This window comes from Megalobrama amblycephala, linkage group LG1, assembly GCF_018812025.1.
Source record: "Megalobrama amblycephala isolate DHTTF-2021 linkage group LG1, ASM1881202v1, whole genome shotgun sequence".
Lineage (NCBI taxonomy): Eukaryota > Metazoa > Chordata > Actinopteri > Cypriniformes > Xenocyprididae > Megalobrama > Megalobrama amblycephala.
This window is the reverse complement of record NC_063044.1, coordinates 26,446,623-26,590,801: the sequence shown is the minus strand read 5'-3', so window position 1 is coordinate 26,590,801 and position 144,179 is coordinate 26,446,623. Positions and strand designations below refer to the sequence as shown.

The 144,179-nt window shown below is 37.1% G+C and overlaps 7 protein-coding genes across 16 annotated transcripts; 3 read left to right on the top strand and 4 right to left on the bottom strand.

Annotated features, from left to right (window-relative positions):
• Positions 1-18,592: 18,592 nt before the first annotated feature.
• foxj1a (forkhead box J1a) lies at positions 18,593-25,329 on the bottom strand. 2 transcript variants are annotated; one of them, XM_048186668.1, is made up of 3 exons: positions 25,179-25,329; positions 23,582-24,171; positions 18,593-20,493 (listed from the first exon to the last, which is right to left on the bottom strand). In XM_048186668.1, exons 2-3 carry the CDS (start codon positions 24,149-24,151, stop codon positions 19,645-19,647), a joined length of 1,419 nt encoding a protein of 472 aa, XP_048042625.1. In that variant the 5' UTR covers positions 24,152-24,171; positions 25,179-25,329; the 3' UTR covers positions 18,593-19,644. The 2 variants fall into 2 exon arrangements, with proteins under 2 accessions (XP_048042625.1, XP_048042616.1); XM_048186659.1 differs by having other exon boundaries at positions 25,082-25,324.
• A 10,283-nt stretch (positions 25,330-35,612) lies between these two features.
• Positions 35,613-54,428, top strand: ubald2 (UBA-like domain containing 2). Its single transcript, XM_048186791.1, has 3 exons — positions 35,613-35,972; positions 45,004-45,057; positions 52,658-54,428. Exons 1-3 carry the CDS (start codon positions 35,628-35,630, stop codon positions 53,015-53,017), a joined length of 759 nt encoding a protein of 252 aa, XP_048042748.1. The 5' UTR covers positions 35,613-35,627; the 3' UTR covers positions 53,018-54,428.
• A 4,783-nt stretch (positions 54,429-59,211) lies between these two features.
• On the bottom strand, positions 59,212-106,213 carry LOC125266124 (uncharacterized protein C16orf96). Of its 5 annotated transcripts, none has more exons than XM_048186595.1 (20): positions 105,531-106,213; positions 89,710-89,814; positions 89,544-89,624; positions 83,490-83,615; positions 82,842-83,190; positions 82,506-82,591; positions 81,019-81,149; positions 77,748-77,850; positions 77,144-77,440; positions 75,899-76,021; positions 74,099-74,173; positions 73,816-73,980; positions 72,717-72,835; positions 71,170-71,235; positions 70,154-70,255; positions 68,017-68,160; positions 66,468-66,633; positions 66,260-66,396; positions 62,102-62,203; positions 59,212-59,848 (listed from the first exon to the last, which is right to left on the bottom strand). In XM_048186595.1, the coding sequence occupies exons 1-20, from the start codon at positions 105,909-105,911 to the stop codon at positions 59,764-59,766; spliced, it is 2,943 nt and encodes a 980-aa protein (XP_048042552.1). In that variant the 5' UTR covers positions 105,912-106,213; the 3' UTR covers positions 59,212-59,763. The 5 variants fall into 5 exon arrangements, with proteins under 5 accessions (XP_048042552.1, XP_048042542.1, XP_048042547.1 ...); XM_048186585.1 differs by having other exon boundaries at positions 66,285-66,396; positions 105,531-106,212; XM_048186590.1 differs by having other exon boundaries at positions 66,285-66,396; positions 83,502-83,615; positions 105,531-106,212.
• Positions 106,214-107,140: 927 nt separating this feature from the next.
• mfsd11 (major facilitator superfamily domain containing 11) lies at positions 107,141-117,333 on the bottom strand. The gene is made up of 14 exons (XM_048186677.1): positions 117,141-117,333; positions 116,740-116,872; positions 116,585-116,640; positions 114,292-114,399; positions 114,127-114,206; positions 113,943-114,039; positions 113,796-113,854; positions 112,654-112,810; positions 112,495-112,535; positions 112,348-112,413; positions 110,940-111,065; positions 110,681-110,855; positions 110,416-110,551; positions 107,141-110,015 (listed from the first exon to the last, which is right to left on the bottom strand). The coding sequence occupies exons 2-14, from the start codon at positions 116,833-116,835 to the stop codon at positions 109,854-109,856; spliced, it is 1,359 nt and encodes a 452-aa protein (XP_048042634.1). The 5' UTR covers positions 116,836-116,872; positions 117,141-117,333; the 3' UTR covers positions 107,141-109,853.
• Positions 117,334-118,685: 1,352 nt separating this feature from the next.
• Positions 118,686-125,979, top strand: srsf2b (serine and arginine rich splicing factor 2b). 4 transcript variants are annotated; one of them, XR_007184471.1, is made up of 5 exons: positions 118,686-119,229; positions 121,517-121,820; positions 121,994-122,113; positions 125,108-125,213; positions 125,705-125,979. XR_007184471.1 is itself a non-coding variant. In XM_048186824.1 (3 exons), exons 1-2 carry the CDS (start codon positions 118,868-118,870, stop codon positions 121,806-121,808), a joined length of 654 nt encoding a protein of 217 aa, XP_048042781.1. In that variant the 5' UTR covers positions 118,687-118,867; the 3' UTR covers positions 121,809-121,820; positions 125,108-125,979. The 4 variants fall into 4 exon arrangements, 1 of the variants encoding a protein (XP_048042781.1); XR_007184469.1 differs by having other exon boundaries at positions 125,108-125,979; XR_007184470.1 differs by lacking the exon at positions 121,994-122,113 and having other exon boundaries at positions 118,687-119,229.
• A 1,581-nt stretch (positions 125,980-127,560) lies between these two features.
• mettl23 (methyltransferase like 23) lies at positions 127,561-132,898 on the bottom strand. 2 transcript variants are annotated; one of them, XM_048186802.1, is made up of 5 exons: positions 132,601-132,898; positions 132,416-132,520; positions 129,081-129,318; positions 128,916-129,000; positions 127,561-127,756 (listed from the first exon to the last, which is right to left on the bottom strand). In XM_048186802.1, the coding sequence occupies exons 1-5, from the start codon at positions 132,682-132,684 to the stop codon at positions 127,597-127,599; spliced, it is 672 nt and encodes a 223-aa protein (XP_048042759.1). In that variant the 5' UTR covers positions 132,685-132,898; the 3' UTR covers positions 127,561-127,596. The 2 variants fall into 2 exon arrangements, with proteins under 2 accessions (XP_048042759.1, XP_048042767.1); XM_048186810.1 differs by having other exon boundaries at positions 128,916-128,960; positions 132,601-132,822.
• Positions 132,899-133,209: 311 nt separating this feature from the next.
• Positions 133,210-143,665, top strand: jmjd6 (jumonji domain containing 6, arginine demethylase and lysine hydroxylase). Its single transcript, XM_048186703.1, has 6 exons — positions 133,210-133,348; positions 135,628-136,016; positions 139,628-139,914; positions 141,157-141,292; positions 141,513-141,651; positions 142,199-143,665. Exons 1-6 carry the CDS (start codon positions 133,220-133,222, stop codon positions 142,328-142,330), a joined length of 1,212 nt encoding a protein of 403 aa, XP_048042660.1. The 5' UTR covers positions 133,210-133,219; the 3' UTR covers positions 142,331-143,665.
• Positions 143,666-144,179: the final 514 nt, after the last annotated feature.

Below are 144,179 nucleotides of genomic sequence, written 5' to 3'. Positions count from 1 at the left end.
AGATGTACTTCAGTCCTAATATAAATCTTAACTATAATACATTTTCATTTAATTGCAGTTACCATGCAATTAAGTGTCTGTAAACATTACATTCAGTTCACACAAGTATATTCGGTTAAACTTTATTTTAAGGTGTCCTTGTTTCAGTGTAATTTTACAATAAAGTAATGAGTACTTTAATAATTTACTACATGTACTTACTATAGTGTTAGTGTTAGGATTAGGGTTTATGGTTAGTTGCATGTAATTATGCATGTAATTCATAGTTATTACTACAGTAACTACATGTAACGTGTAACAAGGACACTAAAATAAATAAAGGGTTACTGGATATTCTTTTAAAGAGTGTTTTTCCATATTAAGTACTTGGTTACACTTTATTTTGATGGCCCACTTTAGACATTCTACTAACTACAAGTAATTTTGCAACTACATGTCAACTAACTCTCATTTGAGAATTAGTAGACTGCAGTAGACTGTTAAATAAAGTGTTAACAGATATTAAGCAGACGGTATACTAATACTCTAATGACTGATAGTTGACATGTAGTTGCAAAGTTACTTGTAGTTAGCAGAATGTCTGTTGAGGAGCATCAAAATAATGTGTTAGCAGATATTAAGCAGACGGTCTACTAATACTCTAATGACTGATAGTTGACTTGTAGTTGCAAAGTTACTTGTAGTTAGAATATCTGTTGGGAGCATTAAAATAAAGTGTTAACAGATATTAAGCAGTATACTAATACTCTAATGACTGATAGCCGACATGTAGTTGCAAAGTTACTTGTAGTTAGCAAAATGTCTATTGGGGAGCATCAAACTAAAGTGTTAGCAGATATTAAGCAGTATACTAATACTCTAATGACTGATAGCTGACATGTAGTTGCAAAGTTACTTGTAGTTAGAATATCTGTTGGGAGCATTAAAATAAAGTGTTAACAGATATTAAGCAGTATACTAATACTCTAATGACTGATAGCCAACATGTAGTTGCAAAGTTACTTGTAGTTAGCAAAATGTCTATTGGGGAGCATCAAACTAAAGTGTTAGCAGATATTAAGCAGTATACTAATACTCTAATGACTGATAGCTGACATGTAGTTGCAAAGTTACTTGTAGTTAGAATATCTGTTGAGAGCATTAAAATAAAGTGTTAACAGATATTAAGCAGTATACTAATACTCTAATGACTGATAGCCGACATGTAGTTGCAAAGTTACTTGTAGTTAGCAAAATGTCTATTGGGGAGCATCAAACTAAAGTGTTAGCAGATATTAAGCAGTATACTAATACTCTAATGACTGATAGCTGACATGTAGTTGCAAAGTTACTTGTAGTTAGAATATCTGTTGGGAGCATTAAAATAAAGTGTTAACAGATATTAAGCAGTATACTAATACTCTAATGACTGATAGCCAACATGTAGTTGCAAAGTTACTTGTAGTTAGCAAAATGTCTATTGGGGAGCATCAAACTAAAGTGTTAGCAGATATTAAGCAGTATACTAATACTCTAATGACTGATAGCTGACATGTAGTTGCAAAGTTACTTGTAGTTAGAATATCTGTTGAGAGCATTAAAATAAAGTGTTAACAGATATTAAGCAGTATACTAATACTCTAATGACTGATAGCCGACATGTAGTTGCAAAGTTACTTGTAGTTAGCGTAATGTCTGTTGAGGAGCATCAAAATAATGTGTTAGCAGATATTAAGCAGACGGTCTACTAATACTCTAATGACTGATAGTTGACTTGTAGTTGCAAAGTTACTTGTAGTTAGAATATCTGTTGGGAGCATTAAAATAAAGTGTTAACAGATATTAAGCAGTATACTAATACTCTAATGACTGATAGCCGACATGTAGTTGCAAAGTTACTTGTAGTTAGCAAAATGTCTATTGGGGAGCATCAAACTAAAGTGTTAGCAGATATTAAGCAGTATACTAATACTCTAATGACTGATAGCCGACATGTAGTTGCAAAGTTACTTGTAGTTAGCAAAATGTCTATTGGGGAGCATCAAACTAAAGTGTTAGCAGATATTAAGCAGTATACTAATACTCTAATGACTGATAGCCGACATGTAGTTGCAAAGTTACTTGTAGTTAGCAGAATGTCTGTTGGGGAGCATCAAAATAATGTGTTAGTAGATATTAAGCAGACGGTCTACTAATACTCTAATGACTGATAGTTGACATGTAGTTGCAAAGTTACTTGTAGTTAGCAAAATGTCTATTGGGGAGCATCAAAATAATGTGTTAGCAGATATTAAGCAGACAGTCTACTAATACTCTAATGACTGATAGTTGACTTGTAGTTGCAAAGTTACTTGTAGTTAGAATATCTGTTGGGGAGCATCAAACTAAAGTGTTAGTAGATATTAAGCAGTATACTAATACTCTAATGACTGATAGCTGACATGTAGTTGCAAAGTTACTTGTAGTTAGTAGAATGTCTGTTGGGGAGCATCAAAATAATGTGTTAGCAGATATTAAGCAGACGGTCTACTAATACTCTCATGACTGATAGTTGACTTGTAGTTGCAAAGTTACTTGTAGTTAGAATATCTGTTGGGGAGCATCAAATTAAAGTGTTAGCAGATATTAAGCAGTATACTAATACTCTAATGACTGATAGCCGACATGTAGTTGCAAAGTTACTTGTAGTTAGCAGAATGTCTGTTGGGGAGCATCAAAATAATGTGTTAGCAGATATTAAGCAGACGGTCTACTAATACTCTAATGACTGATAGTTGACATGTAGTTGCAAAGTTACTTGTAGTTAGTAGAATGTCTGTTGGGGAGCATCAAAATAATGTGTTAGCAAATATTAAGCAGACGGTCTACTAATACTCTCATGACTGATAGTTGACTTGTAGTTGCAAAGTTACTTGTAGTTAGAATATCTGTTGGGGAGTATCAAATTAAAGTGTTAGCAGATATTAAGCAGTATACTAATACTCTAATGTCTGATAGCTGGCATGTAGTTGCAAAGTTATTTGTAGTTAGCAGAATGTCTGTTGGGGAGCATCAAAATAATGTGTTAGCAGATATTAAGCAGACGGTCTACTAATACTCTAATGACTGATAGTTGACTTGTTACAAAGTTACTTGTAGTTAGTAGAATGTCTGTTGGAGAGCATCAAAATAAAGTTTTGGCAAATATTAAGCAGACAGTCTACTAATACTCTAAATGAGTGTTAGTTGACATGTAGTTGCAAAGTTATAGTTAGTAGTCTAAAGTGGACCATCAAAATAAAGTGTTACCAAGTACTATTTTAAAAACTATACTAAAGTGTACTTCTTTTTCACATGGGAAGTCTGTCATTTTTGAGATTTTGGATTGTCTGTTATGGGAGAGTCCAGTCAGAAATAATAAACCCCAAGTCAAACCATCTGAATAACTGAACTAAGTTTGTTGGATGTAGCTTGAAAGCACCAAGCGTCTGTCAAATTACAGTCAAAAATTTGTGATGGAAGTAAATGTAAATATGTGATCATCCATTACAGGAAAACCTTATAACTTAAAAACTCTAGCAGGAGTTAGAGTCAGAAACTCAAGTTTGTGTAACAACGTTATGATGGCTTTGTCAAGGCAGAACAATTATTGTTGTATTCAGTGTTCATAAACTTCCAGTGACTTCAGATATGAGCTGATTAATGTGTGTATGGCATACGGGCAGCACACTCCTTACTTTCCTCCTCAAGGTCACAGTGTTCTACTCTATTCACCCTCGGGGAGATTCCACGCTTCCAGAATGTTCTAGCTGGTTCCCTGCATGGCTAATTTTGTTGTTATGTATGAGGTGTGTGTGTGGATGGGGGGTAGATTCTTCCTCTCTCTCTCTGGTGTGTTCAGCCTTAAAGTCTTGGCTTGTTTGCATTCCTCTCAGTTAATAAGTGTTTGTCTGATCCCAGAGCAGGGGCTAAAGATCACCCCACGCAAACACACGGCCCCTCCCACGCCTCGCTGTAAAAGAGCCAGCGAGAGGGACGCTAAGCTAATGAGTGTCATAAATTTCATGGACCTTCAGCTCATCCATTAACCATGATAATATCCGGGGGACCAGCACAGTTCAGATCTACCGCAGTGGGTCACGTGACCTGTCTGCATGCCAGCACGCACAGACATTTACTTTGACAATACGTTTAGCTTTCAACCCGGTTTAAAAGGCCAGCTTACTGTATGTTGTGTTTTGGTCTTCACAAGTTTCTTAACTCGCAAAACTAGAAATATGATCTCATATGACCTCATCATTTGCATGTTTAATTAATTTATTTGACATCCATGTAGTTGTACAGGTTTGTCATGAGAGAGAAAACATGGTGGTAAACTTTTCATGTTGAACAATGACTTTAACTTTTGACAGCCTGTTCTTCTGGTTCATTCATTTCACTGGAAATGGACGACCAAGTCGAGTGCATTGCATTGTGGGATATATCCTCACAATGTGTTCTGTTATAAACTGCATATTTTGGTAAAAGTACCAGGGTATTTATAGAACAATTACATACTATACCCATGCTGGAGGTAACGCATTACAAGTAACGTGAATTACGTAATCAGATTACTTTTTCAAGTAACGAGTAAAGTAACACATTACTTTTAGGACTAGTCCATACATACAAACGAGTTTTTCCTCCTTAGTTTAAAAAAAAAATTCTTGTCCACATGAAACGCAAAAACATGGACTGAAGCGCTGTCAAGAGCATGCCAAACCAACAGGTGGCGATATAGCACTAACTGTAAAGCCATGTTGGGCAATCAGAAGCCTGAAAAAAAAAGATATTACCGGATCTGGTTCCGACGTCACAAGTCAAAATCACCAAATTTCACCAACTACACTACAACACTGCAACCAGAATTTCTGAAAAACTTCACCCTCGCAGGAGTTTTCAAAAAGGTTTGGTTTCAGTGACCTGATACTGCGTTTGCATGTGGATGAACGGCCAAACCGCATAGAAAAATCTGCAGTTCTTGTATATCTGAGTTACTTTTTCAAGTAAGTAATGCAAGTTACTTTTTTGCCCTTTTTATTGATTGTGTCCTATTGTTCTGCAATCCAGAATGGCAGCACAGATGAAAGGTTTGTTTGAGCTGCACCCTCTACTGTACAAACGTGAATTTGCATTTCCTTCAGCCTGAGGCTTATTCATTTCACTTTTAGTGTGAAAGGGCCTTTACATTTGCCAAAAATAGAACATTTTTGTTACTAAAAAACAAACAAGAAAGCCCAGCCCACACTCTATAAAACACTGGGCTAAAAACAACCCAATTTGGTAAATATAGGACAGAACACATGTTGGGTTAATTTTACCCAGCAAATTGGATTGTCTATTTAGCCCAGCATAATGGGTTTTAATTCATACATGAAGTAATTTTTACAGATTAACTTAAATCCTCTAAACTTTTTTAAATACTCCACACAACCACTGATTTGCATAGCAAGTATAGCATATACTATAAAATATATATATACTATTTTTTTAAGTAAATATTAAACATTTAGAAGTAATTCAAGTGTAATCGACCAGTTACTGTGACTGACTCCATAACCTGTCTATGAATAATCAGTGTATAAATCTAAGAATATATTTTAACATTCTAAGTATTTATATTCCATCACGCGAAAAGACCGATGCGACACTCCTTTAGGTGACTCAAATCGCGCCCCTGTATGTTGCTTTGCATAAAATTAAATGTTATACAGAACAATAACGAATTTTTAAAGATAAAATAAAATGTACACAAACCAGTATTCTACTGAAGACATGCACCAATTTGATGAAGCTGCACTGCTCTCTCCTGTTGAGGTTGCAAAAAGCCTGTGATAAATAACTCAACTCCTGGGTTGTTATGTCTGACCCAGAATCTGGGTAAAACAAAAACTACCCAAACACTGGAAAAATAACCCCAAAAAAATGACCCAAAAGGCTCAACTCAGGACTTGGGTAGATTTTTTTGAGTGCATGTGAGAAAAACAAAAAAGTAACAAACCCATTACTTTTCATTAAAAGTAACTAAGTAACGTGATTAGTTACTTTTTGGGGGAGTAATGGAATATTGTACAACACATTACTTTTAAAAGTAACACAGTATACATTAGTATATATTGCAGAAATAGTGTGCCATTCTAAGCACGTCCCAGCGTTGTTATGTCTGACCCAGTCTGGCCACTCAAACAAACAGACGCACTCCCGCTTAGTGCCACTAGTGGCAAAGGAATTACACACTTCGCCTTTCAAAAACAGTATCAGTGTTGATTGGAAAGGGAAGGGCTGTGGGAAATAGCTTTAGAAGTCTGTGTTTCGCTTCATCCTCCATCTGTTCCAATCAAGTCATTTAATGGGAGAGGCAGCCACTAACGGCGGGTCCCATTGCTGGGGGTGGAAAACTGAGAGTGGCATTGGAGAATGCCTTGGCTGGGCCAGTCTACGAGGGGGTCCCAATTTGGATCCAGCATTGGGGCTTTTGTCAGGTTTTTGTCACCAAGGCAGCTCACCTATTGAAGGCATCGCCTCAGATATGTAAAGCAGCATCATTTTAAAGTCTTTGCTCCACTGGGAAACATACAAAGAAATAAAGAAATCAAATCAAGGTTTATTCTGGGAAGGGAAAAAAAGTGTATCTTCCACGAGTAGCGTAAAAGGCCCTGGCAGAGGCTTGTGCGGGACGCCAATGAAGAGGCGGCAGGGAAATAAATAAATAAATGCGAAAATGGAGTAGGGTGAAAGAGTTTACTATGCTCTTGTTTGCTTAAAGTAGGCTTTTTTCTTTTCATTGAGTGTAGCCAAGTCCTGCAGTCGGCTTGGTGCATCTCCCACCCAGCATTCAAAGGCAGGTCCGGACTTGCCAGTTCAAGGTCGAGCCGCGTCCGCCAGCAACGCGCACGGCAGAGTCTTTCCCTGGCTACCGCGGCCCTTGTTTATGTTTGTTTTTTTCTCGCTGTCACTGTAATTCCCTCTCTCAGGGACAGTGTTCAGGTCTCTCTTGAGATCAGGTGTCAGGTGAGCTCTTCTCTTCCTGCTTTTGTATGTGATAAACGTGTCCCGTTTAGCAGCTATATTGTTTCATGGTCGCCACAACAGAAGCTTCATCCTTGACACCTTTGAGATTGGATAACCTTGAGCCACCAAACCTGTACCTGAAGGTGTCATTCAGAGCACGAACTGCCATGAAAATATAGCATACCCTTGCTTACGTGCGACAGGTCTGATTGTTGCTATTGTCATGATCTTGCTATGTAAGGTTAGGCTAGTATAATGCAAAATGAATGAGATGTATAGTTCTCTTGAAGAAAATGAAAGCACGGTACCTTTGTGACTACGGTAGACACTAAGGCTAGAAATGTTCTTAGAAAACAATACCCTACAGGCTCATTTAGCTTTACAACACATTTGATTACTTCTTAATCCCTATGATTTTTTCATGGGAGGTACCTCTAGTCTAAAATATTGAGGAACAATAATTCCAGTAGGTGGTGTTTATTTCATCAAACTGGAGAAACTTCCTTACAGTGAACTGTATAAATGTATACCATATAATGTATGCCATCTCATTACCAACCTACTTGACCAATTGAAAGGTTTACATAATTCAAGTTTACTGTCCAAGTAACATACATGACATTAAAATGATGCAATAAATGCTAATTTAACAACACAAAATATAGCATAAACACTCTGATATCTTAAATAGCTTAGGTTCCAAAATGGGGTTTTTTACAGCAATGCCATTTTTGGTTCCCCAAAGAGTCTTTCGGTGAACAGTTCTCTTTTTTTCTTAGTGTGAAGAACATTTTAAGATTCTAAAGAATCTTTTTTCACTATAAAGAACATTTGTGGAATGGAAAGATTCCATGGGTGTTAAAAATTCATCATGGAACCATCAATGGCAATAAGGAACCATTTTTAAAAATTACTTATTTTTAGTATACACAACTTTTAATGAAAAACAAGAAAATCCAAACAACAGTGGTTTGATCAAAAATGCCCATTTCCCCATATTGTGCTATTCATAGGTTTTCTTATAACATCATGTTTATTTGCCTGTTAAATAGTCTGTTATCCAATGTACTAGCTAAGTGTTTAGTTATTCTACATGTACATACTATAATTATAATAACTGTGTAATAACTAGGTACTAAGCCTAAACCTAACCTTAACGCATATTAAAGGGTTTGTTCACCCAAAAATGAAAGTTATGTCATAACACCCTCATGTCTTTCTACACCTGTAAGACCTTCGTTCATCTTCAGAACACAAATTAAGATATTTTTGATGAAATTCGATGGCTCAGTGAGGCCTGCATAGCCAGCAAGATAATTAACACTTTCAGATGCCCAGAAAGCTACTAAAGACATATTTAAAACAGGTCATGTGACTACAGTCGTTCAACCTTAATGTTATGAAGAGACGAGAATACTTTTAGTGCGCCCAAAAAAAAAAAGACTTTAAGACTTTATTCAACAATATCTAGAGATGGGCGATTTCAAAACACTGCTTCATGAAGCTTCGAAGCTTTACGAATCTTTTGTTTCGAATCAGTGGTTCAGAGCTGCCAAAGTCACGCCCCCCCAGTGGTGAACCATTGAAATTTCGAAACACTCATGACATAACGTAGCCTCATTTACTGAAATCACGTGACTTTGGCAGTTTGATACGCGCACCGAACCACTGATTCGAAACAAAAGATTTGTAAAGCTTCAAGGCTTCATGAAGCAGTGTTTTGAAATCGCCCATCTCTAGATATTGTTGAATAAAGTCTTAAAGTCTTTTTTTTTTTGGCACACAAAAAGTATTCTTGTCGCTTCATAACATTAAGGTTGAACCACTGTAGTCACATGAACTGTTTTAAATATGTCTTTAGTAGCTTTCTGTGCATCTGAAAGTGTTAATTATCTTGCTGGCTATGCAGGCCTCACTGAGCCATCAGATTTCATCAAAAATATCTTAATTTGTGTTCTGAAGATGAATGAAGGTCTTACGGGTGTGAAACGACATGAGAGTGAGTAATTAATGACTGAATTATCATTTTTGGGTGAACTAACCCTTTAAGTCTATGATGTTACTTTACATTATGCAGAACTTTCTTTGATAAGTTTACTGTAACTACACATACTGTAAAATAAAAAGATAATAATAGCTTTTTGGAACAGTTCAAAATTCTGAGATTGTTTTATTGTTGGATACAGTGAAATGGTTCAAGACCTGACTTGACAGGACAGGCCAAATTTACAATTTTAATGCCTTGTAATTTGTGTATATTTGGTGTATATTTGAGTGTAATCCAGAAAAGCAGTTTCATAAGTTTCATGTGTGAAGAGATCAAGAAACTTGTTGTTGAAAACTTTTTTTCTGGCTATTTTTATCTATAGCAGTTTATTTAATAGCTATAACCTATTGTGTTTAAAAATGGAAAATGGAAATTTCCATTGTCAATCATTTTAAAAACCTTTAATTGTTTAAGTTTATTGTCTTTTATTGTTGGATTTAAAGTGTAGTTTAGTTCATAATGTGATCAAAGATCAAATGAATCCAAGCCACTGTCAATAAACAATGTGTCTACAAATTCCTTTCTGTTCTTTATAGTTTGTTATGAATTAAATCAGAAATAAAAACTTCCGGATTAAAACTCGGCCTACATTACTCAACACATTAACATTACTTTGGAAATCCTTCATTTGAAACACATCTCTACTCATTAGCAACACGATAAACAGCATTATTAGACATGATTACAATGAGCAGTCCAAACAGCAGGAAATGGCTTTGTCATGGGGCTCTTTTGCAGGCTCACCACCACCCCCAAACACCTACAAAAGAGCATCAGGGATGTGTAATGAACAAAGGGCTTCCCACCGTTTCACTACGTATTGTTTTCCCTATGCTCGCTCACTGTGTGTATTGCTCTCTAAGCTGGTGATGGATGTCGGATTACTCAGCCACTAGTGTCTCTCTAACAAAGAGACGCTGGCTCTGAGAACACACACCAAACACACACACACAAACCACCTACAGCCCAGCATGTCATGGCCCACTGCTTCCCTGACCTCCACGTCTCTGATATCAGCGCTCATGTGCTAATCGTGTTGGTGCACTTTCATTGTGTGGACTTGTTGGTTTTTGTTGAATAACTGCAATAACTCCTGTCCTGCTGTGCAACAGTGCATAATTTAGATTAAAAAAAAAACAAAAAACAAACATACAACGTCACATGCCTCTATTTCCATGTACTGTGAATCAAATTAAAGTTGACATAAAAACGCAACCCATTTTATTTCCATAATCTAGTATATATTTATATATATATATATATATATATATATATATATATATATATACATATAAAATTATAATATTATAATTTTAACTATAGTGTGTTTAGCTATTACATTTAAAGTTAATATATATTTTAATCTACTAAACTGAAACTTCATGAGTACAATGTGTAATTACAAACATATTTAAATACATGACACATAAGATTCAATAGAAATGACATTAAAGTATATTTTAGTTTCCTATAGGCCTAAATATTCGTCAGTACATTCAGCAGTAACTGTAACCATATTTCAAAGACAATATAAGTTATTATGAAATGACATAAAGATACTTCAATCCTAAGTGTGTCACTCTTAAGTTCAGTTAACTGAATTTATTATAGATTTAAATCAGTTTTCATTTAATTGCAATTACCTTGTGAAAAGCATTAGCCTGGTCGATTAAAACTGTAATAGCCCACACCTCCTCAGTATGCCACTTTCAAAATGTTCATTAGTTAGAGTTAGAGCTTTATTTAAATGATAAAATGGTCTTGATTGTATAAATACAATGATAATAGTGATAATTAGCAAGAACCTCTAAAGGGCTTTTCACACTGCGCTTAACCCCGGGTTATCGTCGTTCTAAACACCGCTTTTATCCCTGAGTAAAGGAGCGTTTCACATTTGTAATTTTGAAGCGGGGTTAGCACTCTTTTCCCGGGGTTATGAAAATGCCGTTAAACCCCTTATTGTGGTGCCAAACTGTACTTGTACAGTGTGAAACAATGCGGTATTAGAATGTTACAGCTACTTAGCAATAGACAACCAATCGCGTTCTCATATTTGCCTGCTTTAGACAGTCACGGAAACACTGTCTGTGCATGGTATGTAAATACAGCATTGAGAGGGAAAATGTCAAATGCCGACAGAAAATGCTACAATTTGAGTTAAAGGATTAGTTCACTTTCAAATAAATTTTCCTGATAATTTACTCACCCCCATGTCATCCAAGATGTTCATGTCTTTCTTTCTTCAGTCGAAAAGAAATGAAGGTTTTTGATGAAAACATTCCAGGATTTTTCTCCTTATAGTGGACTTCAATGGCCTTCAGACAGTTGAAGGTCAAAATTACAGCTTCAAAGGGCTTTAAATGATACCAGATGAGAATAAGGGTCTTATCTAGTGAAACCATCGGTCATTTTCTAAAAAAAATTTTAAAATTATATACGTTTTAACCATAAATGCTCATCTTGAACTAGCTCTCTTCTTCTTCTCTATTTGAATTCCAGCAGTGTAGACACTACTAAGAGTATTACTGCCCTCCACAGGTCAAAGTTTGAACTAATTGTTATATACTTTGACTAGCATATTGAATATGACAATTTAGTTCAAACTTTGACCTGTGGAGGGCAGTAATACACTTAGCAGCATATACACTGCTGGAATTCAAATAGAGAAGAAGAAGAGAGATAGTTCTAGATGAGCATTTATGGTTAAAACATATAAAATTTTTATTTATTTATTTTTTTTAGAAAATGAGCGATGGTTTCTCTAGATAAGACCCTTATTTCTCTTCTGGGATCACGTAGAATGCTTTGAAGCTGCAATGAAACTGTAATTTTGACCTTCAACTGTCTGAAGGCCATTGAAGTCCACTATAAGGAGAATAATCCTGGAATGTTTTAATCAAAAACCTTCATTTCTTTTCGACTGATGAAAGAAAGACATGGACATCTTAGATGACATGGGGGTGAGTAAATTATCAGGAAATTTTAATTTCAAAGTTAACTAATCCTTTAAGAAGAGACTGTTTCATTCTTACCTTTACAGTCTGGAACGTCCATTTATTATAAACACATTAGTACAGTCGGCAATACGAGGATTCGAAATGCGCGTGTTGCGTTTATCCAATCAATTACACTGACACCACAAATAGGCTATATGCAAATAAGAATGCTAACCCAGGGTTTAGGAATGTACAGTGTGAAACATCTGCTTATTGTAGGTGGGCCATGCCACCATTTCTGTGTATGCTAGTGGCACAAGTCCTGATTTGTCAAAGTTAAACGTGCTCCTGTGTCAACATATTTTGTTGACCCTGGAATAACATTCCTTGCTGAAAATTGAATGCTAACCCTATCCCTCCCCTAAACCTAACACTACCCATAGCGTATACCTAAAATCAGAAGGAAATGATAGGTGAGTAACACTGATGTAGAAGCACCTAACCCTGGATGTAAGCCTAAACTTGACATAAACTTGTCCCTGTAATCTGATTGGTTCAATGGAATGTTGTTCCAGGATCAACAAAGATGTTGATCCAGGAACATGTTGCACTTGGTGAAATCAGGTTCTGCTTTAGAGGCCTGTTGGGAACACCAGAACAAGTGCGTCCCATTCTAGAGACCAACATTCAAAATATAACATGTGCTTGTGACCATGCTGGTCATTTCAAGTTTATTAGATGATGAACAAGGGCCACTTGGATGTAAGAAGTCAAATGATTTTGATGAAGAATAAGCATTTATTTCCATTCTGAATTAATTAGGGGTTTATTTCCATAGCAGTATCCCTGACTCAAGCTCACGTTAAGCCCCCGAAATACTTCGAAGAACGAACTGGTGGGACATAATTTGGAACAAAATCAGGCCAAAACGAAGTTCGTTTGGTGTTCATTTCGGGAGTTTGAAACAGCTTGCCAAAGCAAACTTTCCAGAGAAGTTCACTCCGGCTGTTACACCCGTATGAACTACCATTGGTCCGTGACAATGACATGATAGGTAGGCGTGGCTCAGAGGCTCCGCCTTCTTTAACGTAGATATCTTCTCCAGTTCATTTCTTCTGTTCAGTCCATCGAGGTCAGATGCAAGTAAAATCATGAACACGCTAGAGAGCTGCTTTATAGTAGAAATTGAAGTTGTAATTCTAATCGAAAACGACATATTGACACTTTTTTCATGTTTATTATTGTAAAGCTGCTTGCTTTAAAGCAATTAATTGTATAAAGCACTATATTGGACGGTCTGAATTGCAGAGCTGGTGCAAACATATCCACATCACTATGAAAAGATGCTTTCCGCTGTCATTGTTATTGTGTTATTTTTATTATTGAGAGGAGAACGAGCAGCACATATTCATATAAACATCATTCTCAGCAGTGTGGACGGTGTCTGGATGTTCACTAACAGTATATCGCCGCAAAGGTATTTCCAACTTTGTTTTAAAGAACAAAAAATAACATGTTTCCCCTTTCGGGCTTTACTCTGGAAGGTAAGTGCACTTTCACAAAGACATACGCCATCACCTTAATAAATGTCAGTGGCCGCCAGACCCCCTCTACTGCGTCCTGCCAGCCTTCCCTAATCAAACCCCCACCTCTGGCTGCAGACACTGTTATGGACCCTTGCCCATTTTGTGCTCGGCCCTCATGACAATAGCACCAGTAGTTACCCAGGAGACTGGCCTTTCACGGCCCGTGTGATAAAAAAGATGTATTCCCGGCTCCTCTCCCCCTTTCCTTCACGCTCCACCCCCGTCTCTTGTGTCTGGATCATGGGGATCGGTTAAGCACATGAGGGCTGTCTGAGACATCAGTGGCTCTCGGCTCTTCTTGTGGCAGAATACCAATGGAGTTGTGCGGGAAACGGTGCAAACCCCGTCCTGAAGCCACAGCTTGCCCAATGGCTCATATTCACATCAATGTAGTAGGACCGCCCGCCTCATCCCAGAGTCTGACGTCTGACTCGACTGCCTGATAAATGGCCTCCCGTTACAGTAAATGCCTGACCTCTTTGATATTTACTCTTCTTGCTCAGTGTTTTCTTTAATTGAATAACACTTTGCTGATGTGACGTCAAACAGTCTTATGTTCAGAATTTGAAAATAGGCTCCATGTCAATCGGTGTGAATTTGAATTGAATTGGACAAAGAGCTACTGCTACCATTTAACCCATTTGTTGGTATACAATGGTGTATTTAGGTTGATTAAGTGATGTTAAATGAAATTTTTGGCTTGAATAAGCCATTGAATTTAGATGCTATTTTTAGGTTACCATTTTTTTTTTTTTTTTTTTTTTTTTTTAGTGCATGACATGATGTTAAACTGGAGTGAAAATTTTAAAATAGTTAAAAAAAAAAAAAGACAAATCATGATAAATTACATTATTAATTCTGACTATTTATTCGCTGAAAGGTACTACAACGTCACAAATACTACTATTTTTTTAAATAATAATAATAATAATAATAATAATAATAATAGCATCAAAATTTTAGGTAAATTAGATAATTTTGAAAAATGAAGTTAAATTTATTACATTTAATGAAAACTAAAATGTATATAAAGTATATATCATTTAAAAGTTTGGGGTTGAAATGTTTTTTTAATATTTTTTAAAAGTCTCTTAAGGCCAACAAGACTGCATCATTTATTTGATGAAAAATTAAGAAATATTGTGAAATATTATTGTGATTCAAAATTACTGTTTTCTATTTGAATATATTTAAAAATATAATTTATTCCTGTGATGGTAAAGCTGAATTTTCAGCATCATTACCCCAGTCTTCAGTGTCACATGATCAGTGCTGCTTCATATTTTTGTGGCAGCTGTCAAAGTTCAAAATAACAGCATTTATTTAGAATAATTTTTTTGTGTAAAAGTCTTTGCTGTTTTGTTAAATTTAATGTATCTTTTTTAAATAAAAGTATTCATTTCCTTGCAAATTAAAAAAAAAAACTTTTGAAAGGTAATGTATAAGTTAATACTGTATGTTTAATTTTAAACATTGGTCATTAGGTCATCTGATGTTTCTGGAAATACTCCATATGTTTTATGATGTTTGTGAGTAAATTATACTGAAAAGAATGTTTTTTTCATATATATTTCATCATTTTACTTTCTTAAATCCAAATTTGACTTGTGCCGATACTACCTTATTTTATAAATTCAATTTAACTGTAACAGACACTCATTCTGAGCTCAGTTTGAAACACACAACCCTGATACAAAACAACAAAGGCCCTATTTTTCCCCTGATCTTTGCTGCTTGGTTGTATTTTGGTTACATTTGCTCTTGCTTATAAGGCTTTTTACACTTTTAGTTTTGAACATTGTTAGAGTGAAAGAAAAAAGCGAGAGGTTTAGCATTTCATCAGTGTGCTCTCCTTACCTGTAGCTATCAGCAGTACTGCAGGATAATACCTGTATCTGGTTACAGAGCCTCTCATCTGACCAAAGCCACCACATTATAATTACGAGTACACTTCACCTGAGAGACCATTCCAGCACGGACTGGTGATCCCAGACCTCTTCTGAGAGGAGTGATGACTTAAAAGATATCTGTCAAACCCATAAATTAATAGTATTCATTCATTCATCATTTTCTATCTATCTATCTATCTATCTATCTATCTATCTATCTATCTATCTATCTATCTATCTATCTATCTATCTATCTATCTATCTATCTATCTATCTATCTATCTATCTATCTTCTGAGATAAACTAAAAGATATTGTTCATATATACACACCCATTTTAAAGGAAATGTATTTATTTATTTACCTACCTCTTCTGGTTTGTCTCCTTATATTCTACTTTTATATTTTATTTTTAATGATATACTTATTTATTTATTTAATCATTCTGTCAACATTTTTTATTTATATTATTTATAATAAATTTATATTATTTATATGTTTACATTTATTATTTATATTAAATTACATATTTATTTATTTATTTACTAATTTATTTATTTATTTAAATTTATTTTACAACATTTGATCTGGAATATTCTTTTAACACAGAGTAGTGAAAATTATGGCCGGCAAATAACTATCAGAATTTGTATTATTATTATTATTATTACAGAAACAGAGAAATATTTCTCTCATAATATGGTTATTGCATTGTACAGAAAAACTGTCAAAGTGTGAATATCATGAAATAATATTCAGGTCACATTAACCCTACACTGTAAAAAATGAATGTGATTTTAATGGTGAAATATTGTAAAAACACTATGGGAAAAAAAATTGTAAATAGATTAACAGTAAATTCCCGTACTATATACAGGGAAAAACTGTAAAACCAGACATTTAATTTAATTTTCACAGTAAAATGCTGTAAATTTTACAATTTTTTTTAGATGTAAAAAAGAACAAATCAATATATAATTTACAGTCAAAAACTGTAAACTGATATTCCCACAATTCCCTGTGTGACACTCCACATTTGAAAGTATTTAGTTTAAAAAAATCATGTTTCTTAATAGTTTTTGTTATCAGTTATGTACATTAGGGTTTTATGTTACATCTTCTATTGTTTAATGAATGAATGTTTATTGCATTGTGCAAGTGTTGTGGGTTACCATGATGGTGTTTCGCATTTGCGTGAATGACTTTTTGCACCTTCTTTATATTAGTATATACTTCAGCTCATGGAAAAGCTACTTGTGATGAACTCTGATTCTTCATGTGGCTTTCTCTTTTACCACCTGCATTATTATGGTGGTTGTCAGTATATGTTAAAGGTACAAAACAGATTTTAGTGGTAGTGTGCATTGAATTTACTGGTTTACATTCATATTTTCTTGTTTGTACATAACAGTTTTATACTGCAAAATTTACAGTTTGTTCTGTAAATGAGTTTACAGTTTTTCTGTATTTTTTACAAAATTATTCTGGCAACCACAGCTGCCAAAATATTTTTTACAGTGTAATCAAATGCAAAAATTTTAAAGAGCAAAATATCAAAACCGTATTGTTGACAGGTTTTGTGAGATTCTCCTAACAAACCATTTTATGAGGTACAAACCAAGTGATATATGAGGGCGTGGGACGTCGTCCCCGTCGGACCCCACATGGGCCGAACGAGGGCAGGCCTGACTGGAACTCTGGGGGGTACGAGAATCTCAGTGAGCACAAACAAAGCCCTAACGCCCCCCACACACAGAGAGAGAGTCACCCCCAAAATAAGACAAGCCGAGAGATGCTTGTGTAAATCACACACACACTGTCCTGCTCTATTTGACGTCCCTCCCACCGCATAATAAAAGCAAGGGTGCAAATGGAGCGGAATCAAGCATGAACTGAGCTGGAGATGTTGCTTTGGGAGGGGGATTCAGTTTTAGATCTTTGAAGCCCTTTTACACACACATGTGCACATACATACAACATGAAATATCTGTATTTTAATTTGAAGTATAGTATGCCCATGATAGAGTGAGGCTGTCTCTGAAATAAGGCAAACATGTGCCCTGTGAAGACTAATTTTGTATCCTTGTTAATGAATAATAATAATAAAAACAGTATAGTGATAGTTCACCCAGAAATGAAAATTCTGTCATCATTTACTCACCCTCAACACTCACCCCATAGTATTTTTTCCATACAATGGAAGTCAGTGGTGCCCAGCAACTGTTTGGTTGCTAACATTCTCCAAAATATCTCATGTTCAGCAGAACAAATACACTCATACAGGTTTGGAACAACTTGAGGGTGAGTAAATGATGACAGAATTTTAATTTCTGGTTAAACTATCCCTTTAAACAACAATCAGAGACCAAATTCAATTTGTGAAACCTACAGAACAATAACTAACCCACTAGTATCTTTGGAAGAAGTTTTGTTGTTAAACAGTCATTTGATTTATATATGTATAGGTGCATTACCAAATTTGAACAATGTGGAGTACATGACAAATTCAACACAGCCATATGAATATGTTTTTTTTTTTACATGTTTATATATTTTTTAGACAAAAATATACTGTTTTGCCAATTATTTTCAGATACACTTTGTTTTATGGTGATGTTGTTACAGTGTAATTACACATATTAAGCAGCTACATGTACTTATGGTTATGGTTTGGATGGTAACACTGGATTTTAGTGTCCTTGTTACATTTGTTACATGTAGTTACTACAGTAATAACAGTAAATTATGCATAATTACATGCAACTAACCCTAAACAACTTTGATCCTATCTCTAACCCTATAGTAAGTACATATATTACACTGTACTTAAATGTATAATTACACTGTAACAAGGACACCTTAAAATAAAGTGTATCCGTTTGGATTTGGTTTTGTTACTTGTAATTATGCATAATTTACTGTTATCACTATAGTATATGTAACGTCTAACTCTCAAATTAAAATAAAGTGCTACCTTATTTCCCTTGGCACATTCAACATCAAGGTTAGATATCCATTACTAAACCCCAATGACATGAGATTTAACAAAATGTGTCTCAAAATAATTTTACTGCATTTTTAAGTTTATGCTTTTCCATTTCCGAAAACAAACAAACCCCAAAAAAAGTTTGGTATATTAGTGCCTTTTTATTATTTGCTTTAATGACATGTCTTCCCAAGTGATTAACGCATCCCATTTAAATTTACTTAGTACTAACAATCTAAACAAGAAGATAAAGTAGTCTTGGTGTAAAATATCATTTGTAGGATGTCAGCGTAACACTCTTTAACACTAAATGTGCATGAAAGTGGTTAGATGTGCATGTACTGTAGAAATCAATCAGAGCTAGCTGCAAAAGACAACTTTTGGCACGTACATTTTACCTACCAAATTATCCAACACAGGCAGGAACCCCTAAATCCCATTCATTAAATTAGTGCAGTTTCACTATCAGAATTTACACTCCATCATATCAGCCATTAAAACAGCTCATTTGTTGACTATAAACCTAAACAATTCTGTTTCAACCAATGGCCTTCAGTCGTGGTCCGGCACTGCACATGATGGATGTCTCCGGTTCATCGCGGTTCAGGTCTTGGAGCTTCTGCCATTGAGCTGATGATATAAATCAAGTGGGACATCCAAAATGCGTAGCCCTGCATGGGGACTTCCTGAGAACAACTGCTCTAAACAGCATTAAATTCACCGAAAGCACATTGTTTGCAGTCGCAAGGCATGCAATGTCATTTGCACATTTGATTTTGCACTTATTACAGAATTTGTTTGAATATGATGCAGTATGCATAAGATATTTTACTTCAGCTGTTCATTTCTTAAACTCTTTCTTTTGTAAACATCAACCTTGCATCTCTCTTTTTTGTCTATACTTCCAGTGCTGTCCATTCACGGTTGGCGATCAGTCACAGAATCCAGTGGTACAAGATGATTTTAAGGACTCGCTAAGGAACTTGATTAGATTAACTTTAATGCAGGTAGATAACATGTCAAATACAAAAAAAACATAATCATAAAAATCAGTATTAGAAATAGATACGCTTTCAAAAAAATACATCTTCACGTGGAGTTCATGGAATCCAGTATGAAATCTTTGGGGCTAAACAGTCCAAACCCTCTTTGTTCTTTGACTTGTTTGTGTCCAAAGGACCGAAGGTGTCTCTTCAAAGGAGAGACTCGATCTTACTGCTTAAGTCCCCTCCGAGAGAGTCTCCCAGGTCAAAGAGTTGATCAATGTTGACCGTTGAGCTACAGAGGAAGTCAGGACGGTTGGCCTCGTCCACCTCCGACCAGGGACTCTGCAGAAACGCAGTGGCCAGGAAGGTTTCCTCATCAAAGTCTACTTCGCTGCTCCTCTGGGTTTCCATCAGCACGTGGCTCTCAACGACACCTCCAGGAGCTTCCAGTGGGCTGATATGGGTGCCCCTAATCATCAAGTCCTCGTCTTGTGGTATGGGGCTCAACGGACTCCCTTCGTTCAAGCTCAATTCTCCATTCAGGGCCGAGTCCAGCAGGGCGTCCCAGTCAAAGTTGCCTTTCAGGGAGCTTAAGTCCTCCTGCTCGTCCATGGCCAGCAGCGGGGAGCTCGAGCGTCGTGGAGCTTTGCTCCCACCAGTCCTGTGGCCGTACGGCTGTTTCCTCTTGCTGCCCTTCCCTGAAACCCAACAACCCAACATGGTGGCTTCAGCCAAACGAGGGTCCCAGTTCTGATCTGCTCCCGTGGCTTCCTCGAACTCCTTCAGGAGCTGCTGGGACTCAGGACTCACGCAAAGGCTTCTGGCCATTCCTGCGGTGGTTGCAGCTTGTCCAGTGTGAGAATTCATCCTGAGGCGGTTCTGGAGAGCTGGGTTGATTTGCACAGGAGGCATCCTGCGCTTCTTGTAGGCACCGTTGAGGAGACGCTCTGCGTACTGGGGGTCGATCTTCCAGAAGCCACCTTTTCCTGGCTCATCCTTTTGTCTCGGGACTTTTATAAAGCATTTGTTCAATGACAGATTGTGGCGGATGGAATTCTGCAATGATGAATAAGAAAATCAATGATAAATGTATTAATCTCTAGTTCAATTACGAATCTACAGTTCACTTGTGTGTTGGTATTTGGCATGATGCACTTAAACACATGGAAATACCATGTGAAATACATTAAGTGGAGTTTTTTTTTGTGTGTGGGCGTATATCTTAATGAAACAAGAACTTTGGGCAGGACATATATCGTAGGGCTTGGTTGTTTATTATAAGCTTGTGCTGGAGTCTTGCCATCTGCCGCTTTAAATGCTCAAGCTCTTTGAAGCAGGATGGATTCTGATTGGCTTTCATTGTTTTTACCGTTCGTCAGCTGGAAAAAAAACAATATGGTTCCTCTGTGTTGTTATCGTTATAGCTGTGATGTGGACTCTGCTATTCTTTTCAGCCCAGACTCATTAGAAAAACACACCTGTGGGAACATTTTTTTGCAAAATGAAAATACGTAGCGCCATGGACATTATGTGAAAATTTCAATCTGAAATGTCCACTGAGTGGCGCTAAATTCCGTAACAGATGAACGTAAATATGGTAGGTTTTATATTACATTGGTTTTGTACGTATCACCGCAGTTCTGATTTGAAATGACCGGTGAGTGGCGCTAAAAGTGTAATGCTACATTACATTTTAAAATAACGTACCATCTACACTACACATAAACATACCCGATAGTGTTACCTAAAGCAAAAAGCTTCTTTTTGATCTCTCATCTTTGAGCTCTTTTATCGTGAGTCATGTTTCACGGGATTCATACCCAAGGTTTACGCATCCTAAGTACAATTTCGTACCAGCTGAGCTACTGAGCAAGTTTGTTACATCAGAAAAACAAAACATATGGAGTTGGTTAAGCAATGCAAAGTCTAAAATGTAGTGATAATGTAGTGATCTGAAATGCAGTGATATATAAGTCTATGTATTGGCGTACATATTTTGTGTTTTGCAAAAATGTTTCCACAGGTATGTTTTTCTATGAGATCAGGTTGATTCTTTTATATTTAGAATGATTTTTAAAGCTTTTTTTTCGGAGCCGATAGCCTCGTGGGCAGCACTCCAATATGTAGTAATAGCAATTGCACTTCAATGACCCGAGTTCCACTTTGCTTCCTGTCTACTCTACCACAATCAGTGTTGGGTAAGTTACTCTAAAAAGTAATTAATTTCTAGCTACTAATTACATCTTCAACAGTGTAATTAGATTACTGTACTAATTACTATCTCTAAAAAGTATTGGATTACTTATAATTAATTTCTAAATCCCATATCAACCTCGACTAGTTGAACAATACAAGGATAGACATGAAAGAGCTCTTTTAATTCTTTCAAATTAATAATATAAAATTGCATAAATTATTCTTGAACTTTACATTACATTACTTTTAGATTACATTAAAAACATACATTTAACATTAAATTCTGATGTTAAATCCACTATAGTTTTATAAAGATTTGTTCTAGTTTATACAGTATTTAATGCAATTACATCAGAAGTAACTGTAATTAAATTACAGAGAAATTAAGAGTACTTTACTTTTTCAAGGGAAAAGTAATTAAATTACAGTAATTAGATTACTTCTTAATCAATTACACCCAACACTGATCGCAATAAATGCAAAAAAGGCAAAAAATAAAATATAAAACAATATAAACTATATTGTTATATTTATTGTCCTTGGTGTGAACGGGCATTAATTATGAAATTTTGAAGTAGAAATACTGAAATACTATTTTTTTTTCTTTTCTTTTTTTTACAGTGTACCATAAACAACAAAAAATACTTTGACTTCATTTATCAGTCTAGGTCAATATTAATTTCTACAAATATTAATACAGTTTTATCATGTATACAACAAGTAGAATTAGTATAAATGTATTAAAGCTGAATTTACTGTTACTCAACAAAATTTTGCAGGCAAAATCTAGTAATTTCAATAGAAATTTGTGCAACTGCAATTTGTGTATTTTGCATCTGGTTTAAGTTTTTTAATGCAAATTCGCTGTGCTCCCCAACAGAATTGAAAGTGACTCGTGTGTGCAAGATGCAGTGAACAATATATTCATAAATGCACAAAATAATAATTCTGCAACAAGAAATGTGCTATTTCACAATACCTAATGCATTAAATATAACAAATTGAACATTACTGTAAAGTTTTTTAAACCTCGTTTGCTACTTGCTAAGTATGTGTTATTATGGCGCGGGACATTCTCATTCTAAAGAGCATTTGATTGGACAAATATTTAGTTATGCAAATGAGTTCAAACTGCATCATTGATTTTTGTGGGCCATTTCCTAGAAGAGGAAAACTATATATTTTTTAAAAGTCTATCTACATACATGCATGTGCTAAATGATACATTTGCCAACTTTCAGTAGTATGCAAGACCGCAAAGCTGATAAAGATGGACTAATAGTCACAAATGTCCAATTTTAAAGACCTCCACTGTGTATCAATATACGCCAACAACCACAAGCTAATTACGTTTAAATGAAGCACTGACCTCCTGACCCCGGTTAACCATTACTTTAAGTTAAATTATCAAAAAACTAAGCAAATGTCTGAGTTTTCTTCAGAGAAAAGGAGGTTATGGCTAAGGGGTTATTTAATAATTCACCAACAACTAAATCTTTGTAGAAATCCCCCTTTTTCTTTTTTTTTGTAAATATCCAACTTATGAGCTCATTCTTCCTCCTCGCCTCATGAACGTGTTTCAAAAGGGGACAAATGTATCTTTTTTTGCACTACACCTACAGTAGGATTGCACTTTTTCTGCTGTTCTTACATCTGAGCACTTCATTAACCGTATACAACTCCTCTACTCTGTCATCACAAACTCAAGCCTCTAAACAACAGCCTTCTGAAAGGTTTCTGTTGGTCTCTCTCCAATACACAATCTACTTCAGCAGGTGCTATAAGAAGGCTTTCTCTCACTGCAGTCTGCTCAAACAACAGCAAAACACCCTCTTTGGCATTTGCCAGATATGCAAATGACGCATGAGCCATCTATTAGGTGCATCTTTTAAGTGTAAATGAATGCATTTTGTGACACTGAAACAGCTGTAAGGTTATTGCGACTCACCTGCCAAGTTGGGTCTGCGTGGCGGAAGTAGCAGAAGTTGTCCGTGATCCATTTGTAGATGCATGAGAGGGTGATTTTGGTTTTCTTACTGGCCTGCATGGCCATGCAGATGAGAGTTGCGTACGAGTACGGTGGCTTGATATGAGGGTTGGTCTTATAGTCGACTTCATCTGGACAGTGTCCGTGGGCGACCAGGCTGGGTAGAGCTGACAAGGACGGCACCCTGTAGAAAGATGCCGCCGTGGGTTTGCCCGGGGTCAGCGGCATCCCTATAGACGCCGGGTCTCCTGCTAAAGGAGACGCGGGCGCGTCTGAGCCCACTTGGCTCCCGAAGAAGTGGCTCTGGTGGTGGCTGGATTGGGACGCGCTGGCGTTGAGGATGGAGAACTCCTGCAGCCACTGGAGGCTGGTCAAGCTGTCGTCCAAATTGTCGGAGCTGCAGCTGCTGCTGTTGCACTCGACTGAACCGCGGTCCAACTGCTCAGCCTGAGCGGCGGCCGTGACCACCTCCTCCTCCAGCCCCACTGAACCCTCCGGCCAGGGCTCATCCGTGTAACTCATGGACAGCATGGTCTTTTCCCAGCCCAATCCTGAGGAGACAATAAGGTTTGTTTTCATTATAGGGAACTGTGGCAACACAGGCATGTTGCTTTATTTGGATTCTCCGGCTTATAGAGGTCATGGAAATTTCCGGAAACTCCACAGGTCACTCTTTACGGCATCTCATAACTGGACACACAATAGAGCAGATCCCAAAACACTAACATTCCTCAGCATGGCAGGTGCATCAGGACGCTCACAAAATATTATGTTTTGCCTTCAGTATTTAAAGATGTTGGTATAGCGTGTTACATGTTACATGTGCTTACCATATAGTAATAACTGCAAATTATGCTTAAAAGCGTCTGCTAAATGACTGAATGTAAAGTAAATGTAATAACATGCAACTTAACCAGACCTTAACCCTATAGTAAGTACATGTTACTCAGTACTTAAATGTTTAATTACAATGTAACAAGGTAAAGTGTGACCTAAATGGGTTACATTTTATTTTAAGGTGTCCTTCTTATACATTTAAGTACTGAGTAATATTAATTAACTACATATACTTAATATAGGGTTAGAGATATGATTAAGTTTGATTTAGGGTTAGTTGCATGTAATTATGCATATTTTTAAGTTATTACTATAGTAAATACTTGTAACGTGTAACAAGGACACTGTAAAATAAAGTGTTACCCCAAAATGTTTAGTTTAACAAAACTCAATAAACTATTATTACTATTATAAAGTAAGTTTACTTAGTTTTCCTTTTTAGCTCTACATTTTTTATTATTATTAGCTATTATCATTTATTATTTATCAGATAGGCCTAACGCATTTTATAATTTTATCACACACATCTGACTAATACTTAATGTTATATAAACACATTTTTGGGATGATAATTCGTTATGTTGTCGTGTCTAACGTTACTCGAACAAATTTACATCAACTCACCTGTCTCTGCCGATAGGAACCTTGAGTGACAGGGAAATAACATCCAATAACACAGGAAAAAAAACTTTATCCGATTAAGCCGAAATAAGTTCCAGACGTGCCGCTCCTGGAGAATGTGCCTCTGCGCGTCTCAGTTCAAGGTCTCCAGGGCAGCAGAAGCTCCGGGGCCAGTTTAATACCTGCTGCAGGACGTTTGTCCGGTCACCCCAGCAACGGCGCACCCCCTTGTAAACAGCTTCCCGTTCTTCTATTGGTCGCGTGGTTGTTATGGTGATTGGGCTAATAATCGCGAGCGCACAGGTTTGTGAACGTTACACACGTTCGCCTCTCCTTAAAGAGACGACAGAAACTATACTTTACAAGCGAGAGACGAGAAAAACACATTATGTTGGTTATAATGAAATTGTATGATTCATTGTATATAATAATAATTAAAATGACAAACGAAAACAAAGTGAAATGCACATTCCAGTCACCTGTATACTTTTGAAATCAACAGGCAGAATGATTTATTTTGTTTCATGATTTTTGATGTACTTTTTAATAAACAATTTTAAAAATGCCTAATAATAATAGGCCTATTGATAATTTAAAGAGTTATTTCTACTTTATCTGACTCTTAAATGACTTTGGGCATCCTAACCCTTATGAAAATGGTTTTACTATAGTAAAACTGTGGTTATTTTTGTCGTTACTATGATTTTACTGCAAGAATCATAGTTAAACCGTGATTACTGTGGTAAAACCGTGGTTATTTTTGTCGTTACTATGATTTTACTGCAAGAATCATAGTTAAACCGTGGTTACTGTGGTAAAACCGTGGTTATTTTTGTCGTTACTATGATTTTACTGCAAGAATCATAGTTAAACCGTGGTTACTGTGGTAAAACCGTGGTTATTTTTGTCGTTACTATGATTTTACTGCAAGAATCATAGTTAAACCGTGATTACTGTGGTAAAACCGTGGTTATTTTTGTCGTTACTATGTTTTTACTGCAAGAATCATAGTTAAACCGTGGTTACTGTGGTAAAACCGTGGTTATTTTTTTAGTTACTATGATTTTACTGCAAGAATCATAGTTAAACCGTGGTTACTGTGGTAAAACCGTGGTTATTTTTGTCGTTACTATGATTTTACTGCAAGAATCATAGTTAAACCGTGGTTACTGTGGTAAAACCGTGGTTATTTTTGTCGTTACTATGATTTTACTGCAAGAATCATAGTTAAACCGTGGTTACTGTGGTAAAACCGTGGTTATTTTTGTCGTTACTATGTTTTTACTGCAAGAATCATAGTTAAACCGTGGTTACTGTGGTAAAACCGTGGTTATTTTTGTAGTTATTATGTTTTTACTGCAAGAATCATAGTTAAACCGTGGTTACTGTGGTAAAACCGTGGTTATTTTTGTCGTTACTATGATTTTACTGCAAGAATCATAGTTAAACCATGGTTACTGTGGTAAAACCGTGGTTATTTTTGTCGTTACTATGATTTTACTGCAAAAATCATAGTTAAATCGTGGTTACTGTGGTAAAACCATGGTTATTTTTGTAGTTAGCCTACTATGATTTTACTGCAAGAATCATAGTTAAACCGTGATTACTGTGGTAAAACTGTGGTTATTTTTGTAGTTAGCCTACTATGTTTTTACTGCAAGAATCATGGTTAAACCGTGGTTACTGTGATAAAACCGTGGTTATTTTTTGTCGTTACTATGATTTTACTGCAAGAATCATAGTTAAACCGTGGTTACTGTGGTAAAACCGTGGTTATTTTTGTCGTTACTATGATTTTACTGCAAGAATCATAGTTAAACCGTGGTAACTGTGGTAAAACCGTGGTTATTTTTGTCGTTACTATGTTTTTACTGCAAGAATCATAGTTAAACCGTGATTACTGTGGTAAAACCGTAGTTATTTTTTTAGTTACTATGTTTTTACTGCAAGAATCATAGTTAAACCGTGATTACTGTGGTAAAACCGTGGTTATTTTTGTAGTTACTATGATTTTACTGCAAAAATCATAGTTAAACCGTGGTTACTGTGGTAAAACCGTGGTTATTTTTGTAGTTACTATGATTTTACTGCAAGAATCATAGTTAAACCGTGGTTACTGTGGTAAAACCGTGGTTATTTTTGTCATTACTATGATTTTACTGCAAGAATCATAGTTAAACCGTGGTTACTGTGGTAAAACCGTGGTTATTTTTGTAGTTACTATGATTTTACTGCAAGAATCATAGTTAAACCGTGGTTACTGTGGTAAAACCGTGGTTATTTTTGTAGTTACTATGATTTTACTGCAAGAATCATAGTTAAACCGTGGTTACTGTGGTAAAACCGTAGTTATTTTTTGTCGTTACTATGATTTTACTGCAAGAATCATAGTTAAACCATGATTACTGTGGTAAAACCGTGGTTATTTTTGTTGTTACTATGATTTTACTGCAAATGCTGTAGTAAACCATATATATATATATATATATATATATATATATATATATATATATATATTAATTAATTTTTTAATTTTTCAATAATTAATTTTTCAGTATTAAAGATGGTAATTCTTGATATCAGGAATGAAATCATCTCTCTTAGAAATCCAGTTCTTGATATAAAAAATTTAATTTGGTAAAAACTGTCATTCTTAATATCTGTAATTGTGTTTTCACTTGTAGAAATTGGCACTGATATGTCACAAGCCACCTGTTGTTTACTTGAAGAGGAAGAACAGGTCTAAAATTGTCTTGAACAATCAGATCAGAGCAAAAACATACACGTCGGGGTCAAACAATAAGGAATGCGTTTAAAGTGATTTCACGCACGACTGGCACTAAGGCAAGAGAGGAAAGGGCTTCAGGAACTGTCTCTCTACTCTCAATACAATGCCTGTTAATGGGAGTGGGGCAGTCTGCAGCCTCTCGACAAGCGTTCAGGCGTCAGACTGCATTCAACAGCACCATGTATCACATATTAGCATTGTTTCCACACAAATGCCACATTATACAGTCACTGATGTGTTTAAATGAATGAAACTAACAGTTAAAAGGATAAACCTCAATCTCTGCTTGCTCTCAGGACAGATTTAAGGCGATAAGTGTTAAGAGTTTGAGGGTTGTTCATCTAAAGAGGTTGTTTTTTGAAGGAATGCACTTTTTGTTGGGAATAGATTGAGGCATAAAAAGAGGGATTGTCCTCTTGAGCGCTCTGTTAGTGTGGCTGAGTGGTTTCTTGTTAAAGAAACACTACAAAAGCAGCCATCGCAATGAAAGCTTCAGCGTCTCTTGAGCTCTGTCCTTCTTCAAGCTCCTTCCTGCTTCACATGTGACAACCGCCAACCAGCAGGTCAGCAGACGGGCTCTGGATGAGAGGAAAAGAAGCAAATCATCATTATGAAACAAATAGATCTTCTGACTCACTAAGGTTATTCAGAAGCAGTGCAGAAACCACCATAGACCACTGTCATAATAATAATAATAAAAAGTCAGGTAACTTTTCATGTGGTAACATCAAATTAAGCAGTTTTATTCAAGTCAAAAAAATATTTATCACCTGACAATGCATGATTTTTTTTTATTTTTATTTAACCTTTATTTAACCAGGAAAGACTCACTGAGATAACAAAAACTCTTTCACAGGAGTGACCTGGCCAAAACAAACAGCAATACAATTAGTGTCGACACAGACTTACACAGTACAAACAAAATGAAAAACAATTACATTTCACTGAATCATCTTCCATTTGCCGAATGACTACTTTAAATTGATCCAAAGACAGCAAATTTTGTAACTTCAATTTCGAAATGAAGGTGATTCCAGTCAAACAAGGCCGCATACACAAAAGCCTTCTTACCTAATTCAGATCAAGCAAAAAGAAACAAAGAATATTATCCATGGTTCATGGTGTAACTGGTTCTTAGTAAAACCATAGTAACTACAGAAATAACCACAGTTTTACTACAGCATTTGCAGCGAAACCAGTTTTATTTTCAGTTCTAGTTTTAGGCAACTATTATAATCCTGCTTGAATCAATCCTTTGATTTGAGTCTAAAGAGAAAAGCTTTGTCAAATTGCTATTCTTCATTGATATATGAGTCCAAATTTAACTTCATGTTATCAATGTCAAATGCTAATATACCAATCTGTACTCTACTCTTCAATTAGCATTTTAAATGAAAAGTGTTGTTTTGCATAAGTATCCTGTTTTCATATTGATTTTAACCACTAGAGGTCGCCAGCGTAAAGCTGCTCACAACTGAGTCACGTTTCATCATTTGTAGGCCTGTGGACTGATTGAAATTTTTATTATCGATTCATTATTTTATTATATATTTATTTACTTATATCCATCATACAAGCCTTTTCTGTTTTATAGATGCTAACAATATTAATATTAATAGCATATTACGTATTATTATCATTATACTCTAATGTCTGAACACTGGGTTGTATCAACCCAGAGTATATTTTAAAAAATAAAAAACAAAAATGAACTTTTTAAAGCAGAAAAAAAGAAGAAAAAAAAGAAAAACGTTTCAAAATAAACCTCATATTTTGGGTAGAGTGGGGGAAAACGCCCCCCTACTGTTTTTCCTAAACTAACCACTAGATAAAGTCAAGATACATTTTTGTTGCAAATATGGACTACATTGACAAGAGTCTAATCTTCAGCAGTAAGAAAAAGGGTGTTTTAAAGCTTGTTGTTTTGTAGAACATCACAGTTAGAGAATAGTAAGGCCTGTAGATAGGGAGTACGTGATATTTAAGGAAAATATAATTATATTTCCAGAACGACAAAAACATTTTTTCAAAAAGTCTGTAAAACGCCCCCAGCCACGTGGCTTCCCACTATCATAATTACTGTAGTTACTCATGTCTGAACATCAAATCCTTTGTTTTTCAATCAAATGTGGCTGAATAAAAATATTTGGACTTTACATTGAAAAATTACCTCAAGTTAGCATCAGGTAGCTAGTCAGTTAGCATCAGCTAACAATATTTTTCAAATAAGATCTTATAATTTTGTAAATCATAATTATTGATTATATTCTGTTTAATTTTAAGCTAAAACTGCCTGTAGCCTACTCTGATTTTGCTGTAAATGTATAAAGCAACTTACTTTGTCAGACTAGGGGGTATTTTACACCATAATAGGGCAAAACGCCCCTATTGGTAAAAATTTTTTTTTTGTTGTTAAAAATCTAATAACATGAAAACTCAGAAGACATCTGTCATACTCGATTTTTTAATAGACCCTTTTCACATTTCCGGGTTTCTCAGAAGCGGAAGTCGTCACAGTTGGGTAAACTTTTATAGGGGTGAATGAGAGACTTCATTAAATATATATTTTTTGTGTGTTTACATTTGTGCAAATATCGAAAGAAAAACTCCATAATAGTGTTTTCACAACTTTCAAAAAGAAGGAAAAAAATAGAGTGTGATTGATAACAGCAGTCAGAAGAGAGAAAGATGTCATTTTTACCATCACTCCCATAGTTGCTGTATTAGAAACACCCTCGCAGCATCGTTAACTAGTTTTTTTTGTAATTTGATGCAAATATAATATTAAGTATAGTGTTATAAAAGTACATACATTTTTTTAAAAATGAAAATATACAAAACTTTGCAGGATTTACGATAATGATGACCGTTAAAACACGTCATCACAGACTGTGAAAAGAGTCATTGTCACTAAAAGCTATTCTGGACACATTTAACTTTTGTTTCACAGGAAAAGAATGACACAGTCCTTAAGGGGCCCCCCTTTTCCCCCACCCCTACTACCCTAAAAATAGCCTATGTGTGAACTGACATCCATCTAGGCTACTAAAAATAACTTATGATTTAAGACACAGCTTGATTTGATACTTTGTATCTGCAATGGCACCCACCTGTTTTTAATTGTGACTTAAGTGTTGCGATACTTTTGGGGCTACTGTAATGCGTCTGCTCTAAATGAACATACAGTAAGTATATGAAGCAGAAAAACAAGAAGAAAAAGAGCATCAGCTCTGAAGACCATCCAAAGTCCCCTTAGTTTCACTTTGATCAATCATTCACAGACAGAGATGAGCTGCTGCAAAAACAAATTAGTCATGAGGGAAAGTGCAGCCGAAGTCCCCCAAAACAGATCAAGATCATGGAGATAAACAGATGTAGGCCTTCAGACATCATGGTCCTCTAGCAAAGTGAAGACACAACAGAGGCAGACGGTGATGATGATCCTTCAGAAATCATTCTGATAGTGCAGCTTTCCGTATTGTTACAGCGAGAGAAAAAGAAAAGATAATCATGAAGAACAGAATAGATTGAAGAGAGCTCGTCACAGATATTCTTGTTACACCAATGTCACATTTAGATACATCACTTTTTCCTGACGGATAAAAATGTACGGCTTGGCTTATCAGTCAAATTGACGGAAAAGGATTATTTGTAGTGCAACCTTACTATTTGTATTTTGAAATGATTTTTTTCCCCAGTTCTCTTGAGTGTAAGTTCCACATACCAAAAGTGCCACCCATAATTTAAGTAGATAAAGTACGAAAAAAGTAGAAAAGACTCTGGTGAAAAGAAAGTGTCTCTTAAAGTCACCATGAAATCCAAATTGACAAATTGTATTTTTTTATGGAATATTGCTGTATTAATTATAGGTACGGAAGAGGATTAGGGCCAAGCAATAATAAAAAAATAAAACCATCTCGAGATTAAAGTTGTTAAATTTCGAGAAAAAAGTCGAGATAAAATGTTGAGAATAAACTCATTAAATTATGACTTTATTCTCAACATTTTATCTTGACTTTTTTCTCGAAATTTAACGACATTTTTCTCGTAATTTAATGAGTTTATTCTCAACATTTTATTTCGACTTTTTTCTCGAAATTTAACAACTTTAATCTCGAGATGGTTTTAATTTTGTATTATTGCTTGGCCCTAATCCTCTTCCGTATATAGGTGATTTATCCGTGCACATCGTTTTTTTTTTAAATTTATGTGTCCTCGTAATCTTTAATCAAAATTACTTCTCCCTCTTGCAGCTCATTTCTTCTCTGATGATGTGTTTACTGGCGTGAGGGCGGGGCAACCTGTCACTCACATGAGATCCACCAATAGCAAACCACAACCATCCAATCAATCCCCATGGACAAAATCAAGCCCCGCCCTACATTTGTTCTTGTTCCAGAAGCCGTTTCACTCTGATATATGTCATAATAGGGAAGAAAAGATTATCGCAACTTCCATTTCATGCCGACTACAGAAAAGTAGAAAAGTAGACTTGTGTAGATGGTGGAATTCTCAAGTGTGTCTTAAATCCAATACAGGTAAAAAGTTATGAGACTGAAACTTCACTCAGCATAGTTTGTATTTCTTGGGGAGGACTTGACGTGTCTGCGGTCCGTTGTGCCGTGGAGCAGCAAAATATATGAAATATAGTTGTTTGAATATGAAACAAGTGATTGACAAAAATGGGCTGTTTTTTTATTCTAGCCTTTGTTCCAGAGTTATGTACGGAAGAGGATTAGGGCCAAGCAATAATAAAAAAATAAAACCATCTCAAGATTAAAGTTGTTAAATTTCGAGAAAAAACTCATTACGAATTTGTTCTCATAATTTAACGACTTTTTTCTTGTAATTTAATGACATTATTCTCAACATTTTATCTCGACTTTTTTCTTAAAATTTAACGAGTTTTTTCCTCGTAATTTAATGACTTTATTCTCAACATTTTATCTCGACTTTTTTCTTAAAATTTAACGAGTTTTTTCCTCGTAATTTAATGACTTTATTCTCAACATTTTATCTCGACTTTTTTCTTAAAATTTAACGAGTTTTTTCTCGTAATTTGATGACTTTATTCTCAACATTTTATCTCGACTTTTTTCTTGAATTTTTTTCTTGTAATTTAATGAGTTTATTCTCAACATTTTATGTCGACTATTTTCTCGAAATTTAACGAGTTTTTTCTCGAAATTTAACAACTTTAATCTCGAGATGGTTTTATTTTTTTATTTTTGCTTGGCCTTAATCCTCATCCGTAGTTATGAACCAAAACGCAAATGTGATTATAGCACCACCTAGTGTCCGACGTGTGTGTGTGTGTGTGTGTGTGTGTGTGTGTGTGTGTGTGTGTGTGTGTGTGTGTGTGTGTGTGTGTGTGTGTGTGTGTGTGTGTGTGTGTGCGTGCGTGCGTGCGTGCGTGCGTGCGTGTGTGTGTGTGTGTGTGAGTTTGACATCTCTATGACTTGCGGTCCGTGATCAGAACAAAACAGTTTGGTTCCAGCACCTTCAGTGCTTGGTGCAAGATGTTTGATAAAAGTTGTGAAAACCTTTTACATAATTTCTCAAAGCAGCAACTGAAGGTGTGGTTTCTATTGCCTTGCCACATGGAGCATGCAGTCTCTCACTGCTGATATTAATGTCAGTGTATCCATTCTCACAGCAGATCACTGTGTTACAACTCAATACACAGATCACAGAAGAATCGCCCAGCTGCATTACATTATAGATAGCCTTCTCCATAACAGGCTTTCTCTGACACCCAGTCTGAATTATTCAGACTCTCAGCTGGGTGGGTTGAAACTCCTGAATTCATTTCAAAGCAGTGGCTAACAACCCATTTACACCTGACTGAAGCCTTTGTGAGCTTGGGACATGTGCTACATGTGGCATTTGTTTCTTTATTTATTACATTTTTATTCAGCAATTACATGTTATTATTATTATTATTATTATTATTAGGCCTGTAGTTTTAATATATAAAACTGGTCTTGTCTTAAAGTCGGCATGAAACGGAAGTTGCGATAGTCTTTTCTTCCCTAAATTGTGATGTATATCTGCATGAATGAACAAGGAAAGGGACTTAATTTTGTTCATTGGGAATAGAGCGCAACATTTGGGTTCTGGAAGTAAAAACTCCTTTCATTTGATTTTGAACAATAACTTATAAACCTTTAAAAACAGCCATACCATGAGCTACAAGCTTGTTAATCGATGGTATTTGCTTCAGTTGAAGATGTCAGCCTGCACTAATTCAGCTTATTTTTTTTAAATAATCGTGTTCAACAATGGAATCCTTGTGAAAAACTACATTACCCATGATGCTGTACAGAAAATTACACCAATCAGACGCTGCGTCCGAAATCGAATACTACTCTACTATATAGTATGTGAAAAACAGTATGTGAACAGAGCAGTATGTCCGAATTCATAGTTGAAGGGACGTAACTGACGCTGGTAGGTCATGTGACAGTAAAAACATAGCGGATGTAGTACATCCGAATTCATTCATACTCTATAGAACGTTCTTTTTCAACAGTCGTGATGTAAATTTAAATTAAAATATAGTACCTACTCAACAGTACGCGATTTCGGACGCAGCAAGAGAGTCGAAAAAAGCAACACGCTCCAAAATAGCTCTTTAGCCCCGCCCATTCCCATGAAGCACTGCCAATGACGTAATCGAGTTGGTCTCGCTACGCTCACAAAATACTGAAATGTTTGTATGCATAATCTGCAAAAAACATTGTTTTTACTCATATAATGTGTAATCCATTATACTGTTTGTAATGCTTCATGGGATTGTAGTTCTTATCCTCACTAAAAACCATCTTTTGAAAAAAACAGAACTGGCGCCGCGTTCGTTCCGTAAGTAGAATAGGGAAGGCGTGGGACATACAGCGTAAGCGTTTTGAAGTATACGGAAAGCGGAAGCACGTACACGCCGATCATTTGTATTTATAAAGAATATACAGTTGTATTTTTTTTAGAAAATGGCCGATCGTTTCTCTAGATAAGACCCTTATTCTTGTCTGGTATCGTTTAAAGCCCTTTGAAGCTGCACTGAAACTGTAATTTTGATTAATTCTTCAACCGTTTGGAGGCCATTGAAGTCCACTATAAGGAGAAAAATCCTGGAATGTTTTCATCAAAAACCTTAATTTGTTTTCGACTGAAAGAAGGACATGAACATCTTGGATGACATGGGGGTGAATAAATTCTCAGGAAAATTTAATTTGAAAGTGAACTAAACTTTTAATGGCTTTAAGGAAGACTATTTTAAAATCCCTCTGGGAAAAATGAATGAACAAATACTTCCAGAACCATCGCCGCTGAAAAAAGGGGGCGGGCACTGTTGCGCTCTATTGATTGGATGGTTGTGGTTTGCTATTGGTGGATCTCATGTGAGTGACAGGTTGCCCCGCCCTCACGCCAGTAAACACGTCATCAGAGACGAGAAGAGAGGGGGGAAGTTATTTTGATTAAAGATTACGAGAGCACATGAATTAAGAAAAAAATATCGGATAAATCATATCTAATAATAAACCCTGCAATATTCCATTAGACATAGTGATTTCATGGTGACTTTACTCACTCTAATGGACTCCAGCGCACACTATATGTGTGTCCAGTAAAACAATGTAAACAGAAAGTATTCATCTTCCTGCTGTGCTGACCAATGAGAGAGCTCATGCCGATCGCTAGCGTCCAACCACGCGCGACGCGTTGCTTTAAATTACGTCACTTGAGCCCATTGGCAATCTGTGGATGGACCAATGGGACACCCGTGTGTACTCGCTGTTTTGCCTGTGTAGCCAATCAGAGGCCGTGTTCGGGTTTGTTGTTGGTGATGATGACATGAAAATATTTGTTGTTACTGGAAGGAGAGCGAGGAGAGAGTGTGAAGGAAGGGCCTGGCAGGGACGCTCGCTTTCAACGAACATACAAACATCGCACGGTGTTTTCCGTTCACGGGAGGAGCGAACAGCGGCGATGTCGGTGAATATGGACGAGCTGAGGCATCAAGTGATGATTAACCAGTTTGTTTTGACCGCGGGCTGCGCGGCGGACCAGGCGAAGCAGCTTCTGCAGGCGGCGCACTGGCAGTTCGAGGTAACCGTTAATTCATAATCCATATATTATCAGCACAATTCACCGCGGCGGCGCTTTATTCTAACCTTTTAGACCTCATAGCACTCCTTTTGGTGTGTGTATGATCGCGTTCAAAGCGCTTTTCAGCGCGCCGGATGCGTTATGTAAAGCCACGTCGCATTTGTTTGCATGTAAACAGTGAGTAAAGCGTTTCATGTTGACTATATATCGGTCGAGACGGTGATGTTTTCATGGGCTAGCCTGCTGTTAGCCTGTTAGCCAGTCCGAGGCAGAGCAGCTTTGTGTTTGAACCCTCACTAAAGCCACTGAGATTATCTCTGTTTAATACAGACCTGATGGAAACCAACACGACCTGCTTTATAGTTGTGTTAAAGCTGCTCAGGGAGGAAGGAAGCAGTGTTGAAATGTGCTTGTTTGAAGACCTATTCAAGACATTTAGGCTTTGCATATTGTAAATGGATGACACATTACATGGATAGAATAGAAAATAGATGGATTGGGTAGATAGGTACATCACATTTGAAGACTTCAGATGCAAAAGCCTCTAAGTGTCATCTGAAATTTTCTTCTAAAATGAGCATTTTTATCAAGCTTGTACATTTAGGGTCAGTAATTTCACTCTAATGGCAATGAAAAGGACCTATAAATTGCCATTAGATTGAAATTACTGACCCTAAATGTACAAGCTTGATAAAAATGCTCATTTTAGAAGAAAATTTCAGATGGCACTTAGAGGCTTTTGCATCTGAAGTCTTCATTTATTCATTTGGCAGATGCTAGTATCCAAAGCGGCTTGCACTGAATTCAGCGTCTACATTTGAGTTGTTCATGCCTTCATTGGGATTTGAACCCATGACCTTGGCGTTTCTGATTGAACACATGGATGGAGAGACAAGGATATGATTATACATGACCATCATATTCATTTACTGAAAATAAGTGAACACAAAGACATGTTTATATCAAATATACGATGAGTACAACAGTCAAAATATTGCCAAACAACCATGACAGAAGAACAGTACAAAAATGGTAAATAAACAGATAATAAGTATTGCGTTTCTTGCCAGTCTGTATTTGTTATGATGATTTATTAATAAGTGTTATCCAGCTCACATTTGAAGTGTCGTGTGGTTGTTTTGAGTGTTTCCTGTAAGGAAGAAGTGTTTGCCACAAACGGACATGCCTCGGAGACGATCAGCAGTGTTGCAACACACTCACAGATAGAGAGAGAGAGAGAGAGAGAGAGAGAGAGAGTTTTTATTTATTTACATTCCCTGGTGAAAATTCAGCCAAATGAACCCAAGCACACTTTAATCATTCACAACCTCCCTCTCTCGTGTGTGTGTGTTTTTTGTTCCTGTTTTGTTTTTGCTTGTAGGTTCATTGTGTTGATTGTTTGAAATGGTCCAGTGGTTGTGTACAGGACGGACACACACACACACACACACATACTGGTTTGGCTAGATAATGTGTGTATTGTTTATAAAGCAGATATGAGTGTAGTAAGCCAGTGAGTAAGTCAATTCCCTTTAGCTCAACCCTAGTAAGTAGGGTAAAGTTTACTCTACTCTCAACAGACCGTGTTTTGACTGGAATGCTGCCTATTTTTAAAGAGAATAGTGTGTGAAACCGCTTTTATTGATAATGGTAAACATTTCAAACAGCTATGTTGTTGTCACATGACCTTATTGCATGGAAATGTAACTTAGGGAGTGGCGTCCAGTTATTTTGCAAATCTAAACTTGGTGTAAAAATAATAGTTTCTTTTGGCAGACAAATCAAGTAAGGAGTCTGGAAGAAAAAATATGGCTGATGTTACGGCAGATTCATTCATGCTGCTTGAGTGCACTGCATTGTGGGATCAGTGTGCTTTGTTGTATACTGCATGTTTAAGGGTGCACTTGAAATTGCGTACACTACAATAATTAAAAAGTATGTTCTGTATAAAATGAATGTGTGTAGTATCAAAGTCCCTTTTTTTTTCACTCGGCGGCCATCTTTGAAACGCCTCTCAGGCATTCAAGTGCAGCTCGTATCTCTTAGAATGGGGAAACATCAAATTCTCCAAAGTTGTTTGCCAAGCTTTCAATTAAATTTCATATTTGAAATCACCAATGAAATCTGACAACAACTATCTTATAAATTTTGTTTCTAAACGCTCGAATCATGACAAAAAAAACGGTATTTTTCAGGCTAGATCAAGCTAATGCTCATGCACAGTCCTAAATGCACGTCTGACTGTTTCTATAGGAACCGGAGCTTCTAACAGCGGCTGCAGTGACACGTTGACTTTACCAATCAGCGATTGGCTCTTATTTTGAAGGCGGGACTTATTCCGCCTTATTGGGTGTTGCACTATCTCCCATTCAAAACAATACGAGAGACGCATCTTGTGTTATTCTATAGTCTTTGGTAGTATGGATGTAATCCAGATGCCATGTTGTCATTGTCATGTGATCTACGGCATCAGATGCGTCACTTCACTGCCATTCACAACTCCTCTTCCGTGTCCTTATGGGATAGTAACAAATCCATTCAATATGCATTTCAAAATAGGTCATGTGGGTACTTTTCGCCTAGTGTTTTATGAATACTGTGAATTTGCACTTTTTCATTGCTCAGATGCAGCCTAAAGGCCTGTCACACTAAGGACATTAACAATAAAGATAGAGTTCAAAATATTAGGGATGCACCGATAAGAAAATTTTAGCCGATAATTCTTTATATTTGAAAGCTGATAACCGATATATTGGCCGATCAATCTAAATCCAAATTTTTATATAATTTTTGAGAGCCTGTTTACAAAAACAAATGTCTCACCAAATGTTCTCATTATAATTTTATGTAGCCTATATGACGGACATTGCACTTAATTGTATTTTCCTCTTTGAAGTGATTCCAATCATATTTCAGTCAATTCAAAGCCATCATGGTGAACGGTGCGCATCTGAAGTGTCTCAGCTGAAGGAAATAAGCAATTATTTATCGGCTTTAATAGATCAGCCAAGATTTCTTATTGGGCCGATGACAATAACATTAAAAATGAACATATATCGGCTGATACTGATACGCAATAGTTAATGTTCTTGGTGTGAACAGCCTTAAAACTTTGCTTACTGTGCATAGTATACTTTGTCAGGGCATGCTGGTGTTGTCATAACTGTTTCCTCATATACTGTGGTTTTGTGTTTGTTAACTTTTACTGGTCTGTTTTTGATTGTGAAAGAAGGGAAGTCAACCACACCTTCACTAACAGACAAGCTTGTGTTTACATTCCCAGCATTGACATTCTCAATTAATCCTGAAGTATCGGCGGCGTCCAGATGGTTTCTCCTTCTGAGCGATCTGTTGTAGCTGCTGTAGTTTGAACAGGTGGTCTAAGAGGGTCTCTCTCTCTCTCTGGTGTTGGGTAGTAGCGGTTTGATTGATTGTAGCAAGTGCATGTCTAGGACAAGTGTCCCCTTTGGATCTCTATTATACGATGTATAGGTTCGGTGACAGATGAAGGGGTCAGAGAGCTCTGCTCTTAACCTTCTGATCTCATTCTGTGATAACATCAGGAGCCAAGAGCAGCCAGGGACAGCTAAAGCTTACACGCTGTAGAAGCACGTTGACCAGCCGCCGGCTGTATTTTAGTCTCGGGAAGCTAGATGTTTGAATATCAGCATAAAGTATTGCCTAGTATTTCCTCAAACACTCCTTCCATAAATCTGGTGATACCTTCATTTCCTTGGCCTTTGGTGAGCATTTGTTGCATCTCTTGCATCTGTGGCTGTGTCCTGCTGTGGTTGTAAAACCAAAGGAACAAAAATATGAATAAACCGGAGAAGCTGTTGCCGTCTCCTCATGAGCCGTTACCTGGTAAACATCTGTCACTAGTACTCGCACTGTTACTCATCTCGTATCGCAGTTCAGAACCAAACACTACAATGTGGAAAGAGACCTTCTGTAAAGGGTAAAGTCAAAGGTATGGTTCGGGCCAAGGCAAGCCATAAAACCAAGTGTAAAAACAGAATCACTGACATTTTCGAGTGTTTGTTGCTATTCCCAGAGCAGTGTCCACATGACAGCGTATTGACTTTGATTCGCTCTAACAGCTTGTGTGTAGCTTCTCCATTTTTTTTTTTTCTCTGTCCCTTTCTGCACATAACTGACCTGGTTTAGTGCGGGCATGTTGTGTGTTGGTGAGATGGCTCTCTGTGGGCATGTTCTGTATTTCCACCGTAACGGCAGAAATCGGCAGCGTTTGCAGAGAGGCTGGATGTGACACTCAACCTAGAAACTGACATTAAGCACAATTGTCAATTGTTTCCGTTGATATTGTAATGGTGATTGTAGTTTACATTATAATACTTTTCTTGGCTACCTGAATGCTTCCTTTTATGTAGGCTACACATCAAAAACAAGCTGAGGAGAACCATATTTAAATGAGTTTATTGCAGTTTTATGCATCAGTAAGTTGAGGACTAAACTTTACACTAGTACTGCTGACTTGAATAACAAAACTGTTACTCAGTTTAAGAAATTGTACATAGAAAGTGACAATCCATCAAAATCGTGATCACTGACTGCAGGCTTGAGGTACGCTCACATTTACAGTTACTTTTTGCAGAGATATTTATCGAAATTAGGGCTGGGCGATAAACGGTATCATCATAATCGAGATTTACGTCAATAACGATGATAATTTCTGGATGTTTTTACTCAATACGGATTATTCTAACAGCCTATCACACATTCAGTGAGTGCATGATGCTTATAAATGATTTCTGTGTGTCTCTGTGTGAATGAGAGGCGTGGTTTCGTCTGATACACAAACTCATACACATGTGTTTTCAGCGTCTTTCGACTCCGTATATGAGGACACGAACACATGAACTTCATATCCAGCCACTCTCAGTCACTTTACAAGCTTTTCATCATTTCATTTGAGAAAAAACTACCGTCAAATACACACTGAAATTAAAACTGAAAGATCTTCACGACAAACCAGCAAAATAAAAGTTTGGTTTAACTTCAAGAAATGATGACGGAAATATATCACTAACTGTATACTCAAATGTACTTCTCAGAGTAATAATAATGGTAATATTTCTACAGAATATCATACAACCAAGATATTTTTTTTTTCATCCGTTTTAAATTTATACAGTTCAGTTGTGCAGCATCTTGACAAAAAAATGCAATTTTTTGCTGTAAATTAATTATATTTTCATTTGATTACATTTTAAAAGCTTTTTAATGTTTATATAAATTTGTATTAAATAATGAAAAAATAAAAATAAATAAAATAGAAAACAGAATTTAAAATGAATTTCATGGGGCCCTAAATTAAGCTACTCGGTGTAGTTTAATTATGAACAAACAAGTTTACATGTTTATTTTCATTCTCAAGGTCTAACAAATATGTGGAAATCATTTCCTTCCCAATTAATGGTAAATTAATATTGTGATAATTATCATATGGCCATATCGGCCAGCCCTAATTGAAGTCCAAAAATGGTTGTGGCCAGTAATTTCACATATGGGGGTGAAAAATTACCCCATGCAGATTTTGCAATCAGGTTCAAGATGGTCACGTGAATTCGCACATTGACCAACAGAAAACTGCTTTGTTTGAAAGTGACCTCTTTGTGAGCGCCACACAATAGCTGCAAATCTATGTGACCTATTCAAACTGTTGCAATGAAATCGTTCACCCACACATGAAATTTCCTATTGAAATGACTGGATTTTGAGTTGCAGAAATTCACCAAACAGTAAATGTGGCTGCACCTTTAAACTGTAATCAACACAGTTCTCGAATAGTTTGTGTTGTAGCAGCTGTAAACTTGATTTTTGGTAGCTAGCCTAACAGCATTTTTGGCTATCTTAAGACCATTTCATACTGTACGACAGATGTCGATTAACGCGGACAATTACCAGATTACAGTACGTCACTTCTTCTCAGACATTCAACAACCCAACAAATGCCAATTTAACGTTCAATTGTGGAAATCAAGCACTGATTTGAACACAGGTTTCATGAATCCAGACCTTTCAAGCTGTCCACATTGCATTATTCTCGTCAAGAATTGCTCATGTTGATGGGAAGAGACCCTTTGACTGGCACATTGTGATTATTTATTGACATTATATCTGAAATCAGGTGTAATAGAGATAATGTGCAAAGAATTTGATTGATATCGGAAGAATGTCTTTCAAAGATTCATTCTTACGAACCTTCAAATACGGTGTCTAGGGTTTACATTGGGAAGCTCATTGTAACAGCCTGGAATAAAAAACTTTCCACTCACTTCTTCACAGAAATCCAAGCCAATCAGCTTTCAGATTTTCAGTAAGGTTTTAGCGTTTTTGTGTGTTATCAGGTAGTGCATGAATGATCCAATATATTCTTAACAAACAATATTCAAACATGCTATCTTGGATGGTTAGCTCACCAGGATCACTATCTCAGCTGTGTATCTTATTTAGCCGTTCACCTAAGGGTTCGACTCATTGCTAGTTCGGATGCCAGGTTTGTACATTGAGGAATCCTTCTTTAGCAGTTAGTGCCAGTGTTAATACAATACAGATGCTCAGTGGTACAAACGAGCGTTGTTTAGAGCCATAACCGTGTGTGTGCAGTCGGAAATGAGCAATAGTTCAGCACTTGAATGAGAACAATCTCTGTACACATGATGGCGTTTGGGGGAGGGACAGAGAAGATTCGATGACAAAGAACTCTGTGGTTATGTAGCAGCGGAAACAATGGCGGATTGGCGAGTTCATCTTGATATGTGTGTCACGTCAAGCCGCAGACATTCCTGCACTAGCCGTGGCTGTTGTTAAACAAAACGAGAGAACAGGAGAAAGACAGGAGAGGGGGAAGGGGCCGGGCGGGGGATGAGAAGAGGGCGCTCACTGAGGGAAGTGTTACCAGACGAGGGCTTGAGGGAGAGAAGGCCAGACACTCATGTGTTGGGCAATACTGAAACCATGACTGTTGAAAGGCCATACGTGGAGTTCAGAGATGCTCTGAACACATGAATCATCAGCAAATCATATTATGAAACATTCATACTCTTGACACGATGCTCAATTTTTCACCCTAAATTAATCATTCAAAACAGATTATATATATATCTAATGACTTGAATACACATCTTCTCTTTTATTCATCTTTTTGAATAACAAAGTCAACTTTCTTGGTATAATGAAGGTTCATAAAAAGATCTAGAAAAAAATCTAGAAAAGAACCTTTGTTATTGTTTTGTCACAATACTGGAATTTCCAACTTTGATATTGATCGGTATTCAATACATTTTTCGATACCATAGGGAAAACTGCCATATATACCGCCATACAGATCGTTGTTGTTTTTTTTTTTTTTTTTTTTTTTTTCCTTCCTAAATCAGCACAGAGAGGCTTTATCTGAATCTTTGAACTACATTCACAAGAAAAAGACAAACAGTCAGTAATAAAATTAGAACAAATAAACGAATTGCGAATGATATCACAAATAAATACAATAGAATAAAGAGACAAATGGAATAAACATGGCTTTAAGTTTTTCAAATAGGTCTAATGGTATATTCAGGTAAGAAATTCTACAGAAATGAAAGTAATCAAATGTAAAATAACACTGTAGTCTTAAATTCAGATTAATGCTTGCATTAAAAGTTGCAAAAGTTATTCAGTCAAGAGCAGCAAGTGATTTTCTCTTTGTCTTTTCTTCTTTTATTAACATGACAGACAGCAGCAGGTTTATTAGGCTGCTGTCACTTTAAGAGCTTATGCACTGATCCAATATACTGTTACACAACATGCGTTTTCTCTCAACTATTTACATTCCAAAACTGACAGTATTTACCTGAATACTTGGCAAGAAGGGCATTTTGACAATTTTGTATGTATTTGACCTTTTAAGTGCAATAAGCCACGAAAAAGAAGTTAACTTGGTATTTGCAAACTGTTTGAGAGGCGGCTTTATGAGAGCGCCACTTATATAGATTAGTGGTGCGCACGCTTTTGGTGTGAGCGCGAAACCTGCGGGAATGAGTACAATTATGCACAACACAAGCACTATTCAACCGGAGCGAATGAGAAGAGTGAGTGAGAGGAGGCGGGTATGTGTCAATTCGCCACCGTAGAGAAGAGAGACTGAGAATACGCAGCAATTTCGGAGTATTGGAACCGTTTCAGATATTTCAGTATCGATACATAAAAAAGATCAACATTTTTGACAACACTACTTTGTTAGTACTTTATCATAATGAAATGTGGGGCAACCAACACACAGAAACTTGCAGAAGAAGAAAAAAACATTAAATAGGAAATTATTGCAGAGTATGATAATAAAAAAAAAATATAAAATATCAGATGATTAAGATTAAGATTAGTTCAGGTAAAATGTCATGTGGTGCAACTCCCCCAAAAATGTAATTATATTTATGAATTAATAATTATATTTGTTAAATACTTTATCTTGAGAAATTTAAAAAAAATTAAAAATATGTATTTTTTTGTGTAAATATTGGTGAAGATGTCTACACTTGCATGTATTAAAGGTGCAAGGGAAATAGCTTGATTTAAATGACATTTTTAGAGTCATAAGGGCTTCAAATATTCTGGGTCCCCTCTTCACTGTAAGTCTTCCACTAGACAAAAAGCTGCACTATTTTGAGGCATCATTGATGTTCTTAGTACAAACAGTGCTACAAAACCCAAGTTTAAGCAGTAAGTAATAGTTATGCTTATCTTGGTAAGCAAAACTGGTTGCCTATGTGTATTTTCCAATCTCACATTTTTCATGAGCTCAGAGCCCGCATAGTGTATCAGTTCTTAGAATCCTGCACAGATTGCATGTGACGGTTTAAAAACCCTCTTTTAGATCACAGAGTGCTTGAACCGACTGACCCGTGGCCGTCACAGGCCAGGAGGAGGGAGGATAAAGATCAGTGTTTCCAAACCAGAGTTCCTCTGCCCATTCATGTTGTAACACAGCTTCCTCCGTCTCATCCCCATCTCTTTCTCTCTTTTTCCACAGACGGCTCTGAGCTCGTTTTTCCAGGAGTCTAACATCCCCAGTCATCACCAGATGGTAAGTGTGTTTAGCATGAAGAGAGAAGGAAAATGAGCAGTTCCGTGTTCAACATCCTGTCATTGTCATCAGACGGCCCGTTCTCAACATAGCATCTGAGAGAATAATGAGGGGCTGGACTTCCTGAAGGCCACAGATAATATTAAAGAGCCTGAAAAACCCTTATCATGCTAGTCAGGGCTTCTTGGAAACAGTTATAATTGTTTTTCATGACCATTCCAAATCAACGTCATAATCATAACATCATGTCTGTTGCAGCATAATTTCAATAAATGATCTACGTTGGAATAGGCAGAGAGTTTTGTGTTGTGAATGTTAGTGTGTTTGCACAGGATTGGTCCTTATTTTTTTTTTAATAATAAATACCATTTTCTATGATGGATCGGTTTTAAAACTTACTTTGTTTTTCCATTCCACTGCACCACTTTTCCATTGTTTTTCAGTCTAGATGTGCTAGACGGACGTGTTTGACCCTTGCGCTCATGTCTCACATCTTTTGCTGCGTCGCGCACATGATGCAGCATTTTAAAAACGTGGCGTTCAAGAAGTTTAAAAGACACGTCTCGAGACCTTGCGTTTTTTGCCCATTAGCACCATTTTGTGTGGCTTATGGAGTTGCTGCCTATTATGTAGAGTGTTTTAAATCTGTCACTTATGAGGTTCCACTTCTTTCTTGTGTTCACAAACAGCTAGACGGAGCACAAAGGGATGCTTTTAACTATTTTTAACCTGCTATGCTGTCTCTATGAATACTTATGATGCCAGACACTTAATAAAATGGCTAGATGTGATGCAATGGCCGAAGAGTTTTGATGGCTGTGGTGGGGGTGCTTTAAAGTGGGTTAATTTATAAACTCAGCTCATCAAGGTTTTAGCAGTTACTGTGAGGAAGATATGTCTGTAGACTACAAAACAGTCAACTGCATTTAAAAGTGCAGTATGTAATATTGACAGCTAGTGGTTGAAATGGGTACTGCAGTCTAAATTCAAAATATTGGAGAGTTGTTTCCCCCTCTTCCTCCTCCTCCTCAGACTTGACGCTCACCTGGGTTGCCAGATTAAGGAGACGCAACAGGAACAAGAACAATTGACAATGGAAAGCAACAAGCCTTAAAGGAACACTCCACTTTTAAAAAAAAAAATAGGCTCATTTCCAAGTCCCCTAGAGTTAAACAGTTGAGTTTTACCGTTTTCGAATCCATTCAGCCGATCTCCAGGTCTGGCGGTACCACTTTTAGCATAGCTTAGCATAGTTCATTGAATCTGATTAGACCGTTAGCATCTCGCTCAAAAATGACCAAAGAGTTTCAATATTTTTCCTATTTAAAACTTTAACCTTCTGTAATTACATCGTGTACTAAGACATTTGTGATAGGCGCTGCGTAATATCATTGCGCCTGCTGCACCCATGGTACGGCAGCAAAGTTCCTTGATTATTATGCCGGAATGAGAGTATAGCTCCTAGACATATCAGTCTAGAAAATCGCAACTTTTAATTTTCTGTCGGTCTTAGTACACGACGTAACTACAGGAGAGTAGTTAAAAATATTGAAACTCTTTGGTCATTTTTGAGCGAGATGCTAACGGTCTAATCAGATTCAATGAACTATGCTAAGCTATGCTAAAAGTGGTACCGCCAGACCCGGAGATCGGCTGAATGGATTCAAAAACGGTAAAACTCAACTGTTTAACTCGAGGGGAGTTGGAAAATGAGCCTATTTTTTTAAAAAAAAGTGGAATGTTCCTTTAAACTGTACATTGATCAGCTAAAATACGTTTGCAATGTTTTTATTGATGAGGACTTTTAGGTCTGGTAAAATTTGTGATCGCTGACCCAGTTTGTTTGCTGGCTTCCAAGGCGGCAGTACGCTGTGTTTTCAAACAGCTGGCAACCAGGGGTGTCGAAATACTATTGGGTAAACTGGCAGTGGGCGGGATCACACAGACCAAAACAAAAACAGACAATTTTCTTCCTAGTTGTGATGTATATCAGTGTGAAACTGCCTCTGGAACAAGAATAAATGATTTTGTCCATGGGGGATTGATTGGATGGTTGTGGTTTGCTATTAGTGGATCTCGTGTGATTGACAAGTTGCCACACCCTCGTGCCAGTAAACACATCATCAGAGAAGAGAAGAGATGAGCTGCAAGAGGGAGGGGAAGATATTTTGATTAAAGATTATGAGGCACATGAATTTAAAAAAAAAAATGTGCAAATAAAAATATTTTTTAATAAATACTGCAATATTCTATTTAAAAAAAAAACAAAAACAAGAATTGTCAATTTTGATTTCATGGTGACTTTAAGTGATTATCTAATACAGCCTGAAAATTTTCCAGCCGTGACTCCCACACATGTCCATATCCTGTGTCCCTGGATATAGTCTTATCAGTCTCTGGTTTAAAGATGTGTTGGACAAAACCCTCAGCGATAGGAGCAGATCTCAGACAGCTGTTGAGCGTTTGATCAGTAATGTGGTCTGTGGCTTGATGAAGTGATTTTTGTGTCTGTACACGCACATGCAGCTGTTTTTGACCCTCATCAGACGGCTGAAACATGAGCCGAGCCGTTTCCTCTCGAACAAAAGCAGACGTGCAACCGCTGTTCTTCAGTCTGCCGAGGGTTACGCAATCAGTTTTTCTTCTCACAAAACCAGTCCCCGTGGACATGCCGTGATATGATTCTTACAGTCATGCTGCGTTTTAAAAGATCAACGTCAGCCTCCACCCACGACATGTGCATGCCTGAATATGTGTGTGTGTTTCTCTCTCTTTTAATCTGGCTGTATGTGAAGGGAGTGTGTTTGAGAAAAGCAGAGGCAGGAAGTGTGTCTGTGTTTGTTTTTATTTTGAGAGCAGCCATTACATCATGCAGCTGGCGACCGTATATGGACAAAGGGGCGGAGCAAAGACAAGAGCAGGATCTGATTGGATCAGAAGCATCTGTGTGTGTTTGTGTCATTACTGCTCACAGTGTATGAATGTGTGTGTGTGTGTGTGTATGATACACATGCGGTCAACACAAAGGAGACATTTATACACACACAGGACCCATTTCCTGACAGCTGCAGATGTACATGCTTATGAGTCACTTCCTTTGTGTTCTCATCACTAAATAAATAATAATAATATAGACTTATTTTTATCTGAAGTACACAGTTTTCTTTTTTTAAACAGTTTGCTGTAATTATAAAGTGGAATGTGTTTTATCAAAAATATAGTACAAAATACAGTTTCCTGAGAATCACAAAATATTTGTTGCTGGTATATAGTAAGTTGTCAGCAGCGCCGGGGCTTTTATTGGTTCACGCCTGCTTTGACTCTCTTGAGGCAGTGCAGAGCCCCATAGAAAGTCCCTCAGGTCTCAAACAGGTCCTTTGACATCCTGTCTGTAGGTCATGTTTACTCTGGGCCCGGCACACACTGTTATGACTGTCCTTGAAAAGGGAGTCTCAAAGCAAAACACTCCACCCTCTGCGGGCCTGTGCAGTTGAAACCACTCACTGGAGCCGTAAACTTGTACACTATTCGTCAGCTCAAATGGTGTTATTTACTGCACTGTAAAAATAAAAATAAATAAATAAAAACTGTGAAACTTTTTGCTGCTTTTAAACTATTCAGAACGTTAGCCCTGTTAACTTCCATTGATAGCTTTTGTGATTGTCACTTTAGCCAAATTTCTTTTCCACCGATATTACCCGGAACAATTTGTCCCGGGAACTTTTTTTTCTCCCCAGACCTGTTGCTAGCTGCATTTCCATAGCGGTCTTAAATACCATGAAGGTAATCTGGTGACGTAGGACTGTGCGTGACTTTCCAGTTCCGGCTGGATTTCGTCCTCCGCATATAAGCTTAATAAAGCCTGAACCTCATCGTCGGTCCATCAGAGGTATTTTTTAAAACTCCAATGTTGATTCGAATAGCAAACAACTCTTACTGTATGCACCGCAACAGATTAAAAAAAAAAAACGATGGTTGAAATAAAATGCTGCCAATCAGCATGTTCAGCACCCATGTCCCACCCCCGAAAGTTCCTGAACTTTGAAAAAGTACTACCTCGTGAGCAGGGACTTTCTGAGGGGGAAATTTTTACCCAGAACTTCACTTAGACCCTGGTTCCTGAGGTCAAAACACACAGAGTACCACCCCAAAGCTCCTAGTGGAAACGCGGCTTCAAAGGGGCTCTATGTAGAGTTCAGAAACCCTTGTTATTAGCGACACCTGTGGCCATTAAATGAACTGCAGCCAACAACTTACTGTTCGTGCTCGCTCTCATGTACACGTAATGGACACTGAACGTGATTCAAGGCCCTGATATCTCACTTTATAGCGCATTTCCGTTCTTCGCTTAGAAGTAAAAAGAAGTTGGAAATACCTTTGCAGTGATATACTGTTAACAAACATTCAGACGCCGTCCACACTGCTGAGAGTGACGTTTAGATGATTAATAATTCCAATAAATGACTCTCTTTAATGTCTTATTTCAAGATTAATACAGTTTAATGAAGCTAGCACAGAATAAGCTAAATAAACTTTAAAAATGTATTAAAAAGTCATTTTCGTAACGACTGTTACTTGTTGAATTGCATTTTTTTTTTTCTATTGACTACTCAAATTACACATTCATTTTGGCGATTTAGGTCTGAATTTTTAATTATGTAAATGTTTACATTTATTTATTTATGAAAATGCAATCCATTGTTTCTATCTTGTATGCATTCATGGGGAAAATAGTGTTATCTAAAAATATTTAAATAGTTGCTGAAAAATGTAGCTTAACCAGTAGTGTCACTAATTTTAGCTGGTTATTTCCCAGTTGTAAGGAACTGCTTTTGTTATTTGTAAATGTGATAAATTGTAGTAGTATCGTCATGCATCCCCACTATATGGGGAAAAATAGTGTAGCTTTTCGAAGTAACAAGCTATTTTGGAAAAGGCTAACATGCTAATTTAGTACCTTCAGTGATTTTGAAAGTGGCCACTGGATACAAAATATAGAGCAAAATACAGACTGTAAGATCTATAAGAGGAGTGTAATTGAACCGTACAGTGTTTTTCCAGTCACAGTGTTGATGTAAACATTGAGAACAGAGTGAAGATGTTTTGACCTTTCAGTGTTTATATCCACACTGATGACCTACTTAACAGACTGATGTGTGTTTGTCCTTTTGACCCTCATCATCGCTGCTCAACCTAAATTAAACTCCATAAACTCCTCTGTTGACAAACCCTTCAGTCACCTGATCTCAGTGTGTGTGTGTATTGTGGTTATTAAAGGAGCAGTTATCAGGATCTGAAACTGCTGTCCATTATATGTGGCCTACTTTTCTTCATACAACACGGACAGCAGAGAGGCTTACCAGTGCAAACAAAACTAACGCTTTATGGGAATCATGGGACTGATGCTCAGCACAATAGTGTTCAGTTTGAACATCTGACTCTGTTTACTGAGCATATACTTTTGTTTAAGAGTCCAATAAAGCCTCATCTGGTATCTGACATATGCATCTGTGCGTGATATGATTACTGACTTCACATCGGACATGTGCGGCTCAAAGCATGTTATTCACATATTATAATGTAACACAAACCCCCTCCTCCAGACCATTGGGGAAATTCATTTGTATTGTGGTTGGCCAATCGTAAGAGTTATTTATGTGTAGAAGGTACAGTAGAAAGTTTAATATTAAAGGTCACAGGGTTGGAGGTCATATGAAAAACTAAACAAAGACTGTTTTTTGTTTGAGTAACCTTGACTAATATCTTTTTATCTTTTTGTCCTATTTGTTAATCTTATTCAAAATAAATGTAACACATACACACACACACACATATATATGGCTCATTAAAAATGAATTTTTTCTTGATTATTATTTCTTAGAAATTATACAAATATGATTATTTAAAGAAAATACGTTATAATATGATTATTTTCCAAACAAATAATCCTAGTCATATTTTAACAAAACTGCTTATTTATATTTGAAAAGATGTTTATCCACCAAATCAAAGTCATGTGGTGCGACAAGCATGACTAAAGAAACATAAAACAGGAAATGAAATTAAAATATTAGATAATTTGTCCTTTTTATATCAAGACAATGTTATTTCAGGCTGTAAAATATAAACTGGTGCAAATCCCCAAATAATTAGTGTTATTTATGAATTTATAATTCATAATATTGGTTAAAAGAACGTGCAAAGTTTATATCTTGACAGTATGGTGTAAGGAAAATGTTATTGCTTTTATTTGATGGTTACGCCATATATTTTTATAGGCATTGCATTTTTTTTCTTTACAAGGTTTTCAAAACCATATGAAACCAATAAACATATTATGCACATTTCTAAGAACTTAACACCAGTGTTATTGTAGTATCATTGAAATACTATTCTAGTGTGTGTGTGTGTGTATATATATATATATATATATATATATATATATATATATATATATATATATATATATATATATATATATATATATATATATATATATATATATATATATATATATTAGTTACCTTTTTTTTTTTAAACAGTACTGGTCAAAAGTTTGGAAATATTACTAATTTTAATCTTTTTGAAAGTCTCTTATGCTCATCAAAGCTGCATTTATTTGATCAAAAATACAGAAAAAAAAACAGTATTACAATTTTTAAAATATCTTTCCTATTTGAATATATATTAAAATATAATTTATTCCTGTGATCAAAGGTACATAAAGGAACCATGTGATACTTCATTGATGAATAAAAAGTTAAAAAGAACAGCATTATTAGAAATATTTTCTAACAATATATCTTTACTATTCACTTTTTATCAATTTATCGAATCCTTGCTAAATAAAAGTATTAATTTCTTTCAAAAAAGAAAGGAAAAAAATAGCTGACCCCAAACTTTTAAATGGTAGTGTATATTGTTACAAAAGATAACAATATACAATATATTGTTCTATTTAGGGAAAAAAAATGCTGTTCAGTTATTTTGTTTGTTTGTTTGTTTGTTTGTTTGTTTGTTTTTTTTTTTTATTATTCATCAAAGAATCCTGAAAAAAATATCAAAGGTTCCAAAATAATATTAAGCCACACAACTGTTTCCAACATTGATAATAAATCATCATATTATAATGATTTCTGAAGGATCATGTGACTCTGAAGACTGGAGTAATGATGCTGAAAATTCAGCTTTGATCACAGGAATAAATAATATTTTAAAGTATATTAAAGTGGAAAACCATTATTTTAAATTAAAACTAATATTTCACAATTTTACTGTTTTTCTTTCCTTTTTTTTCTGTATTTTTGATCAAATAAATGCAGCCTTGATGAGCAAAATCATTAAAAATAGTAATGTTTCAGTTAATTTAGTACATCAAGTTAAACTAAATGAAATTGAGAAATGTTGCATTGGAAACTAGCTGAAATAAAATAAGTTTGTTTCTTTATTTCAGTTAACAATTTCTTTTATTTTAAGTTACTAAAAGGTTTTTTATATGCTTTTAGTTAACTATAATAACCCTACATGTTTTCAACTGGATTCCTCCTTTTACCATGTTCACACTTTTATGTCATTGATGATTGTTTGTTTTTGTGTTTAGATGTGCACTCCACGCAACACTCCAGCCACGCCACCCAACTTCCCCGATGCCATCACCATGTTCTCCAAGCTGCGGACGTCCGAATGCGGCAGTGGCAGCAGCGGAGCCGGCGCTTCTGGCCAGGCGTCTATGGCGTGCTCTCCTCCTCCCCACTCTTCCGCACAGGGCTTCGGCTCTTTCTGGGCATCCTCGCCCCCCAACCACCAGCCCGCCTGGCTGCCCCCGTCCTCTCCCACCGGCCACCACGCGCTCCATCACCACCACCATCACATGCACCAGCCGCTTACGTGGCCGCCCGTCTCCCAGCCCGCCAACGGCCAGCAGACGCCTGTTATTTCAGCCCTGCACGGCCAGAGATGAGGGGGGGGGGGGGGGTTTAACGGGGTTCAACGGGGTGGGAATACTCACTGAGACTTTGAATGGCCAAGGGGGGAAAGACATGGTACTCTTTCTTTCTGTTTTCTAAAGATGAACAGTCTTCTTTTGGAGATCTCGTTTTGTTCTTTTATCTATTGTCGATTTAATTTCTGTCCAAACCCGGGGAAGAACCACTATGGAGTAAAAAAAAAAAAATTATGGAAGTTATAAAAGAGGTGGCGGAGTCCCAAAGAAGTTCAGCGGAAGGAAGCCACGGAGTCAGACCGGACGAATGTGTGCGTGTGAATCTTCGGTCGTCGCTCTTTTTCCCGCTGTTCTCGGACTCTCTCCTCCTCCGTAGCGCCGTGTCGGCAACACGCACTCGCAATAAAATGGCCGACGAACAATAATGGCACATCATGGTGGTGGTGCTGTTCTGCATCCCGGGAAGCATCAGGAGGACATTTCTGTAGAGATAGTTATCTGCTGTTAAATGACTATCGTGTATTTGTTCAAAATGCACATTTTCAAGTGCGTACAGCTTCAGACGTAACGGAGATGCTGAGTTGCATTTATTATTGTGGTTCATACAAAACAAACAACCTTTGTTTCAGATATAAATGGAAAAACCAGGAAATGACCAGGAACAGTTTGCAATAATCCTGGTCAGAATTGTTTGAGATGATGCCCTGATTCATTCGTTTTATTTTTCAGTAATGATGACTTTAAATGCAAAGTTTATTTTTGTTTCCCAACTTTTATCATGTACACAGTTAAATCAGGAAAGCTTCTTGTGTTTAAACTAAAACTGTGGTGGAGAATTACAGACTCAAGCTTTAAAAAAAAAAAAAGTGTTTTGTTTGGGGTTTGTTTACCTGCAGAAAACTAAAAATACTAGCGTGCTCCTATTTGATTTGTAAAGCTCGTTGGATCCACACAGCCGGCGGAGTGAAGCTCAGCTCCTGCTACCTCCTGATCATGTCTCTGGATGGCTGAATGGCCTCTCTGTGTGATGACGGAGGCCTCAAATACCTCACGCTCTTTGCTGAACGCGCTGTGTGAAACCAATCGGGCTCGGCTCAGACCCCTCAGCGGACGAGGACTGGTCTGGTATCACTTATTGGCATTTGTGTCGTACTGGTTGTGATGCTATAGAGCGGGAAGGCTGACCCTAGTTCAGAACGTTGATTGGCTGTGATATTCTGAGATGACACGGTTCTTTAGTTTTTATTAGCATGATGTCAGCTTCCCTTCATTCGTTCATCTTAGACAATCACTTTTGCCGTTTGAGTTTGTGGTTTAGTTCGACCTCAGTCAGGCTATAGATGCCGTATTTCTTTTAAAGCGATTGAAAACAAGGCTGTGAGGCAATACATGTACGCTTTGTTCAGTGTCTGTCGTTTAGATGAGAAAATGTGCCCAAGAAACTTAAAAGTTTATTTTTTTCCCCCTGAAAATTACTATGTAAATGATTCACAAATGCAGTCTTGTGTAAATTGACATTTTTAATTCGGTACGGAATGGATTTATTGATGTACACAGGAAATTGTTTAGCTTGTTCCATAAATAAGGCAAATTGATCATAGTCATTCATAGCTCAATTATTTTGTCATTTGTCATGTTGAATTCGTATGAATTAGTCGCAAAAACCAAATCATAGTCACAAATTTTACCAAGAATTGACCTGCAAACTGTTTACATATTCTAGCTTAAATTGTCTTGTATATATTGTATTGTATATATTGACATATGTAAATCCATTTGCGGTTAAATTGTCATATATGTATATATATATATATATATATATAAAATACAATTTTATATATGACCATTTAACCGCAAATTGATTTTTGCATATATATATATATATATATATATATATATATATATATATATATATATATATATATATATATATATATATATATATATATATATATATATATATATTTTATTATACGTAAAATCCATTCCCATTTAAACGAAAGTAGAGAAATCGATTTTGGTTTTACGAACTATTTACCTATATTTGCTCTGCTTTTTAAGTTCATTGGTAAAATTTAACCGCAAATGGATTTACAAACTCTACCTTCCCAGATAAATCATCTAATAGAGTTTAAGCACAAGCAGAATGAATTTGTAAATGTTCATAAAACCATTCTTGGGTAAACCTTCATGACCGTTTAGGCAAGAATGCTTTTACGAACAATGTACATGCGTTTGTTCTGCTTGTTGTTTGAGAAATGAGCTCCACTGAACCGTCTCACAGCTTTGTCTTCATTTGCACCAGGTTAAATATGGTGTCTGACTTGGGTCCATTGAGGAATGATTTTGAGCATTAGCCATTTTCATTTAATCATAGAGGGCTACGTGATAGACAAGCCTCTGCATTTTGGCCCAGAAAATGCTTGCGAAATCCGAAAAGTACCCTTGGTTCTGGAAAACATCTGTAGATTGATATGACAGATAAATGTTTGGTCTTCCAATTGGTTTCGCTGTTGTTTGCTATGTAGAAAGAAACCTAAAACGTTGGTCTCCAAAGGGTGAAGATGAATGTTGTGGCCATCTGGAGAGTAGGTCATTTCCTAGAGGAATGCGAGTCTGAAGTCAAACGGCAGTGGCTCTGATGTCAGTGTCCCGAGTGCCTTGAGGTTTGAACGTTCTCCGTTTTATTCAGCTGTTGCTCTGTTGAAATCCCGTAGCAACAGGGCCAATACTCTCAAATGTCATTCTCTCCTGTCAAGCATTGACTGTTTGAACAGTTGGGCTGCCGTAGATCTCAGAGCATCGGGATGTTATTGACACCACTGGCCGGTGATTCAGTTCTTCGGGGACGTGTTTGTTTGGACTGTGATGAACAACATACACAGTGAGTCATGAGCAGTTCCTTCATCGAGAAAACCAATTCATTGGCGAACAACCTTTTGTATCCATTTCCCTCCTGTACTATCTGTTCTTTTCCCTTGTTGAGATTTGTATTTATATGTCTGACAAAAAAAGCTATGATCTGAAACCATTTTGGAGGTCATTGTGTTTATATTAAGGTCATAATAAAAGATTTAATGACTAGTGTGATTTGTGTTATTTGTCTTTAAAGTGTAACAACTAACCAAGTGTGGATTGCTTGCGCTGTGACAGCAACCCAATTTCCGATAATAACAATCATTTTGTAACCGTCTTGGTATGTTAACACACTCAAGCTGTGACTGAAACTAGGACATGCTTGCATAACTTCACATGCAAGCAAATTAAATGTGATGATGAAAGCCTGATGTATCATGTTATAGTTCACCCAAACATGACACCGTCGATGCGAACGCAAGAGGAGATGTTCTGATGAACGTTCACGTTGCTCTTTTCCAGATGGTGAAAGTCATTGGGGATTGGGGCTCTGAAGAGGGAAATTAAATTTGTAAAAGTAATTTTGGTAAATTAATAATTCATAATGAGAGTTTACATTAGAATAGATTTAAGAATGATGTACAAAGTAATTTGTTCAGCTTGATTCATGAGGCAAATTGTTCATAACAAACATTTATAGATGCATTATTTTTTAATTTTCCGCATTAACTTTGTGAATTTGAGTTTACAATGAATTGTATTGTAAACTTTTTCCAGATTCTTGGTTTAACTGTAACTTAGTCCACTCTCTGTGTTTAAGTTCCGTGGTACAATACAAAAAGAACAAATTTTTTTTTAACAGTTTATCCAAATTCATATATATATATATGTGTGTGTGTGTGTGTGTGTGTGTGTGTGTATGTGTATATATATATATATATACATACATACATACACAAGTGCTGGTCATATAAGCAGAATATCATCAAAAAGTTGATTTATTTCACTAATTCCATTCAAAAAGTGAAACTTGTATATTATATTCATTCATTACACACAGACTGATATATTTCAAATGTTTATTTCTTTTAATTTTGATGATTATAACTGACAACTAAGGAAAATCCCAAATTCAGTATCTCAGAAAATTAGATTACTTAAGACCAATACAAAGAAAGGATTTTTAGAAATCTTGGCCAACTGAAAAGTATGAACATGAAAAGTATGAGCATGTACAGCACTCAATACTTATTTGGGGCTCCTTTTGCCTCAATTACTGCAGCAATGCGGCATGGCATGGAGTCGATCAGTCTGTGGCACTGCTCAGGTGTTATGAGAGCCAGGTTGCTCTGATAGTGGCCTTCAGCTCTTCTGCATTGTTGGGTCTGGCATATCGCATCTTCCTCTTCACAATACCCCATCAATTTTCTATGGGGTTAAAGTCAGGTGAGTTTGCTGGTCAATTAAGAACAGGGATAGCATGGTCCTTAAACCAGGCACTGGTAGCTTTGACACTGTGTGCAGGTGCCAAGTCCTGTTGGAAAATGAAATCTGCATCTCCATAAAGTTGGTCAGCAGCAGGAAGCATGAAGTGCTCTAAAACTTCCTGGTATACGGCTGCGTTGATCTTGGACCTCAGAAAACACAGTGGACCAACACCAGCAGATGACATGGCACCCCAAACCATCACTGACTGTGGAAACTTTACACTGGACCTCAAGCAACGTGGATTGTGTGCCTCTCCTCTCTTTCTCCAGACTCTGGGACCCTGATTTCCAAAGGAAAGGCAAAATTTACTTTCATCAGAGAACATAACTTTGGACCACTCAGCAGCAGTCCAGGACTTTTTGTTGAGACGCTTCTGACGCTGTCTGTTGTTCAAGAGTGGCTTGACACAAGGAATGCAACAGCTGAAACCCATGTCTTGTATACGTCTGTGCGTGGTGGTTCTTGAAGCACTGACTCCAGCTGCAGTCCACTCTTTGTGAATCTCCCCCACATTTTTGAATGGGTTTTGTTTCACAATCCTCTCCAGGGTGTGGTTATCCCTATTGCTTGTACACTTTTTTCTACCACATCTCTTCCTTCCCTTCGCCTCTCTATTAATGTGCTTGGACACAGAGCTCTGTGAACAGCCAGCCTCTTTTGCAATGAACTTTTGTGTCTTGCCCTCCTTGTGCAAGGTGTCAATGGTCGTCTTTTGGACAACTGTCAAGTCAGCTGTCTTCCCCATGATTGTGTAGCCTACAGAACTAGACTGAGAGTCCATTTTTATTTACATCTCATAAGTAAACCGTTGCGTTACCAAGGCAACAACTGACGCTTTTATATTACATTCAAAAGAGCGGCCGTTATCAGCCCCACAGTGGAAAATTAAACCATAACCGTACCAAAGACTATAGAATTACACGACGCGTCACTCTTATTGTTTTGAATGGGAGAAAGTGCAACGCACAATATGGCGGAATAAGTCAGAATGACGGAATAAGTCCAGTCGCTGATTGGTAAAGTTATCGCGTCACTGCGGCGGCCGTTAGAAGCTCTGGTTACTATAGAAACAGTCAGACGCGCACCTCCGAAATGAGATGCGCATTTAGGACTGCACATGCACATTAGCTTGATCTAGCTTGAAAAATACAGTTTTTTTTGTCATGATTCGAGCGTTTAGAAACAAACTTTATAAGACAGTTGTTGTCAGATTTCATTGGTGAAATTTAATCGAAAGCTTGACTAACAGCTTTGGAGAATTTGATGTTTCCCCATTGAAATAGGAGCTTCACTTGAATGCCCAAGAGGCGTTTCAAAGATGGCTGCCAAATGAAATGACTTCTCTTAAAGGGACTTTGACCGTACCAACTGGTCTGAATCAGCCCGGAATAGAACAGTTACGCAGTAGTAAGAACCGTTCGGCTTGACGGTGGAAAAGCGGCTATGGTTATACAATTGTTCATTAATTACAATATTTCTAATCTTAGCTTGTCAACATATCCATCAAATGTGAAAATAAAATGTGTTTTTTTTTTGCTGAACATCAAATCAAATAATCTGCTCAAAATCCTATTTGAAAGTCGTGTCATGTGCTTCACAAAAACATGGCTCACAGTAATTTGGAAATGAGGTCTCTATGATCTGCTACAGGAAGTGTGTGTGGTCTGCACATGTGAATAATGTACTGTGACATTGTGTACCTCATATTGTTCCAAAAACAAAGTTCAAATTGGAAATGGTGTGAAAATTAAGGTAAATGTACTAAATGTAAGGTAAATGTCATCAAATTAATAACATGAGTAGCTCCAAACAAAACGTACAACAACTGCATTAATTCATAGTGCATATAATTCAACACAAGACCTGGATTATGTTTATGAGTGTTTACTGACTTGTCATTTTTATACATGTGCAATAACTCATACAGAAACATACTTTCAACACTGGTGCAGCAGTGGGACAGATTGTCACCACAACTAAAGAGTAAAACTGACTGATAGGAGCGCTGTTTAGTTGTACGTTTCAAGAGGTAGATTAGTGGTGAAACACATGAATATATTCCAGATACTTTGTACTGGTTTTAAATGACTGAAAACAAAAAAATAAAAAAAATCACCAGCAAGCACTGGGTCGGATTCAGAGCAACACAGAGTTAAGAATGTGAAAGCAAATTATTAATCAGATGGGATGACCAACGATATTTTATGTATTTAATATGACTCCATAAAAACATTTATTAAAGCTTACTTAGATATTCTTGACGTAACAGATGAACACTGTACACAAACAGAGCTTGTGTCTCGCCCTGCTGTCAACATTTAATTCAAACAATGGAGCAGCTCCTATTGGAGGAGCTCTACAGTGATGTCACGGGCTCATCTTCTGATTGGTTGAGGTCTTTGTTGCGCTCTGTGGTGGTGTCATGGAATGAGGACTGGAGCGGGACGTCCTGGGACAGGCAATCCAGGGAGGACAGGGGCCGATCTCTCACCGAAATACTGGAAGCTGTGGGAGTGAAGGGAGGGCAGAGGTGAAAGGTTAAAGACCACTCAACTGAATCAGGTACAGCTGGAGGCCATAAACTGGCATCTGTCAGACACTAAATAACTTCACTTTAGTAGAAATAAAATGAAAGGTGCACTAAGTAATGTTTAAAAATGCTATTACAATTAATTATATATTGCTCAAAAAAATTAAAGGGACACTGAAAACATCAGATCTCAATGGGGAAAAATATCATGCTGGATATCTATACTGACAGGACTAGGTAATGTGTTAGGAACGAAAGGATGCCACATCGTTTGGTGGACATGAAAATTATCAACCTACAGAGGACTGAATTCAAAGACACGCTGAAAATCAAAGTGAAAAAATGATGCAGCAGGCGAGACCATTTTGCTGAAATTTCATTGCAGCGACTCAAAATGGTCCTCAGTAGACTGTATGGCCCCCACGTGCTAGTATGCATGTCTGACAATGTCGGAGCATGCTCCTAATGATACGACGGATGGTGTCCTGAGGTACTTCCTCCCAGATCTGGACCAGGGCATCACTGAGCTCCTGGACAGTCTGAGGTGCAACCTGGCAGCATCGAATGGACCAAAACATAATGTCCCAGAGGTGTTCTATTGGATTTAGGTCAGGTGAGTGTGGGGGCCATTCAATGGTATCAATTCCTTCATCCTCCAGGAACTGCCTGCATACTCTCGCCACATGAGGCCGGGCATTGTCATGCACCAGGAGGAACCCAGGACCCACTGTACCAGTGTAGAGTCTGACAATGGGTCCAAGGATTTCATCCCGATACCTAATGGCAGTCAGGGTGCCATTGTCTAGCCTGTAGAGGTCTGTGCATCCCTCCATGGATGTGCCTCCCCAGACCATCACTGACCCACCACCAAGCCAAACATGCTGAACAACGTTACAGGCAGCAAAACGTTCTCCACGGCTTCTCCAGACCCTTTCACGTCTGTCATGTGCTCAGGGTGAACCTGCTCTCATCTGTGAAAAGCACAGGGTGCCAGTGGCGGACCTGCCAATTCTGGTGTTGCCAATCAATGGCAAATGCCAATCGAGCTCCACGGTGCCGGGCAGTGAGTACAGGGTCCACTAGAGGACGTCAGGCAATCTGTTTCTGATTGTTTGGTCAGAGACATTCACACCAGTGGCCTGCTGGAGGTCATTTTGTAGGGCTCTGGCAGTGCTCATCCTGTTCCTCCTTGCACAAAGGTGCAGATACTGGTCCTGCTGATGGGTTAAGGACCTTCTACAGCCCTGTCCAGCTCTCCTAGAGTAACTGCCTGTCTCCTGGAATCTCCTCCATGCTCTTGAGACTGTGCTGGGAGACACAGCAAACCTTCTGGCAATGGCACATATTGATGTGCCATCCTGGAGGAGTTGGACTGCCTGTGCAACCTCTGTAGGGTCCAGGTATCGCCTCATGCTACCAGTAGTGACACTGACCCTAGCCAAATGCAAAACTAGTGAAAAACAGTCAGAAAAGATGAGTAGGGAAAAGTCAGTGACCTCCACCTGTAAAACCATTCCTAGTTTGAGGTTCGTCTCATTGTTGCCCATCTAGTGCACCTGTTGTTAATTTCATTAACACCAAAGCAGCTGAAACTGATTAACAACCCCCTCTGCTACTTAACTGACTGGATCAATATCCAAGGAGTTTAACTGACTTGATGCTATTCTCTGATTAAAAAGTGAGCAGTGTGTATATATATATATATATATATATATATATATATATATATATATATATAGTACTTTTGTGTAGTAAAGTCACCAGCATGATACTAGGATGTTTTGTGGTTGCTTAGTGGTTTCCCTGATGTGGGTCGAGTCACACAATGAAGTTTAATTCTCAGTGTTAGGGGTTTGTTTAAAGCTCTAACGTTAAAAACGAGAAACAGTGACAGTTATACTTGCCTTAACAAACACCACTGATCATTTCACACATGCTGCTGGGACTCGGGAGCCGCCCAGAAAAACACTCTGTCTTTGTTTACCACTGACTATTTTGACTTCTCTGTTAGTTCAGGCATGGATAAGGCGATAACCTTGTGAGGCTCAACTTGGGCACAGACAGGCTATTTAAAGTTCACAGGTCAAGAACAGCACCTCAGTGTTACCAGCACTTTAACACCGTTTAGACTTGTAACTAAAATAGCAGTGTTCATTTACAGCCAACTTTAACGGCTTCTTTCTTCACTGCTGTCCATGTGTTTACGTGTGTCGCTCCTCGTAACCCACCTGAGCGGCTGCGCTGAGTCTTGGCACTTCCATGGCCAGCATCCACTCCACTGGACCTCTGCGACTGCGAGCGGCTCACCTTGTCTTTGCTCTTCCAGTTGCCTGCAATAGCAGCGACAATCCAAATGTCAGATATGAGGGCAATGACAGCAACACCTTTATCAGTCAGTGGTGCTTGTCTGGATCTATTAAAGGGTTAGTTCACCCCAAAATGAAAAATTCTGTCATTAATTTCTCACCCTCATGTTGTTCCAAACCCATAAGACCTTTGTTCATCTTTGGAACACAAATTAGGACATTTTTGATGAAATCCGAGAGGTATATGACTCGTCCATAGACAGCAATTTAATTACCACTTTCAAGGTCCAGAAATGTAGTAAAGACATTGTTAAAACAGTTGATGTTACTGCAGTAGTTCAACCTTAATTGGAGTCAGAGAGCTGTCAGATTTCATCAAAAATACCTTAATTTGTGTTCCGAAGATGAACAAAGGTCTTACGGGTTTGGAATAACATGAGGGTGAGTAATTACTGACATTTTTGGGTGAACTAACCCTTTAATTCATTCAAAAATACATTACAAATGCAATTCATTCATACAGTGACTTAGATACTCCCAGTGCCTAAAACTAACTGTTTGCCACACCTGCCAATGGCCGGTGACTTAAGAAAATGTATCTTTTTCCTTATTAAAGTTACAAAAGTTATTCAGTCAAGAGCAGTGAGTGATTTTTCTTTGTCTTTTGTTGTTTGGTTAACATTAAAGGATTAAAGTTCACTTTCAAATTAAAATTTCCTGATAATTTACTCACCCCCATGTCATCCAAGATGTTCATGTCTTTCAAGGTTTTAACAATTAAATTAAGTTTTAACCATAAATGCTCATCTTGAACTAGCTCTCTTCTTCTTCTCTATTAGAATTCCAGCAGTGTAGACACTACTAAGAGTATTACTGCCCTCCACAGGTCAAAGTTTGAACTAATTGTTATATACTTGCACTAGCATATTGTATATGACAATTTAGTTCAAACTTTAACCTGTAGAGGGAAGTAATACACTCTTCTTCTTCTCAAATAGAGAAGAAGAAGAGAGCTAGTTCAAGATGAGCATTTATGGTTAAAACATATAAAATTTTTAATTTTTTTAAAGAAAATGAGCGATGGTTTCTCTAGATAAGACCTTTATTTCTCGTCTGGGATCACTGTAAACTGTAATTTTGACCTTCAACCGTTTGGGCTCCATTGAAGTCCACTATATGGAGAAAAATCCTGGAATGTTTTCATCAAAAACCTTAATTTCTTTTCGACTGAAGAAAGAAATACATGAACATCTTGGATGACATGGAGATGAGTAAATTATGAGGAAACGTTTATTTGAAAGTGGACTAATCCTTTAAAGACAGACAGCTGCAGGTATATTTTAGGCTGCTGTCACTTTAAGAGCTAATGCATGGATCCAAAATACTGTTTATGTTAACTTAAGACATAACTGACTATGTTTACGAGGATATTCTCCAATACGGGCATTTTCAAGCGCAAAAAGACAAGAGAACTCAATTCAGTATTTGCACGCTGTCTGAGATGTGGACTTCAGACTTCTGATTTCTGTGCGCAGAAAACTTCCCACATATCGAGTAACGAATTGAGTTCCCTTTCGTGTCTTCTTGCGCTTGAATATTTCAATTGGCAAGGCTTAAACATTCGTGATGATGCAGCACTGGCCCATCAACTGTCCAGAGTGTCGTTCATGTTCATATTCTCACAACATTGCATTGCTAGAATTCATAATTAAAAGAAATATATTACCGGCCAACTGGCGACTGACACCGTTTCATATACTCACCATCACTGATTTTTACTTGCATTTGGCTATTGGCGAGTGTTAATTTTAGGCCCTGGATACACCTCTTTTATGATGATCATGTTTTTAATTTCTGAATTAAAATGAATTTAATATTTTCTTTTCTCTTGAACCAACCAATTTCCAGATTAATCACATTACAAACTTTGATTTTAAGCAAAACGTACATCCAATCAGAAAAAAGACTTGACGTGTGTAGGTGGTAGGTCTCATGGTAGGTCTGTCTTAGACGGTTTATATATGATTGCTCCTCTATGAATCTTCAAGAACGTGACTGTTGTGCTTTGTTTGGAACCACACAATAACTTCTGACCTTCAAAACTGAACTCATATTCTCATAAATCATCTCTTTACTGCGTCACATGGACAAGCTGCCAAACTTTTGCTCGGTCAAGCATGACATGGCTCATCTGCCAAGCAGTTGTCTATCGTTTGACTTTCAACCTCCTTTCCTTGATTCAGTGATGCAATAAAGGGCAAATATCTGAGACCAGTTTTCCTTCAGGTCTGTTGTCACTAGCTCTGCTATCCAGCAAAGAAACATAAAACCCCTTCCCCCATCCGAATCCAGTCTCAAGCCCTACTGCCCTCCTTTAACCCTTTCACCTCAATTCTGAATAAAACTACACCACAACCAACTACTCTAGACAACCCTAAATCAAAGTTTCTGCAATAATCTGTATATTTCTGTCTGATCCTGGGACAGTCTTCTTCTCCCCCGCAGTCCAGACACAGTTTTCCATTGCAAGACAAGCAAAAAGTGGGCCAAACGTACAGATGGATTCATGTTAAGATGCGTTACGTAACAAGTCGTGAGGTGCAGCATGATCAGGGCCGTGAGGCCCCCGTATTGAGTCTGGACATTGTCCCGAACACAACAGAAGCTTCTACCATCAATGAACAGTTTCCAACGCAAGAATCAATCATTCATGTGCTCAACTGTTCTCATGTCAATGCCGTTCCAGATCTAGAGAACTGACATCTATGGAGCCCATAAACAGCCATGGTGATTGGGAAAAAATGAGATAGAAGGAAAATTTAGATTTGCTTTTAGTAAACTTTTGCATTCCCTTGAGAATCTTTGCATTTGCGCAAGAAACTTTTATGATGAAAATAATAGTAAGTGGGAGCAAAAACCTAACTCAACAAAAAATGAAACGTCCCCTTTTCGGTATACAGTATTTTAAAGATAATTATGTAAAATCCAAATAAGCTTTACAAATTTTTTTGGGAAAAAACGATATTTTTAATGCTTGCTGAATGAACCATAATGTTATTACATATGCACCTGTGGAACAGTCCTTAAAGGGTTAGTTCACCCAAAAAAGAAAATTCTGTCATTAATTACTCACCCTCATGCCGTTCCACACCTGTTTATCTTCGGAACACAAATGAAGATATTTTTAATAAAATCTGAGAGATTTCCGTACCTCCATTGACAGTCTACGCAACTACCACTTCCAAGCCACAGAAAGGCAGTAAAGACATAATTAATAAAGTAATTCATGTGACTTCAGTGATCTAACCTTAACTTTATGAAGGTTTTGTTGTCATTTTTGGAAATTAATAGGCATAGTCAATAAAAAATTGCAGCATATATGTTTGGAACGAAATGAGGGTGAGTAAATAATACCAGAAATTTCATTTTTGGATGAACTTTTAAAGCTTTGAATGCAGTAAAGTACAGCAGATAGTTGCCAAAAGTGATGTCCGGCCTAGGACGACTGACATCTTCACCATACTACTGAAAATATATTAAATATTTTGTAAGCATTTTGCGTGGTTGTGCTTGGAGTGTAGAATTACAGCACACGCTCTGTTTCAATTGTTTCATTTGAGCAAATGCAGTGAAACGTCAAACTGTGCGGACATCATTTTTGGCCAAGCTGACATACAAAGCTTGCACCCATTATTCCCAGAATACAATTCAATCAATCAATCAATCAATCAATCACTGTGGCAAGAGTTTATTTGTTCATAATTTTGTGGGTTTTAGTGAAAATGGCACATGAACAAAGCATTTTGAGCCAATGCCCAGGAGAATGAAAAACAAGGGAGAACCAATGAAATATTAATAACTGGTTTAAATTTAGTCAATGTATGATTTCTGCTTCATTTTTTTGAAGATTTTTGTAGCCTTAGTTTTTTGTTTTCATGTGTGTTTTCATTATCCCGATATAACATATTCCTTATATTTCGATGGTTTCATTGAACTTGTAGGGTCATTAAAATCAAATGTTGTGTAAATTTCCCCTCTGGCCACTAGTGTATGTTGAGGCTAGATGCTGCTGAGATTTACATGAGGTTTTGACATGTGATCTTGCCTTCTCGAGGAGAGATGGTGGGTAATCTTGTCTCGGAGAGCCTCACTGCTCTGCTGTTCATTCGGCCCTTATAGACCTGTCCGTCCAAACCCATGATGTTGGCTTCTTCTGCCTGAAGGAACAGAGCTCACGGTTCATACATTCTTACAGTTCAAATGATTCTGTGAGTGTGACGTGTCAGACCTGTGGGGGTGGTCCGGAGGGCACTGGCCGACTCTCCTCGTCACTGTGGATCAGATGGGTGATGTGCTGAATGCGGGTGTAGCGGCGGCTGGGGTAGGTGAGGGTATGGCTGCCCCCGCAGCTCCGGGCCAGGTAACTGTAATCCGCCATTTCTGCGATCCTCTCACTGAGTAATAGGCCATAAAACAACATTCAACTCTTAGACTACGTTCACACTGTCAGTCCAAATCTGATTAATTGTGTATCCGATTGTCCACACTGTGTATCACAACAATTCATATCCGAATTCTCTAGCGTACACATTAAAAGTGAAGTATTCGTTGGGCTTAATGAGGTAGAAATGTAGGAGGTTGGCATGCACTGCTTTATTCCATACAGCCTTCTCCACTGAAACAGATTTCCAGATATGTGATTTGAATAGGATATCAAACCACATACATCGAGTTCAGTCACGAAACTCTAGATGGCACAGGCTGATCAGTCCTTTACATGCAATCTGCAAGCAATCACATCATTATTGCATGGGACAAGGTGATTGGCTTCTGCTGATCCTTCCGCCAATGAGATTGCTTGCATTTAAATAGTCTGGTTCAGTGTTTGCTGTAGGCTAGTCAGAGATCCTCTGAGACCCTCCACCTCCCCAGCTCCACCTGCCTAAATCTGCTGCAGGATTTATGTATGTCTATTTATGAAGCAGCAGCATATCTTACATGCTCACAACAGCATGTCTGTGTATCTATTAGCAGTAGCAAGTCCATAATTTCTCTGCAGCAGCAGTATGGATATCAGATCTAAAATAAAATGTTAATAAATGTAGCTTGAAACGGATTTGTAAAAATCGCATTTCATGTGATATTTTTTTTGCCATTCACACTTGCTAAATATAATCAGATTTCAATCGGATATGCACAGAAATCGAATGTGGACTGACAGGTAAGGTAAAGATTTCAAAAAGTTTTCGCAGCAATGCCATACAACAACCATTTTGGGTCCCACAAAGAACCTTTCAGTGAACATTTGTTTTTTATTAGTGAGAAGAACATTTTAATGTTCTAAGAACCTTATAAAGAATCTTTTGTGGAATGGAAAGATTCCATGGATGTTAAAGGTTCTTCATGGAACCACAGATGTCAGTAAAGCCGAGGACACACTTAAGGATTGTAAGGCCGATTATGTATGCAAATTGATACTTATGACTGATCGTGCTCAAACACGTCCAGTCAGATCCAGTTGCGTTCAGTCGGCGATTACAGTTGGTGTTCAAATTCCATGTGTAAGTATTAAAATCTGCTTCAGTCTAAGGAAATAATCGCTGTGTGTTGAGTTCAGTCTTAGAATGTTTTATCTAGTCATTAAATGTGTGCCTGGCTTTAAGAACCTTTATTTTTAAGAGTGAAGATACACAGAACATGTAACAGAGTAACTGCAGGAGACCTTTAGACTAGATACATTTTCTAGAAAAAACATGAGTGTTGGATATCTGCACCTGGTCTGTAAACTGACGTCTACCTAAGAAACCTTCGCTCTGTGTGTCATGAGTCTAACTCACTGCTTGCACAGGGTCCGGCTGCTCCTCTTTCCTGGGCCCGGGGTGGGCCGGTAGCGGGTCCGTGAAAGTTCTGGCAGACCCTGGCTGTAAGGGAGCTTGGGTGTCCTTGATGTAGGAAACTGACTGGGCTCTTGATCTATCTGCCTGCACATTAAAACATGTCTGTGCTCATCCTGTGCCAAGCCTCTCTCAAAACAAACCATCCTGAAGTTATCCTGGTTAGTAACAGGTTTCAGGCTGAGACAAATAAACAGCCAGAGTTCTCAATGTTCAACTTCAACAGACTTCATCAGTAATTGCCACTGGTCATGTGACTAGTATTTCATTGCTTAAATTCAATTTTATTTTACACTGGGATCAGAAATATTTGAACATGCACACTCCACTTAAATATGTTGTTTCATTAAATAACTACAAAAAAAACCCTAATAAAAGTATTAGGGTTAATTTCATTAAATAAAGTATATTTTAAGTATTTTAAGTATATTTCTAGTATACTTCATGCAGTAAGCATAATAAATGTGCTAGTAGTATACTTGTAAGTGTACAATTTCAATACTTCTTGAGACAAAATTGGCCCACCTTTTGGTTTATAAAAGTATATTTTTAAGAGTATCTAAGTTTTTCTTTTGTATTGCAACTTTACTGTGAACTATACTGCAAGTTAACATAGATAAACTGTTAGTTTACATGATGTATATTTCTAGTTCACTTTTTTTTACCTATGAAAGTACACTTTTTAATAAACTCTCAGTAATACTAGCTCTTAACATCATACTTATACATCATACTTTACCAATTATAAATATTATTTTGGCAATGTATGTATACTTCTAAATTTGTATTTAGGCATTCATTTTTAGACTTGAAATAAACCTTTAACTGTACTTTAAGTATTTTTGTACACTACCAGTGGATTTATGCTAATGTTTTAGGTATATAAAGATAAAGAAACTTGATCCTTTGGCTATTTGATTTGATGTTTTGTGATTCTGGTAATGGCAGCATAAAACAAACAGCTATTCCACCCCAAAGTCACTATAAACTTGATTCAAAAATATGCTTTTGCTTTTTCTTTTTTCATATCTTGAACAAAAGTTTAAAGGGTTAGTTCACCCAAAAATGAAAATAATGTCAATTGGCCGATTTCAAAACACTGCTTCAGGAAGCATCGGAGCATAATGAATCAGTGTGTCGAATCAGCTGTTTGGAGCGCCAAAGTCACGTGATTTCAGCAGTTTACTGGTTTGACAAGCGATCCGAAGCATGATTTGATTCGCTGATTCATAACGCCCCGAAGCTTCATGAAGCAGTGTTTTGAAATCGGCCATCACTATATAAGTCTTTATTTTGTTTTTTTTGGCGCACCAAAAATATTCTCGTCGCTTTATAATATTAATATTTAACCACTGTACTCACATGAACTGATTTAAATATGTTTTTAGTACATTAATGGATCTTGAGAGAGGAAATGTCATTGCTCCCTATGAAGGCCTCACTGAGCCATCGGATTTCAACTAAAATATCTTAATTTGTGTTCCAAAGATGAACAAAGGTCTTATGGGTGTGGAACGGCATGAGGGCGAGTAATAAATGACAGAATTTTCATTTTTGGGTGAACTAACCCTTTAAGTACAAGAACAGTCCAAATATACTTGTCAGTATAAGTATACTTAAGTAATACTTGTACAAGTATACTTAAGTGTTATTTTGTTAAGTACATCTCTGATAAGTACATAAAAAGACAAAGTATACTCTTATTTTTAGTTTAAAAAAGTAAACTAATAGCACACTTGAATACTTCTAATACTTGAACTTCTTATTTGTAGGGGAAGCCAAACAAAATTTCTGTGTAATTATTTGCTAGGAAAGAGTACTATTTTCTTTCAAATAAATGCCACCTGGTTTGATATTTTGTTATATTACACAAACTTCATACATTTTTAAATTTGTCCAAATGCTTTCTGTCATGTCCACAAATACCGCCCTAGAATACAGGAAGTTGCTGTACAGATCACTGAGGTTCATGTCAGGTTTACTTGTGTGGAATCTGCAGAACACAGTGAAGTGCATTTGGGTTTTGAGTCCCCCTTCTGGACAAGCACTGGAAAAGCTTTGAGGATATGACCTGTCTCACCTCTTGCAGTGCTGCCGCATCTGCTCCAGTTCATACACAGAGTAGGGCCGGTTGGACTTGTGAGAGGGCAGTCCTGGGGCTGAGGGCAGGGTGACCATGTGCCTGCAAACATTCAGAGATGTTACTGTAGTGTTGTTCACTGCCAGAAGAAAAGAGGTCTTGAGAATATGACAAGCAGAAACTTTTTAAATATCTTAAAAAAAAAAAAAAAAAAAAGTGACAAGGTCTTAGAAAATACTGAATTTGATTTATTTGATTTAATTACTCTAAAACGGTCAAGTGATGCAACCTTAAGTACATTTACCATCTTAATGATCTTAAAAATTAACACATACATGGTATTTTTTTCTTAATCATGAATATCATGTTGTAAATAATCACTGCAATTGAATTACTTTTAATTACTTTTAATTTTTCTGTAATTAATTACAGTTACTTCTGATGTAATTGCATTAAATACTGTATATACTAAAACAAATCTTTATAAAATTATAGTGGATTTTACATCTAATGTTAAAATGTATGTTTTTAATTTAATCTTTTCTCTTTACGCACTTTGGTCAGTTCAACAATAATTTATGCAATTTTATTTATTTAGTTTTTTTTTTTAATTAAAGAACCGTTTCATGTATATCCTTGTATTGTTCAACTGGCTGAGGTTGATATGGGATTTAGAAAGTAATTAATAATAAGTAATTAAATACTTTTAGAGAGAGTAATTAGTACAGTAATCTAATTACACTGTTGAAGATGTAATTAGTAGCTGTAATTAATTACTTTTTTTTAGAGTAACTTACCCAACACTGCATAACAACAACAAAACAACTGTATTTTGGTAGCAACACATTGACTTGAATAATATTTCAATCCAAAATTGCTTTACTCAAGACATATTTGACAATACCACAAAAAAATGATGTTGAGTTTGTTGAGTTTAAGCCATTGCCTGTACAATTTAATATATTTTTAATTAATTGTGACAAAAAAAGTGTCATGCATGTATAATATTTACGTACTGTCCTGGTGTCATCATCTCCACTGGACGATCACAGGAGATGCAGTGAAACCGGGCCACTAATTGTCTTTGACAAAGTGAGAAAGACACAAAGAGAGTGAGGTTTTTTTCCATACAACCACCATCATGTTAGTCAAATGGCTAAAATATCCCAGAAATGGTCGATGCCAAATGACCCTTTGCAAAGACCCACCCCCCTTAGTTACTGTTGCTTTGTCCGACAAGCCATGGCACTCACAGAGTGAAAAATACATCTCGGAGCAAATAGGACACTGACAACATTATATGAAACAAAGTCCTACCTTTCAAATTGTGTAATTTTTTAAGAAATTAGAACAATAAAAAACGTTTTGTGGCTCTTTAATGTGTCGTGTCTTTAATGTTGCTGTAGCACCTCAGCTCAAGAGGCTCCTGAACCATCATCTCTTCCTATTAGTTCATTTATAGCATCAAATAAACATGAATGAACATGAGAAGGAATGTTGTTTTAAACGTGGAAAGACGTCAGTACACACCATTTTTCAAGTTCAAGTCCACTGAGGTTAATCTTTAAACTCCTGACTGCTTTGTTGCACAAAATGGCGGATTCGGCATTATGATTTGTTAGATTGCCTGTCAATCAAACTCCCGGTGAAGGGTCAATTATGTTTTTTGGAGCCCGAATCTGCACAGTACTGATACTGAGGTGGAGCATCAAGGTCCCGCACACACTCCCGCAGACTCGATCGCAAGCACAGCTGTCAATCATAACGTCACCCCCCATTTTTATGGCATAAAACAAGTAAAACCAAAGTTAATGGAAAAACAAACACTTGAACATACAGTACGTCAGCGTGATAAGAACTACCTAAAATGGCAGAAACAATATTCTTAAGAAGAATATGTGAAGTATAATTGGATTTTTAGTTTGGCTCGTGTCCCTTTAGATTACATGGAAAAGGTGGAGCTTATGACCTATACTGTAGCCAGCCACCAGGGGGCGATCAAAAAATTTTGGCTTCACTTTTCAGGACCTGTGCACCATCTGACCACCATGCAAGGCAACCTAGAAAATGTAACAATTTACGAGTTGATAAAATTTGAATTTGCATAATTTAATTAATAAAAAAAACATAAAATAGTTAAGAATTGTCATGTGAGTCTGAAAGAACAGTCACATTTACCATTGCTCCAGTCATTTCAGTAGGAATTTACATTTTAATTGTGAATTTCGCACAAGTGTTTTTTAAACGATTTTTCCGTGTTAGGTTTGAAAATGACTTCTGTGTGAACAGTGCTTTGTGCATCACTACACTAGTGGACGATGACATTTTTTGCTGGCGAAATATCGCTAATTTCACCGAGACTTGACATCTGCATATTCCATTCTGTTATATATGCTTTGTTCTCATCTTGTTAAAATATTAAAAGACAAAAATATTTAATAATATATAAAAATGATGAATATTATGTTAAAAAGTGTTAGTGTTGTTTGAAAGAATAATATATAAATATATTAAATAATTATATATAAAAAATATCTTGGAAAAAGTGAATCTGGTCGCTCACTTCCTGAGTCCAGCGGCGTCGTCCTGTTCGGGGAGTGACAGTGTCTGCAGATGCTTGTGGATGGTCCTCCAGCGATCATCCAGCTGTTTCTTCAGAGGATCCAGCTCAATCCGGTTCAACTACAGCCCAAGACATACATGTCACAAAACATACTTGTTTCTATCCAACCGCTTATGATGGAAATGCAGGGGGTGTTTGAGATTTGTAAGAGCAGAAATGCCAGATTAACCCTCTGGTGCTCTTCGGTCAAATACTTTTCTTTTTTTCTTTTTCTTTTTTACTTCATCGGAATGGTACAAAACTTAGTAAAGGTTTTGGCACTTGCTATGTGAACACAAAAAAATAATGGACATTAATCGAAAAGGTTAGACGGTCTTGAAAAAATAGTCACAATTGTGCTCCTTGTGGTCAAAAATGACGGCACTGGAAACGAATTTCATCTAGTGGAAATGTTTGGTACTGCAACCAAACAAAATCTTACTGAAGCCTAATTTTCTGAGATATCAACCTCATATTTGGAACGCAACTTGTTTAGAGTTATGATTTTGATTTTCTCAGAATTTTAGAGTAAAACATGTTTTGGAAAATATATATTTTTCATTTAAATATTGAAAATAGTATTTTTGTACATTTTTCATAACATTAAACTTAAGCTTCTCACAATCTCACAAAAACATGTCCAGGTTTTCATCTCAAAATAAAAATACTGTAATGTAAATTATTTCAAATGATTCATTTAAATATTATAAAAAAAGTAGTTAAATAAACTTAATATAAAGTGGGACAAAAAAATAAATCATGCCTATTTTAGGATGAATTGTGACATTACAATCAGGGCAATCAAGCAGATTTCCCCCAAATTCTCATTACCTGTTCAAAATATCATTCCCATTACTGTAACCATAATATCACACTTAACTCTATACTTATAGAAAAAAGCGTTTATATTAATGCAAAGTTTAGAACAATTCTATCAGTGGGTACTTTAAGACATACGAGTTCATAACGGTGGGAAAATATTTCTTACACAATAGAGATGTTAAATGACTTTAAGGAAGTATTGCACCAATATCACTGTTTCTGTCCATCCTTCTCTCACCTTGCAGTCCATTTCACTGGAGATCTTCTCAATGACCTTGTTCCAGTCCTTCTCCTGACCGCTGATCTTACTGAGCAGCTCCTGTAACATTTTATTGAGCTGCTCGGTCATGCTGTCAAACTGCATGCGGCTCACCTTGCCCTCCAGAGCCCGTTTGTCTGCTTTCTGAGGAGCAAAGAGATGACGTCCACCGACTGACAGTGACTGTGGCGGTCCGATGGGGACCACAGAGAAGAGTTGATGGACTTTAAATATTTATGAACGGTATAAAGAAACAACTCACAATTTCAATCTTCATCTCCACCAGTTCCTTGTCAGCTTTCTTTTCATCCAGTTCCTCCAACATCTTGTACAGACGCTGGAAACGACACAATTAAGTCTATGTGCTTCATACAGGAAGTAAATCATATATAACTGCCAAAGGTTTCTGTAAGGGGTTGAGTTGGGCAAGGGTGTAATAATTGTAACTAGCTTAATTTAAGAACAATTTAAGTCAGCAGGAAGTCCCTACCATGATGTACAGTAAAACATAACATGTGTCTCTATGTAAGTAGTTTTTACCTTCCACAATAGCATGTTGTGCCATTGAGGTCATAGGATTTGAGACTAGCGTGACGTTTTCTCACTAAAACCACTGACTGCTGCTGCTTCTGATTGCTTTTAGAGGGAAAAAGCTACCAATAACTGCTGGTATAGAATCAGTTTTCTATGCAATAATAGCATATTGGCGTAACAGATTTGGTGTTTGCGCTCTAGAGACCGTCAAAGGTTTCTATTTACAACATGTTTTGCAGCGTTGAGCAATGCAGCCAATCACAAACATATCTGTTGATTTCTTGAACGCAATGGCCAATCACACGTGTTTAAAGGATTATTTCACTTTCAAATTAAAATTTTAAAACTAAATTGTCATATACAACATGCTAGTGCAAGTATATAACAATTAGTTCAAACTTTGACCTGTGGAGGGCAGTAATACATTTAGGAGTGGAATTCAAATAGAGAAGAAGAAGAAGAGAGCTAGTTCAAGACAAGCATTTATGGTTAAAACACACACATATATATATATATATATGCCTCTTGGGCATCCTAGGCATCATGCAATCTCTTTGAATGGGGAAACATCAAATTCTCCAAAACTGTTCGCCAACCTTACGATTAAATTTCATATTTGAAATCACCAATGAAATCTAACAACAACCAGCTCATAAATTTGTCTTCCGAGGCGCGTGTCTGACTGTTTCTATAGATACCAGTGATTCTAACGGCCGCTGAAGTGACGCGATGACTTTACCAGTCGGCGATTGGCTCTTATTTAGAAGGAGGGACTTATTCCGCCATATTGCACGTTACACTTTCTCCCATTCAAAACAATACCAGTGACACGTCTTGTGTTATTCTATAGTCTTTGATATATATATATATATATATATATATATATATATATATATATATATATATATATATATATATATATAAAATGAGCGATGGTTTCTCTAGATAAGACCCCTATTTCTCATCTGGGATCCTGAAAAAAAAAAGTACACAACTGTTTTCAACATTGAAAATAATCATAAATGTTTCTTGAGCAGCAGATCAGCATATTAGAATGATTTCTGAAGGATCATGTGACACTGAAGACTGGAGTAATGATGCTGAAAATTCAGCTTTGCATCACAGGAATAAATTACTTTGTCAAATATATTTAAATAGTACACAGTTATTTTAAATTGTAATAATATTTCACAATATTACTGTTTTTTACTGTATTTTTAATTAAATAAATGTAGCCTTGATGAGCAGACGAAACTTCTTTTAAAAACATTAAAAATCTTAGTGGTTCCAAATTTTTGGACTGTACTGTAGTTCACACTTAAGTATGTTATTTCTGTAATAAGTAGTTTTAATAAGTATGCTAAAGTGTATTTCTTTTTCAAAAGGGTAATAATTTAATATAACTGTGTATTAAAATAAGTGAATCTCAAACTGAATCTCAATATACTGTAAATGCCCCTGAGAGACAGCAGAATAGATTCTCGATTAACACATGTCAGTAATACAAAGCTGTGATGCTCTCACTCACGTCGATGTGGATCTGTTTCTCACTGTGCTCCTCCGTCAGGCGTCTGGATGTGCTGTGGAGTCTCTCACAGTCGGCCTGCAGCTGCAGTAAGGCTCCCTCCACATCACTCGCCAGATCAGTGTTCTGCAGCAAAACACACATTTCACAACATCACATACACACAGAGGAACATTTGACGGATCTGTCGGAGCTCAGGAGACACTCCATGTTTAATTTCAGTACAAACTTGAATCTCGAATGTTTTCTAAAATGTCTTAAGAAGAATAAATATGAACTCAGTTTACCCTTACGTAACAAAAATATATGGCAATATACTGCAAAATATATTGCGATATATTACATACTGTAATACATTTCCATATATTGGAAACCAGTGCTTATATTTTACAATATACTCCGATATATATGCATCGACCATGTATGGCTATATATCGATACAAATATTTAGAAATGAAGACAAAAATAGCATTATATGTGATATTCGTAAAGTGTACATATGTTGCACATACATGTTCCCATATAAATGTGAATGTATGTAAACACATATATACATTCACAGAATGAGTTGCAACAGATTTCTAGTTCCCAGCATGCTTTGCTTCTGACTGTTAAAGGAGAGTAAAGGTTAAAATGAAGTGCTATTGCATGTGTTTTTGCACAATATCAATATAGGGGGAGATCTGTTAGTGTTTAATGTTCTGTTATTTTGGAATTTAAAGGGTTTTCTGGTATGTTTTTGGGGTCGCCATTGTGCTGAAGAGTTGAGGCTGACGATTGGCTGAACACCATTAGGACTATATATTACATAATTTAAAAGTAATGGCTGTGCGCTCTTCAGTACAGTGACAGTTTCTTTGTTAAATAATTTAGTACATGCAGGTGACAGGTGTGCTTGTGCTATTGTTAACTAGCTTGAAAATATGAAATTATACTGCATGAGTAAATATAGCTGCAATATATTTATATCCATACAGTACCATATCACATGTTATGAAGTGTATTACTTAATATAATGTTACATGCATTATGATATATTAGTGAATATATATTGTCACATATTTTTCAATATATGAAAAGCAGCAATTCCTTATATATTATTCAATATATTTAAATATACAGTATTAAGACAATGTATTATCCTGTATATTTTCAATAAACCGTTAAATCATTTAATATATTGATCATTCATATATAAGGAAATATATTTTTGCGTAAGGGTAATCTCTGTCCCTGTCTGTCATGTACCTTATTCCTGCCCCGGTGTTCCTGGTTCGTGAGGTGAGTGGTCTTGTCCTCCGCTTTGTAGGAACACTGGGACAACTGACTGATCTCCTGGCCCGGATCGTGACCTTCTTTCTGCTGTTGACCCTGATCCTGACCTGAACTCTGACTTTGACCTGAACTCTGAACCTGATCCTGGCCCGAGCTTTGGACCTGTTCCGTTGCTCTGCTGACCTCTACTGCCTCCTGCTGTTGACTTTTTGAGAGTGCAGAGGATGAGGAGGACACCATATCCTCAATCATAACCCTGAGGCTGTTTAACTACAGGTGAACCATAAAAAAAAAAAAATAAATGAAAAGAACGTTAATGAAAAAATAATAACACAATGGTAGGGCATCAAACCAACAGGGCTGGGCGATATATTGAATATTATTAAATTTTAACCCTTGGTGTTTGATGTATACGGTCGCTTTAGGTATTTGCTAAATATAATTTGTTAAAAACTAACTAAATTATTTAATAATAATATTCAGAAATATTTCCTTCCATCATTGTGAATACAGTATATGATGTGAATGTTTGATATATGGCCCAGCCCTATAACTGGAGGAGTTCTGTCTGTCTGACCTGCTCTTGTACGTGTCTGTCTTGGTTGCTTCTCTCTTCCACTCTGTCACTCTTCTCTCTCATCAGCACCTGCACTTTCTCATCCAGCTTCAGTACTGCAATCCTGTATGAGTGTGTGTGATGTACAGAGGGCTGAAAATTGCCAATAGTGAAAGAAAATTGCGCCTTCTTTTCTGATTAAATAAGGTCCAGATTCATTTAACTGCCGCAGTGCAAAAAACAAGTGGGACTTCCTCCAGCATTGAGAATGTCCTCACAAGGTAAAAAAACATCTAAAAATTTAGTAATGTAATTGTACAGTGGATATAAAAAGTCAACAAAAAAAAATGCAACTTTAATGTAAAAATAACCTATGCAAAGACATATTTCAGAGAAAATAATAAATGTAAAACTAATACTTAAGTACCCTTTGATTTTATTTCAGCACTGAGCTGAGCGTATTTGGAGTTCACCAGAGTCACTTCAGGTGAAGACAGATGCATACAATTTCACATGACCTTGATGATTTTTTAATTCTGAACACAGCCACATACCCAATTATAAAATGGTGTGCACACCTATGCAGTTGGGTTATTGTAAAGTGCCCCTATTATGCTTTTTCAGATATTAGCTGTTTGTGAATGTAAAAGTTTCAAAGATCAAAGTGCAGATGAATGGGGTTATTGTCTTTCCAATATTGGAAAGACAAATTGCCTTTCTTTATTGTAATTCCAGCCTAATTTCCTGCATTAACCTATGTAGGTTTGTAACAAATTTGCATAATGCCCACAAATGGTCTTAACTGGCTGCCTTTGAACAATGTCTACTTTGACCCTCATACACTGTAGTTGTAGCTGAGACTGGAATGGTGCGTTCACACCAGACATGAATGAAGTGTTAAAGGTGCCATTGAATGGAAAATTGAATTTACCTCGGCATAGTTAAATAACAAGAGTTCAGTACATGGAAATGACATACAGTGAGTCTCAAACTCCATTGTTTCCTCCTTCTTATATAAATTTCATTTGTTTAAAAGACCTCCGAAGAACAGGCGAATCTCAACATAACACTGACTGTTACGTAACAGTCGGGATCATTAATATGTATGACCCCAATATTTCCATATGCCAGCTCATGTTCAATGCATTACACAAGGGCAGCCAGTATTAACGTCTGGATCTGTGCACAGCTGAATCATCAGACTAGGTAAGCAAGCAAGAACAGTAGCAAAAAATGGCAGAAGGAGCAATAATAACTGACATGATCCATGATATCATGTTATTTTTAGTGATATTTGTAAATTGTCTTCTAAATGTTTAATTAGCATGTTGCTAATGTACTGTTAAATGTGGTTAAAGTTACCATCGTTTATTACTGTATTCACGGAGACAAGAGCCGTCGCTATTTTCATTTTTAAACACTTGCAGTCTGTATAATGCATAAACACAACTTCATTCTTTATAAATCTCTCCAACAGTGTGTAACGTTAGCTTTAGCCACGGAGCATAGCCTCAAACTCATTCAGAATCAAATGTAAACATCCAAATAAATACAATACTTACATGATCTGATGTATGCATGCAGCATGAATGACGAACACTTTCTAAAGATCCATTTTGAAGGTTATATTAGCTGTGTAAACTTTGTTTATGCTGTTTAAGGCAAGCGTGAGCTCCGGGGGTGGGGAGCGTGAGGAATTAAAGGGGCCGCAGCATGAATCGGTGCATAGTTAATGATGCCCCAAAATAGGCAGTTAAAAAAATTAATTTAAAAAAATCTATAGGGTATTTTGAGCTGAAACTTCACAGACACATTCAAGGGACACCTTAGACTTATATTACATCTTGTAAAAAAACGTTCGATGGCACCTTTAAGCGCGAGTGATTTACATGTTAAGTCAATGCAAAGACGCGAATAGATATCCTGCGGCGCGAATTGAGCATTTCGGGCGCTTGACGCACGTAACGCACGATTTGAGCGAATCGCATGAGTTGAAAAATCTGAACTTTGGTGAATAGTTGCGCCACGTTAACCAATCAGGAGCTTGCTCTAGTAGTGACGTGATTATGACAGCGGAGGCAGAAATCCGAAACAACAATGGAGGACAAAATCATTGTCGCTGTACGATACATCTTTGTACTTTTATAGAAACAGGAATAAAAAGGATCTTGCTTGGAGGAAACTGAGTGAGGAGGTTGGACAATCTGGTAAGTTGTAAAAAACGCTTTACTCAATTTGAGCTATATATATATATATATAGAGAGAGAGAGAGAGAGAGAGAGAGAGAGAGAGAAAGAGAGACTAGAAGCTAGCTAAAGCCAGCAAAATGAGCTTATTCTCTGTATTTTACAACTACTTTCCCGCTGACGAGTTGAAGTGTTTATTCAGAGGAAGTGTGCAGAAACGAGACTGGAGCCACCTGGCAGAAGCCCATCATGACACGAATTTGCGTCTGTTGTGAAGTGATTTTCAAGCGAATTTTGTAATAGCACAATTTATTTGCGCAAGTCGCATCTTGTGTGAATGCCCCAGAAGAGTTTGGTTTGTGTTGTTGACATGTCGAGAAGACGCTGTTTTCTGAGCGGCAAAACCAAATCCACTTTGCATACACTTATAAATGATGAGGACTCGCACTTGAATTTATACAGTAAAAAGGACATCAATTCAGATATGGTAATGGGAGTTTGGTTTCCGACACTCGCTGTAAGTGGTAGACCAATTAAAACATACTGGGCCATCTGACCAATTAGAGCAGAGTAGATCAATCACAACAGACTGGATCATCTGACCAATCAGAGCAGAGTAGACCAATTCAGACACTGTGAGAAAAGAGGGGATGCTGCTCTGTACATTATGAGAAAATTAAAGAGTTTTTTGAACTTGGATGCATGTAAACCTAATGTAGGAGAATCCAAAACAAAATTAAGAGCCTTTAAAATGTGTCACTTTAGTTTTCAGTGTCATTGCATAGGTTGTAATTTAAATTACAACTGTTTACAACTAATCTAAATTACAACTGAAGTTCTGATATGAATTATCTTTAATTTTATCACAAAAAATAGCCATTTTAACAGAGGTGTGTACTTTTTATATCCACTGTATCTGTACACCATGTTTCCAACACTGCATTCTCATTACTGCAACTGATGCTACACCTGTACATGGTTTTAATGACCAATTTTGACCACTAATGTAAATGTTGCTGTTTCAAAAACTGATGCTATGTGAAATTGTGAGAAATTTTTTGTCCCATGTCTCTGATGAGTGACTAGTTAATTGTGATCATTAGTACCTGATGTGAGTCGTCTGCAGGGTCAGCTGCTCTATCTGTGAGGCGTCAATGTCCTGATCGCTGGCTGAACCTGTGCTCCGTCCTGCAGAGTCTGAGCTCATGTTCATCAACACACTCTCCACCTCTGACACCTACAGGAGTCATCTACACTGTCACATGCTGCTTCTGCTCCGTTGTGTGTGTGTGTGTGTGTGTGTGTGTGGTTCAGGTATACCCTACGTTTTGGGGACAAAATGTCCCCACAAGGATGGCAATATCAGAAATCCTTGTCTTTAAAGGGACATTTTTTTGGTTCCCATGAGAAAAAACACATCATAAATCATTCTAAATGATGTTTTTTGAAAATGTAAAAATGCAGAAAGCTTTCTGTGATAGGTAGGTTTAACTAAACGAAACTAAACAGAACAAGGAAATAGGAACCAAAGGAAAAGGAACAGTAGATCAAAATAAGAGTCTACAAAACTAAACATAACTGTGACATTAGTCCCCCTCCTGGAAGGTGTGTCCTTGCGCTGCAGATAATAGTTCAACAGGGTGGAGTCAGGGGTTCGACCACCAGTGGTGGAGCCACTAGAACTAAAGACCCAGGCAGAGCCGAGAAGACACAGAGACTGTGTGACACCAAAGGATCTGGAGGATGAGATGGAGTCGCAGTGAACGAGTAGGGCTGTGCGATTAATCATCATTTATTTTTGATTTCAGTTCGATTTCGATTTCAAAACAAGATAATTGAGTTAAAACAATTATTGTGCTGCTGTCGCTTTCCGTCCAGCGCACCATACTTTCCTTCACAGTGGTTCGCTTTCATTCTTCCCTAAGCCAAACTTAACATCCAAATCAGCCGATTAAGTGAGTTTGATGTTTGATATTAAACAGTGTTATTAAAAGCGCATTAGCCCCAGTATACTGTGGGATACAGATACGCGCCTAAACTGTCAAACAGCCTACACACAAAAATGTCGAAATGCCGTTTTGGCAAGTGTCCTTGTAAACACAGTCTGTTATGTCTTAAATGAATGTATCAGTTGAGAAAGAAAACATGTATAACAGTATATTGGATCCGTGCATCTCTTAAAGTGACAGCAGCCTAATAAATCTGCTGCAGTTAATGTTAATCAAACAACAAAAGACAAGATTAAATCATTCACTGCTCTTTAATGAATAATTTTTGAAATTTTAAAAAGATTAGTCTAAATTTAATGTATACAGCAGTGTTATTTTACATTTGATTACTTTATTCAATATCTGCTGTCTATTACTTATCTGAATACCACTGTTAGTTATCTGTTAGACTGACACTGTCACCTTTAACAACAATAGAAGTCTAGGGGAAGTTCTGTTTAGATAATTACATAAACTGTAAAAAAGCCTTTTCAAAGACTTGATTATCATATAATCTGGTAATGCTAAAATGTGTTTTAAACATAGGGTTAGAAGAAAGGTTAGGGTGTAGTAATTACAATTAGTTTAATTATTTTCTCTCATACCTTCTCTTTTTCTGCTAGAAGACTGTCCACAAGAGTCCTCAGATGATTCAGCTGCTCTGGCACATGGTCAGGAATCTGCCTCTCTTCTGCAGACATCACAAATAATATCAAACAAAATGTCAGAAACATACCCACACAAACACACACAAGCATATTGACAAATAATAATTTGACTGTGAATAAAAATAGGGACACACTTCATATTAAGTGTCTTTAACTAGTACTAACAATTAAATTTATCATTTAATACAATGCACTTATTGTGTACATACATGTTTTTTCTGTAATCAATGATATAATGCATATAAATCATGTTTTCTGCTGTCTATGTCGTACCTATTGCTGCGAGGACATCACGCAGATGTTGAAGCTGGGTCTGATCAGCCTTGTTTGCTTCCAGCTGTCCCATACGGACCTCCAGACTCTCATGCCTGTCTCTCAGTCTGCCCACCTCCTTCAGAGCCTCTACAGTCTCCGGGTAGCGCTCAGCCCCAATGCTGACCCGGGACAGCGGGCTACCCGTCACAGTGCGCATCGTCCCGTCAGACGGGGACTGATGTGAAGGAGAAACCTGATGAGAGAGATCTACACCAGCTGTGCCACCTGAACCTGCTCTCTCATCCTTGATCGGGCTACCAAGGTTCAAAGGGTGGACGGGTACAGTGGAGATGGTGCCCTGCAACCCCTGGGAATGCAAGAGGGAATGTCTTTTACAAAGCACAGTTAATGCCATCTGAGGCTGAGAATGAGAATGAATGTCTTCGGTTTTGGCCTCAGTTTGTGTTTGTAGATGTTGGTTATGCATTTACATTTAGCAAATCATTCATTCAGGTCAATGTTTGCCTCAACTGCAGCTGCCGCCTGCTCTAACCAAACAATGACTGTGATAAGAACCTGAGATTTAGGATGGCTGTGAAAGGTTACTGGCTTCTGAAAGCTACAGGACACACTAAACTGACTTCATGCTGTGTATTGAGTGATTACAGCTGGACGTGCCTCCTGGATCTTCTGCCTCTCGCTGATGAGTGCGGCCTGCATCACTTCCCATGTGACACACTGTTGGAGCTCCTCTGGAACAGGGTACTGGGCCATCTTGTCTTTCAGCTCTTTCTGAGAGAGAAGAAATATATATTTTGGCGTTTTCTAAATAAACATGACACAATCATTCTCTGATGGCATTAAAGCCCAGAACACACCAAGCCGGCAAACTAGTTGGGGTTGGCTCACGTCGGCAGCGTCTGGGTCCGAAGTTGCCCTGACACACCAAACTGACGCTCAACGGTCAAGTAGCATGTCGGTTCTAAGCCTGTGTAAGACGCTGATTCAACACTGAGAAAACTCAGTCGGCCAACGAACAAAAACTGCCCGATGGCCGACCGTCGGCTTGATGTGTTCTGGGCTTAAGTCCATAAAGTCCTTGTTATTGTTTCAGCACAAATCTTGATCATTTTAAAGAGAGAGATACCCTAAAGTGTAAAATTCTATCATCATTTACTCATAGTCATGTCATCCAGACCCATGACATAATTTTTCTAACATGAAAGGAGACCATCTCCATACAATAAAAATGAATGGGGGTTGTGGCTGTAGAGCAGTTAATTTTGACAAAAATATTATTCCTGTCATGACAACTCTCTGAGTTTTTAGCTTGGTACAGCACGACAGGATTACAAACTGTTCTCGGCCTGGAATTCTCGGCACGGTTGTCTAACCATGCGGAATCGTGGGTAGAATCCGTGAAGTGATGTCGACACACAGGATTGGTCAATTGTCTGTTGCCTGGGTACCAGTTTCGCCGTAGCTGGCTAAGTGCTCTATTTAAGCGACGTAAACACAAATTAATAATAAAATGAAAAGAAATATCTAATCATCCACCATTAAGCGGTCATTATTACATCTCATATCATAAGTAAACCATTGCATTACCAAGGCAACAACTGACGCTTTTATATTAAATTCCAAAGAGCGGCCATTATCAGCCCCACAGTGGAAAACGAAACCGTAACCGTACCAGCTGGTCCGGATTGGCACGGAATGGAATAGTTACGCAATGAGAACCGTTCAGCTCGATGGTGGAAAAGCGGCTTATGTGTGCCTGGCCCTTTAGTTTTATTGAGTATAAAAAATGGGGCATATGCTTGGTCTTGGCGGACTAGATCTGCCTACAAAAGTATTCCCCAAGCAGATCAAGCAGTTAGCTTAGTAATTCACTCTAAGCATTAAAGCAGGACTGTTAACATGACACCTGATTTTAAACCTCATGTATGGTTACTTGATAAGGAATTAATAAGGCAGACCATGCTATAATGCATAGTGATATAACCAAAGTCCCTTTAAGACAAGTCATTTCACTCGGCGGCCATCTTTGAAACGCCTCTCGGGCATCCTGGGCATCATGCAGCTCCTATCTCTTTGAATGGGGAAACATCAAATTCTCCAAAACTGTTCGCCAACCTTACGATTAAATTTCATATTTGAAATCACCAATGAAATCTAACAACAACCGACTCATAAATTTAGTTTCTAAACGCTCGAATCATGACAAAAAAAACTGTATTTTTCAGGCTGGATCAAGCTAATGCACATGCGCAGACCTAAATGCGTGTCTCTTCGGAGGCGCGAGTCTGACTGTTTCTATAGAAACCGGTGATTCTAACGGCCGCTGAAGTGACATGATGACTTATTTAGAAGGCGGAACTTATTCCGCCATATTGCGCGTTACACTTTCTCCCATTCAAAACAATACCAGTGACACGTCTTGTGTTATTCTATAGTCTTTGATATAACATAAGAAAGACTGTTCACTTATAGCAGGAACACACCAAGTCGACACCGACGAACTAGTGGCGATGAAAGCAGATTGCGGGGTTGGCTCACATCGGCAGCGTCTGAGTCCAAAGTTGCCCTGACACACCAAAACAACGCTCAACAGCCGACAGCCAAGTAGCACGTCCGTTCTGCGCCTGCGTAAGATGAAATGCCTTTCCGTACCAGCCAATCAGAATGATCAGATGGCCCGATGGACCGACGAGCTCCAACGGCGATGGTGCGGAACACACTGAGAAAACTTAGTCGCCCGACGAACAAAAACTGCCCGACAGCCAACCGTCAGCTTGGTGTGTTCCTGCCTTTAGATGTTGAACTACAGAGGAGTTCTGAAAGCACGCTGCAACTACTACAGTAAATGCTGACCAAGAATTTCAAGGCTGAGCAGTGAGCTCATTGGCTACTGATACAGCAGAAACCAATCAGCTGTACCCTTTAGAGAATGATGTGATTGCAAGCAGATTCAAGTGTGCAGGTTGGGGTAATGGGCATGACGAAAGGTAGGGGCATGGAGAAAGGTCTTTATCATTGGTTGTGAATACTGTCTGTCAGGGTGTGGGGTTGAGTTAAGGACCTATCAGCCTGTGCCATCTATAGTTTCATGACAGAACTTTGTATTTAACATAACCCTGACGTGTATATATCTGAGTAATCTCACATGTATAGAATGTGTTTAGGTGAGTTAATTAACCTGCTAGCAAAGCTCCTCAGTTTAACAGTGTTCGTTCACTGTTCAGCTTCAGCTCACTTCATATTTGGTGCATTGCAATTAGTTACGACATGCAAAAGAACTGATTGCATTTGGTGTCACTGATCTGAATTTCATGTGATGATGGAAGAGTTGCCCATTCAGATTTTGCTCAAATTCGCTGTGTTAAAGGGTTAGTTCACAAAATTCAAAATTATACCATGATTTGCTCACCCTTAAGCCATCCTAGGTGTATATGTGTAACCCCTCACCCAGGTCCTACTCGCCCCGCTCTGTGCGGGCCTCGAACCTGGGCCTCCAGCGCAGGAGTTGGATGCTCTAACAAGAAAGCTAAAGGCTGCAACCTCTAGTGTCAGTTGCCAGAGCATCTCTTGAGACCAGAGGAGTGAGGTTTACATGCACAGCAACTATAGCTGGCCTCTGTTACATCTGACTTTCTTCTTTCAGACGAACACAATCAGAGTTATATTAATACATATCCTGGCTCTTCCCAGCTTTATAATGGTAGGGAATTTTGAAGGCCCAAAAAGTGCATCCATCCATCATAAAAGTAATCCATACAGCTCCAGGGGGTTAATAAAGGCCTTCTGAAGCAAAGTGATGTTTTTTTGTAAGAAAAATATCCATATTCAAACCTTCTAAACTATAATAACTGGCTTACGAAACGGCCGTACGTGAATCAAGTTCCGGCAGAAGAGTGACCTCTGACCCGATGCATGACACAGGATTAATGAGTATCATAAGCTTAGACACCTCTTCAAACAAAAAGGGCTAGACAACAAACTCAAGCTCCTCTTCTCTTATATCGAAGTCCTCTGACATTTCCCTTTAAAAATTCTCGTATTAGTGTTGGGGATAAACAGTTTAGGACCCTTGAAACCAGATATGTTGAATAAAGACCCGGAGTCAAAGTTTAAAAAAAATTATAAATTGAAGAAAAATTGAATGAAGAATAGTTTGCAGTTTCATCAGCAGAAGCCAGCTTCAAGTCTCACAAGGAGTTTGTAGGTCGCTCTGCGTACATTCACATTTCCATAACAATTATACTCTAACAGTGTCTACTGACTACGTCATTACTTCAGGCTGAATGATTCTGATTGGCTAAGAAAAATAGACAAATATGGTAATCTTCCACACATGGACAGATAGTCAGAAGCTTATCTCCATTCGTCACGATGCTGACAAGGGGACTCTGGATTTAGGTACTGGATGTCCTTTTGGGGTCATGACATGGCGTCTGCTGGTCTCAAGCAGAGTGCCAGTTGTCCACCAGTACAAAGGACCTGCACAAAAAACTTTGCGCACATACACAGATACACATGATCCACAGCTTCTTCAAGGTTGAAGTTGATCTGAGCTCTGCTCTAAGCAGGAAACTTTCCCAAAACATTCTGATAACATGTTCTTTTCTCTCAGTGAGAGGTACAGACAATATTCAAAATTATTTTCTAGTGTTTGAAAAGGAAAAGAAATGCTTTAACATACATTGAAGAAGTCATGCAAATAATTTAACAGAAAGATAAATGTTGATTAATAACTTAAAATATATATATTGAAGCGGCAGTGGATTCCAGAATCCACCCCTTCATTACACTTCTACAAACCCGATTACAAAAAAGTTGGGACACTGTACAAATTGTGAATAAAAACAGAATGCAATGATGTGGAAGTTTCAAATTTCAATATTTTTCTCAGAATACAACATAGATGACATATCAAATGTTTAAACTGAGAAAATATATCATTTTAAGGGAAAAAATAAGTTGATTTTAAATTTCATGGCATCAACACATCTCAAAAAAGTTGGGACAAGGCCATGTTTACCACTGTGTGGCATCCCCTCTTCTTTTTATAACAGTCTGCAAACGTCTGGGGACTGAGGAGACAAGTTGCTCAAGTTTAGGAATAGGAAAGTTGTCCCATTCTTGTCTAATACAGGCTTCTAGTTGCTTAACTGTCTTAGGTCTTCTTTGTGGCATCTTCCTCTTTATGATGCGCCAAATGTTTTCTATGGGTGAAAGATCTGGACTGCAGGCTGGCCATTTCAGTACCCGGATCCTTCTTCTACGCAGCCATGATGTTGTAATTGATGTAGTATGTCGTCTGGCATTGTCATGTTGGAAAATGCAAGGTCTTCCCTGAAAGAGACGACATCTGGATGGGAGCATATGTTGTTCTAGAACTTGGATATACCTTTCAGCATTGATGGTGCCTTTCCAGATGTGTAAGCTGCCCATGCCACACGCACTCATGCAACCCCATACCATCAGAGATTCAGGCTTCTGAACTGAGCGCTGATAACAACTTGGGTTGTCCATGTCCTCTTTAGTCTGGATGACATGGCGTCCCAGTTTTCCAAAAAGAGCTTAAAATTTTGATTCGTCTGACCACAAGAAAAGTTTTCCACTTTGCCACAGTCCATTTTAAATGAGCCTTGGCCCAGAGAAAATGCCTGCGCTTCTGGATCATGTTTAGATATGGCTTCTTTTTTGACCTATAGAGTTTTAGCCGGCAACGGCGAATGGCACGGTGGATTGTGTTCACCGACAATGTTTTCTGGAAGTATTCCTGAGCCCATGTCGTGATTTCCGTTACAGTAGCATTCCTGTATGTGATGCAGTGCCGTCTAAGGGCCCGAAGATCATGGTTTTCCGGCCTTGACCCTTACGCACAGAGATTGTTCCAGATTTTCTGAATCTTTGGATGATATTATGCACTGTAGATGATGATAACTTCAAACTCTTTGCAATTTTTCTCTGAGAAACTCCTTTCTGATATTGCTCCACTATTTTTCGCCACAGCATTGGGGGGAATTTGTGATCCTCTGCCCATCTTGACTTCTGAGAGACACTGCCACTCTGAGAAACTCTTTTTATACCCAATCATGTTGCCAATTGACCTAATAAGTTGCAAACTGGTCCTCCAGCTGTTCCTTATATGTACATTTAACTTTTCCGGCCTCTTATTGCTACCTGTCCCAACTTTTTTGGAATGTGTAGCTCTCATGAAATCCAAAATGGGCCAATATTTGGCATTACATTTCAAAATGTCTCACTTTCAACATTTGATATGTTATCTATATTCTATTGTGAATAAAATATAAGTTTATGAGATTTGTAAATTATTGCATTCCTTTTTTTATTCACAATTTGTACAGTGTCTCAACTTTTTTGGAATCGGGTTTGTAATTCATGTTTTGTTTTGCTCTATCCTCTGCACTTTCACGTTCATCAATACGTCATGCGTCGGGTCAGAGGTTACTTATCCACTGGAACTCAACTACCATACAGTCGTTACCGAAGCCAGTTATTATAAAAAAAAATTGTCAAAGCAAATTTTGCTCAAATTCGCCATATTGACCACCAGAAAGCTGCTCTAATGTAAATTGACTTCTGTGTACAAGGGGCTTCATACATTTATTACACTTTTGACAATGGACTTTTTTTGTCTGCGAAATTTCATGAGGGTGAATCAAAAAGTTATTTTTAACAGCACATACTCACCGTGGTGTTGTCCAGATCTTCCACTTGGTGGCAATACTGCTCCATAGCCACGATACGGTCAGCCAGCTCATTCATATTCAGCTGAAGATGACAACATGTTGTCAAGTGCTGATTATATATAAGCAGAAATGTTTGATGAGTGATACTTGTGTGCGTGTGCGGTTACCTGGCTGAGCTGACCGTTCAGAGCATGAACTTCCTGTTTCAGATCATCTCTGGACTCTTTGAGTGCCTGGACTTCCTTCAGCAGGTCTTGGATTAAGTCCATACACTGAGGAAGAAAACAGGGTTTGAAATAACTTCAGTCTTTGAAGATTTACTTGGTTTCATTTCATACCCCTCCTACTGGCCAACAGTAACTGGGAAAAAGCCCATAATCCCTTTTGCCTGAACTTTGAAGAGGGATAAAACTCAATAAGAGCACTGCTGAATCAGTTAAACACATCCTCTCATCTCTTTCTTTAAAAGGTAAGTCATTTACTCTCTGAACCTCTGACCTTTAACCCCAAAAGAGGTTACCACGACGACACACAGGCCTGGGAATCACCCTTGAATCTAACAGGATGTGGCATTGCTGTCCGCCCACTTTCTGTTTGCGTAACCCCTGATGTCTAACCTGTGTTACTCTTAGAGCTGTTTGCTGCCCTGTGAGGCTCTGTTAGATGAACAAATTTATCTTGGGTGTACCTTTATTAGACTGAAGGGATGACTAGTGTACAGAGGTGTAGATTATACTGACTTCAAGACAGTCACTGACTGTCCAACCCTTCCTTGTTAACTAAAATACAACAAAAAGTACTCATTACCAGCTATTAACCATGATTTTGCCAAGTAAGACATGTTCCTGGATCAACATATTTTGTTGATCCTGGAACAACATTCCAGTCTGAAAATGTAGTATTAAAGGTGCCCTAGAATGTCTTTTTAAAAGATGTAATATAAGTCTAAGGTGTCCCCTGGATGTGTCTGTGAAGTTTCAGCTCAAAATACCCCATAGATTTTTTTTATTCATTTTTTTAACTGCCTATTTTGGGGCATCATTAACTATGCACCGATATATAGGTTGCGGCCCCTTTAATTCTCGTGCTCCCCCGCCCCTGGAGCTCGTGCTTGCCTTGAACAGCATAAACACTGTTCACACAGCTAATATAACCCTCAAAATGGATCTTTACAAAGTGTTCATCATGCAGCATGTCTAATCGCGTAAGTATTGTATTTATTTGGATGTTTACATTTGATTCTGAATGAGTTTGATAGTGCTCCGTGGCTAAAGCTAACATTACACACTGTTGGAGAGATTTATAAAGAATGAAGTTGTGTTTATGAATTATACAGACTGCAAATGTTTAATAATGAAAATAGCGACGGCTCTTGTCTCCGTGAATACAGTAAGAAACGATGGTAACTTTAACTACATTTAACAGTACATTAGCAACATGCTAATGAACAATATTACAATGGAAATACTATGGTTTTGGACACATATTTATAATAAATGCTGTTCTTTTGAACTTTCTGTTACTCAAATAATCCTGAAAAAATATATCATGATTTTAACAGAAATATGAAGAGGCACAACTGTTTTCAACACTGATAATAATCAGAAAAGCAAGAAAAAAAAAAAAAAAAATAAATAAATAAATAAATATAATATATATATATATATATATATATATATATATATATATATATATATATATATATATATAAATATATATCAAGGTACTATCATAGCTTTTGGTAGTACCATGTAAAGTACTATTTATAATTCTTACTATGATATACAGTCAAACCAAAAATTCAGACATTTTTTATATTTTTTATCTTTTTTTTATATTTATTTTTTATATATATATATTTACTAGTGGGTGCAGGACACTATAGTTCATTTATGTAAGTGAGGATAGCAAAATAAAGTAAACTGTGACATATTACACCCAAATATTCTTCATACAATGGACTACCAGTAAAATTGATAAAAATTATTCAGACACTTTGACCTGACCATGTTTTGCTCAAGTGTTATCTGACATAATTAAGATCAATTTTTTCTGACACAGTTTAACTCTGAGATCTTGTCATATTTTATTACCATTTTTTAAACTATAGTGAATAAACTGTATTAATGAATGAAATGTTCAAGGTGTTTGAATACATTTTGAATTCTGAATAAAACTGTCCCTAATCTTACCCATGTCCCACCTCAATAGCAGCAAAAGTGTTTTGCAATACAATATGAGCAAAATAAATACAATGTACTTATTTTTTGATGTAAGTACATAGTAAAGACCACCTAATATAAAGTGGGACCAAAGTGATATATGATATATGTCAAACTATGATATACAGTATCTCACAGAAGTGAGTACACCCGTCACATTTTTGTAAATATTTTATTTAGTATATCTTTTCATGTGACAACACTGAAAAAATGCTTTGCTACAATGTAAAGTAGTGAGTGTACAGCTTGTGTAACAGTGTAAATTTGCTGTCCCCTCAAAATAACTCAACACACAGCCATTAAAGGGGCTCTATGTAAGATTTTACTTTAATAAACCATAGAAATACACCAATATGTTTGAAGATATTTAGGATACATGCTAAGTTCACCTACTTGTTTCTCAGAAAAACAATTCAACATCAAGATATTCCACTTTGAAAATGTGTGTTTCATGTCAGAATGTCTGTCTTTGTTTTGGTCTGTGTGAAACCGTGTGATGCCAGTTTATCCAATAGTATTTTGACATCACAGGTTGCCAGTTGGTGGAAAACACCGCATATTGCAACCATGGAAACCAACAAAAGAATCGCATATTCTACTTGACCTAAAAAGCCTCTGAATCCATCTAAATATCTCTATGAACAACAGCATATTAAAACAGATAAATCAACTCATCAGCTTACAGTGTGTAAGTCTCCTCAGCTTTCATTGTGAATTGCGCTACCTATTGTTGCTGGCAACCCGCGTCTTTGAACGAGGGGGCGGGCCAAACAATATTTTGAATTTGGACTGCAGTACCTATTTTGAACACTGGGTGTCATTCCTACATAGAGCCCCTTTAATGTCTAAACCGCTGGCCACAAAAGTGAGTACACCCCTAAGTGAAAATCTCCAAATTGGGCCCAATTAGCCATTTTCTCTCGCCAGTGTCATGTGACTTGTTAGTGTTACAAGGTCTCAGGTGTGAATGGGGAGCAGGTGTGTTAAATTTGGTGTTATCGCTCTCACTCTCTCATACTGGTCACTGGAAGTTCAACATGGCACCTCATGGCAAAGAACTCTCTGAGGATCTGAAAAAAAGAGTTGTTGCTCTACATAAAGATGGCGTAGGCTATAAGAAGTTTGCCAAGACCCTGAAACTGAGCTGCAGCACGGTGGCCAAGACCATACAGCGGTTTAACAGGACAGGTTCCACTCAGAACAGGCCTCACCATGGTTGACCAAAGAAGTTGAGTGCACGTGCTCAGTGTCATATCCAGAGGTTGTGTTTGGGAAATAGATGTATGAATGCTGCCAGCAAAATGTGAGGAATAAGGGTAAGGGTCTTATCCTTATGTGAGGAATAAGGGTAAGGGTCGAGGAATAAGGGCCTTATCTAGAGAAACCATCACTCATTTTCTAAAAAAAAAAAAAAAAAAAATTTATACGTTTCAACCATAAATGCTCATCTTGAACTAGCTCTCTTCTTCTTCTCTATTTGAATTCCAGCAGTGTAGATGCTGCTAAGTGTATTACTGCCCTCCACAGGTCAAAGTTTGAACTAAATTGTCATATACAATATGCTAGTGCAAGTATATAACAATTAGTTCAAACTTTGACCTGTGGAGGGCAGTAATACATTTAGCAACATCTACACTGCTGGAATTCAAATAGAGAAGAAGAAGAGAGCTAGTTCAAGATGAGCATTTATGGTTAAAACATATATATATATATATATATACAGGGGTGCACATAACTTTTTTGGTCTGGTTCTCAAGGGAGTACCTGGAGATGTTGCTTGGTACTCACACTTTACACGACACATCCTAAAAGCTGTCCTAATCACTTTCCTCCTGACTGCTCTCCTCACTATCTTCTTTTCTCTCGAACATGGTAGATGATGATAATGATTTTTTTTTTTTTTTTACTAACATTAATGACAGCAAAGGCTGCTGTCACTTTAAGAAGGAAAGCACGGACCGAATAACTGACACACATCCGGTTTCTTTCTCAACACTTCACTTATGACATAACCGAGAGAATACTTGCCGAGACAGGTATTTTGACATAATTTTGTGTGTATGTTTCCTTTCAAGCGCAAGTAAACGCGAAAGCGGAATTAATTCGGTGTTCGAGCGCTGTCTGACTCTCATCATGCGCGCGTTTCGGGGGGCTGTGCGCACAGATTACAGTTCGCGAGTCCCGATTTTCGCCTCTTCTTCCGCTTTTAGCCTCTTCTTCCGCTTTTAAAGTCGTTTGAATGTGTTAATTGGCGAGACAAAACACGTCCAAATTACAAACTTTCACTCTATGATGGTTAAATATAGCAGTTAATCCGCGAATCACATGCGTGCCGAACCGTTGGACCTTATCCGTATGGATCACGGATTAACTGCGATCCGTTGCACACCTAATAATTAAAGAACACACATATTATCATGATTGCTATCTTACCAGAGATGGAGAAAAATCCTACTCCAGTAAGTAAACGTATCCCTGTGAACCGGTACTCAAAAGCGCTTCCCTCCATGTTTTCTGCTACGCATAGTTTATTTTTACCGCGCATGCGTACCTGCGTACCTCTAATGTGCACCCCTGTATATATATATATATATATATATATATATATATATATATATATATATATATATATATATATATATATATATATATATATAAAACACTTTGAAGCTGCACTGAAACTGTAATTTTGACCTTCAACCGTTTGGAGGCCATTGAAGTTCACTATAAGGAGAAAAATCCTGGAATGTTTTCATCAAAAACCTTAATTTCTTTTCAACTGAAGAAAGAAGGGTGAGAAAATTTATTTGTTGAAATTTTTAATTTGAAAGTGAACTAATCCTTTAACTAATGTTAACAAATACAACATTTGATTTTAATAATGTATTGTTGAAATTAACATTAATAAATCTTGCAGAAGTATTGTTAATTCTTAGTTAATGGTAACTAAAGTTGTTAACTAATGAAACCTTATTGTAAAGTGTTACCATTTTATAAATGAAAGTAATATTTTTATTCAGCAAGGGTGCATTAAATGAATCAAGTGTCAGTAAAGAAATTTATAACAAAAAAATGCTGTTTTTTTAACATTCATTAATTTATTTTTTTAACATTTCTTCATTTCTTCATTAAACATTGATAATAAATCATCATATCAGAATGATTTCTGAAGGATCATGTGACACTGAAGACTGGAGTAATGATGCTGAAAATTCAGCTTTGATCACAGAAATAAATTACATTTTATTCAAATAGAAAACAGTTATTTTAAATCGTAATAGTATTTCACAATATGATTGTTTTTACTGTATTTTTGATCATATAAATGCAGAATTCGCATAAGTCAGCATAATTTTTTTTTTTTTCTTTCAAAATCAAACCAACCCCACATCAGGTACCATAGTCCTGCCGCAGTCCATTTTGTAAGAGACAGTTTGTCATAATGAACCTGACAGCCCATTTGTTTATGGTAATTAGGTATAATAAGAATCTAGTCCAGCTGTTCACAGCAAATATAAACGATACACACGCGCTGTTTGACAAGTCAGTCATCGTTTGTTCTTTAACAACACAAGTCATATTCACAGGAAAGTTCAAACTGTCACGGCTTATCACCACACAGCCACATAGTCAGCATGAATCTTGTCATTTTGTAACCATGACACAGTATCAGGGCACAGAGCCCATCTCCGCTCCACACCCTCCAATCGGTCGCTCTGAGTAACTGACAGTCAAAACAACAGAAGTGAATACAGTAGGTAACACCATAACCTCCTCACACCTGGAAAGAGCATGACATTCACTCTTTCATGTGATGAGCGGTCTGAATCGGATCCGTTGGTTTATGCAACCACATGACCAGCTTTAAAACACCTGGTAAATCATTACCATCTAGACCCCCCTTGACGTTCCTCATTGAATGTAACAACGAGACGGTGTTTCCTGCGCACTCACAACTTTGACGCCAGCATTGCTGTGGCTCACATATACAGAGCCCCCGTAGTCACCCGTGCTTTTCATTCCTGTTCGGCCTCCCCGGATTCGGCTGGCAGCTGGGTGGCAGGGGTCATCTGAGGGCACTGGCGGATAACCATGGATGACTCCAAACATGTCCAAACGAAACATTAATGATTGAGAAGATGAGCAGGACCTCCCCGTGCACCCGCGTCACCGGAGTGTTTGTGAAACAAGCGCCGGCTCTGCGGGAGGTTAATTACTGTCGGCTTATCAGAGGATGGAGAAAGACGTTGAGGGGAGGTGATCACAGCTCAAGACAGACTCAGTGTCATGAGAGACGTGGATGTCATTAGCTGCTATAAGTGCTACAATAGTATTTGACTTTCTTATTACAGTTAAGATAAACAGGTAAACCTGAAAACTTTAAATGGTGTCGCAAATGAGTGAATCACTCACAACCAAACAAATGTTTGGATACATCTGACTGAATGTATGTTTCTGATGATCATAAACCATGTGATTATAATACCAAGGTAAAAAAAGATAATGTTTTTTTTCTTTTTTTTCTGTACTTAACTCTTTCCCTGCCAGCATTTTTGATCATTTTCAGAAAAATTTCATGGCCCCCAGAATATTTTGTTGTATGAATATCTGAACATGCGATATATCAAAAGAAAGAGCAGAGCCTCTGCTTTAAAACAAACAATCAAACAAACAAACAAAACTGTTTATTCTAGCTTCATACATTCTTTTTGCTATCAACACTAGAATTTGGGTAAGTTAAAAAAAGCTGAAACATTAAAAAAAGCAACATTTTGAACTAAAAGCTGAGATGCATACTAGGGGTGTGACGAGACCAGTATCTCACGAGACGAGACGAGACTCGAGATTGAGTTCACGAGACGAGACAAGATGGCGAAATACATGACTAGAAAAAATATTCTGCAGGTGTATTTGAAATGTTTTAACTAATCATTTTGTAATGAATGTCATTTCAGTTCTACTTTCTGAGACTGAATTATCATATGCAGTAAAAGACAACAATACTCAAGTAATGTAAAAGGTTTTGCCACTAACTCAACTGACTGACTTCCCTCCTGTATGATTTCAGTCTCTTCAGATCTTACTGTACATGAATTATGAGCTTCTACAGCTTTTGACCTCCTAACTGAACTCCTCTCCACAATCTGATCACAGAAATAAAAACAGTATAAATAAAAATGGTAACACTTTACAATAAGGTCTCATTTATTAACATTAATGTATTAACCAACATCAACTAACAACAAGCAATATATTTGCTACAGTATTTATTAATCTTTGTTAGTTGATAAAAATAGTCATTCATTGTTAGTTCATGATAGTTCACAGTGCATTAACTAATGTTAACAAATGAAACCTTATTGTTTGTACTAGTAAATAATAATAAGAGAAAACTGTTATTCATTTTTATGGAAACACTTTACAATAAGTGCAACCATAATCGCACTCTCTCAATATTCAAAGATCAAATAAGACCAAATGTTTCTTTGATACAGAGCTGAGAGATGGTTACAACTACACTGCCCAGCCTAAAATAGCTTTCATATTGAGAGATATCTGCATTCATCAGGGAGCCGCTTTCAAAATGCGGGGTATTGAAATCACGTTTGAATGCGCGCGCGCGTTTACTTTCACTTTTAAACGGTCGCGCGTACTCTGTAAATATGGAGCGGCGGCGACCGTTATCCAACTGAATTAAATGTTTTTTTTTATTTAAATACAAAGCAAAACAACAGTGGAGACATAATGTAAACGTAGCGGTGGCATATTCTTTCCTAATCATCCTTACACTCTGTCATGGCAACATCACGAGACTACTTTTCGCCTCGACGAGAAATCTCGTCACAGTTTAGTCTCGCGAGATCTCGTGCCACGAGATCTCGTCACACCCCTAATGCATACAGAATCTCCAGAGCAAAACACAGGCAAAAAAGTCAAGTCACCTTTATTTATGTAGCGCTTTTTACAATGCAGATTGTGTCAAAGCAGCTTTACAGTGATGACTGGTATATAATTTGGCTGCACAGCAGCTCTAAAAGAATAGTGTCAATGCAGGCAGATCAAAGCACTGTTGAATAAATGTCAATAATACTGTTGAATATCAAAATGTCAAGTCAAATGTCAAGTGTCCCCAACTAAGCAAGCCAAAGGCGACAGCGGCAAGGAACCCAAACTCCAACAGGTGACATCAGGTGGCAAACAGGTGGCAAATAGGTGTTAAATGGAGAAAAAAACCTTGGGAGAAACCAGGCTTAGTCGGGGGGCCAGTTCTCCTCTGGCGAACAGTGCTTTGTTATGATTCAGGTTGCTATCATAAGTAAAAAAAAAAAAAGAAAAAAGAAGCAAAAAAAAGAAAAGAAGCAAAAACAAGTTATAAAAGCATTTTATAACTTCGTTTTTGCTTCTTTTTTTGCCTGTGTTTTGCTCTGGAGATTCTGTACTCTTTCAGAAGATGTGTAATAGCGCCCCCTACCATATAACAGTGAAAACATGGAAAGCTGGAAAATTCAGTCAATGGGGGGAAAGAGTTAAAGTGCTGAAATGAATTTTAAAAAAATGTTGTATTATACATTTACTATAAATTTGGATAATTTGGAGAATAACATGTATTATTTAAAAAAAAAAAAATAAATAAAAAAGGAAAAAAATATTTAAAACTTAAAGCACAATTAAAAGTCTTAATTTGTGGTCTTTAATGCAAAAATATTCAGATAAATATTCATTCTATCATTTTATGTTTCTTATTAATACAATGTATTTTTATACCTAACAGCTATTTTGGCCAAGTGTGACACAAGATGCACATTTATGCAATTTTATTACATATACTCTACTGTTGAAACGTTTGGGGTTGGTACAAATTTTTTTGTGGGTGTGTGCGTTCTTGAAAATCTCTACTCACCATATATTTATTAATAATAATAATAATAATAATAATAATAATAATAACAACAACAGTAATATTGTGAAATATTATTACAATTTAAAATAGCTGTTTTCTATGTGAATATATTTTAAAATGTAATTTATTCCTGTGATCAAAGCTGAATTTTCAGCATCATTACTTCCAGTCTTCAGTGTCACATGATCCTTAAGAAATCATTCTGATATGATGATTTGCTGCTCAAGAAACATTTCTGATTATTATCAATGTTGAAAACATTCATATTTCTGTTGAAACCATGATCATTTTTGTCAGGATTATTTGATTAATAGAAAGTTCAAAAGAACAGCATTTATTATAAATACCTTTACTGTCAATTTTGATCAATTTAATGTATCCTTGCTGAATTGCTTTTTTAAAAAAAAAAAAAATGACAGTGACAAGGGTTAAAGGTCATATATGCCTTATTTTTAATGCAAGAGCGGATGTAGCTACATGACTCTTATTTTGATATCCTGTTGTCTGGTTTTCATTTCCTGTGGTTTAGTTTCTGTTTGCCTTTAGGCTTGTTCGAGATGCATCGGCGCTGCACAGACATCAAAGTACCGCGAGCGCGTTTGGAAAGCATATGACTTGTTATGCTTTTAGATTGCTCTTGCAGTAATTTGATGTCTGCACAGCGTCGATGCTTTTCGAACAAGCCTATTGTTTCCATTGTTACCCTTGTTAATCACCATAGTAACTCATTACCCACACCTGTTCCTTGTTAGCCTTTTGTTATCCAGTGTATTTATACCCGTGTTTCAGTTGTCCTTTGTCGGTCATTGTCTTTACATGTATGCTGTTGCATTTCCTGTTGGATTATTATTGTCTCCCCATTTGGATTTGTGTTTTCTTGTTTGGATTATTGCCATCTGCTTTCCCATTTAAATTATCTTTGTTTGTGTGTCTGTGGAATAAAGACTTCTTGCGATTAGATCCTCACCTCTCCTCTTCCCTGCAAACCGTAGCAGTAATCATAAACACACTGCTTTGTAGTGCAAATAGTTTTACCACTTACTGCACTTTGTTATTCTTTTAGTTATTTACCTATAGTGAAAATTGAAATCTCGCACATTTACAGAAAATTCCGAGTGGATATCAGAATGGATATCAAATATGAATCATACCAAACTTTTGACTGGTACCTATGAGACTTGGGGGCCATTTACACAACAGCTTTTAGCTAAAAACAGAAAACTTTTTATGTGTTTTGGCCATTTGTTTAAATGACAACAGCGTTTTGGGGGCCTGAAAAGCAAACCTTTGAAAACGGTATACAAAGTGCAAGTTTTTGAATGGGATACTGTTATCATCTCTGTTTAAACTACAAAAATGTGAATTTGTGAAAACGGTGACATCATGTGCATGTGTATTACATATCTTTACAAAGTGACATTGCCACCTACTGGCATGGCATGAAGAATACAGCGTTTTTAGTCGTTTTTCACTGATCCGTGTGAAAGCAGATCATTTTGATAAAGTTGTTGTCTGTACGCAAAAATTGCAAAGGAAAAACTTTTCAGTTTTTAGCACATTGTTGTTGTGTAAACATACCCTTAATTTGACAAGTACAAAGTTTGTTGTTTGTCAATCAACATTCAGCAAACATACAGTGTTTGTTGGATTATCCTTCCTCCAGACTATTTCATGATGCCTCATTTTAGTCTACTGTGCATGTTAAAGGTGCCGTAGAACGTCTTTTTAAAAGATGTAATATAAGTCTAAGGTTTCCCCTGAATGTGTCTGTGAAGTTTCAGCTCAAAATACCCCATAGATTTTTTTATAAATTTTTTTAACTGCCTGTTTTGGGGCATCATTAAATATGCGCCGATTCAGGCTGCAGCCCCTTTAAATGCTCACGCTCCCCGCCCCCGGAGCTCACGCTTGCCTTAAACAGCATAAACAAAGTTCACACAGCTAAAATAACCCTCAAAATGGATCTTTACAAAGTGTTCGTCATGCAGCATGTCTAATCGCGTAAGTATGGTATTTATTTGGATGTTTACATTTGATTCTGAATGAGTTTGAGGCTGTGCTCCGTGGCTAAAGCTAACATTACACACTGTTGGAGAGATTTATAAAGAATGAAGTTGTGTTTATGAATTATACAGACTGCAAGTGTTTAAAAAATGAAAATAACGACAGTCTTGTCTCCGTGAATACAGTAAGAAACGATGGTAACTTTAACCACATTTAACAGTACATTAGCAACATGCTAACGAAACATTTAGAAAGACAATTTACAAATATCACTAAAAATATCATAATATCATTTCCATGTACTGAACTATAACTTTAACTATGCCAAGATAAATTCAATTTTTAATTCTAGGGCACCTTTAACAAGTTGTGCTGAGCAGAACTGTGTTTGGACTAAAATAAACCCTCAGCACTTGTGAAATGTGTCCATGTGGTAAACAGGAAGTGTTATTAGGCGTCCATCACTGATACTTAAGTATCCGAGGATCTCAGAAACAGGGGTTTGGGGAGTGTGACAAACATGTAGTTTGTGGAACACGAGACACAGATGGTGTTATTTGAGAATGGAGCTCAGTGTCTGTGGCTCATTGTTCTGTGGTCTGTCATCAGTCATCTACAGCTGAGACACGCTGATGAAACATTCAGCCTCCTGCAGACCCCCAGCAGAGCAGCAGCTCTCTATACAACACAACTCAACTCAGAATACCTTTCACATTCTTAAACTCTACCTCCAATATGAATTTTTGAATTTAATTTTAATTGATTTTTTTTTGTTGCTTTTAATAAAAAAATACCTCATTTAGCTGTACTTTTATATACATTTAATAATTAATGTTCATTTTACAGACCATGTTGGAAGAACTCTAAATTTCCCAGATTTTAAAATAATAATTACATAAGAGAATTACATAATCAATTTTCAAATCTTTAAGTCAATATTTATATAATTCGTTCAGTATTAGTTGAGAAAAGTGTAATTTACATCTCAGGGAACAAATATGGTGTAATTATCCACAATTAATGTTTAATTATCCATGTTTTGTCACAATTTTCAACATTTCAATTCAGAAAATGTTCCATTCAAATTTCAAAATAACATCCTGTGGGTGTGGCCAGTTCAGATTCACACTGGTGAACCAACAGTCAGATTCCAGACGTGAAAACTCGTGAGAAATAGATTTTTAATGATAACTTATAAACCTTTAAACCTTTTATTAACCTTTAAACCTTACTGTGAGCTACGAGGTTGTTAATCGATGGCATTTGTTTCTATTGAATCTCAGCCCACATTATTTCAACTTAGTTTTTAAATAATCATGTTGAAAATAGGAATTTGTGGTGAAAACTACATTACCCATGATGCTGTACAGAAAATATTCAAAACAAGCAAAATGTGGCAAAAAAATCTCTTTAGCTCCGCCCACACAAAATACTTACATATGTAAAATGTTAAAATATATTGTTTTTATTTATATAATCAACATTTTTAAATTGAGAAGTTTTTTAAATTTTATTATGCTTTTCTCAGAGCATCATGGGATTTTTATCAGAGCATCATGTTGGTTTGGTTCATGGCTTATAACTCTTTTACGAAGACTTTTTTTGAAGTCCCTATGGGAGAAATGAATGAAAAAATACTTCTAGAACAAACGCTGCTGAAAAAGTGTGTCAAACAATGTGGCACTCTATAGTTAAATTGGTTAACCTGCTGTATTAAGATTAACTAATTTAACTAATTTAATTAAAAATACCTATATTTTTAATAGTGTCCAGCCCTGATTAATGATTGAGTGTTTGGGTTTAAGAGAGAAAGAGAGTATGTGATCCATCAGTGTTAAGAAAGAGGATTATGATGTTTATTAGATGTACGTTCACACCCTTCTTACCATTATTTATATTTTCGAGTGTCAAACAAGTGAGGCAGTAGCACGGTACCAGTGTCTTTACATGTAGTCTGTTTTCAGACATAATCACTGAATTATAACACTTTTTGATTATGATTATCAAGTTATGATTATCGCATACACTCATAATAATAAAGGTGATCTATTGGCATCTATAGCTCCATGAAGAACCTTTAACAATGTTTTTCACACTCAGGGTATGCTTCCACAACAACAATGTGCTAAAAATGGAAAAGATCTTCCTTCGCATTTTTCGCATACAGACGATAACTTTGTCAAAATGATCCCCGTTCACACAGATCCATGTAACAACTAAAAACGCTGTATTGTTCATGCCAGGCCAGTAGATGGCGATGTGACTTTGTAAAGAAACACTACACACCTATAGACTCAACAGGTGATATGCATGCGCATGACGTTACCATTTCACAAGGTGTGTTCACACCATGTCGTAATTACTGTAACTATGAGATTCTGGCTCGTAAAAAGCGTTCACATCCTCGTAGAGCTCGTAATTACAGTTTGTAAGCTGGGAAATTTTCTGAAAGCTCCCACATGTACCACGTGGCCAATATACCACCTGACTGCTGTAGATTCATTCAGGCGTTGATAGTGGTGCCATAGAAACGCATAATTGACCCTTTGCCAGGAGTTTGATTGACAAGCGATCTAACCAATCAGAACGCTGAATCCTGCCATTTTGTCCTACAAAGCAGTCAGGAGTTAGAAGATTAACTTCGGTGGACTTGAACTTGAAAAATGGTGTGTACTGACTAGGGCTGCAACGATTAATCGCGATTAATTGTTTGCAAAATAAAAGTCTGTGTTTACGTAATAAATGTGTGTGTTCTGTGTACACACACATACATATGTATATTTAAGAAAAATTGTTATATTTATATATAAAATATTTATATTTATATATAATATAAAATATATTTAAATATATATATTTATTTATACATGCATATATTTCTTAAATTTATACATGTATGTGTGTGTATTTATATATACATAATTATTATACACAGAACACACACATTTATTACGTAAACACAGACTTTTATTTTGCAAACGATTAATCGCGATTAATCGTTGCAGCCCTAGTACTGATGTCTTTCCGCGTTTGAAACAACATTCCTTCTGATGTTCATTCATGTTTATTTGATGCTATAAATGAACTAGTAGGAAAAGATATTCGGTTCACGAGCCGCTTGAGCTGAGGAGCTACAGCGATCTGTCAGGACACATTAAAGAGCCACAAAACATTTTTTATTGTTCGAATTTAATTAAAAAAATTACACAGTTTGAAAGCTGGGACTTTGTTTAATATCATAAGTAACCTGCTCTGTCTTGTCTGTCGACGTGTTTCAGTGTCCTCTTTGCTCCGCGATGTATTTTTCACTGTGTGGCGTGACAGCACCATGGCTTGTCAGACAAAGCAACAGTAACTAAGGGGGGCGAGTCTTTGCAAAGGGTCAATTCCCAGTCCGAGGACGTGAACAGATCCGAATATAACATCATCTCCAGATTACGGTAATTATGCCGTGGCGTGAATGCAGCAACAAATTCACATTTTTGTAGTTTACATGGAGACGATAACGGTATCGTTTCCATTGCTTGTAAATGAAAAGCTAAAACACATTTTTTTCTGTTTTTAGTTGAGGGGCTGTTTAAACGACACTGTTTTTAACTAAAAACAGAAAACTACACGACACGTTCATTTACACGACAATGCCTTTTTTGGGGTCTGAAAACTGGAAATGTCAAAAAACGGGTTTCAAAGTGCATGTTTTTTAAATAAAACACCTTTATCGTCTACAAAAATGTGAATTTGTGAAAACAGTGACATTATGTGTGTTCAGTCTATTCAGTTATCGTGTTAACATGCCCTAAGAAAATAATGTTTTTTAAAGGGTTAGTTCACCCAGAAATTAAAATTCTGTCATTAATTACTCACCCTCATGTCGTTCCACACCCGTAAGACCTTTGTTAATCTACAGAACGCAAATTAAGATATTTTTGATGAAACCCGATGGATCAGTGAGGCCTGCATATAGACAGCATTGCCATTCAAACTCTCAAGATCCATTAATGTACTATAAACATAATTTGAAACAGTTCATGTGAGTACAGTGGTTCTATCTTAATATTATAAAGTGACAAGAATACTTTTTGTGCTCCAAAAAAACAAAATAACGACTTTTCAACAATATCTATATGGGTCGATTACACTGCTTCTGAGCTTTACGAATCGAATCAGTGAATCGGAGCACCAAAGTCACGTGATTTCAGCAGTTTAGCCGTTTGATAGGAGATCCGAATCACTATTTCGAAACAAAAGATTCATAAAGTTCAGAAGCTTCATGAAGCAGTGTTTTGAAATCGGCCCATATTGATATTGTTGAAAAGTCGTTATTCTGTTTTGTTTTTGGCGCACAAAAAGTATTCTTGTCGCTTTATAATATTAAGATAGAACTACTGTACTCACATGAACTGTTTCAAATTATGTTTATAGTACAATAATGGACCTTGAGAGTTTGAATGGCAATGCTGTCTATATGCAGGCCTCACTGAGCCATCGGATTTCATCAAAAATATCTTAATTTGTGTTCTGAAGATTAACGAAGGTCTTACGGGTGTAGAACGACATGAGGGTGAGTAATAAATTACTTTATTTCATTTCTGGGTGAACTAACCCTTTAAGAGCTGTTTACTGAAGTGGCATCATTGTCAAAACACCTTTATTTGTAAACGCTATATGTCCAAAAACATGTTTCCATTCTATATGCCCAATAAAACACGGTGTCCCCATGGTGTATGTCTAGAAAACTCGATGTAATTTAAATAATAGCATACCATGATAAGCAAGGTGCAGTGGTTCTTTAAAATAGTACTTTTAAGAATACCACAGTACTTTTTGTGAGTCGCATGCTACCTGCAGAGGTGTCGCTTACCTTGGACACCCCGTCCTCGTTTGCCTGCGCCTTCCCGCGGAGCTGCATGAGCGTCCACATGTCGCTGAGCGGGGCGTCGGAGCTCATGAGCTCAGAGGCGCTGGGCAGAGCCTCCAGCGCGCGCATCTGCTCCTCCATCCGCCGCAGCTTCTCCTCCATCACTCGATAGGGGCTGGATTTGTCCAGCAGCAAGACTTTAGTCTGTGTCGGGCTGTCATGGTCGTTGTCCGCCTCCTTCCAGGTAGTTGTGACCCTCTCGATCTTCAGGTGTCCCAGGATGGCGTGTAGTAAAGTGTGCAGTGCGCTGAAATTGACAGATCCGACATCAGGCGTCCCGATGGAGAGATCCAGCAGCTCGTGCAGGCTTATGTCTGTCGACATGGTTTCGTCTAAATCGATAAGATGCTGTCAAAACCGACAATCACAGTCCTGTTCGTTTGAATGACATATCTCTAAACAAGTACGCAAGTCCCGATTTAGTCTGTTTTCGAACATAATCATTGGATTATAACGATCTAAACTGTTTTCTCATTTCTGTGAACAAGGTAGAGTTATACTAAATCCGTCTCTTGTAGCTGGTCGCCACTTGTTCATCCTTTAATTCGCACGTTACCGGCTGCTTTGCTTTGGGAAATTGTATCAAGATTGCCATCTATTTACGCTCTCCCCGCCTTCCGAAGATGTTGATTGGTTGAAATGCTATACGTCACTTGCGCTCTCTATCCTCATTGGATGAAGTCTCTGTCAGTCAACAGAAATGAGCTTCTGTTGTGAGCGGCGGCGTCTTTGGTTGCTTAGCAACTGATTCAGTGTCAGCATCGGCAGTGCACGTGAGAGCGGAGAGCGACATGTAGTTTTACATAAATTATACTTAAGATAACTCTGATGGATGAACGAATTTTGCCCTAAATTGTTTATTTTCATAACACAGGCCTGCTATACAGCCATACTGACCTATACAAATAGCCAAAGTGTATAAAACATACTTTCATAAATCAAATATTCACGAAAAAAAACAAACAAACAAACAAACGTTTTCTTCGCTTTTGTATTGATGTCTTTTTGTGTTGCTTGGAGGAACTGCTGTAAATTTAACCTGGAATCTGACCATTTCTTTTTATAAATGTTTCATTGTCCCAAAATAATAAAAAATTGTTCATATACATACATATATTTATAAATACATACATACATACATACACACACACACACACACACACACACACACACACACACACACACACACACACACACACACATATATATATATATATATATATATATATATATATATATATATATATGAGACTATTTCTGTCAAATGTGGATTAAAACACACAAAAACATCAAAAATTCAATAAATTTAGACAGTCGTGAAAATATTGAAAAAATAACTTTTTATAATAACTACTATTAAATAGTTTGTCATATTGTATACTTTTATTCTTTTATTTATTTAAAATAATAATTTTGTAACAAATGCTAAGTTTTGAATACAACGCTTACATGTATAACTTTTTATTAAATAATTTTTTACAAGATATTTCTTGGTTTCGTCCCCTTATGTTGTCATGTATGTATGAGCGCTGATGAAAAGACACAAGCAGGAATCAAAGGCTCAAAATGGTCTTTAATCCCATATATACACATATTTATAAAAGAAAACAGAAAATCCAGGTGCTGTTACCATTTTTACAGCAAGATACATTCAAGTATATGACCAGATATTCATGTCATTTTCCCTCAACATCCTATAGATTGCATTGAAGCACATACAGCTGAACCGTTCGTGCCATAATAACATACATGTAGCTTCTGCTCCCATGCAAATGAGCTTGTAACATATGTATTGTGAATGTATTAAGAAAAGGTCTTTCTGAACCCTTTCTCAGTACATTAATATTTATTTATGACATGTTGCTTGATATTATACAGATGCAGTTTATAACGATTCTCAAATAGTTTCTTCTCTGTTTTCTATTGATTATATCAGTAATCAGATTCATTGAAATATTTCTTCACTTCACACAAATAAACAAGGACAAACTTAAAAAAAAAAAAAATGCAAATTTCTAGAAAGAGTGCTTCAATCTTTGGCAAAAGTGTTTCCTTAAAAAAGAAAAAGAAAGGCAAAAAGAATTAAAATAAGATTTTAATTTACCTACTGACAGTGCATTGAGTGTTTCATGTTTTGTAGTTGTGAAAGATAAAAATTGAGTCTATAATCATATTTCTCACCTACAGTCTCACAGCGTAGTGTATGTAAATGATGTTTCATTGCTCAGTGATTTATTGCATTTGCACCAAGACTTATGGAAGCTTGTTTCCGCCACTGAATACAAAAACAAAATAGAGTTAACTGCAACTTTTTCTCACAATTGTGACTTTTTTTCTCAGAATTCTGATATAAACACACAATTGTGAGTAATAAAGTCACAATTCTATGGAGCCCTGCAGTAAAAAATGTATATTGTGGCCATGAATTAACAATTCGTTCCCACAACTGACTAATACGTCGGCGTGTTTTACTAATTTGTACCCTCATTTTATCAGCCATGTTGTAATAATTGGTTCCCTTGTATTAGTTCAATTAAATCAAGGGAATTAATTAGCACAATGTAGCCACAATTTACTAAAATGAAAGAATGAATTCTTAATTCGTAACATAATTCTCCATGTCATATGTGGGGCTCCGTACAATATTGACTTCATAACTCACAAGTGTGAGTTGACATCTCTCAATTCTGACCGTATGTCTCAAAATTGTTCCCTTTTTTCAGGTAAATCAAAATGAGAGAATGTGGACAAGATACAAGATTTACTTAATATGAATGAACAAATTCTTAATTCGTGGTATATATATATATATATATATATATATATATATATATATATATATATATATATATATATATATATATATATATATGTCCACGTCATGTGCGGGGCTTCGTACAATTTAGACTTTAAAACTCACATATATTTCTTAATTCTGACACTACGTCTCAGAATTGCGGCTTTATATCTCGCAATTTCGACTTTTTTCTCATAATTGCGAGTTTATTTCTGTCAATTCTAACCGTGTTTCTCAGAATATTTCACAATTTTGACACTTTTTCCTTATAATTGTGAGTTTATATCTCTCAATTCTGACCATATTTGTCAGATTATCTTGCAATTTTGACTTTTTTCTCAGAATTGTGAGATAAAAAGTCACAATTACCTATTTTATTTTATTCCCTGGTGCAAACAAGCCTCCACAGACTTCTCAACAATAACTGAATTTAAGTAGTACAATATCTACTTAAAGGAGTAGTTCACTCAAAATAAAAATTCTGTCTTCATTTACATATCCTCATTTTTGTTTTTCAGGGAAAAGCTAAATTTCAGAAGAATCTTTACACAGCTCTTTTCCAACACAATTCATAGCGACCACATTTGTCCAGCTCCAACATGGACAAAGCACAGTGTTTAAAAGACTTCCAATGACAGACTGAAATTTCGGTCAATTTAGGTTGCAGCTCACAAATCTCATTTTTTCAAACTCGGTTTTCAATTTGGTATGTTGCATTCGCTTACAACACATACGAAAACCAATTGTGTTTGGGCGAACCTCTAAAAAGAAAGAGGCATGTTTGAATCCTGAATTAAATTTTAGAGCTTTGACAGATTAACAGCTTAAATTTCAATCTGTTTTTGAGACAAAGCAATCGCATGGCTTCAGAAAACTTGAAATTTAGTGCATGAGTTGTATGGACCAATTATATGGCACTGTCATGTTTGTAATCTTCACTATGAATCATATTTGTGGTTAAAAATGAGTTGCATAAAGATTCTTCAAACATGTCTCCTTGTGTTTCACAAAACAATTTGGAACAACCTGAGGGTGAGTAAATCATGACAGAAGTTTAACTTTTGGGTAAATTGTGTCTATAGTCATTTACGTCTTGTTCAATTTTCAAGAAAATGTTGGAAAGACGATGAGACCATAGTTGGTAGATGGTCACTGGCATTGCACAGTATAATGCTATTTGAAAACGTAAAAATTTAAACAAACCATTTATTATTGCATTACAGCACTTGATCCCATCTGGGGAGTAAACATATTTTATGTGCAAGTAAAGAAACGAGTCTATACAGCTGATTCGCTTAGAATGGATACATGGTCTAGGTGCTCCAACAGCTGAGAGTTTAGGAGACGTCTTAAGAGTGAAACCAAAGAGGAAAGAGACCATTGGAGATGGTTTGTAGATGTGCTCACTGAGGCTGATGGCTGGAGATGAGACGGTAGTTCTGGCACTTCAGTCCTTCAAACTGTTTCTGTCAGATACTGTCATAGTCGGAGTCCTGTCGTCTGCTGATAGCAGCCCACTCCACCACAAAGAAGGTGACGGTACCCAAGAAGCCCACCAGCACCATGATGAGCAGCTGCCACTGCAGGAGAAGGTAGTTGCTGTAGAAGAAGGCCACCGCTGCTGTGATGGACTGCAGAGACACCAGGAACAAACACAACTTCACATACTAGGCTACCCCATAAACAGATTTGAGGTCAATAAATGTGGGTTTTTGAGGACTGGTTCTTACACTACTCTACTGTATATTTCCAAGCAATAAAGCACATGACTTATTTTTTCATGCCTTTTGCAAGACATTGCACCATTTCATGCTTTTCATGTTCAGAAATATCTTTCTTCCTCTACATATTGCATGAGAACTGTGACTTGCTCAACCTCCTTAAGTAGGGTTTCCATTTACCAATGTAGACCTCTCAAACTATTTAACAAACCTGTCTGAAATTTATACCAGTTACCAATAAAGATGACTTTTTATATCAAATAATTTAATGCTACCAATTAAAACACTTTAATAAAAGGAAGGTTCAAACCTGTACAAATTTAAAGACAGCAAACGCTGGGGCGCTGTCGTCCCGGAACAAGAATCCCACAATGCTGATGAGCTGAGTGTTGAAGCAACTATCACCAAGACCCAGCAAGAAACTGCATATCAGCGCCAAAGCCACACTGACAAAACACATGGACAATAAAATAATCAATGTAAAGAAGCAAGAAGATTGCTAATAAACATGTTTGGCTTCATTCTCGATCCCCATGCTTGATGGACAGTCTAGTACTGTAGCTGTTGTCTCTTACCTGGGTTGGATAAAAGCTTGCATTTGTGTGCCTTCCTCTGGGGCCACAGGAGCATCATTGGCTATGTTGAGGAAGATGAGGAAGAATGCCACGATGTGCGTAATCAGCCCCAAAAACACTACCGGGTTTCTGCCAAAACGGTTACACTTATCCATGATCCCAAATACTCCCCCTCCTGGTTAAACAGAGAAATAGTCTTGTTACATTTGCTTTGCCATGCTCACCGAGAACAGAAGCACAATAGTTGTAACTGACTTACCAAGTATTTCACCAACACCGATCAAAATTCCAGAGAGGCCGATGAGACCCTTGGCACCTTCTCCAAATTGAGTCATGGCCCCTAAACATGTTCCATACACCCCGCTGTAAAAGGTAAGCTCGAGACCTGTACAGATAGGCAGCAACATTGTCTCAACATCACAGTTCAGCTAGTCTACTATAGGCTGGCCCACCAACCGATTTATAACAATGACTGTGCCAATATAATCCATCCTATCTGATATTCATATATTTTACAGAACTTAGATAGCCCTCCAAAGGATAGTCAGTGGGGTGGACAGTATGTCCGAAATCCTACATCACATTATAAATATTACTGTAATGGTAAATATCGCAATATAGTTATTTTAATCCATGCTTATTTTTGGATAATCCAGTGAATTAAATAGTTTACAAAAGAAAAGGGTACTTATTATTTAGTCTTTTATTATTTGGAACTTGATGGACACAACCCAAAAGATCAGTTTATTAAAGAGTTAGTTCACCCAAAAATGAAAATAATGTCATTAATTACTCACCCTCATGTCGTTCCACACCCGTAAGACCTTCGTTCATCTTCACACAAATTAAGATATTTTAGTTGAAATCCGATGGCTCAGTGAGGCCTCCATAGCCAGCAATGACATTTCCTCTCTCAAGATCCAGTCCAATTAAGCTTCAGAGCGTTATGAATCAGCGTCTGATCACGTGTCAAACCGCTAAACTGCTGAAATCACGTGACTTTGGCACTCCGAACCGTTGATTCGACACAAAAGATTCGTAACGCTCCGAAGCTTAATGAAGCAGTGTTTTGAAATCGGCCATCACTATATAAGTCGTTATTTTGTTTTTTTGGTGCACTAAAAATATTCTTGTCGCTTTATAATATTAATATTGAACCACTGTACTCACATGAACTGATTTAAATATGTTTTTAGTACATTAATGGATCTTGAGAGAGGAAATGTCATTGCTGGCTATGGAGGCCCCACTGAGCAATCGGATTTCATCAAAAATATCTTAATTTGTGTTCTGAAGATGAATGAAGGTCTTACGGGTGTGAAACGACATGATGGTGAGTAATAAATGACATTATTTTCATTTTTGGGTGAACTAACCCTTTAATAGTTAATAATAACACTTTTTGTTAACAAAAACAACACTCAAAACTGTAAAATATTGCATATAAATATTATGTTATTATATAGTATATAGTATTATTATATAATATATAGTATAATAATTATAAATTATTTATTAGTATCCAAAAGAACTCCCTGCTACTAAAGGGGGACCCCAGGGCTCTGTTTTGGGCCCTTTTATTTTCATAATCTGCTTGCTTTATCTGTCATCATGGTGTAAACTATCACTGCTACCACATAGATTTTCTTATAGAGGACTGAACTTACCAGAGTATGCAAAGGGTATGCTCAATAAAAGCATCTCTTTGGTCATAGCCAGCTGTATGGATCTCTCTGTTGAAGAGATATGTAGAAAGAGAAGATGTAACTTATGCTTTAAACTCATACATTCTTATATATTTTAGTGCCACTTACTGAATGCCTCCAATGCCTGAGAGCACAGACTCTGGGATGGACTTAAAAAAGTAACAAGAATAGGAAGCAAAGCAAAGGAAAAAAGACAGAATATGATATGATTAAACTGGTCCAGATTAGTGTCTTGATTTGCAGAAGAGGATAAGAATATGTACATACACCACATCAGTACTGTCAGAGATGTCTGTTGGTAGAAGTGACTCAGAGGCATCAGAAGGTGCAGGTTCTGGGTCTGGTCGCTGGATCAGGAAAAAGAGGAAGTTGCCCACCAGACTGATGACCGTGAGTGTGATGAAAACTGTCTGGCGGTCCTTATCTGGCACCAGCAAAAGAAGTTTTTCAGCTTTATTTGACTAGAGACCTAAATTATAATTCTGTGTAACCATTCAGAAATTATTTTGTATGGAGGTTTCATTTTTATCTTTTTGTTATATGAAATAAGTAAATTATTTAACTAAAATTATTGTTACTTCAACTTGTACCAGTGTTGCCAAGTCCGTGGTTTTCCTGTGGAATTGGGCTACTTTTTCACTGTTGCCACGGGCTGTTTTTCATGTCTGCGGGTTGAAGCGACCCCAAAAAACACTATATTTAGCCCCTGGAATGCGAATTTTACCAAGGGAACCCTGCCAAAAATGCGGTAGTACCCCCCAGGAAATGCAATTGGGTTAGTTTTGGACTAGTTTTGAGAAGCAATACACTCTAAAAAAAAAAAAGGTGCTATATATCACTAAAAGTGGTTCTTGGCTCGTAATCATAACCACTTTTGTTGCCATGTAGCGCCATATCTTTAAAAGTGCTCTACAGCACCTTTGTCAAATGGTGCTACGTAGAACCCATAAGAGATGCCATATTGCATTTTATTTCTTCAACAAAAATGGTGCTAAACAGCACCAACAGTGATTCTTTGGCTCGTAAAGAAACTTTAAAGGGGCTTAACAGATTCTTTGTACAGCAGTGGTGCTATATAGCACCTTAACCACCCCAAAGAACCGCTGAAGAACCATACAGTGGCTTAACAGGTTCTGTATACGGCAGTGGTGCTATATAGCACCTTAACCACCCCAAAGAACCACTGAAGCACCAAGGTTTGGTGCTATACAGCACTTAAAGTGGTTCCCCTATGATTACGAGCCAAATAACCACTTTTAGTACTATATAGCACCATTTTTTTACATTTTTTTTTAGAGTGTAGGGTGGGTTTTGTTGTGAAAACCTGGCAACCCTGACTTGTACACACATTACCCCAGTTATGGGGTGATTTCCACCAAAGTGGTCATAGTTGAACAATATGTACTCACCTGTTATGTGACTCTTGCTATGCCAGGCAAGATATATGTAGAGATTACCAAAGAATAAGCTGCAAAAGAGAACAAATAAATAAATCATAGTACCTTATGTACCATTTTTCCTTCTACACATGCTCAATGTCAACAAGTAGGACATACCTAAACTGCATCAATGCCCAAAATATTCCACTGTTTCTCCCAATGGTGGAATCTTTGGAGTTGATGGTGAGCAGATTCCCCTGGGCCGTCCAGAGCACTGCAAGAGACAATGTTTGAGGAAAGTTTTAGAGAATGTGTGCCTACATAGTATGTTTTCATAACTAAACAGATAATGATATCGCACCTGCAGCGGCAATTCCAACTAATACAGATAAAGTGTAGAATGAGGCAGTGTACGGATGGATGAAAACAGCAATATAAGCACTAAAAGAGACCAGAGAGAAAACTATTTCATCATACATTCTGAGAAAATGACTAAATTATGACAGAAAGCCCTTCAGGGACTTACCTGTAAACAATTCCACTAAAAAACAAAGACAGCTGAGGTCCAACAACAGCTATCACTGAGGGCGCTATAAGGTTAGAGGCAGAGAATACCGTGTAGATAATCGCCAAGCTAGAAGAGAAGTATGAAAGGATGTGTTAAGGGTGGTTATGAGGATGGAAATCACCAATACCAATGTAATAATCATTGATTTCATATTTAATTCAAATAACTCTATGTCAAAATTATGATGTATTTGCTTTGATGATCATTATTAGTCATAACTATTTCATTGTGTTTTGAATATTTGAAGCAGCACAACTGTTTTCAACATTGATAATCAGAAATATAACATATCATCATATTAGAATGATTTCTGAAAGATCATGTGACACTGACGACTGGAGTTTGTAGTAATATTTCACGTTATTAGTGGTTTTATTGTATTTTACTGAAAAAAAAACAACAACTTTTGAATAGTAGTGTAAATATATGAATGTAATAAATTTAATGAATATATGCTACATGTTTATATAGTATATAAAAATATGAGTTAAAACATTTTGGAATTAGTTTATCTCTCATTATTTATAGTAAACAATATTTTCACACTACTCTGCTGATGAGTTTTTTGTAATAGAATAATAATGTTCATTAAACAACTGAAATATTAAAAAGTCCATAATCAGTTTTACAACTGTCCCAACATCACAGTACAGTAGTAGATAGGCAGATAAAATTATTTAATTCAGCAGCCAAACTTTATACAGTAGAATAAAAATATTAGACGAACAATATTATTTTGTTGTCCAATATGTTTTTTTTCCACCACAAGAATTGTCGACAGTTTTTTACAAGGTAAAGAGCCTGTGCTGAATAAGTGTCTGTTGGGTCACATGCCTACACTGCATTCATTTCTCTGTTTCAAAGTTCTGTTTTCTTTGAGAACAGACAGTGCTTCTTTGTTATATAATCATGGTCGATGTGATTACTGAAGTCAAGAGAGATTCATTAGTTAACAGCACAACATCAGATGACCCGGTTCATAAATCTCATTCAGAATGGGTACAGAGGCCAAAACATGTCACATGACTTAAGCAGAAATAGAGCACAACTGTGGGATTCTAGAAGATTATATCTTTGTATATGGGTTTTTACAATAAACCAAAATTATATACAATATATTTTTATACTTTTAAGTTTTCTATGTAATTTGCAATTGTTTAATGTGATGAGCAGTTACATGCCTTAAAAAGATATCAAGTACACAGTCATAAACATCTCTTTTTATTCTTGAGATCATAAATTTGCTTCAGATCAACATTTCCCATCTCTTTATTTAAAGGAACACTCCATTTTTTGAAAATAGGCTCATTTTCCAACTCTCCTACAGTTAAACAGTTGAGTTTTACCGTTTTTGAATCCATTCAGCTGATCTCCGGGTCTGGCGGTACCACTTTTAGCATAGCTTAGCATAGTTCATTGAATCTGATTAGACCGTTAGCATCTCGCTCAAAAATGACCAAAGAGTTTTGATATTTTCCTATTTAAAACTTGACACTTCTGTAGTTACGTACATGGGTGCAGCAAGCGCAAATCGCAACTTTTCATTTTCCGTCGGTCTTAGTACACGATGTAACTACAGGAGAGTCAAGTTTTAAATAGGAAAAATATCAAAACTCTTTGGTCATTTTTGAGCGAGATGCTAACGGTCTAATCAGATTCAATGAACTATGCTAAGCTATGCTAAAAGTGGTACCACCAGACCCGGATATCGGCTGAATGGATTCAAAAACGGTAAAACTCAACTGTTTAACTTGAGGGGAGTTGGAAAATGAGCCTATTTTCAAAAAAAAAAAGTGGAGTGTTCCTTTAAAGTCAATTCTTATTTTTTTATGGAATATTGCAGTGATTTATTATAATCTGTGTACATCGTTATTTTAAATCATGTGCCTCATAATCTTTAATCAAAATAACTTCTCCTTCTTGCAGCTCATTTCTTCTCTGATGATGTGTTTACTGGTATGAGGGCGGAGCAACCTGTCACTCACATGAGATCCACCAATAGCAAACCACAACCATCCAATCAATCCCCCATGGACAAAATCAACATTTATTCTTGTTTGAGTAGCAGTTTCACACATATATACGTCACAATAGGGGGAACAAACTATTGCAACTTCCGTTTCATGCCAACTTAAAAGTTTCTTTTAATACCTAATGACATGCAAATGAGAAAAATACTTCAAGGCCACTGAAAGAGTGGGTGTCCTCTATAAAGAATGTCACTCTGACAAACAAGAAAGAAAATGAATACCTTGTGTAGCCACTTCCATGAAACTCTGTACTGTTGAAACTCTTTATTACAGTTTGCTGAAAGAGTGAAAATATAGGTTTGATTGTCATACTGGACATTTGCAGAGCTATAAGCCTACAGCTACATCTTATAGTATAATATTTATCAGAACCTACTTCAATATTCCCGCAGGTGCTAAAGGCAGTGAACATAACCATGAAGCCCAAGCCCAGGACGACGACGTTGAGCAGGGTCTTTCCCTCCGGACTCATGTTGGCTGGAGGTCTTTAGCTCGATGACAACCTGAAACTAGTGAACACGCAACAGCATCAGAGTCAAGTGACACCTGACACAACACTGCTATTCTCCCCATATGCTGAGTATATGATCACTGCTTCCTCATGAGATCAACAGCTATCAAGAGTGCTCGATTAAACCAGAGAAGTCATTGTATGTCTGTAATGCGAATACATCATCAGATTCACTGAATAATGAACTATTAATTTATAATTACAGATAACATTTAAGCTTGTGAATGGAGACCGACTGTGATGTTTATTGTGCGAAGTAAACTTACCGAATATTTGGGTGCGCTGGTGTAAACAGCTAATTCATAATGTGAACGCCTGTTGATCACGACGATTTCGATATGGACAGAAACATTCTGTAAAGCTGGAAAACGTAAATATATGTTAGTTTCCGACTTCTCGATCAGGATCTTCCTGTATGTCTGAAATCGAAAATGTCTGTCATGTGACTTTTCAGCTGACGCTGATGTCACTTTCATCCTCCACGAACGGATTTGTGGGTAGTGTAGTCTTTCCGTAGGTATGTAAATCAGCGAGACTGTTGATCGTTAAATATATATTTATTATCAAATGCATACGTTGTATAAATTATTTCAGTTGGATATAATTTATATTCAGTATTTAACGCAGAATTTGTCTTGTTGCTTGCTGAACATCATACTACATTGATGACTTTTTGGTTCAGGTCTTTTTGGTATATATATATATATATATATATATATATATATATATATATATATATATATATATATATATAGTTGTGCTCAATAGTTTACATACTCCTTGCAGAATCTGCAAAATTATTAATCATTTTAACAAAATAAGAGGGATAATGCAAAATGTGTGTTCTTTTTTATTTAGTACTCTCCTGAGTAAGATATTTAGCATAAAAGATGTTTACATACAGTCAAAAAATAGCTGAATTTATAAAAATGACCCATTCAAAAATTTGCATACCATTGGTTCTTAATACTTTGTGTGGTTACCTGGATGATCTACGACTGTTTGTTTGTTTTGTGATGGTTCTTCACAAATCTCTTGTTTGTCCTGAGCAGTTAAACTGAGCTCTGTTCTTCAGAAAAATCCTCCAGGTCCTGCAGATTCATCAGTTTTCCACCATTTTTTTGCGTATTTGAACCCATTCCAGCTGTGACTGAATGATTTTGAGATCCATATTTTCACACTAAAGACAACTGAGGGACTCAAACTCAACTATTAAAAAAGGTTCAAACATTCACTGATGATCCAGAAGAAAACACGAAGCACTGAGAGTCGGGGGTGAAAACTTTTGAACAGGATGATGTCCAAATTTGTCTTATTTTGTTTAAATGTCTAATTTTTTTCATGTAGTACTGCCCTTCGGAAGCTACAGAAGATACTCACATGTTTCCTGGAAGACAAATTAAGTAAACCCCCCCATTGATTCTTAACACACAGTATTAAGAATCAAGGGTATGTACATTTTTGAACGGGTCATTTTTATAAATTCAGCTATTTTTTTGACTATATGTAAACATCTTTTATGCAAAATAGCTTATTCAGGACAGTGCTAAATAAAAAAATAACACATTTTGCATGATCCCTCTTATTTTGATAAAATAATTAACATTTTGCAAATTCTGCAAGGGGTATGTAAACTTTTGAGCAGGACTGTATGATATAAACAGAGGCTTTATTTTATTTATTTAGTTTGTTGTTTTTTTCTTGTTTTATTTTTGTATTCTGAATGAATGTGCATGTAAAATGTTAATGTTTAATCATCATAATAATAATAAAAACATTGCTGGAAAATGCTAATTCTCTTCCGGTTTTCATGAATCGCCATTTTGGGAGAGCGCGTGCGCGAGCTCATTGTTGTGTTCGCGGAGCTGCGCAGCTGAGAGGAGCGTGACGACGGCAACTAGTGTTTGTTTAATTGCTGGAATACGCGAATCGACTCAGTTTTTACACACTAATCGAAGTGAATTCTGATAGTTTGTCGGGTACGTTCATTAAAATGAGTTACGGCAGGCCTCCGCCCGACGTAGAGGGCATGACATCGTTAAAAGTGGATAATTTAACGTACCGCACGTCGCCGGAGACCCTGAGGCGCGTCTTTGAAAAGTACGGCCGAGTCGGGGACGTTTATATTCCCCGAGATCGATACACGAAAGAGAGCCGGGGGTTCGCCTTCGTGCGCTTTCACGACAAGAGGGATGCCGAAGACGCGATGGACGCGATGGATGGAGCGATTCTGGACGGCCGCGAGCTCCGGGTTCAGATGGCCCGCTATGGCAGGCCGCCCGACTCCTACTACGGCGGGCGTCGCGGCGGAGGAGCCGCCAGGAGACACGGCGGACATGGCCGCCGCAGCCGAAGGTAAACAATACCACATCAGAGTAAATCTGTTGTATTTGTCACGAACCTCTGGGGCTGTTCTGTGTGTTTACATCGAGATATCATCCAGACGCGTCGTATCTGTAGTTTTTGTCTTTTCTTCTTCTTCTTTCTAGTAGTTTAGGAAGGTCTAGGTCTGTTTTCCATGGCGTCATGTGCGCGTAGAGGACGACGCTGCGTTCAGTTTAAATTCATTTTTATTATAAGGACCGACTGATTCGTGCTTTTACTGACTTAACAGCGAATGCTGTACTCGGAATAGCTCTTATTAACTGCTCTTTTGTACACAGAATAATGTAGCAGTGAATAACGAACCTTTTTGCAACGTTTCACAAACTTTTTTTTAAAACATTATCGAGCAGATATCGCAGTATATAGCTAGTGTATTGAACACAATCACTGTTTGTCAAAAACTGTATAGGCTCGACTCGTTCACACCAAGAAAGATCACTACATTATCGTCCATAACGTTGTTTACCATAAACGCGCGCTGCAATTTATGTAGTCTGTCGCTTTAAAGGATTAGTTCACTTTCAAATAAAAATTTCCTGATAATTTATTCACCCCCATGTCATCCAAGATGTTCATGTCTTTCTTTCTTTCTTCAGTTGAAAAGAAATAAAGGTTTTTGATGAAAACATTCCAGGATTTTTCTCCTTATAGTGGACTTCAAAGGTCAAAATTACAGTTTCATTGCAGCTTCAAAGGGCTTTAAACGATACCAGACGAGGAATAAGGGTCTTATCTAGTGAAACGATCGGTCATTTTCTAAAAAAAAAATACAACTGTATGTGCTTTATAAACGCATATTTTCACCTTGCACGTGCTTCCGCTTTCCGTATTCTTCAAAACGCTTATGCTGTATGTCCTACGCCTTCCCTATTCAACGTGTGGAACGAACGCGGCGCCAGTTCTGTTTTTTCCGTAAGTAGAATAGGGAAGGGTAGGACATGGGGGTGAGTAAATTATCAGGAAAATTTTATTTGAAAGTGAATTAATCCTTTAATGTTAGAAGCAACGAGAATACATTTGTGCGCAAAAACATTTAAAATAACGACTTTATTCAACAATTTCTTCTCTTCTGTTTCATTCTCCTATGCTGTTTTACATCCAGTGCTTCCAGGTTCTTACACCTGAACGCCGACTCTATATAAGGCTCTATATACTCTTATATACTCTTATTAAGTAAGTTTAGTTTTTTATTTATTATTAGGGCTGGGTATTGACATAATTTTCACGATTCGATTACTATTCACATGCTTTCGATTCGATATCAGGTACAGTATGTGGCAAATTTTCTAGAGGAAAAAAATCTCTCAACTAATGCTGTAAACTACACATGCAAGTCAGTTGGTACTACTATAATAATATTGAAGGTTAAATTAACTTATTTATATCATTGAGTGTAATTTAATTGTTTCAAACAATTAAATTACACTCAATGATGTTTTTATTATAAATAAAGTTTAAAATTACATAATAATATTTCTACTCCAATTCGTTTTTTGAAATATAAACATTTAAATTGCGGCTGTCATAACTGATTTATTCAAACACGCGAATTAATTAAAAATTATAATGAATATGTAACGGTGCATAGCTATATTTATCAGAATGTTGCTCTCTAGAGTTACTTTTTCTAGCTGACTAATGAGTTTATGGTCACTGAATATGTTTTTCTGAGGTAAATGTGACGTTACGTTACATTGTTTACAAGCTGTTTTATTGACGTCTTTCGGAGGTTGAAACACTGATTGAGTGATTACACAAGATATGATACAGATTTCAGTTGTACTGGATATTTTAGCATACCTTCAGATGTTCATTCATGTTTATTTTGTGCTGTAACGGGTATTAAAGCGGAGGAGAGGATGTTCACATGTGCTTGTGCTGCTGCTTCTCTTTAACTGAGGTGCTAAAGCGATCTTTCACGTCACAGTATTTATTTTTTGAATCTCATAATAAGATGGACGTCATTTGAAATCTGAGAGTTTGCTTCATATCAAAAGTAACAAAGCACAAAGATTATTGCGATTTATTGGATGGGAGGCGCTACATATTCTGCTCATTCATCAACTGAAAACAGACTAGACTGATCGATTCTTGGCATTTAAGAATCGATATCGGTTCATAAAAATGAGAATCGATTAAAATCGAGATCAATATTTTTTTTACCAGCCCTAATTATTATTATTATTATTATATTTTGTAGATATTTTTGATGAAATCTGTGATTTGTTTTAAATTTTTTCTTTATCTCCATCCACAGTCCGAGGCGTCGGAGACGCAGCCGTTCCAGAAGCAGGAGCCGCTCTCGTTCCCGCAGCCGTTCCCGTTACAGCAGGTCCCGGTCACGCTCCTATTCCCGCTCTCGCTCCAAGTCTCACACTCCCCGCAAGAGGAAGTCCAAGTCTCCTTCCAGGTCTAGGTCACGCTCTCGATCCAAATCCAGGTCCCGTTCCAGAAGCCGCACACCTGCATCGAACAGAGGGTCTAAGTCCAGGTCGAGGTCTAAAAGCCAGCCAAAGTCTGCTGGGGATGAAGGACCTGCATCATCCTAAAACTCTTCAGTGGTAAGAAAACGTGACCTCTTTCTGTGCTACAGTTCACTGCAATGATGTACTGGAATGTAGTTCCTTATTCTTTGCAGATGCATCGCATTGGTAAAAATGTGACATGCAGAGCAGGTTTTGGTTCTGCTTTGACAATGCTGTGTTGAACTCAATGTGGAATTGTTTCCTCCAAGCTGCTGAATCCAGTATGGCAATGTAAAAGCAGGGCTGTGTGGTGCAGTTTGAGCTGTTAGAGGTGTACCTGCTCCTGTTGGGGTTGCTTTGAAGCAGATGGGTGTTTTGGTGGTGCTGAGGTACGTCTATGAGACATCGGACAGACAGCGTCCTGCCTTAAAAAAAGTAAAACACAAACTCGCTGCCAGTTGCTTGCTTTAACCTGGAAATGGGAATAAACATAATACTTGAGTTTATAAATAGCAGTGTTAAGGCCCGTTCACACCAAAAACAAAAATTATAAAGATAATGATATATAGTTTTAAAAGTTGTTCTAAATATAAAAGAATAGCAGAGTCCACACCACAGCTATAACGATATGGTAGGGCTGAGATAATATGTGGATAATATCGATTCGTGATACAAAGAATCTGATTCTGATATTTCCGATGTATCACGATTCTCTTTTCTAATTGATTCTGAGCTTAGTTTTTAACAGCAGATGGCACCAAGTCCTTTAGAAACACCTGTACTCTGCCTGCTTCCAGTTCCTTTACACACACCCCTTAAACCTAAAATAATCATTCATACAGTTCGAAATGGTTGAAGGGAATTACAAGGGTGTTCGCAGAGGGCTGTTGACGTTAATCTCGCGTCATAAAAGCGTTCTGAGCCGAGGTGTAAGTATATTTAACCACTTACATGACTTGCATGCGCAAACGCTCTCCAGCACTCTTCTTCGTGAGCATTTGAGTGTGGTTAAGAACTAGACTAGAGCGCCATCTGCTGTTAAAACTAAGCTCAGAATTGATTCGAGAGAGAAAATATCAGGATCTATAGAGAATCTATGTATTGTCCCAGCCCTACAATACAGAGGAACGATATCGTTGGGATCACTTTCGGAATGATTTTATTCCAGCTGTTGAATGATAAAACACTGACAACCAATCAGAATCTGTTCTAATTTAAGGGCTTGCGCATTTAAAATGGCAGATTACTGCGAAGTTAATGGTTTAGGTCTAGAAAAATCCACTACTGTTTGACAAGTCAAACCCCCTTTTCAAGGATACATTAAAGAAAATGGATATATGGAAAACAATCGGTTATAATAAATGGTGCGAATTATTAACAATGAGATCATTATGCAAACACATAAAATTACCTCAGGTATCCAGCGCTAGTTTCGACAACATTGTCTTGCTTCCTTTGAAGTTTGAAGTGAAAAAGACTAGCTGTTGATTTTATTCCACTATCTATATTGACTTCATCAGCTAAATTCACTTAGATTAGATCGATTACACTAACTAGGTTCACTCGAAACATGGCGTGCTGAGGACATCTGCTGGTTAAAGCTGTGTAAATGCAACAACAAACATGTATACACACACTTTGAAACCGCAGCGTGCGAGCTTAGGTTAAACAGACTGTTAGCGTTCGTTGGTGTGGATGCAAATATAGTAGGGGTGTCACGGTTCGGTACGTACCTCAGTTTTGAAGTCACGGTTCGGTACAGCAGGTGGGGAGAAAACTAAACATAAAAATTCTTTTTTTTTTTTAATTATTAAACAGTGGTTTACTGAACAAATTGTGTTTAAATATATTTATTATAAATTAACTAAAAGTTTTGTAAGGATAAAAAAAAAATCTCTGCTAATGCTATGAACTATGTAGGGATCCCCTACTTGAACATTATGCTACTATAAAATTAAAAGTCAACAACTGAGCCCAAACTATTAGCCTAAATTCAATTGCTTTTTATTTTTCGATATAATAATCAACACTCAAACAACAAATTGTATGCAATCATGTAAGCTAAACATAAGGCAGTTTTTGCATTAACTTCTAAATCTAATTATAAATTTAAGTTTTACTCTAATCATTTATATACAGTGGCTGTCATTTTCATGACAGTTTATTTAAACATACGTTCATTATTCTAGCGAACTAACAAGCTGTGGACACTGAATGGCTTTTCTGAGGTAAATGCTACATGACATTGTTTACAAGCTGTTTTATTGACTTTCCGCCGTTGAAACACTAAATAAGTGATAACACGAGATATTATGCATTTCAGTAAGTTGTACTGTATCTTTCAACATACCTTCAGATGTTCATTCATGTTTATTCTGTTACTAGTAGGCTATAAAAGAGGAAGAGATGATCGCGTTCACTCGTGCTCCCGGTTGAACTGAGGCGCCTGTACAGTGATCTGTCATGCCGCATCAAAACGGCATTTTCTGTTTGAATTTCATGATTTTGTGGACAGAATTTGAAGGATGATACTTTGTTTCTTATCAAAAGTAACAAAACGCAGAGCTTATTGCGATTAATAGGAGACCTTAATGTTGCAATGTAATGCTTCGGTACACACGTGCACCGAACTGAAAGCCCAGTTCCGAAACGGTTCGGTACGAATACGTGTACCGTTACACCCTTAAAATATAGTTATCGTTATGGTAACCGTTCTTGGTGTGAACGGGCTTTTAAGGTGCCACTATTAAGGTGGGATGGCATGACCGAGATCTTACAGTACATTTGACTTTGGATGCGAAACAAAATACAATTATTCATAGCAGATGAATCAGTAAAAAACAGTGTAACATTAGTTACAAAGTATCAAACACACCATATTAGAAGACCAACACGGTCATTCTGATTGGATGAGACACATTTGAAGCCATTGTAAAATTACCATTATGAGCACATGCAACAGATGTCATACTGGCCAGGCAATGCTTAAATCTTTTTAATGGGACGTCATTAATACATCACACGTTTTATAATTTTTTCTGTGTATAGATGTGTAAATAGAAGTATTTTTGTATAACATGTGTAATTTTGTTTTTGTGTTATGGTTAACTGTCCATGTCATCTTGATCCCCAGAGACAGTTTTTTCCATTATTTCCCCACCGTACACCTTTCCATGTTTAGGTGCGTTCACGCCATGTTGTGTTTACGAGATTCCGACTTGTAAAAAGTGTTCACGTCCTGGTAGAACTCATAATTACAACTGAATTTTGAGGGATCCGACTTGTACCACATGTTGTTATGATCTCGTAATTATGACATGGTGTGAACGCGGCATTTTCACACGCTTTGTCACATGTCTGACCACTGTTTTGTGTTCTCTCAGGTCCGTCTCATCATGGGCCGATTCTAAATGTGTGACCTCGGTTGGAGCCTGAGGAACCCCAGATTGAAAACCCTGAAATCTACACAAAGGCTACATGGGTCTAAAGGTCATTATGACTGATTGGCATATTCAAACTGTTCAAGAGTTATACAGCCCTTTGTTCTTTGTATACATTGTTCCTGTTTTCAGTGAGGTTGTTTTAAATGTGTATGTCCTTTTTAATTCGTTGAGTAGGACGAGCATCACAATTCTATTGGCCTTTAAGGTAAACCTGTTTCGGTGATGGTTCCGAGCGTGCTAGCCGCACCTCACTTGTCACTTTTGTAAGACGCTGTTTAGAGATTAATTTAGATTTGGCTTCTTTGTTGTTGTTAAAAATTTGCTTTAATCTGCAAATGCATACAATTATTTCTCTGCTTTATTTTGAAATCATTTGGAAAATATGAATAGCTTGTGTTCTGATTGCTGTATATTACTGATATATTCTTGATGTTAAAGCAATTTTTGTATTTCTTTTTCTTTAAATAGTTTACTTGGCTTTTCGTGTGTGATTATTTGGATTCTAACCCAATGTCTTGTGTATTTTTTGTGCACTAGGCGCAGTTGTCTAGCTGTTGAGTTTTGCTGGTTAGCTGTTAAGATCCGGTGTTGCAGTGCTGAGTGCTTGGCTGTTTCCGGTTTTCTCCAGTTTGCTGCTGTTGCAGGTGTGGTCGAGGTCAAGCAGCATCTGCAAAAAAATTCGGTGGCCGAAGCGCTGTCGTCTGTCAAATGTCTTTTACTTTGTTACAGTTTGGAAAGTTGGAGTATCTATACCGATAAACTTTGTTCTGTCCTTTGATTTTTGATTCTTCAATAAATCTATTAATTAATTACTTTTGTCTTGGTGTCATAGCAAAATGTGTTCATGTCTGGGTTACAGACAAAGATTACAGTTAAAAAAATAAAAACTTTGTCACTTCACTTGAAATAAAACAAATTTGAACCTAAATAAATGAAAATGTAAAAAAAAAAAAAAGGTTGTACTACTTAGATGTAGTTTCTGTGACACTAGTGGCACCTAGCGGTATTACAAAAATATGGTAATATTAATATTTTGCACACGCCCATTTTGCATGTCGCACGAGCTCAGACTTCACAAACAGCTCTTACGGATGCTTGTGAAGGCATGTCTCAACAGTTAAATGTAGGCTACTTTCAATAAAAGCTCCAAGCTCCACTTTTAGCTGTGTGTCATGAGTAAGCAATTCGATAGAGACTAACACAAATAAACCCATCCAACACATCTGCAACCAGGTGTTTTTTTTGTTTTTTGTTTTTTAAATGGCACATCAACTATTTGATACATCAAAGTAAACATTATAAACTGCTACAAATGTCTCTGAATGGGTGCATGATGATGTATTGAAGCATTCACTGTAGCGCGTTGCGTCGCAATGCCCCTTTTGATGTGTTTATGACCCGTTTAATCTTTGAAGACTCCCCAAATCTGTGTGCAGTGGGTACAGGAAAGTTACTTTTCCAAAGTAGTGCATTACAATATTAAGTTACTACCTAAAAAGTAACTAATTAGTTACTTTTTATGAAAAGTAATGCGTTACTTTTTTTTTTGATGAATACTGAATCAGTTTTTGTGCAACTGAGATGAGTAAATGCCTGCTCACGTTACTGTAGTCTAGAACTACAATAATCATCATATTGACACGATTTCTTTAAACATCAGGAAATGGGGAAAAAGTAATTCAGATATTTTGTTGTAAATTTAAAAGTAATGCGTAACTTTACTAGTTACTTGAAAAAAGTAATCTGATTACGTAATTTAAGTTACTTGTATTGTGTTACCCCCAACACTGGTCCCACACCAGCTAAACACCCTCTGGCCTGCTACAGTAGCCACTCCCCAGACTCTCGCTATTGGTTTAGCTGGAAAGAGATGGACAGATCTAAATGGACCACTTGCAATGTTTGGATGGTGCGTGGAAGACTCAATGTTTACACTTTGGGGGGAGATAAACCCATGAATTGCTTACTTATAGCAGTCAGTGAACAATAAACTGGGTTAAGAGAATGTATTTTAACATAAAAATCTTACTTTATTTTATACCAAACTTATTTTATTTCAGCTAGTTGCCAAGGCAACATTTATTTTCATTTAAAGTTTTACTAAAAAAATAAAATAAAACTGAAATAATAAACTATATAGACATATTTTAAAAAAGACTATTACAAATGACAAATGCACAACAAAATTACTAAAACAACAAATTAAAATGAAAAAACTATTTTAAACATTGATAAATATAATAGTATCTCAATTATGTTAAAATAACACTGGTTCTTGACCTATATTAGCATAATCTATAATAAACCCATTTTAGTTCTGGAATCTAAAATTTTTCAAGTAAAGGAGAAAAATGTATCAGGACGTTATATTCAAGATGGAGTGGGTTGGAAGGCAAGGTTTAAAAATAAGTTTATCGGACACAAATACGTCAAAATGTCTTTCTTGTTATAATCATCATTTGTACAGTATGATTCCCAGGAAGTGTTGATCCAGCAAGATGGTTTTTGTTTGCATCAAATGTTTCTAGTGGAACATTAATGCATTTCAGATCCCACTTGTGTAACAAAGCATCTATGGACCAGTCCGCACTGCAACAATAGAAATAAAAAGTCTATTAGTTTTAAACTAGGCATCGTGGATGGTGAATAATTATATCTATTAATATATTACATTTATCAGTTTACCGGTTCCTAACTCTAGGGTACTCATTTTACAAGATTGATTTATGCAGGGTTCCCACAATTATGGAAATAAAGGAGATTTTCAAATTGTTATGTTCAAGAATGGAAAAGTAATGGAAATTTTAAGGTTATGGGAATTTCTATAATACATATTTCCTTATGTTCATGTTTGAGCTACGAATTGCTCTTTGTCAGTGTAATCTCTTATCAAACACATTTTTAAAATCAAGAATCACAAACGTATGGAAGCTTGTTTCCACCACGGAATACAAAATTAAAATATTTGGTAATTGGTAGGTAATTGAGACATTTTCCCCCGGTTTCACAGACAAGGCTTAAGCTAGTCTTAGACTAAAATCCATGTTTGAGCCATTTTAAGTGAAAGTAACTTGCACTGTCATATCTTAAAAAATGTAAGTGCCATTGTTTTGTCTCAAGATGCACACCAGTAATGTATTTTTCTAGAGAATATAATTATAATTTATATATATTTATAAAAGATACTTAAATGCCCTAATTGAACTACGCCCTAATCCTGGTTTAGGCTAAGCCCTGTCTGTGAAACCGGCCAGAATCTCGCAATTCCGACTTTATAACATGCAATTCTGAGATTTTATCTAAATTTTGAGAAAAAGTCAGAATTGCAAAATAAAAGGTTGCAATTACCTTTTTTAATTTCAAGTTTATTTCTCGCAATTTTGTTTATAACTCACAATTCTGACTGCGAGAAAAGAGTCAGAATTGTAAGATAAAAAGTCACAATTACTTTTTTTTTTTTTTTACAATACAAGTTTATATATCGCAACTCTCTCTTAATTCTCATTTATTATTCACAATTCTGACTTCATTTTTTGCAACTGCAAGTATATATCTGATAATTCTAAGAAAAAGTCAGAATTGCGAGATAAAAAGTCACATTTACCATTTTTATTTCGTGGCTGAAACAAGCTTCCTTACAAATAGAACATTTTTAGTCATAATCTTGTTAGAAAGTGTCGGAAACCGATTTATGGAATTTAAATATATAGCTGCTTTCTGCGCAAGTAATGCATGTTTGTTAGATCACCTTCTCTCCTGGTATGTAGTCCAGAATTGAGCATGAGGGTTTCTCCTTACAAGAAAGAAGATGGTCACAAGCACATCTTCAAAATCTGTCCAAAGCAATGTTTTGTTTAATGTTTAGAAACCTGTAACATTTAAGCAGAAGATAAACCATGAAAAAAATCCTCACCTTCAGGTTCATAGAATACATCTGATCCCAAGATAATATCTACAGCTGGCAGAGAGAGGAGCTCCGGCGATACCCGTCCCCAGGTGAGTCCGATCACAGGCAGGTCAGGGAGGTTATTGACGTCACAGGAGCGCCTGCAGTTCCTCAGACAGAGGGGGAGTTCAGCACTGTCTGACAAAATCACATGAGCTCCACACTTGGCAGCCACCACACCAGGCAAACTCACCCCGGCACCAAGCTGCAATGCAAATGGACACTGTTTACTTCCTTCCTATTGTGTTGCAGGTCAGTTTGACCCAAATTCGTTTTGCTTAAAACTGGGTAAAATATTTCATCTTGTAATATCTTACTTTTTCTCATTTAGAGTCATAAATGTGCATGGAAAGTTTCGACACATATATTATGTGTATGAGAATAGCTGTACAAATCTTGCTGACTACAACAGTGTTAAGGTACGGTCACATTAGTGAAAAAAAAGGTCTATTGTCAATAGTGATATATATAAAGCACAGTTCAAACAGAAGCCACTTTCAAATCAGCTTTCTATTGGTCAATTAATATTTTGTTCTAACACAAAATTCTAGATTGCATGGATTTCTATTGGATAAAAATTCACTGAACAATGATAAATGTGACCAAAACCAACGGATGTCAGTTTGACCCCAACACCAATGGCATACCCATTTTATTAAAGTCATGACGAAATGGAAGTAGCGATAGATCTTTTCTTCCATTTTGTGATGTACATCTGAGTGAAACGGATTTTTGAAAAAGAAAAAATGTAGGTCATGAACATGGTTCTGTCCTTTGGTGTTGAGATGTGGGCGTCATACTCAAAATGGAGGCAGATGAACATGAGCATTGTAAGGGCAGAGTTTAAGCAGACTAAATGATTGGAGAAGTCTGACATTTTCTCCAGAAGGACCAGGTATGACATTACGAGGTCCAAAAATAAATAAAAAAAGAAACATGCATCGTTCACAACAAGATCTATTAAAGGGTTAGTTCACCCAAAAATGAAAATTATGTTATTAATTACTCACCCTCATGTCGTTCCACACCCATAAGACCTTTTTCAGAAAACAAATTAAAATATTTTTGATGAAATTCGATGGCTCAGTGAGGCCTTCATTGACAGCAAGATCATTAACACTTTCAGATGCCCAGAAAGCTACTAAAGACATATTTAAAACAGTTCATGTGACTACAATGGTTCAACCTTAATGTTATGAAGCTACGAGAATACTTTTTGTGTGCCAAAAAACAAAATAACGACTTTATTTCAACAATATCTAGTGATGGGCGATTTCAAAACACTGCTTCATGAAGCTTCGGAGCTTTACAAATCTTTTGTTTTGAATCAGTGGTTCAGAGCACCAAAGACATGTGATTTCAGTAAACAAGGCTTCGTTACATCATAAGTGTTTTGAAATTTCAATGATTCACCACTGGGGGGCGTGACTTTGGCAGTTTGATATGTGCTCCGAACCACTGATTCAAAACAAAAGATTAGTAAAGCTTCAAAGTGTTTTGAAATCGCCCATCACTATATATTGTTGAATAAAGTCGTTATTTTGTTTTTTTGGTGCACAAAAAGTATTCTCGTCGCTTCATAAGGTCGAAACACTGTAGTCAGATCAAGGGCCAGATTTACTAAACGGGGCAAATTAGCGTGAGAGCGCAATTCCACAAATGCCCCGATGGGAGTGGCAAGTTTTCCACGTGATCTACTGCTGATGCGCAAATTAAAGAACACAGATGCAATCAAATCATTTACATAATGACCGACGCTATCTAATGAGAGCAGCGCAAATTAGCGTTGGGACTCAAATAAGCAGAGCTGATGCTCTCATCAGGTGCAGGATGACACAGTTGCAACTTTTTATATGTAATTTGACAAACGTAGCGTACACATAGGACTAATATCATTTGCCAAGCCATGTTGGCCTATATATATATATATATATATATATATATATATCCTATATATATATATATATATATATATAACACGAGTGGAAAATATTTTCTCCCTTCTTGCACTCTCTTTTCTCTGTGGTGTCTCCTCCTAACAGCAACAACTGCAGCCATGTCACATAATGGGTTAAGACACGCTTTTTTTGGACGTTAAATATTGGCGCAAATACCAGTAAATTGACGAGCGCAAACCTTAGTAAATCACCTTGCATGGTTCATTTAAATACTCTCCTCCCATAAATTTTGCATCTGAAACTCCTACAAATGCATATGCAATAAGGTCAGCTGCAAAATTAACCCTGTCCATGCCTTTTCGGCACTATTTTTTCATTGCATGTCTTTAATAAATCCCGACAGTAGTTTTTAAAGGTCCCGTTTTTCGTGTTTTTTTGAAGCTTTGATTGTGTTTATAGTGTGCAATATAACATGTGTTCATGTTTTGCGTGTAAAAAAACAGTATTTTTCACATAATTTACTTATCTGTATACCGCTGTTTCCACTGTCATAAAAACGGGCTGATGACTTCCTTGTTCTATGAAGTCCCTCCTTCAGAAATACGTAACGAGTTCTGATTGTGCCAGCGGTTCCTGTGTTGTGATTCGACAGCTCTGAGCGCACCGTGCCCGGAAAAGTCACGCCTCTTACCATAACGTGGAGATGCACGCGCTCAGTGTTATTGTAAACATGTCTTTAACTTTACCCTATCAATTTGAGCTGGAATCAGACCCGGTGATTGGACTGCGGGATGAAAATAACAGCGTTTCGACGACATGGCGACAAACACACTCTACAAACGCAACTCTTGTGTATTCCTGTGGGCGGAGGTTAGTCAAAAAACTGTTTTAGTGACGTCATTAAAGAAGGAAGTAGAGGGATGTAGTCCAAACTGGCCGTTCGATGTAGGCGACTTCTGTTAAATAAAATATCTCGCTTGGCATTGAACTTTGAGCTTTAAAATTTTACAGATTTTATTTACACTCTAACAACAACATTACACACTAACTAAAGTTTGAAACATGGGATCACGAAGAACGGGACCTTTAACACCAAAAGAGGGTTTGCGCTGGCGCAAGCTGTTAGTAAATCTGGCCCTAACTGTTTTAAATATGTCTTTAGTAGCTTTCTGGGCATCCTGAAAGTGTTAATTGTCTTGCTGTCAATGGAGGCCTCACTGAGCCATCAGATTTCATCAAAAATATCTTAATTTGTGTTTTGAAGATGAACAAAGGTCTTACGGCTGTGGAACAGCATGAGGGTGAGTAATAAATGACAGAACTTTCATTTTTGGGTGAACTAACCCTTTATTTCATGAATGTGAACATGAATTGGCCACGCAGTAAGAGATGTGTCTAATGTACCTCAAGAACAGTCTTGTTTTGTAGTTCCTCTCTTGCCATCCACACATACTGTGACAGGACCACCGCACAAGGCCACACATACATGCCATATTGTGGATCAAGAACCTGAAATAAGTTAAATGTTTATTATCAAATTGTTGAGAAAATAATTAATATAAAGTATTGCAAACTTTGCTGCAGCCTACCTCAGGGATAGACACAGTTAAAGAGTCTTCACAGTCCTGAAATGTAAATGATTTCTCTTTTAACGTGTGAGAAGATTCGTTCATGGCCTTGCTGATGTTTTACCTTCCCAGTATTTGTAGTTGTACCACATTTTCAGCTTTCCAAAACAATTCCTGGCAAACCAATCACACTAGTGCGTTTAGGCGGTCTCTTTCTCTGATGTTCTACTGGATCTTAGTTTACATGACAGTGACTCGCACACGCGACAGCCAATCGGCTTTCAAATCGGCAGTACAATGTGAAACAACCAGCCAATCAGATTCTTAGAAACCCTCAAGGGGCGGGAAATAAGCTACAGGGTTAGATTGCGCCATACGGCGTGAAAGAAGCTTGCTGTCGTCAGGTTATCTAACTTTAGTTTATTGCCGAACCCTTTAGTATATCAACCTCCCGCCTCTCTGAAATAAACATAAGTTGATTCCTGTATCGCGCACAGTACTGTCGGCACCAAACGAGCTGCGCACACATCTGCAGTGACTGACCAGCCACTCTCCATAGAGACTTTCTCTGCATTGGACTTAGCAATAGCACCCGGGCTAAAGCGTCACCCAAACACAAGACGCGTCGAACCGCTGAAGAATGAACCATAAGAGTAAGAAACGGATCAAAGAAGCGAAGCGGAGCGCCAGACCCGAGCTGAAGGACTCGAGCGACTGGACCAAACACGATTACTGCGAGAGCTTCGATCTGTCACACAGGACCGTCAAGGTAACGCTGCGAGTCATGCGGTGTAACGTGTAGCGCTGGCGTTACCCGGCGATGTCGTAGTTTGTTGTTTAAGTTACACGCGCATGCGGTCAAACCGCGTGTTTGTGACGGCAGACAGTGTGTACGTTGGTCGCTGCACGTACACACTTCCTAGTGTAGAAAGAGACTCTTTAAAAGTTTATTGTTACTTGAATAGTGTGATAGTAATGAACACATTTTATTGTAAAGTAAGTTTCATATATATATGTATCTAGATAGCTATGGATCAAATATTACACATTGTAGTAAATAAATAAAATGGAGACAAATACAGACAATATTAAAACAGATTCATAACCAGGGGCCTCAGCAAACCTTCAAGGGGTCCTTCAAATGAAATTTCTGTCATTTATTACTCACCCTCATGCCGTTTCACACCTGTAAGACCTTCGTTCATCTTCAGAACACAAATTATTTTGATTTCAAAACACTGCTTCGGAGCTTTACGAATCAAATCAGTGATTCGGATCTCTTATCAAACGGCTAAACCGCTGAAATCACGTGACTTTGGTGCTCCGATTCACTGATTCGATTCGTAAAGCTCAGAAGCAGTGTTTTGAAATCGACCCATATAGATATTGTTAAAGTCTTTTTTTTTCTTTTTTTTTTTGGTGCACAAAAATATTCTTGTTGCTTTATAATATTAATATTGAACCACTGTACTCACATGAACTGATTTAAATATTTTATAATAATTTTTAGTACCTTTATGGATCTTGAGATTTTCAATGGCATTGCTGTCAATGGAGGCCTCACTGAGCCATCGGATTTCAACAAAAATATCTTAATTTGTGTTCTGAAGATTAATGAAGGTCGTGCCCGACTCTTTGCAACCCCATGAAGCACATCACGCCAGGCCACTCTGTCTTCCACGATCTCCTTGAGTCTTCCCAAATTCATATTCATTGCATCTGTAATGCTATCAAACCATCTCATCCTCTGTCTTCCCCTTCTCCATTTGCCTTCAATCAATCCTAACATCAGGGTCTTTTCTAGTGATTCTTCTCTTCTCATTAGGTGGCTGAAGTATTTAAGCTTAAGCTTTAGCTTCAGTATCTGTCCTTCCAATGAACAGTCAGGGTTGATTTCCTTTAGGACTGACCGATTTGATTTTTGATTTTGATTTCGATTTTGACTAAGAATCAATATCGGTTTGTAAAAACGAGAATCGATTAAAATAGAGAAAACAATACATATTTTTTTATTTTTCTTTACCCAGCTCTACTTTTTAGCGCTCACAAAGTGAGTACTTAATCAAATAAGTACCTACTCATGAGAGTGTGTGATTTGTGACACAGCCTACGTCTAAAATGAACAGAATTCATTAGCTAGAGAGTGGAAACCTTGAAGAACATTTAAGAACATTTCTAAAATGTATTTATTTTCATTTTAATTAATTTGTTTTACTTTAGGATGCTGCAGGCTAGGGCTGGGCGATTTTAATAGACAGAGCCGTAGTTCACTGACAAGCCACGCAATATCGCGTTCATTATCGAAGGCGATTCATCTGAGATAATGAACACGATATTGCATGGCTTGTCAGTGTACTACGGTTCTGTGTATTAAATGCCGCTCCATTTGAAAGCAGGTGATGACGATTTAGCGGTAATCAGGGAACCGGCTTTACTGACGAAGTGCGCGTGACAATCGCATGTGATATATCGCCCAGCCCTACTGCAGGCTAAAATTAAGGATAATGCTAAACATCAAGAATGTGCCTGAAAACAGATTAAGGTCACATCAGCTCTGATGGGTGTTGCCTAAATCTAATTGAAGCTCATGTATGTAATTGAATCATTTCATATGATGTTCCTGCGAGTGTTTGCTTCTGAAGATGCCACTGCAGGACGGAGTAGCTAAAAATAATCTGAGCAGTGGGACCTGGGTCATCGTAGAAACCCTGTCCAAGGCAAACTGCGCACTGTTGCTCTTTTAGAAACCCGGCCTTGTGCATGTTTTCTGTAATGAGTCTTCTCAGTGGAACTTTTAAAGGTTTTGGCTTGATCTGAAGTAGAAAACCTTTTGTGTGTAATTGATTTGGCCTTCGTTTTAATCTAAAGGTTGAATTTAAATGCATTCAGGAACATGACAGCTCCTTTTTCAGGGCAGTCCACGGGTCTTCAACTTTACTTTTACATGCTCTGATGTTGATGTAAGGTGTTCTGTAAAGCTGCTTTGAAATGAAATTGATTGTGAAAGTCTCTATAGAAAATGAAACCAACTCGACTGTCTTTGTCCAGGACAACGTGGAGCGAGTGGACACCCAGCGCCTCAGTCCAGAAGAGTTCATCCAGCGCTTTGAGAAACCGTATAAGCCTGTAGTTCTGCTCAACTGCCAGGAGTCGTGGCCTGCGCGGGAAAAGTGGACCTTGGAGCGACTCAAACGCAAATACCGCAACCAGAAGTTCAAATGCGGCGAGGACAACGATGGCTACTCTGTCAAGATGAAAATGAAGTACTACGTGGAGTATTTGGAATCGACCCGTGACGACAGCCCCCTCTACATCTTTGACAGCAGTTTCGGCGAGCACGCTAAGCGGCGCAAGCTTCTGGAGGACTACCAGGTGCCCGTTTTCTTCAGGGACGACCTCTTTCAGTTTGCGGGAGAGAAGCGACGCCCACCATACAGGTAAGCACATCCTTTTTGTCCGTCGCTTTTCAATTTCAGCTTTGCTGATTTAATAAAAATGAAGTTAAACAAGATGCAATTAGGGCTGTCAAACGATTACTCGTGATTAATCACATACAAAATAAAAGTTGGAGTTTGCATAATATATGTGTGAGTAATGTGTGTAAATAATATGTATATATAAATACACACAAATTAATGTATATATTTAAGAGAAATGTTATTTATGTACAAAAAAATGTATTTATATATAATATAAATTATATAAAAATATAAATAAATATATATATATATATATATATATATATATATATATATATATATATATATATATATACTTGTAAATATTTCTCAAATATATACATGGATGTGTTTGTATTTATATATACATAATAATTACACACAATACACCCACATATATTAGGCAAACTCAAACTTTTATTTTGTATGCGATTAATCGCGATTAATCATGATTAATCGTTTCACAGCCAATTACTGGCCATGAATTCGTTAGACTTTGGTGTCCCATTAAAAAGCATAAGAGAAGTATTAGAAATTAAATTACTTCTTAGAACAATATAACATAGCACGAAAAGTTGGTAGTTTAAACCTATCAAATTTAAAGTTGAATAGAAAAGGGGTAAAAAATAGACCTATATCTTATAGAGGCTGACCAATATTGGATTTTATTGATACCAATAAATTGGGCAGTACTTGCCGATAACCAATTAATTAACTGATTGAGTTTTTAAAACATACTAGAGGTCGACCGATATTGGATTTTACTGATCCTGATACCTAAGTTGGGTGGTACCTGCCAATAACAGATTAATGAATGAATAAAAACCTAACAAATAGTGAATTAGTGCTGAACAAAAATAAACAGCATTGACTGTACCATGAAAATGTGTTGCACATTATAAATAAAATATTCAAAGCGAACCAAAAAGTAACACTGCAAAGAATGTAAATAAAATGAGATATATCCAAAATTATCAAAAACACTTAACACAACAAAATTTGAACTTGTGTGAAACAGTTGCCAACTTAACAAGTCCCGTTATGCAATAGATATCAAAAATATGTTGATGCGGAAATTCAAATAAAATTATATATCTGTCGACCTCTAATCTCATATAATATAATATAATATAATATAATATAATTATTTTTTATATTTATTAAATTTTGTTGAAAAGGGGAAAAATGGAATAGAATTAGATCAATTTGATCCCCTAAAGAGGAAAAATATAAAATAATATAATTGATACCCCCATAATAGGAAATGTGTTAATTTACATTTGCTGAAAAGGAGAAAAAAAAAAAAAAGATAGAACAGAAATTCCCCTAAATATGAAATGTACAACAGTGTAATTAATATAAAATAATTGTTTTTATTTATTTAATAAATTTGTTGAAAAGGGGGAAAAACTGTTTTTTTTTTTTAAATGTTTTTTCTAGAGATGCACCTATTTATCGGCCAATTTTTGCTCAATTTACAACCATCGGCATATCAGCTGTAGCAGGAAAAAGGCCGATATAACAAAACCGATGGTTTATTAATTAACTGCGTGAAGGCACTGAGCTGTATAATGACTGTTGCGCTGCTGTCTGTGCTTTAATGTTAATCAAATAACAAAAGATCGCACACTATTCTTGACTAAATAACTTTCATAAGTGTAGCGGATGATGACCAAAACTTTACTGATGTTTTATTAAGTTTATTGCGTCCAAACAAATCACCACAAAAGCTAAACAATACAGAGCACAAGAAGTGCGCTTTAAACTCTCTCCCTTTTTCCATTGCATTATCATCAACATACAGCGAATTACTCAAACCACTTATTACAACTAACAGTTAAAGTCCCTGTAAAGTCATTTTAAATTATGTGTTCTGAGTTTTTCACTCTGCAGAAAAATGTGTTATTAACCACCCAGCCAAATTTGAATGATTAAAAAAATCTGCAAATAAATTAAATAAGTTATCAAAATCTCGAAAAAATAGGCAGCGCTCTCTGCTCTCAAACGCTGGGGGCGTGTCCTCTGGCGGCGCTGAAACCACGCCCACTCGCGAGAGCTGCAGTCTCAACTAACTTGAGTCTAATGAGTCAAACATACTGATGCATATAAAAAGAATCATTTAGATGATTGCAAATTTTAGCAGAGTTACTGTGGACTACCTACTAATTATAACATAAGCAAACTCGGCAACTTACACTCATTGGTGGGTACGAACTCCCGACTGTTGTCGAGTCGACAAATGATGGTGCCGCGAGACGGGAGGATGAAAGCCGGGACGGGAGAGACTCTGTCCAGCCCCATATATCATCGGTTATCGGTGGGACGGTAGGAAGGCCGAGGCGCAAGGGGGGCCGAGGTCTGTTCAGTCACAATTACCAAAAACAGCGGATTATCTGTGAATCCCAGCTGTCTGATGAAAGTTTGTAAAATTGGCTATCTGGTGTAGAACGATCACTTTAGAATCTTTCATATCGTCGTTTTAGACGATTTAAATAAGGAGACCGAGCATATTGTATATTATAACAACAACCATGTAAATGTGCAAAGGGCTGTATAACTGTAATGACGCTGTAGAGTTAGAGGCGGCGCCACGCTCGGTGCGTCATCGACAGTTATATAGTGTTAGGGGAGGGGCTATGCTCGGGGTCCAAGTGCGTCATCAGACCCCCGTTTTAGCTCCGCCCAAAAAATCCTGAACAGAGACTTGGTGAAAAACTGTTTAACGCTCTTACTTTACAATTAAGAATTACACAATTCACAGTCTTTGTAATGTGTTTCAGCAATACATTTGTAACATTTATAAAGTGTTTAGAAAGAATTCTCAGAATTGACTTTACAGGGACTTTAACAAATACATACAGATCATATGGCTTTTCGGGCGTGCTTAATAAACGGACAAACATTAAATCTGCAAAATATCTCAGAAGAACTGCGTGCTCTCCATTACCTGTATTAAAGCTCCATAGACGAGAAAACCCGTCAAAATAAGAGTCCCGCCTTAGTAAAGGAGTGCAGATCTCATACATATTTAAACTTACAAAAAATATTAAAATGTTTACAAAAAAAAATTAGAAGATTAATTACAATAAAGTCTGTTACAATAAAGGATTAATATGTGTATAATTTATACAATGAAGAATATGCAGTGCTATTTTACATTTGTTTACTTTATTTCTTTACCTCAACTATTAAACCTACCTAAAAAGCATTGTTTATTTCATATGTATCTTTGTTCTGTTGTCTTTATGTAGGCCAGCTGAATGTTAGATGGATCCAATCCATGTTCATTAAAAAATTAGTTGCAGCAATAAACCTGCTAGTATATTTTAATGCAGGTGTTTTTGAACTTTGCTTATTTAAAACATGATCAAAATACTATCAAATTTTTAAATTAGAGAGGAAGTGACAAATATCGGTATCGGACAATAATTGTTTGTTAAAATCGGTATCGGCCCCAAAAAATCATATCGGTGCATCCCTAGTTTTTTATAAGCATTTTCAGACCCTAATTGTTGTACCCTACTGGTGGGCAGTAGCTAACAGATAATGTGTTTTCAGTCCATTTAGGCTATTTTTCACTGTTCACCCAGGTGGTTTGTGATGGGTCCTGCCCGCTCTGGAACAGGCATCCACATTGACCCGCTGGGCACGAGCGCGTGGAACGCCCTGGTTCAGGGCCACAAACGCTGGTGCCTGTTCCCCACGCACACGCCCCGTGAGCTCATCAAGGTGACGCGAGAGGATGGGGGCAACCAGCAGGACGAGGCCATCACCTGGTTCAACGTCATCTACCCCCGCACACAGCAGCCCACCTGGCCAGCCGAATTCAGACCCCTGGAGGTGCTGCAGCACCCTGGAGAGACCGTGTTTGTGCCCGGTCAGTTACTGCACTCAGCAGCTACATAGAGGTTTACTAAGAACAATGACTAGGAGTGCAGTATGTGTGCACTTTAATGTACTACATGTTCTGTTTACAACCTTTTTTATAATTTAGGGCATTTTTTTGGCTGATAAAACAGATTTGGAGACTTGCATAAGGCAGAATGTTTACAGCTGGCATTGATCCTTGAGTTTTGTACTGATGTATATGCAATCAGAGCACACTGTGCATAACACTGCATCCCACAATGCAGCAAACAGATTTGAATTTTCATTTCACAACTTCTGGAGTCATAAATAGGAACAGTGTTTTTCCGTTACAACGCTACTTTCACACATTCATTATTCATATTTATTGGGCTGGTTTCAAAATGATTTACTGACATGTTAGACGTGTTCCACCACTTTGTGCTCAGTAGATTATCAGTTATAATATTTATGATATATAATTAAGAGTTAAACTGTAACCTCAGTGCTCAAGTAGAACATGTATTCTGAACAAAGCCTCTACATAACTTCAAACCACATGGTATTTATGAGACTGGAAAGGAGCCCATGGTGGCTGTTCAGGCTTTGCTAGTCTTCTTTGTTAATGTTAAATAGATGCTGGCATTACACAGACACCATCTGAGTACAATTTATCTGCTCAGTTTAGTGTAAAACTGAAAGTACTGAAAGCGGGTGAAGTGTAGAAGCCTTTAAAATGTTCACATTACATTTAGAAGATGCTTTTATCTAAAGTTACTCACAAATAAGGAACATCCTAACCTTTTAACTGTCAGTGTCCTGGTAACGGCACACTTGGCTACCACTTTTTCCTCAATAAATTAGGTTTAGTTCAAAAGCGTGAACACTTAAAATTCATCCTGTGGAAACTGTTGTAGAATTGGACATTGGAAAATGTACTTTAATTCCTTTTAGCGGATTCTTTTTTTGTGATTTCAACTTCAAATTTGGAACACAACTTGGAAAAATGGCTTTGATTTTTCTAGCAACAGGTCATCAGTACAAAATATGCAATTATGCAAATTGTATTTGCAGTTCTAATTATGTTGGAAATGTATTACTATTATAAAATTCTAGCATTTTATAAACATTTTTCATATTAGTTATATCTCAACAGCAGAGATGTAATAGTGCCTTTCAAATCCATAGTTTGGTCATAATCACAGTATTTGTTTTGTGTACCCAATCATGCAGCTCTAATTAAATTGAGGCACATGTTTTGTGTTTTTCATAGGTGGATGGTGGCATGTTGTCCTGAACTTGGACACGACTATTGCTGTAACCCAGAATTTTGCAAGCACCACCAACTTCCCTATCGTGTGGCACAAAACAGTGCGAGGTCGGCCTAAACTCTCCAGGAAGTGGTACCGGTAAGACCCTGCTTTGTCTGATATCTGTACATTGACTTCTTCATCTTCATTCACTCGAGTTATTTTTTCATTCGAAATTTTTGTTTTATTTATGAAAAAAAAATGTTTTGTGCATCATTTTCAGTCAAGCTGTAAGTGTGAAAGTATGTCTTTATAAATGTGGTTGTTTTGATTATTTGAATGGGTTCCTGACATGGTTTCGCTGCCTCGTGTGTCTCAGGATTCTGAAACAGGAAAGGCCAGATATTGCTGCTCTGGCAGATAAAGTGGATCTGCAGGAGTCAACAGGCATCGCCTCGGACAGCTCCAGTGACTCCTCCTCCTCTTCCTCCTCTAGCTCCTCCGACTCCGGTTCAGAGGTTCGTCATGTTCCTCTAGATCCCCCCCCACATACACACACTCATACACTCATACACGAGAGTCCTGACTTGACCAAGCTCTAACTAGGCCTGAACAATACAGCTAAAAAATTCTCTATTTTTCAGCTTTTTGATGATCATTTTCATCGGCATTAATAATTTAATAGATTAAACTTTTGTTTAAGCTCTTATTTGTTCAGTAACCATGCTAGAAGATGTCAACAGACACTAGAGGGCGCACTCAAATCACACGGTGAACTGTACAGTGCATTTTGCACTGTTATTTTTTAGTCAGACATGATTCACAATCCTACTTTTATTCAGCAAGGACACGTTAAAAACTGTTCTCAACATTGATAATAATCAGAAATAATTCTTGAGCATCAAATCATCATATCAGAATGATTTCTGAAGGATCATGTGACACTGAAGACTGGAGTAATGATGCTGAAAATTCAGCTTTGATCACAGGAATACATTTCATTTTACAATGTTTACATGAGATTTTGGCATTCTTTTGTGACCTCATTTGTCCCTTGTTCTTAAGGCTGACTCGGGCTCTGAGGGTGACGCCATGACCCATCGCAGGAAGAAGAGGAGAACCTGTGGCCTGATGGGAAATGGCGACATCACGAGCCAGGACGACTGTGTGAGCAAAGAGCGCAGTTCGTCTCGGTGACGTCTCGCTCCACACCAGAGGGGCTGCAGCTGTAATCGTCTCCTGGACCCTGAAGCGCATGTCACCCTCATAACAAACTCAGCCTTAGTGCGCTTTTTGAGATAAACAAGAACAAATCATCCAAATATGTGCTTGATGGAGGAGCAGCTCTGTGGGGAAAGAAGGAAAACCCTTCTCTTGTTGCCTTTGCTGATGTCAGACTCTGGACAGGAAGCTTGACGTCCCCTCCTGTCCCAGTGCCAAGGTGTGCGTTAATGATGCCGTTTTTATATTTCACAGAGGTTATGCTCAGATTTGTAAATCAAACCCCATCTGAGGTAATATGGTTGGACCCGATGTGTAATGCTGCCTTTAGCTCTTTGAACCTAGAAAATAGATTATTTTATTACTGATTCTGCACTTAAACGTGGGTTTCTCTCTCTCTCGGTTAGCAGAAAACTTGCCCATAATACTTAAAACTGTTAAACGGCTGTGATTTGTGCTCCACTAAATCATTAAGTCACACAATATTAGATAAGAGTTGATTCAAAATGTCTCTAAAAGACTAAATGTTTAATTAGAAGCCCTATTCCTTTCTTCAGTCGTATCTAGTGTGAATTCTCAAGGTGTTCGGTCTGGTTTGACCTGGTTTAGCACTTCACACAGTCCATTAGCAGTGAGTTCAGTGGTTAAATTAGTGCATTTGACTGAAATACGAGGTGTTTTTCTTTTTATAAACGTTCTGCGTAAGTGAAACACTAGATGGCGCTAATGCTTATTTATTATACAGTGCACTATGAGCCACACAAAAGAGGGGGGTTTCCTGTGGAAGGGAGAAAAGTGACTAGCCTGTAATGTCTTAAAGTTTTGAATTTATTATTTTAACAGAAGGTAATGGCGTAACTCCAAAACTGGTAACCTGTCGTGACCTAAACTTGTTTCAGGGCTACAATAATGGACTTTTATGTTGTGATGGGTGTGAGGCGTTTAATGGTCAGAGTGAGTGTTGTTGAAATGTTTGACATTTAACCATTTATAACTCATCGAAGAAGAAAGATGTGGTTAAAAAGTGCCTATTTTTACCTGATGTTGGCTGCTTTGAGCTCTCATATTTGTCATTCTCCTATCTCATAGCTGCGGTTTTGAATTGCAAATATTACGATTTAAAACAATGGACTGTACTCTTACATGAAGCCTGCCGTTCTTGTCCAGATCTTGTGTGTTTTCTCTCTAGGGTATGTTCTCATTTGAGCTCCTCATGTTCCATCTTCAGCTCTGGTTCAGTCATGTGACACCTTGATGTTGTCGAGATCAAAACTAAATGAATGATAATTGTCTAATAAAAGTTTCTATGTATTTGTCTTGGTGCAGTGTCTTTGCATGTTGCATATTGTTTACTACACTGGGCATGGTTAACCGTTCAGGTTGTGATGTTGCATCCAGTCTACCATGGATGATAACTTTTGACCCTTACATAACCATAATTCCTCTTTATGCGTCATTGTGGTTATTTATGACAAGGTTAATTCAAAAGAGGTGACGCACAAACCACGCAATTAGTGGAATATATACTTTCTTTCATCCTAGAACTTTCAAAGAGGCCATATTTTTCACTAGAATGTGATTTAAAGGCACAATATGTAAGATTTTTGCAGTAAAATATCCAAAAACCACTAGTGTTATAAATTTTTTTGAGTTGAGTACTTGCAATATCCCAAATGTTTCCAACTATTTGAAAATCACAATTTTCTCACGATACGGGACGTGTCCGGGAGTCGCCTGTCAATTGCGTCATATCCGCGTTACCCTCGGTTCTCGCAGCACTCGGCCCTGCGCTGCTTCAGTAACGTTAATAATCTCATCCGTGAAC

Bases quoted from the DNA above. Each gene is read 5' to 3' on its own strand.
- ubald2 (XM_048186791.1), top strand. From the start codon at position 35,628: ATGGACCAATGGGACACCCGTGTGTACTCGCTGTTTTGCCTGTGTAGC. The intron at 35,973-45,003 runs GTAACCGTTAAT...CTTTTTCCACAG, and splicing joins CGGCGCACTGGCAGTTCGAG to ACGGCTCTGAGCTCGTTTTT. The intron at 45,058-52,657 runs GTAAGTGTGTTT...TTTTGTGTTTAG, and splicing joins TCCCCAGTCATCACCAGATG to ATGTGCACTCCACGCAACAC.
- mettl23 (XM_048186802.1), bottom strand. From the start codon at position 132,684: ATGAACGAATCTTCTCACACGTTAAAAGAGAAATCATTTACATTTCAG. The intron at 129,319-132,415 runs GTACATTAGACA...TTTGCATTGCAG, and splicing joins AAAACAAGACTGTTCTTGAG to CTTGGTGCCGGGGTGAGTTT. The intron at 129,001-129,080 runs GTGAGGATTTTT...TGCTTTGGACAG, and splicing joins TGTATTCTATGAACCTGAAG to ATTTTGAAGATGTGCTTGTG.
- LOC125266124 (XM_048186585.1), bottom strand. From the start codon at position 105,911: ATGTCGACAGACATAAGCCTGCACGAGCTGCTGGATCTCTCCATCGGG. The intron at 89,625-89,709 runs GTAACCGCACAC...TGTCATCTTCAG, and splicing joins TGAACGGTCAGCTCAGCCAG to CTGAATATGAATGAGCTGGC. The intron at 72,836-73,815 runs GTGAGAGAAGGA...CTTGGGCTGTAG, and splicing joins CCAGTGAAATGGACTGCAAG to TTGAACCGGATTGAGCTGGA.
- jmjd6 (XM_048186703.1), top strand. From the start codon at position 133,220: ATGAACCATAAGAGTAAGAAACGGATCAAAGAAGCGAAGCGGAGCGCC. The intron at 133,349-135,627 runs GTAACGCTGCGA...GTCTTTGTCCAG, and splicing joins TGTCACACAGGACCGTCAAG to GACAACGTGGAGCGAGTGGA. The intron at 141,652-142,198 runs GTTCGTCATGTT...CTTGTTCTTAAG, and splicing joins CCTCCGACTCCGGTTCAGAG to GCTGACTCGGGCTCTGAGGG.
- srsf2b (XM_048186824.1), top strand. From the start codon at position 118,868: ATGAGTTACGGCAGGCCTCCGCCCGACGTAGAGGGCATGACATCGTTA. The intron at 119,230-121,516 runs GTAAACAATACC...CTCCATCCACAG, and splicing joins CATGGCCGCCGCAGCCGAAG to TCCGAGGCGTCGGAGACGCA.
- foxj1a (XM_048186659.1), bottom strand. From the start codon at position 25,124: ATGTTATTTCCCTGTCACTCAAGGTTCCTATCGGCAGAGACAG. The intron at 24,172-25,081 runs GTGAGTTGATGT...TTGTCTCCTCAG, and splicing joins GTTCCTATCGGCAGAGACAG to GATTGGGCTGGGAAAAGACC. The intron at 20,494-23,581 runs GTGAGTCGCAAT...TCATCATTGCAG, and splicing joins ACGCAGACCCAACTTGGCAG to AATTCCATCCGCCACAATCT.
- mfsd11 (XM_048186677.1), bottom strand. From the start codon at position 116,835: ATGAGTCCGGAGGGAAAGACCCTGCTCAACGTCGTCGTCCTGGGCTTG. The intron at 114,207-114,291 runs GTAAGTCCCTGA...GGTCTCTTTTAG, and splicing joins TTTAGTGGAATTGTTTACAG to TGCTTATATTGCTGTTTTCA. The intron at 113,855-113,942 runs GTATGTCCTACT...TCTCTTTTGCAG, and splicing joins TGGGCATTGATGCAGTTTAG to CTTATTCTTTGGTAATCTCT.